Genomic DNA, 113,014 nt, shown 5'->3' on the forward strand with positions numbered 1-113,014 from the left:
GGGTACCTGGGTAGCTTAGTTGGTTGAGTGTCAGACTCTTGATTTCAGCTCAGGTCTCCATCTCAGGGTCATGAGATTGAGCTCTGCATTGGACTCCACACTCAGTGCAGAGACTTGTCCCTTCCTTCCTTGAATACACTCTTTGCTTCTCTCTCAAATAAATAAATAAATAAGCAAATAAATAAAATCTTTAAAAAAAATCAATCTGATCAGGCAGTTTCAGACTGCTATGAAATTTTCTAAGTGCCTGTACTCAATTTTTGTATTTCTTTACTTGAAGACCTGTAAAATACAGTTTGTTTGCCTACAATTATAGTTTATGAAGCATTTTGAGTAGTCCTGGTCTCTGGAGAGAAGGAAGGCCAAGGGACAAATGTTGTCTGCCATTTTTTTAAATTTATTTTTTTATTGTGTTATATTAGGCACCATACAGTAGTACATCATTAGTTTTTGATGTAGTGTTCAATGAGTCATTATTTGCATAGAACTCCCAGTGCTCATTACAACACATGCCCTCCTTAGTACCCATCACTGGGCTACCCCATCCCTCGCTCCGAAACTTTCAGATTGTTTCCTGGAGTCCATAGTCTCTCATGGTTCATCTCCCCTTCTGAATTCCCCCTCTTCAGTCTTCCCTTCCTTTCCCTAATGTCCTGCATGCTATTCCTTACGTGCCACATATGAGTGAAACCATACGAAAATTGTCTTTCTCTGCCCGACTTACTTCACTCAGCATAATCCCCTCCAGTTCTATACATGTCAGTGCGAATGGTGGGTATTCATCCTTTCTGATGGCTGAGTAATATTCCATTGTATGTATGAATCACATCTTCTTTATCCATTCATCTGTTGAAAGACGTCTTGGCTCCATCTTGGCTACTGTGGACATAGCTGCTATGAACTCTGGGGTACATGTGCCCTTTCTTCTCATTATATCTGTATCTTTGTGGTAAATACCCAGTGTTGTCTGCTATCTTGAACTATATCCTGTTTACTGTTTTCCAGGATTTATTTTTTCTTCCAGCTTCTGGTGAGCTGGGAAGATGATTACCATCTTTCCTTCGTTTGAACTCTCGGCTCTCTGTGTGTGCCAAGCTTTCTACTTTCCAAATTATTTTTTGATCATAAACGTTGCTCAAGTTCTCCTCCCTTTAGTTGATTGCTCCTTGGTAATGCTAACATCTCCACTGGAGAGTGGAGAGTATGAGAGGTATTTTGTAGGGAGTTAAACTGAATTGTCAGCATTTTTTTTTTTTTTTAATAGCAGCGCTTGCTAGAAGTTAGGGTTAAGCACAAGTTTGAACATAACTTGTGAATTTCATCTCACTTTAGAGATAATATTACTGTATACTTGATCTGAAGGACCATCCTTCAGAGCAAGACTCAGTTGAGGGAGGACAGAAATAGTCACCTAAGCAGGTAACAGATGCAGGGCTGGTGGACACTGGATCCCTACATCACCCTTTTCATTGACTCTCCAAAGGTTCTCTTTCCTTTCCCAATTTTCTCCAAGTCTTTATTGTGTACATCAGCTTAGCCTCTAGAGCTTCTCTTTTTGCCATGCTCTGGATTTTAAATCATAATGATATGAGATCCCCAATTCAGAAGAAACGAGGAGGAGGGAAATGTCTGGAGAAGCCAAGCCATATTCACAATTGTTTTTACATATGAATCTCTGGGTCATGAGTGTGAAAGTAAGGCTAGACCTGAAGCTTCTTCACTTTTACTATTCAAAAACACCAACTTTGACTAGAAACTAGAACACTCAAGAGGGATTTGTGATCATTTTGAGGAGAAAACAAATCAACAAAACCCCTTCAAACACATCCAGGATCTTTTTCTTCTCTTCCAATACAAAACCAATGGATGGCATCCAAATTCTCCCTGTACAACTTGTTTGAAGAGGTTTAAAATGCCAGTTTTAAGAATGCTTCCAGGAAAGAAAGGACTGGGGTTATGGATCTCTCTTCTTAATAATAAATTGTCATATTTTATGTATGGTCATGTCTCATATTTAAAAAAAAAATTCTGTAGACACTTGTGCCCTGAAAGTTTCTGAGTTTAGTAGGAGAGACATTAATCAAAATTGGCTGAGAATGAAACAGGACATGATTGAATTACCTTGTCAACTAAAGGGAAAAGATTAAGAGTCATTAAGATGCTGAGACATTTTAGAGTCTAGAGAAAACAGAACTTGCCTTTTAACCTCTCCAGCTTCCACCACTTTGCAATGAGGAAATGTCTCCCATGACTGTACTCGATTTCCTATACACCCTTAATTATAGGAAATAATTTGAAGGCAGTGGGAATCTCATCTTCCTGACCCAAATTGGCTACATAGAAATACCTCACCTCTTAATACTATAGTAGACATTGTTGTCCAAAGAGGCTTTCTGCAAAGGTGTTTCTTATTTCTCCCACACTATTACTAAAGTGAAATTAAAATCTCTTTACTGGTTAAAAAAGAAAAAAACTTCAATTTTCTCATGAATTAAAATGTCAACCTATCTATTGTTAAAATAGATAGTATTTAATTTTGGATTTGGGGCCTAGGTTTCATTTTTTCCCCCAGCCTTATTCTGATATAGTTTTAAAAAATTTTATTTATTCATTTGACAGAGAAACAATGAGATAGGGAACACAAGCAGGGAGAGTGGGAGAGGGAGAAGCAGGCTCCCCACCGAGCAGGGAGCCCTATGTGGGCCTGGACCCTGGAGCCTGGGATTATGACCTGAGCCAAAAGCAGACATTTAACAACTGAGCCCCCCCAACCCGCCCTGCAGTCCCTATTCTGACATAATTGACATATAACATTGTATAAGCTTAGGGTGGACAATGTGATGCTTTGCTATATATTGAGGAATGATTACTACAATAAGGGATTTCTTTTCTATAAAGATGCACTAATGAACGTACTGATAAAGAGACGACACAATTGCAGAAATTACCATGACATCATGAACGTAAACGTGAAGATTTTGTAATTTCAGAGCTTTCATAACTGGCCCTCTTACCGAGTGACCTGCTAAAAGCCATCTCATTTCCTTTAAAATCAGTTAACTCCTTTCCAGGGGTCCTGTCACCAATCACAATGGGGAAGTCTGATCTGGAGTGTGGAAAGGCTTATGTAAAGCGGGATAAGGCAGAGCAGAAATTATTATGCTCACTATTGATCCAAAAAGTTCCCATCTTATCATTTATGTTAAACTTACTATAAAGTTAGATTTATTATGTACTTTAAGGAAAGCATATATATACATCCTGATTTCGGCAAGCGAAGGTCCGAGTTAGGGTAATTGATGTGGTTTCTTCTGCCAGAAAGAAAGGCTCAGACTTTGCAGCGCTGTCCAGGTGAGTCTGGCGGTGAACTGAGCACACACTGCCCTCTGGTGGCGAGAACGTGCCCAGCCTCCAGGGCAGCCTTCAGGGGTCCGCCGCAGTGACAGGCGCACTCCTGCATCGTGTACACTATTCCTGGCTCTTTTTTTTTTTTTTTTTTTTTTTAAGATTTTATTCATTTATTTGACTCAGAGAGAGAGATCACAAGTAGGTGGAGAGGCAGGCAAAGAGAGAGAGAGAGAGAGAGAAAGAGAGAGAGAGAGAAGGAACAGACTCCTTGCTGAGCAGAGAGCCCGATGTGGGGCTCCATCCCAGGACCCTGGGATCATGACCTGAGCGGAAGGCAGAGGCTTTAACTCACTGAGCCATCCAGGTGCCCCCTATTCCTGGCTCTTATGTGAGCTTGCAGAATGGCCTTTGGAAGCCCTTCTTTTTACAGTGAAACCATAAGTTTAAGAATCTGGCAAAAATAAATAAATAGATAGATAGATAGATAAATAAGGGAAAGCACCAGGGTATCTCAGTTAGTTGGGTGTCTGCCTTCAGCTCAGGTCATGATCTCTGCTCAGTGGGGAGCCTGTTTTTCCTCTGCCTGCTTTTCCCCTCTGCCTGTGCTCTCTGACAAATAAAATCTTAACAACAACAACAACAAAGTATGTGAGTAGATTATTATATCCTCTGCTCACATCTAGGAGACAATGAGCTCACTTTAAAAAAATTATACCCAGGAAGTGGTAAGAATATTCTTTGTCCATTAGTAGCTCCCTTGGTTCCTGATGACCGTGGAACCAGTGTATCAGCCTTGGTTCACACACTTCTGCACAGTCTCACTTAGACCACTGTTCTTTGGGTTCTGTCACATGCCATCAAACTTAACCCTGATATACTATGGGTAAACTTCATGAATGTTTACTGCCCTGAAGAGTATGTATTTATTATTATTCTTGTTTTTTACAGTTGAAGAAACATGCTCAGAGGGGCAAGGAATCAGCTTGGGAAGGAGTGAAGTGTCATCGTACCAAGACTGGAGAGAGAATGGGCCAGATTATAGGGGATCCCAAATGTCTTCTGAGTGGTGATGGGATAGAATCAGTGTTCAAGAGAGGTTTTCCTCATAGTTCTATGGGGGATGAAGTTGTGACCAACTAAGAAATCATTTTGTGAGTCTAATGACAAGACAAGAGTGTAAAGAGAAAGATGGGGAATAGGTAAGAACCTAGGCAGGTAAAAGTGAGACTTTGTGATCTATCAAATGTGATGTGGTAGTCAAGATAAATAATTTTTTAAAAAAGATTTTATTTATTTGACAGACAGAGATCACAAGTAGGCAGAGAGAGAGAGAGAGAGAGAGAGAGAGAGAGAGAGAGAAGGAAGCAGGCTCCCTGCTGAGCAGAGAGCTGGATGCGGGGCTCAATCCCAGGACCCTGGGATCATGACTTGAGCCGAAGGCAGAGGCTGTAACCCATTGAGCCACCCAGGCGCTCCAAGATAAATCATTTTTTTGAATGTTATGATTATGTTTAAAAAGACTTAGTGCTTAGTTTTGCACTTTCAAAAATCTGTCAGTTACAATAAATGTTAACAGTAAACATTTGCAGAATGGAGTGCCATATGTTAGTGAAGCACTAACTGTAACTTGGTTCCTTTGGTATTCTCCCTGCCTGGGGGTGAATCTTCTAGGTTTTTTGTTTTGTTTTGTTTTTGAATCTTAACTTCTTACTAAAGTTCTCATGTAGCAACTTTGACAGCTAGCCATCTCTTAACATTGTTTTTTTTTTTTTTTTCCTTTTTAAGATTTTATTTATTCATGAGAAAGAGAGAGCACAGGCAGGAGGAGGGGAGAGGGAAAGGAAGAAGCAGGCTCCCTGAAAAGCAGGGAGCTCAACACAGGGGCCCTGTTCTAGGACCCTGGGAGGATCATGACCTGAGATGAAGGCAGACACTTAACCAACCAACCCAGATGCTCCTCTCTTAATCATTCTTATCCTTGTTGTCTCTGACTTTTTTCTGCCTCACCTTGATAAGACACATATATATGTGAATGTAATCAAAGTTGTGTGACCTAACCCATGCTTGGCACTTGGGGTCTGAATATTTAGCCAAGAGATCGGTTAGTTACCTTATTAAGGCAGATGGGTGCAGACACAGCATTTTGACCAGGTGATACCGGATTATGCTTAGACCCAAGCAGAACAAGATCTAATGTTCTTTGTAATCAGACGGCAACTACTAATAGCCATGCTTGACTTATGGATGGATGGTGGTAAGAAATGTGAGGACAAGGACAGAAAATTGCAATTTTGAGGGTCTTTGGAGAGACGACTTCTAGTAAGAAGACGGTGATTCTTGGTTCTGTGATTTATGTGTTGTGTGACTTAGGGCAAGACACTTTAGCAATGTTCTCATTTATAAAATGGGTATAAAACATTTAGTGTAAAATTGACTGTTACATGGTAGGGGCTCATAAATGTTTATGAAGTCTGAATTTTTTTTTTAAAAGATTTTATTTATTCATTTGACAGAGAGAGAGAGGTCACAAGTAGGCAGAGAGGCAGGCAGAGAGAGAGGAGGAAGCAGGCTCCCTGCCTAGCAGAGAGCCCGATGCGTGTCTCGATCCCAGGACCCCGGGATCATGACCTGAGTTGAAGGCAGAGGCTTTAACCCACTGAGCCACCCAGGCACCCGTGAAGTCTGAATTTTTTATTCCAACTAATTGGCTATTAAGTTGGACCAAAATGGATTACATACATAATAGCAGCCAAAAACATAAGAATTAGGAAGAATTTCAGCAAGCTAAAAACTGTTTTGAATAAATTGAGACAGCCTATGTTCCTAGATGAGATTAAATATGGTTAGTGTCAGTTCTTACACATTAACTTACAGTGTGAACAGAAGTTTAGTAAAAACAGTTAAGGGAATACTTTTTGGATATGTAAAAGTACTTAAGAAGAACAAAGGGAGGATATATAAAACAGGATTCTAAAGAAGGAGAGTAGGAGATTGGTAAGAAATAGCTCTAAAAATATTAAAACACAATTATTATAATAGTTAAATGAGTAACTTCAATAGTATAGCACAGAAATTAGATAATTAAGAAATGTAATCACTACAAGTCATATTCAATTCACGAGTTTGGAATGTAACAGTTTGGAAAAAACCTAAGTAATGTCTTACCTCATTGCTGGTTACTGTTATAAAAAACAACTATTAAATCAGAAAAAATTTTATTAAATTATTGAATGAGGTCGCTTAAATTTTGAAGAGATAGAAGAGTTCACAAAGATAAACATGAGGATATTTGATTGAAGAAAAATTAAAAGCTTTTGTAAGTTAAAAAAAAAAAAAGCCTCTGACCAAAAATAACAAGGCAAATATTAGGGGAAAAACGGTAGCCAAAAGGATATAGTATCAGTATTAATAATTCAAGGCCTGTACAAATGGAAAAAACAAACAACTTGCTTGACTTTATTATTTTGGCACATTGAGGATCTATATAAATAAGTTTGTCAAGTTTAACAAATAAAAACTCATAAAAACTGATAAAAGTTTGGATTTCTACGTAATTCTTATCTGAAGATAGAGATAATTATCTGCAGTAAAAATGAACCAACAGTAATTAAAGGCAAAGACAAAATAGATTAACTTTGGTCATTTGATGTTATTTTGTTCTATATTATAATTGAAAACAACAACAAAGAAAGTGGAATGGAGCATGTGGGTGGCTTAGTTAAGCATCCATCTCGGGTCATGATCTCAGGGTCCTCTGGGATCAACCCCCACTTTGGGCTCCATGTTCAGCGGGGCATCTGCTTGAATTTTCCTTCTCCCTCTCCCTTTGCCCTTCCCCCAGCTCACTCACTCTTAAGTAAATAAATATTAAAAAAAAAAAAAGACACATGAAACAATCTTATGGCCACTTTTAGGAGGTACACATCTATATTATATCCGTTCTGGCCTAGAGTATTAGCCTTTAGCAAGTTGATAAAAGGCAAATGAAAAATTTATGGAGGAGTACAAGGTTTCAAGAAATACTAGAGGAATGTACACTTGCTAACAGAGCTACTAATATAGCAAAAGTTTATTTTGCTCCTAATTTCAATATGGCTATTAAATAAATTACCAAACAGCCTAAAATTCTTCCTTCTCTTTTTGCCCTCCCACATCCCACAAAAAAAATAAGTACTTCAAATAAGCAAGCCCTAAATAAATGGTAGTGGTCAACAGATTAGTTAATTATTAAATAATGGAATGAAATAAAATATGGTCCTTTAGAAAAGATTTTTATTTTCTTGGCACACAGACATAAAAATGACATTTTTTACTAGATATAGCAGTTGAAGACATATTGGAAATGAATTACAGTTCACTAGGTTATAATGTCCACAGATATGATGACAGGTCTCATGTTTCCTCAACTATCTTTGAAACTTATTAAATTATCACAGCATACTGGTTATACTGGTAAACTTACTTCTCCTGTTAAAGAGTAAGGTTGATCTGGATTACTGAAAAACCAAGGCACAGAACCATCACCAAAATGTAATATAATTGTACCTCATCCAACATCACTCAGGAATGAAGCATTTTATTTAGGTGTTCTTCAAATGACATTTATCCCTCTAAAGTCTAAAACTGTTATTTTAACTACTTTTGATGAAATAATGTCTAACATGCTTTCTTAAACTTTAAAATAGACCATGCAGATAATCACAATGTTCTTTCCCTAATAGTACTTATTGGAATATCAACCACTTAATTTTCTAGTATAACATGATACCCTTAAAAATTACTGAGGTGGCTAATTGCCTTTCAACCCAATATGGCTATGTCTTAGAAATTATCAACTTTTTTCTATCTATCTATCTGTTTATCTATCCATCCATCCATCCCATTTAACTATCAGCTATTACTTAATTTCATTAAATACATTGGTTTTCAGTTATTTTTCTTACCACCTTTAATATAAGAGGTTAAGGTAGAGCAACATAATTGCAAAAACCTTTGATGACTAATGGTTCACTCTCTCAAGGTAGGTCATTCCTTGTAACTGCAAAGGTTAGAAAATTTATACATTGAGCAATGAAGAAGGAAGGGACATTTGGAAACTGATGCGTTTATAGATGGTGACCAGACAACTAAATTTGTAGGATTTAATCTGCTTTAGGTTGGGAAACCAAAAAAGCAAGCTGTTAAAACTATTTCTAAAGTAGGGCCAGCTTTGAAGAAGGGTGTGCAGGACACATTAAGTTGCAAGAGCTTTTGAATGTGGGAATCTGACATCTTAAAGTATTCACATATTTTTGCGACCTAGAAGTTTAAGTTACTTGCTTTTCTTATTTTTATTTCTTAGTCATACTGAAGATGGTTGGGTATGTGACCTTTAACCAAGAAAAGTGTTACAGTACCATATTTTATTAACTATAAATATACGACTGAATAATATTAAATAGTAATGAAAGGATTTTTGCAACTATTTTCTTTCAACTTAAAGTACAGTGGTCTTATTTAAGTGTTTTCTTGAGATAAGAACAGTAAAACGATAAAAATTCCATCTGGAGAATAAAGTATTATTCAGAAATATCAACTCATATAAATGTTAAAAACCTATTTCCTTTTATAACTTCAGAATTACGGTCATGAAAAACTTTTTAAATGATTCTACTGAATTCAAGATAACTACTAAATTCATATATTTTTACTATATTAAGATTGTTCTCAATGCTAAGCTTATGTAGCTTTCAGTTAATAGGAAACTAGGATCACTCTGACCCATCAATACACTCTTATACACAAACCAAAAATAAGTTTTAGAAAAATTAATTTCGCATGTTTTTCTTCAAAGTTTTCATAAATATGACCAACAAATGCATTTTGAGTATGTAAACCATCTCATAGTAGGAAACAGGAACTCAAGATTAATTTTATAAAACTTTATAGGAAATAAATTCTTAAATGCTTGTCTTTTTCCATACATCCTACGTATGCATTATTAAAATAAAATTATGGCATTCATTATATTAAAAACATTAATATATTAGTGAAATAAAAGCACACAGTGAACATCTGTGCTCCATTTCTGAACATAACATTGTAGATAGGTACTTCCGTGATTCAATATTTGGTTACTATTTATCAAATGCAGTGTGGAAGGTGCTAGGAATAATACAGTAAAAGGTGAGAGAACATTATTTAACTATAGCATATTCTGCATGTATTATTATTAAAGAAAATGTAATACCACAATTTGAAGATACTTTTCCATTTCTTTCATTATTACATTCTCATATTTCATTTTTACTTATGTACAGTAGATTACATGATTTTTCTTTTTCAAACTCCAGATCAAACTCTTTATTCCTAGGCATTTCAAGAATTCTTTCTGAATTCAAAAGAAAAACATCCTTTTGTTTATGATAGTTTTTGTTTCTGATTCAAATCAAAAGATACTTCTGTACATTAAAAACAACAACAACAACAACAAAAAAAAGACCAGTGCTTTTGAAGTCTTACCTAACTGGGTATCAATATCCTGTGAGTAATATTTTTTTAAATGATTCAAGCCTGTGCATATAAAACATTTACATTATATTTTGACCTTGCACTCCATAACATAAGTGACTGCATACTTAATACATATCCACGAATCAACTATAAGTCATAAAGTGTTTCAAGAACAGTAGCAATTGACCAGGCTTGTGTTTCACAGCTGAACGGACAGTATTGGCCATTCTCATTGGTCAGTTCAGGAAGTCCTTTCCAAGGGGATCTTAAAAAAAGAAAAGACATTTCATGAGCTATAACACATAAATTGTTTGTATTAATGAAATAGGCAATACACTTGGTGCTTTTTCCTTCTAGTATAGTTAAACAATCATAGGTAGTCATTTGCTACAAAATAAAACAGATATCCTTATGATCTATGTATAAAGAATTTAGATTGAAATTATTCTTTAAGGGGTGCCTGGGTGGTTCAGTCATCTAAGCGTCTGCCTTTGGCTCGGGTCAAGATCCTAGGACTGACTCATATCAGGCTCCCTGCTCAGCAGGAAGTCTGCTTCTCCCTCTCCCTCTGCCTGTCGCTCCCCCTGCTTGTGATCTCTCTCTGGCTATCTCTCTCTCTGTGTCAAATAAATAAATAAAATAAAATAAAAAAGAATTTTTTTTTTTTTTTTAAGTAATCTCAACCCCTTGGGCTTGGACTCAACCCCAAGACTAAGAGTCACATACTCTATGGACTGAGCCAGCCAAATGTCCCTGGATCTGGGCTTTTAAATAACATTCTTCATAAATACAACAAACAAACAAAAAAGTAAACAAACCAGGGATAGGGAATTGCCCAACTAGACTGGGGCAGGGAAAGTAAAAGATGAGTTTAAAACATTTTATTGGGCCAGAAAGCAAAGTTCTTCCACTTCTGACAAACATCAAATAGCAGAGACAGTATTTCCCTCCTGCCTGAAACAATCAAAATACTGGACAAGGAATATGAAGCAATAATCTTTAAGATACTGGATATTAGGCAACAAAGAACAGTGAGCCCTAAGAAATGAGAAAAAAAATGAAGGAAGCCCTATGACTACCATACCTTACAGCCTGGAGGGAGTTTCCAGGACTTGGCACAGGGAAGGGAACACAGGTAGAGCCTCACAGACTCCTTGAGAGTCCAGGAAAAACACTAGAATTTTCAGGACAGAGTACAAAAAAGGAGAGAACTCTGGAGATATGCAGAGGGTCCCACTCAAGTACTCACCTACCAATCAGTCAACACATATGAGGAAACTAATGAAAGACAGGGAAGGAAACTAACAAAAGATGGGGAAAGAACCTCCTGAAAGAATTAAAGTAGTAACTGACATTTAAACAGGGTCAGCAACAGTGCTTATTTTCACCAGCCAGGTTTGAAAACTTAATAATTTTAGGGATATGGGATAGAGAACTCAGATGGGCCATGACTCATTAGTGGAGAATAATTAGCCCTCGACTAAATGCTGCTCTAGCCAGGCCCAACAAAGCTTAAAATCAGGGGTGCCTGGGTGGTTCAGTCAGTCATGCATCTGCCCTCGGCTCGGGTCATGATCCCAGATTCCTGGGATAAGGCCCTGCATGAGGCTCCCTACTAAGTGGAGAGCTGCTTCCTCCTCTCCCTTTGCCACTGCCCCTGCTTGTGTCCTCTTTCTCTCCCTCTGTTGAAGAAATGAAATTTTAAAAAAGTTCTTTTTAAAAAAGCTTAAAGTCAAAACCTGAAAGGATCAAACTGTTTCCAAATAATTTAACTGCATTCCAAAACAAAGTTAAGATTATTTATAGAAATACAAAAAAATCTAATACCAAGCAAGGTAAAATTCATAGCTGGAATCCAATAAAACACCAGCAGGTGATAAGTAGGATAATACAACCCATAAGAAGAGAATAATCATAAGTGAAACTAACCCAGATATCAATTAGCAGACAAAGACATTAAAATAGTTATTGGAACTGTATTCTATATGTTAAAAATATTCAGCAGAGACATGGAAGATATAAAAAAAGACTGAAATCAAACTTCAAAAGATAAAACTACAATGTATAAAATAAAAAATGTACTTAATGGAAATAGTGGCAGATTAGATATAAGGATGATAGATTACCAGTCAAAACAATGCAAGACTTCAATGCACTGAAAGAAAAAAACTTGTCAATATTTAATTCTAAGCACAACAAAAATATCTTTCAAAAATAAAGGCAAGGGGTGCCTGGGTGGTTCAGTGGGTTAAAGCCTCTGCCTTCGGCTCGGGTCATGATGCCAGGGTCGGATCGAGCCCCACATCAGGCTCTCTGCTTAGCAGGGAGACTGCTTCCTCCTCTCTCTCTCTCTCTTTCTGCCTGCCTCTCTGCCTACTTGTGATCTCTAGCTGTCGAATAAATAAATAAATAAATGATCTTTTTAAAAAAAAGGCAAAATAAAGACTTTTCTGGCAATATAAGAGCTTAAAGAATTTATCATGAGCAGGCTTGCACTATAAGACATGACAGAGGAATTCCTTAGGCAAAAGAAAATTATACCAGATGGAAACAGAGATATTCACAAACAGATGAACACTGGAAATGGCAACTATGTGAGTAGTTGTATAAGACCTCTTTCTGTATTATTTAAATATCTTTAAAAAATAACTGATGACATAAACAAAAATTAGTAACAATGTTGTGGGGGAACTATAACACTATAATAAGTATATATGCAACTATATATATAACTATAATATGCAAAGCAAAATAGATTACAATAATAGCACAAAAGCCTGAAAGGGAGAAGTGGAACTATACTATTTTAAGATTCTTATACTCTACCTGAAGATAAACCATGATAAGTTAAAGATGTATATATAAACCTAAAGCAACCATTTTAAAAAGTAGCAAATTAGCAACAAAGGAGATAAAATGGAATAAATATATACTGAATAATAAGTATCCAGTCCAAAAGAAGCAGAAAAGAGGAAAAAGCTAACAAAAATGAAAATAAACAGAAAAAAATAGATTTATACTTAACCATATAAGTAATCACATTAAGTGTAAAGGGTCTAAACTTTCCAGCTAAAAGTCAGAGATTATCAATCTGCATTAAAAAAAGCAAGACTGCCATTATATGCTGTTATGTACAAGAAACCTACCTTAAACATAAAGACACAAATAGGTCAAAAGTAAAGAATGAAAAAATATATACCATGGTAACAATCAAAAGAAATCTGAAGTGCTTATATTAATATAAAACAAAGTAAATTCTGAAGCAAAGATATATTACCAGTGATAAAGATGGTCATTTCATAATAAGAGGGTCAATTCATGAAACAAACAAAATAACCCTAAGCACTTACGCATCTAATAATAAATTTTCAAAATACATGAAGCAAAATATGATACAGATGTAAGGAAAAATAGACATCTGTAATTACAGTAAGAGATGTCAATACTATTCTCTAGGTAATTCATAGAACAAGTAGATGGAAATTTGTAAGTACATTGTACAACACTATCAAAAAACTTGACCTAGTTGACATTTATAGAACATTCCACCCAAGGACAGCAGAATACACATTCCTCTCCTCCCTGCGCACTGGAAAATGGATTAGTAACCTAGACAGAACATATCCTGAGCCTCAGAACAAGTATCAGTAAGTTTAGAAGGATTAGCATCATATAAAGTATATACTCTGACTACAATGGAATTAACTTTGAAACCAGTAACAGAAACACTTCTGGAAAATTCCTCAATATTTGAAAGCTAAATAACACCATTCTAAATAACCCATGGGTCAAAGAAGAATCAAAAGGTAAAGTAGAAAGTATTTTCAACTGAATGAAAATAAAAACACAACAAACCAGAATTTTTGGGATACTGTTGATTTAGTATTTAATGGGAAGTTTATAGCATTAAGTCCCTTATTAGATAAGAAGAAAGGTCTTTAAGTCAATGACCTCAACTTTTACCTTACATTAGAGAAAGACAAACAAATTAAACCTAAAGTAAGCAGAAGAAGAGAATAATAAAGAGCAGGGTAGAAATCAATAAAACAAAACCCAGAAACAATTGAAAAAGATCAATAAAGCCAAAAATTGGTTCTTTAAGAAGAGCAATAAAATGAATAAACTTTCTAGCTAGGCAGAACAGGAAAAAAAGAGAGAAAATACAACTTACCAGTATCAAGAATGAGAATGTTCGTATTGCTACAGATTCCATAGATAATTAAAAGAATAATAATTCACTTTAGATAAAATCATTTCTTAAATTGTAACAAGTATTTTTGAACTATCTTTTTGAACTATGTAGTTAATCATGACAGCAAATAATGAGCTATTACCATAATACAGAGGAAGAAATTTATTTCAGAGTGGTTAAGTAATTTGCTCCAAGTTATATGTAAAGTAAGTAACAAGGACAAATTTGAAATCCAGTCTCGACCCAAAGCTCACACCTGAAGCTAGTATGCTATCAAATGTAGCTATTAGGAAATAGTAAGATATAAAAAAGCAAAGGTAGTTTGAGAAAAAACCGCAGAAAGTAAGGAATTTGCATTTCATTTTGTAGGCAATAGGGAATTACTGAATAAACATAAGACTAAAATTGTGAGAGTTATATTTCAAGCAAATTAATCTTGTTTGAGGTAATATGACAAGATGGAGAGAGGGGGAGACCGGAAGTGTGGAGGCTATTGCCTAGTTCAGAGAAAAGGCTCTGAGTTACAAGTTAGGCAGCAGCAAGAGCAAAGAAGATGGGCTGTTAGAAAGCAGAATATAGCAGAATCAAGTCTTGGCAACTAACTGGATGTTCTGGAGAAGTAATGAGGTAAAATTCAAAAGTAACTGGGATGTTTGAGCTTGCAGATCATGCATAATGGTAATACCATAACAGCAGTGGGAAGAAAATCATGTGTGTGGGAGAAGATGAGTGAGGGCAGAAAGATATCCAAGGTAAGAAGTGTATCAGGTAGTTTAAAAGTAGTAGTAAACCTTATGAGAGAATTCAAAATTTGCTAGAGAATGAAGACATGGGATAGATGAGATATAACAGGAGAAAATGTAGATTTAAAAAAAAAGAAGATTGGGTGCCTGGGTGGCTCAGTGGGTTAAGCTTCTGCCTTCGGCTCAGGTCATGATCTCAGGGTCCTGGGATAGAGTCCCGCATCGGGCTCTCTGCTTAGCAGGGAGCCTGCTTCCCTCTCTCTCTCTCTCTGCCTGCCTCTCTGCCTGCTTGTGATCTCTCTCTGTCAAATAAATAAATAAAATCTTTAAAAAAAATAAAAAAAAATTAAAAAAAGAAGATTAAGGACAGATTTTTGGAGAGTGAACATAGGTGCCAGGAAGAAAAGCCATAACAACAGTAAATCGAGATAATAGTGTAGTAGTTAAGAGCACAGCCTATGAAGCAGGTTGCTTAGAGTTTAGTAACAGCTCTAGCAGATTACTTGCCATTTTACTTTGTAGAAATTACTTAGCTTTCTTAGCTTCATTTATAAAATGGAAATAACTAATAATAGCTCATAGCTAAGTTAGTATCCTGTCCACATGACAAGTACTAACTAACATATTAATCCTCAAAACAATCATGGTACATCCATTATATGAGGAATCAGGCCCAGAGAAGTCAAGTAACCTGCCCATGGTGACACACCTAGAGAGTGGAGAAGTGAATAATAATAATAATAATAATGATAGGATAATCATAATGATAATAGCTATTTTATATAGTTTCTGGATTAAATGAGTGGTATCATATAAATGCATTTAGAACAATGCCTGGAACACAGTAAGTACTCAGTAAGTTTTATTTCCTATTATTATCCTTGTTATTAGCGTGAGGTAAACAAGGGGAACTTAATACAGATGGCATAAGGTTTTTTATGAAAAGAAGAAAGCAACAACTTCAAATACTATAGGCAGGTCAAAGAAGAGAACTTGGAAGGAAGTCATGGGATCTGGGAATGAGAAAGGATCTTGTTGAAGGGGCACCTTCATGGCTCAGTCAGTTAAGCATCTAACTCTTGGTTTTGGCTCAGGTCAAGATCCCAGGATTGTGAGATCGAGCCCTGCTTTGAGCTCTGGGGAGTCTGCTTGTCACTCTCTGACTCCCCGCTCCTCCCCTACCTAATATAAATAGAATCTTTAAAAAAAAAAAAAAAGAAGAAGCGAAGCAAAGGAAGGTTCTTGTTGAGTGGTCACAGAAAGCAAAAGGAATGAGGCTACTCCTATAGGAAGTGTGCTGAGAAGAAAACAGAATGCTAGGACACAGCTAGAAGTAGGAACGGTATGGATGGACTTTATTTAAGATGGGCTGACAAATTTCTTTCTAGCTTAAGAAGAAAGAATCAAGTGGAATACCAAGAAAGGATAATTAGTAGAGCGAGATCAGGGAACAGGTGGGAGGAATAGGATCATGGGTAAAGTAGAAGAGTGATCCCGGCAGTGCAAGATGATTTTACTTCTCACAGACAAAAGAAAGAAAAATAAATGCAAACAATAATAAATACTGTGGGGCAATAAAGATAGGATATAAGAATGTTCACATCACATACAATCAGACTCAATTTCTAGATGAGGAACAAGAATTATGAAAGGGTTGGGTTTTCTGTGACTACATTCAGGTGAATAAAATCAAATTTTGAAAAAAATAGAAAACAACATTCATGGTGATGGATGGCAGCCCTTTGTGTTCATATAATCAAGGAGATAAAATTTATGCTGTTTATGCATAATTATTCTGAGCAATAAGCTGTACATATACAGGCATGCCTTGTTTTATTGTGCCTTGCTTTACTGCACTTTGTAGACACTGTGTTTTTTACAAACTGAAGGTCTGTGGCAACCCAGCATCAAGCAAGTATATTATAGGCACCATTTTTCCAACAGCATTTGCTCACTTTGTCTATGTAATATTTTGGTATTTCTCACAGTATTTCAAACTTCATTATTATTTTATTTGTTATGGTGATCTGTGGTCAGTGATTATGATTTGCTGAAGGCTCAGATGATAGCACTTTTTAGCAAAAAAACACTTTTAAACTAAGGTATGTACATTGGTTTCTTTAGACATAATGCTATGGCATATTAAATAGATCACAGTACAGTGTAAATGTAATTTTGACATGCACTGGGAAACCGAATAGTTTATTTGACTCACTTTACTGTGATTTTTGCTATACTGCAGTGGTCTGGAACTGAACCCACACTATCTCCAAGGCATGCCTATATTTAGGTTTAATCTAGAATTTGGGAAATTAGGATAGCTTTTGACTATATACATATATATCATCTTACAAAGACACATAACTCTGATACTATCTCTAATAATTATGACAAAGGAGGTGACAAATGGATTTGAAATAATAGTAAAAACCAAACCTGATATTTTAATTATAGTAAAACATTTCTGAAAATTATTTATTGATACATCTTTATTTTTAATTTATTTTTAAATTAGTCTAAATAAAAAATTAACATACAGTATTATATTAGTTTCAGTTATACAATAGAATGAACCAGCATTCTATACATTACTCAGTGCTTATTAAAGTAAGTGCATTTCTAACCCTTTTCACCTATTTCACTCATCCTTCCCCTGCACCTCCCCCATGATGACCACATATGTCTTTAAATCATTTAACTCAAAGGGCCCGGCCTGAATACTTTTAGTTTTTGTATTTATTCTGTTTTAGTCATACCCCCAAATATCCACTGTATTTAAAAAATCAGACTATTCCACATGTATAAATCATGCAATATCATCTTCAAATTAAAATAAATAGTAACCTAAAATAATTAAAGGAAGGTGACAATTATATCATTGAATTTGTCATACTAAATAAGAGTAAAGCTTTCAAATTTCACTGGGATACCTAGAGTATATGGAAATTAATTTTAAGGAGCTGTTATTTACCTAATATCTAATAAACTGACTAAACACTAGTTATGGAAATTACATGACCCCTGATGACTTACCTCTCAAGATGAACGTAGTGTCGGGAAAGAATGTTTTTAACCAAAAACACAGTCTTGGCATTAGCCTCAGGACCCATCAATTTGGAAAAATATAATTTTGCACGAAGAAAATACCCAACAGGCCACAGCCACTCCTAAAAAAGGGTGATTTAAAAGTAAAGAAAAAAAAAAAAGCTGTGAATACCTTTAAAGCTATTTGAAAAATAACTTCAACTGAAAACTCTGAAAAGAGAATGAAATTCTTACAGGTCCTTGGTGATAATTGAAACCTTTAGCAAGATTGTAGTTGTCATTGTCTAAGGCATTGTCATAGATTCCACAGTAAACCATATCACTGCAAAACGATTGAAATTTAGGTTAGAAAAAGATCAGTTATTACACAGGAAGCATTAGAAAGATTTTTCAATAGCAAAAGTAAGAGAAATAATAAAATTATTTTGTCTTCCAAATCTATAGAATAAGCTCATCATCTATGTAACCTTAAATTAGTATATACTGAGTTTAGAATACTTTGGGGTTTTTTTACAACCCATTTAAAAAATTAATTAATTAGCTAATTAACGAATTTCTAAGTAAGCTCTACACCCAGTGTGGGACTTGAACTCATGACACTGAAATCAAGAGTCACATGCCCTACTGACTGAGCCAGCCCAGCACCTCCAGAATACTTTAACAATGTGTTAGGAAATGATTAACAAATAGTTACTGGCTAATAAAAAAAAAGACATATATATGAAATAAAATAAAAAATAAAAAATATATATAGTATTCAGGTATCTTGCCTTCAAGGAGTTAGTCCGACACTAAATATTGGTTAAAGTCAATTATTTTACTAAGCTTCTCATATACTGATGATGACTAAAATACAAAATAATTTTAATTAGTAAACATTAAAGATACATTTTCATTAATTATTATATATGAAAGGTTTTTTTAAAAAAAAATATTTTATTTATTTATTTTACAGACAGAGATCACAAGTAGGCAGAGAGGCAGGCAGAGAGAGAGCTGGGGAAACAGGCTCCCTGCTGAGCGGATAGCCCGATGTGGGGCTTGATCCCAGGATCCTGGGATCATGACCTGAGCCGAAGTCAGAGGCTTTAACTCACTGAGCCACCCAGGTGCCCTAGGTTTTTTTTTTTTTTTTTTGAAAGATTTTATTTATTTGATATAGAGAGAGAGATCACATGTAGGCAGAGAGGCAGGCAGAGAGAGAGGGAAGCGGGCTCCCCGCTGAGCAGAGAGCCTGATGCGGGACTCAATCCCAGGACCCTGAGATCACGACCTGAACCGAAAGCAGAGCTTAACCCACTGAGCCACCCAGATGCCCAGAAAGGTTGTTTTTTAAACCTGTCCATGAAGTTATTTTAAAACTAACTAAAATTGGAATAAGTTTTTTTTTAAAAAACCTAATTAAAATAGATACTTACCAAATTACAAATAGCAACCAAATAGACGTAGAAAATATATATACTTACAAACTTAACAAACTATTACAAACTTATAAAGACACATAATACAGATATGTTTTTGTAGACATAAAGAGATAATACAAGAAAGTTATCTGTAGTCAGTTTAATAAATTATCACTTTTTTTCTTTTAGTGGAAGGCAGAACTTGCTACATGAGTAAGCTTGAACTGTGGGTTCCAGTGGTTCCTAACACCCCTGAAATTATGAAGAACACCTCAGAATGTAGATACACACAAAAAGTCTGCATCTCAAGACTGAAATGAGTACATAGTAAATTAGGAAAACTCTTCAAAGGTAAGGATATTATATAGAAAAGGGGCTCTGTCATATATTGATATAGAAAGCAAATTATGTTGGGTATCAAGCTTTAAAGGAAAACAACAAAAGACAAACAGGAAGGTCATTAGAAACTCAAGAAAAAACAAAAGTTGGAAAAGAAAAGAAATATAACATGGCATAAACACATAATCAAAATAAAAACAAAGTCAGTTAATGGTTTAAATAAAAACAGTGGGGTAGTTATATAGAAAGGATGGAAATGGTTGGTAGTAAGGTGAGGAGAGAGTTACTCTTTTATCTGTCATCATTAGAAGTAATCAATTAATGTCTAATATTTTTAAAAAATTCAAGGAACATCTGTATACACATAGTATTTAGAAATATGGAGGGAACTACTGGGAGTTAACAACTTGGAAAATAAAGACTGTCTCTAAGGAGACAATATGTCTATGCTTCCAATGTCCATAATAATCATGTATTACTTTTATAATCAGAAAACAATAGGCATTAGGAAATAGTCATAATGTATTAGTTTTATAAGCTTAAAACTCTTACTGATTACTCAATATGGGACAAGCATTATGAATACTGATATTTAATGAAGATACAGCTGGTATTTTTAAAAACTGTTTGAACGCAATTTCAGAGAGTGTGCTGACAACCAAAAAAATTAGGGCTGATGCAATATAATATCAACAACATTCTTAATACTTATACTCCAATTTACTCTGGGTCAAAAGTTTTCATGCCAAGATTAAATATAATTAAATATGACTATTTATTATATACCATATGAACAACATTCTTAAGATTTATATTTTAACTTACTCTGGATCCAAAGTTTTCATGCCAAGGGGACCAAGCAATTTTTTTTCTGCAATCTCCAGAGCTTTCCATGCTTTTTCTGCAGTAAAGAGCTCAGGGGCCTAATGAATGTCAAAAACAAATATTCAAACTTTCGAAGCTCACAAAAGAATTAGTTTTCACCCACAGTGGAACATAAACTATTCATAAACTTAGAAATGAAAACTATTTAAAAATTTAGTGTAGGCTGAATTGGTTTTGAGCACAGATGCCTAACCAGATCTAATGCTAAGGGGCTGACTCAGAAGCACTGCTCTTGGCCTTAGAAGGTAGGAAAGATGCTAGAGGTGATTATTTCCTTGTGTCATTTTAAGAACGTGTATGAGCTCCAAAGGAAGTTGCCACAGCTACAATGAAGGCAGAGCACATGTAAACACATCTAATTCATTTTTCAGAAGATTTATAATAGCTTCCTTTAAGTGTATCTGGTAATTGTTTTTTGCTTTTGGGGTTATAGCAAAAAATAGAAATAACTTGCATTCTAACAGCATGAGTAAATTTATTTGTGATATGGAGAAGGAGAGAAAGCATATTTAGTACTCTTTTCGATAAGGTAGAAACAGCTAAGCAGGCACAGAAGGGCACACACCTTCTCTGTTTTACTGTCCTTATAGTTTACTTTTAGACTAGGTAAAGATAAAATAAAGGGAGTCTAGAATTCCTGGCTAGATAGAACACATTACAGCAATACAATGAAGGAAACCGAGTACGAGTTGAAGCTACTCACATTAATTCACCAGTCTAAAGCTTCCCAACTAGGTGTTGAGGTACTACTGGTCATTGCACAGGTGTGCCGAAATACCCAGGCCTTCAGCTTTCCACGCAGGGGGTGGGCCCGTGGCTAACTAAAGCAGTTGGACCTGGCACCACTAACCTAATCCATTTTGTCCAGTATTTGCTGTACAAATACCATTATTTTCTATGTGTGCTATCATATGAAAAACACTGGGAAGCACTTTATTAGTTGTCATCTGTTATTTTCTGTTTTTTTGATGCCAGATGTTGTAGGTTAAGGGTGGTATGCACAATGTTTTATTAATTTAGAAAGACTGTATTAAACTAGCTAGCAAACAGTATACTTTTTGGTAAGTAAATGAGTTTGAAAACAAATGGGAATAAAAAACTAAATATACTCTAAATAAATAAATAAAATCTTTAAATATACTCTATCATAACATTTCTGAAATTTGAAAATAACAATTCACTTACTACAACCATTGCTATGGTAAAATTAGGCCTGAGTTGATAGTCACACCAAGGGCTTGAAGCTCCGTAACTATCTTTGTATATGCCACGTTTGTGAACCAGATTAGGATGCTTTTCATTAGTATCTGAAGGGTCTTCTGACACATGAAACAACTTTTCAAAGTTGGCTTGTATTTTTCTGTTCCACTCCTCATATGAGACTGTCACAACCTTTCCTGAAACATGAGAAAAGACTTGGCAGTTTTAAGCATTCAAAGAAAGCCATATATTTAGTTACAGCCGAAGAGTAATATTTAGGCAATAAATTATCCACTTTTTAAAAGTATCAGGGTCTTTTGAAGGACAGTAGCCTGAAATTTAAAATTATCATTCATTGTATTACCAGAAAGGATTAGATTCCATCAAATGATCCCAGATTTGTCTTTGTATCACTCTTAACATGTTTGATAAAGTTACATGTATTGTGCACTTGAAATGAGGCTAGTCTGAATTGAGAAGTGCCAGAAGTGTAAAATATATACCGGATTTCAAAGAAAATACTCCTCCCACAAAAGAATGCAAAGCAGCTCATGAATAATTTCATGCTGATTACATGCTGAAATAACATTCAGCATATATTGAATTAATAAAATGTATTATCATAATCAATCTCCCCTATTTCTGTCTACTTTTTAAAATGAGACTACTAGAAAATTTAAAATTATATATGTGGCTGAAAAAGATAATATATATGGCTCAAATTATATTTCTTTTGCATAGCACAGTTGTAGAAAAAGAGATGTAAAGATTTCATAAGTGTTCACAAAAATGCAACTTTCTCACAGTCACATTAAGGACAAAGAAAAGCATAGTAAGACAGTGACTATGATGCTTGTCATATCTCAGGTCAAAGTTGCTGCAAAAATATGGTTAGTCACCAGGTTTGTTACATTTATACTAGGAAATTAACATTTTTTCTTTCTTCTTAATCTTAAGGGTTTCTAATATTAGTTCATAGACTCAAATGATGATTACACAGATTAAGAGTACAGACAGTATATTCAAAGTTTCTTTTTAAATAAAATAAATAGCTTACCATGTCTTTTTACTGTGACTTCATGATAAGGGAAAATTCTTTTTTTGGATAATTCCAGCAACCAATGGACAGCAGATTTACTCAGGCCCACAATTTCCACAGCAGACCCATCTCTAAAATTAAAATAAATTTTGTTCTGGGAGTTGGAGTCATTTAAGCACTACTTAAAGGGCATTCAATAAAAAATTTTGATGAATTATATACTATAAAAATAATTATCTATAAAAAACCCTCACTTTATGGAAATGTATACTACATATATAAGAAATCACTCCTCTTACTATTTTGCCATTGCTTACCTTCTTAACAATTAAAAAAAGTTCTATGAAGTGGAATGGTGATTATGGAGTTTAAGGAGATGGCAGCTGGAAAAGGTAGGGGTGAGGAACCAGAGAATACTGAAATAGAGCACCAGAGAAAAGATAGCAAACTTGGGAGATAAGGCTGGATAAAGCCAGGGAAGATACACATAATCTGAAAGCCCATTTTTAAGAAAAATGAAAGGGAAGTATAAGATCTAATAATGTACCAAAATAAACATGTTTTAAAAACAATTTGCAAGGCATGTAACGACACATAAAATTAAATGATTTTTTTCACAAGTCTGACTGAAGATAAAATTTGGAATAAGAAAATAGTTTCTCAGACTTAATACTTTTTTTTTTACTTAATTAATTTTTCATTTTTTAAAAGTAGGCTCCACACTAGGCATGGAACCCAATAAAAGGGCTTAAACTCATGATCCTGAGATCAAGGCCTGAGCTAATATCAAGAACCAAATGCTTAACCAGCTGAGCCCTCCGGGCATCCCTAGTATGTAGTATTAAGCATTTGAAACCATAAAAAGAAATGATGGGATAAAAGATTAATAAAAAAAATTAGGGGGGAAAAGGGCTCAGAAATTAAAAGTATTCCATAAAGAACAGGATCTGGGCATTTTCTACATTTATAAACGATGGGCATAATGAAATATTTACAATGAAAGCAGTTCAGGTTAAGATAAGATCTTAATGACAGGGATAATGAATCACAAAACTTTCCTTTGAGATGCTTGTAGAGAATCACCCATGAGAATTTCCAGAAAAGAACAAAGAGCTTTACTTGATGACTTGTAACAAGATAGTTATATTGTAGGAGAGAAAGGAGTGAGTGGAAGAGGAAGTAGGAGGGAGGAAGGGAGAGTTTGACTGATTGACTTTTTACAAAGATCATTTACTTATTTATTTATTTGAGGCAGAGTGTGTGCACTCGTGTGTGAGTCCGTGAGTGGTGGAGGAGACAGAATCTCAAGCAGATTCTGCACTGAGTGCAGGGCCCAGCGTGGCGGTGGGGGGCGGGGCAACGTGGGGCTTGATCTCACAACCCATGAGATCGTAACCTGAGCCGAAACCAAGAGTTGGACGTTTAACCTACTGAACTGCCCCACATCTTGACTGATGACTTTTGACTGATGACTTTTGACTGATGACTAACCATGAAGACTTCATGGTTAATAGAATAAAAGACTCCACAAGTAAGTGGTTTTAAAAAAGGTATTATTATACAATTACCATACAAATAAATATTACCTTGGAGTGGCAGGGATTCCTCTGTTTCTAGCTCTGTCACTTTCTCCCATTTTATCCATCCAGGTGCCACAATTTAAGCGATTTCCTCCATAAACAAATCCTGTTTCTTCGTCAACCCCTGCGGTTATATTAAAGCCTGAAAAAGCAAAATAGAACACTTATAAAATCTGATAGGGATATAATAAACTAGGAAAACTACTCTGGAGAGCAATGTGGTAATACCTTAAAAGTTGAAGATGCACATATTCTAAGTAATTTCATTTCTAGATATGTACTTTAGAGAGGTCCTTACCTATGTGCCTATGAAGGTATGTACATGGATATTCAATGCAATGTGTTTGTATTAGCAAGAAAATAGTCACTGAGCAGAGGAGTGAATAAACGCAGTGGTTTATTCATATGTGGAAAACTCACTATACCATTTAAAATTAATGAACTGGATTTACAATGCATCATAACTGATAAGACCTCAAAACAAAAAGATCAAGCAAACAAGTTGCCAAAGGGTATGTATAATAAGATACTTTTTCTTAGAAGTTTAGATATAGATAATACTTATACAACCATGTATGTTGATATGATTATGTCTAATATGATAATACTTGATAAAATTTAAAAACATAAAAGTTATATGTATATATTATAGTGTATTTATAATATACTGGCTACATACTATATCATATACTACGTGAATAATGTAGTATATAGAATAAATACTACATGATACAAATCATATGTAATTTACACATACTCAAACACAAACTCATAAAATACAAATACATACATGGCAAAGAAAAACCCTGATTATAGCATAGTCATTAATTCTAGAGAGGGAGGAAAGAGAGAGAGATAAAGATGAAGCTTCAGATACATTTGTAATGGTTTATTTCTTTACAAAACAAAAAAGAAAGATCTGAAGAAAATATGACCAAATGTTAAATATCTGTCTAATTTTATTTCTAGGCTAAAGGTGTAATTTATATTATTATTTTCTCTTACTGAAATGTTTCAGTAAAACCTAAAATCTTATTTAAAAACCACAATTATTCACAGATATCACAAAAAATGTTCTTTTAAATATAAAATCAATTTCTATTTTGTTCCCTGAGTGAAGGATAAAAAAAGTATCAGTGATTCTTACTGGTTCAATCATATATACAATTTGTATGTTATCACTACAAACACTAAATTAAATAAAGGGGGTTAACTACTGTTTAAAATATAATTTAGAACATGTAAGAAGGAATTTAAGTTCTTTTTTTTTTTTTTTTAAGATTTTATTTATTTATTTGGGAGACAGAATTGGAGAGAGCACAAGCAGGGGGAAGAGGGAGACGCAGGCTACTTGCTGAGCAGGGAGCCTGAAGCTGAGCTCAATCCCAGGACCCCAGGATCATGACCTAAGCTAAAGGCAGATGATTAACCAACTGAGCCACCCAAGCGCCCTAGAATTTAAGTTCTTCAGTCTAACATCAAAATTTGCCAATGAGTTAGTGAGTTACCTGAAATATCTGAAATAGATCACTTAAAATGATTATCATTTTACATTAAAAACAAAGATCACTTAAAATGATTATCATTTTACATTAAAAACAAAGATCACTTAAAATGATTATCATTTTAAATTAAAAACAATCATGTTTACAAAAAAAAGTCCACAATCCTATTACTCCAACAAAACTATTACATTTATGTATTCCTTTCTAGTCTTTTCACATAATAATATTTTCATAATTATTTCATATCAGTGATTTTTCATGTATTATATTCAACACCCATAAGTCCTTAATATTTTATAGTCCTTAATATTTACATTATATTAATATTATACAAATCATTTTTATTTATTTATTTATTTATTTTTTAATTTATTTGACAGCAAGCAGGCAGAGAGGCAGGCAGAGAGAGACAGAGAGAAGTGGAAACAGGCTCCCTGCTGAGCACAGAGCCGATGTGGGGCTCGATCCCAGGACCCCAGGATCATGACCTGAGCCGAAGGCAGAGGCTTTAACCTACTGAGCCACCCAGGTGCCCCAATATTATACAAATTATAAAAATTATGATTTGTAGGAATTACAGAATTTTTCATTCAAGTCAATGTAAACATTTCCTGTTAAACATAAAGACTGTTTCATCCTTTTATGTGATTGTAAGCAATGTTATGATCAATATCATGTAATAGCACTTTTTTATGTGTTTTAGATTATTTCATGGACTAAAGTCCCAGGAGTGGAATAAATTCATGAACAAAAACATGAATATTTTATATCTCATAAAACATATTTGGGTATCTCTATCTATCTATCTATCTCCAGGTTGCTTTCCAAGAAGAATGAGTCAATTTACAATGTCATCTGTAGTATCTGAATACCTCTCAAAACTAAAAAACAGTTATTTGTTACTGTTTGTTATGGACTGAATTGTATAAACACCCAAATTCATACGCTGAAGTCCTAAACCCAGTATATCAGAATGTGACTTTATTTGGAGATAGTAATCTAAAAAGTTAATCACATTAAAATAAGGTCATTAGCCTGGGCTCTAATCCAGTTTGACTGGTATCCTTGTAAGATAAGGAAATTTGGGCACAGACAATGCACAGAAGGAAGCTGATGTGACAATACAGGGAGAACACCATGTAAACATGAACATGGCCATCTACCAGCCTCGGAGAGGGGTCTGGAAGAGATCTTTCTCTCATAGCCCTAGGGCCGAGTCAACCCTGCCAAGACTTTAATTTTGGACCCCTCACCTCCAGAACTGACAGACCATATTTCTGTCATTTAAACCACCCAGTGTGTGGTACTTTGTTACAGCAGTCCCAGCAAATGAGTACATTGTTTTTTGCTAATAGCCGACTTACACTACTATGTGCCATGCACTGTACTAAGTGCTTTAACATACTTATATCATTGAATCCTCATGTCAACCTTAGGAGGTAGGTGCTATTATTATCTTTCTTTTACAAATACAGATGAGAGAGGCAAAGAGAAGTTAAAACTTATGCAACAGAGCACAGCTAGAAAATGAGTAGAGGGGAATTTTAAGATAGCAAGTCTGCATATGTTAGTTAAAAAAAAAAGATAGCAAGTCTGCTTCTAGCATTGGTGCTTTCATTTATGCTATGCTCTCTCTTATGATAATTTACTGGGGAAAAGTGGTGACCCACTTTAATATTAATTTGTTTGAGTACTGGTAAGACTGAATGCTTCTCTTGTGTTTACCCCAGGACCCTGGGATCATGGCCTGAGCCGGAAGCAGATGCTTAACGACTGAGCCACCCAGGCACCCCAGGTCTAAATTTTTTAGTAGCTGAAATAAAGAAAACAGTAAAGGGACTAAATAGTAGATGGATATGGCTGAAGAATGAATTAATGAGATGGAAGATCAGACTAAAAAATTTCCAGAGGCAGCAGGAATGGATAAGAAAAAAATAGATAAAAGGGAAAAAAATATATTTTTTCTTAAAAATATAAGAAAGGAGCTAAAAGCTGTGTGGGTAGACACAAACAAGAAGATATCCAAATAATAGTACTCCCTGAAAGCATAAAGAAAAAAAAAAGCTGAAGAAATAAAATGACAAATATTCCAGAAATAAGAGAAGATATTGGATTGAAAGGGCTCATAGAACGCCAAATGAAACAGATAAGAAAAGTTAGAATAAAATCCTGAATGAAAACAAAGAGATGGTTCTGAAAGCTTCAAGAAAGAAAGAATAGATCACTACTAATGGAACAAGATAAAGGTCAACAGAAAATAATTGGATGCAAGAAGACAATGGAATAATACTTTTTAAAATATTGAAGGAAAAGAACTTAAACTCAAGTGCATTATGTCATTTAAATGTGAGAACATAATAAAAAAATTTCCAGTCATACAAGGCCTCAGAAGGTCTGACACATAAATTCCAACTTTAAAAACACTTGGGATGCCTGGGTGGTTCAGTTGTTAGGCGTCTGCCTTCGGCTCAGATCACAATCCCAGTGTCCTGGGATGGAGCCCTCCATCGGGCTCCCATCCACTCCCCCTGCTTGTGTTCCCTCTCTCACTGTCTCTCCCTCTCTGTGAAATAAATAGATAAAATCTTTTAAAAAAAAGTGAAAATAAAAACACTCTTGAAGATAGTGCTCGTAACACAACAATGGAAACAACTATAACCTTAGAGATCACACATGCTTTTTTACTGGGCACTGTTCTGAGAGGTTTCATAAGTAACAAATAAATGAGATTAATTCATTGAATTAACTCAAATAAATAAATCTTGGAGGATGTTGTAAGAGAGATGGATAGAAAAGATGATCAAAGTACATATAAAAGTTTATTGCTCCCTAAAAAAAGAAATAACCAAAGAAAAGAGAATGAAAAAGTCAAGTCAAAATAATTCATTAAAATGCAGATGGGGCACATGCTAAATTACTTGTTTTGTTAGGAATCAGTTGGTACAGTCATATAGATATAGGTCTTAGGAACAAAAATCATAAGGACAAGATGAGTGGATTAAAACGGAATGTGTTGGTTCTTCTTTATTTGTAAAAGGCAAGCCTACAAAGTTAATAAATGTGAGACATTATCTTTGTGACACGAGGGTGGGATAGGATTTCTGAAATAAACTACAGTGAAGGACATCATAGATAAGGTTAATTTGGCTTTTAGTGGGAATATAGACTAATGTAATCATTATGGAAAGAAATTTGGTAGTGTTTAATCAAAGAGCATACAAGTATAGTGTATGAGCTCTGATACAGTAATACCAAGTGAAAGAAGCCAAACACAAAGTACAAATACTGTATGATTCCATGTATATGAGGTACACAGAACAGTTAAATATTTAGATGCAGAAAATAGAATAGTGGTTACTAGGGGTTAGGGGATGAGAGAATGGGGTTATTGTTTACTAGGTACAGAATTTCAGTGTGGGATGATGAAATATTTTGGAGATGGATAGCAATGATGGTTACACAACAATGTACTTAAAGCTCCTGTGTATTTAAAATGGTTAAAATGGGGGCGCCTGGGTGGCTCAGTGGGTTAAGCCGCTGCCTTCGGCTCAAGTCATGATCCCAGAGTCCTGGGATCGAGCCCGGCATCGGGCTCTCTTCTCAGCGGGAAGCCTGCTTTTCTCTCTCTCTCTGCCTCCCTCTCTGCCTACTTGTGATCTTTCTGTCAAATAAATAAATAAAATCTTTGAAAAAAATGGTTAAAATGATATATTTTATGGTAAAATGATAAATGTGCATTTTGCCTCACAAAAAACATCAATACTAAAAAAAGAAAAAACCCAATAATCCAATTAGAAAATGGGCAAAAGACACAGACTTCATCAAAAAGAGATACAGATGACAAATAAGCACATGAATAGATAGATGTTCAATACCATTAGTCATTAGGGAAATGCAACTTAAAACCACAACATATAGTGGTATACACAACCACCAGAACAGCTTAAAAAATGATTAATATCAAATGCTGCTGCGGATGTGGAGAAGGTGGGTCTCTTCAGTTTGTTCGGGGGAATGTAAAAAGATACAGCTACTTTGGAAAAAAGTTCAGCAGTTTCTTATAAAACAAAATACATATGACCCAATCATATTCTTGGGCATTTGTCCCAGAGAAACAAAAAATTTATGTTCACTCAAACACCTGTATATAAATGTTTATATTAGCCTTATTTATATTAACCAAACAATGGAAAAAACCAAAATGTCCAACAGATGAAATGTTACATCCACGAAAGAAAATACTGTGGAGCAATACAATGGAATAAACTATTGATACATGCAACAGCTTGGAGGCATCTCAAAGGGAATTATGTTTAGTGAAAGAATCAATATCAAAACGTTGCATACTATATAATTCCATTTTTATATATATTCCTTTTTAAAAAAAGATTATTTATTTATTTATTTGACAGGGACAGAAATCACAAGTAGGGAGAGAGACAGGCAAAGAAAGACGGGGACAGGCTCCCTGCTGAGCAGAGAGCCTGAGCCGGCCTCGATCCTAGGACCCTGAGACCATTACCTGAGCTGAAGGCAGAGGCTTAACCCACTGAGCTACCCAGGCGCCCCTCATCTATATATATTCTTAAAATGATAAAACTATAGAGATGCAGAACAGACTAGCAGTTGCCAGAGACCAGAGGTTGTTGGTGTGACTCTAAAGGGGTAACATGAGGAAGACCTCTGTGCTTATGGAGCAGTTTGGTATCTTGACTGTGCTAGTAGTTACATGAAGCTATACACAGGGCAAAATTACACAGAACCATATACACATATGCTCACACACAAATGAGTAATATAAAAATAGTTAAAACTGAATATGGTCTAAAGTCTAGTTAACTAATGTCAGTTTCCTGATTTTGATATTGTACTACAGTAAGATATACAGTAAGGTAAGATATCCTCATTGGGGAAACTGGATGAAGGCTTCAGAATATTCTTATCTATAATTTTTGCAACTTTTTTTCCCTTTTCTTTCTTTCTTTCTTTTTTTTTTTTTAAAGATTTTATTTATTTATTTGACAGAGAGAGTGAGCACAGGCAGATAGAGTAGCAGGCAGAGGCAGAGGGAGAAGCAGGCTCCCTGCTGAGCAAGGAGCCCGATGTGGGACTCGATCCCAGGAGGCTGGGATCATGACCTGAGCCGAAGGCAGCTGCTCAACCAACTGAGCCACCCAGGTGTCTAACTAGGCTCCACACCCAACCTGGAGCCCAAACCCATGACCTTGAGATGAAGACCTGAGCTGAGATCAAGAGTCAGGCACTTAACTGACTGAGCCACCCAGGTGCCCTATTTTTTGCAACTTTCTATCAGTCTCCAATTCTTTCAACATTAAGAAGTTAAAAAAATCTATATGTACATAAAACAGTATATGTTTTGCAGAACATAAGTAAATACACAAAAATGTATATGTACTGTATGCTCCGCATATGTCTGTGCATTACTTCCTGTTTCTAAAGGGTAATAAAATAAATTATCATTAGTCTTGCACTGGCTGGTGATGATAGTGTGCCACAAAAATAAGAAAATGATGAACTTCTAAGAGGATAAAAAAGTGTATCTATTCTAACTCTGTAGATGAAACTTTTTACAAAAAGAATTTTCTAATAGCCCAAATTAGAGACTGATTGTAGATGAAATCTTAGTAGCTGTGTGACTCTACTGTGTGACTCTTAGCCACTTAGTAGCTGTGTGACTCTAGGCAAGCTACTCTGCTTCACTACAACTCACCCCCAATGTTCTTGGGAGTATAAATGAGAGTAACATAGGTAAAGAAGTTAGCATAATGCCTAGCACATAGTAAGTACTTATTATTATAATTATAAATGCAACCACCAAAATTACCTTTCAAATTAGCTGACGAAATATATTAAATTTTATTTTTCCTCCAGAAGCTCAAACTAAACCCGTGAGATCAGGACTGTGTTAATTTTTCTCACTGTTATATTCTGAAGTTTTATACACAAATAAAATATTAGTCAAATATATGAACAATTAGGGGATTTAATTCCACATCATCAGTAAATCTTTACTATGTAAAGTTATGTACCTTCATCCTTCATGTTTCGATCTATCTGCGGACCAGCATTCCTTTCTCGGAATTGTATGCCCTGCATATGTCTCTGCATTACTTCCTGTATTACTTCAAACAATGGTTGATCCTGTTTGAGACATAATGGATATTAATTCTGTTAGAAATTACATTTTTCTTACCTTCTCTCAAATCCCACAACTGATTTTCTGAAACATATATTGTCCTTTGGGGAAGAAATGGGGATCACGGGTGAGACTGGGGAAAGAAGGAGCTCTTATACACCAAATCGTAGAATCAGCCTTTGGCATATGAATATTTAACATATTGTAGTTTTGACTATTCATGTCTGTGACATGAAATAGTTTGTAATTTTGCTGACACACAAAAATGATTCTTGTGAATTTGTGTAATTTCTATTAGAGCGAATTGTGTAGCTAATAAATATATCTATCTTATACAGAGATCTAAACTTTCAATCAGCATTGCTGTTCTTACTCATTCACATATATAGTAAGGGGGGTAAATTACACACTAAAGTGATACTTTAGGTAAAAACTTTTTTTGAAAGATGTTCTTTGAATATCTCATGATAGAAACATCATGGGGACACAGACCTCTGCTAACTCTAAGGTGGTTTAGAAGTCCTCCACAGTCACATACCAAACAAATTATAATATAAAGGTAGATCAGAAGTGGCAAAAGTACAGTATCATTGTACATTATTGACTGGGAAGAAAACCACTCAAAATGTTTATTTATTCTGCACTGTTTATAACATAGCCTCTGGACTCCCTGGATTGGTGATCAGGCTCTCCACAATTTGTTTCACTTTTTCCCACCTACTCTTACTACCCAGCAGGTACCCTCCATAAAAAGCCAAATCAGACCAAGCAGTATGTCCTAAACTGTGCTTTGGTCCACCCTGCACTTTATTTTTCCTTTCATCTCTGAAGTCTTCCCACATCTTCCTTCATTTCTGCTAAAATCCCACTTACCTTTTAAGGTTCAGTTTAGGTGAAATTTTAGCTACTTAATGAAGTCCTCCCTGAGAACCATCTACTAGATTATCTCTCTCCCTTTTATGCACAGCATTTCTCATGCACTTCCTTTTACAATGGCCATATTAGGTACATATCATATCTTCTATTATGTTGCAAGTTCTTTAAGCAAGAAGCAAGTCTTATCTGCTCAGAGAACTAGCAGGTGCCAAACATATACCATTGCTTGAAGAATTTTTCAGATTTGGATTCTTTATTACATACATTTTTATATTAGAGGCTAAGTTATTTTTCAGGAAAAAAAAAATTGTTTGAAGAGGATTTTTACCAGTGTGCCGGCAGACAAAGGAACAGAATCATCTGTAGGATACATTCTGGAAACTGGGCACTTGAGAATGTCTAGGCCATTTGGAACCATTTTACAGTAATCCTGAATACACTGTAGCCACCACCACACAGCATCCCGGCAATTGTATCTGGCATAAGTTCCTTCACCCAGGAGATTAGGAATGAGACCGTGTCTCAGGGTACCAGCAAATGCTAAAATAATATTCCTAAAACAACAGAATTAAGTGGATCATTTGACATGAAAACAATCACTTAAAAGATTTAAGTCCCTTTTTGTGACTATTATTTCAGATGCATTTTCTCTCTTGTCCCTATTTCTTTGAATTTTCATGTACAAAGCGGTCATAATATGAGAGATTAAGCACTGAATTAAAAGCCTGAAACCTTGATCCTAGCCCTGGCTTTTTCCTCTGACAATCTGTGTGGCTTACCCTCTCTGGGATAGTTTTTTCATTTGTGACTTAGGTATTGGACTGGGTGGCTTTTAGGGTCCGTTACAGCTCTAGAGTCTACTTCTGAAATCTGCGGTATTTCAAAATTGAAGTAAATGCGACATGAACTGTATTATTTTAAATCAGAAGCAAATACATAAGAAAATAAATGGGTAAAAGCTGACCTTGGAAACCATGATTTATTTTCAAAAACTGGTAGAGAATATTTAATCTTTTAAAGTATTATTGTACCATCGTATACCAAATGACAACTTCGTAAGATGGAACAGCATTTCTAAAAGGGGCATGAAAGTAAGACTAGGGTTTAAAACCTAGCATTGCCATCTGTATGATCTAGGAAAAGTCATTTAAAATGTCCAGGCTTCAGTGCTTTTGGTTAAACAATTTAGAAATTTAATTAATTTTGTGTCCCAGTTTAATGCCCACCTCTTCAGTAACAGTGCAGTTATTTGTATTCTGCAGTACAAGTGTTAATAGGGATAGTGACACTTCAATTAAGAAAAGGTCAGAATGCAACAATCGTAACCATCCAGAACAATGTCATACACTTGAAATTTGAATAAAAAGACCTCTGTCCATGAATATCTCTGCAGAAGGAGGAAGTAGAACTCTCTGTGGTACAGACAGCCTTGAGCCGGCCAAAAATGGCTTTCCTACATGCTTCAACCTACTTTTTAGGTAGCCGTGGCCAGATCACTAGATTCTAAGGCAAGAAGGTGAATGGAACTGATGTATGTTAAGTGCATGAAACAGGTGTATTTTCCCCACTCTCTTTCCCTCTCTGCGAGCTGGCTGGAGAGTAGTAATCGGAAGCCCTAGGAGATGTTTGATTCTCAAGAAGAAGGAGCCTATATCCTTGAATCATTATGTGGGAAGCCGGCTCCTGAACACCCACATAGAACCAGAAGCAAGAAATAAATTTCATTTGTGAAAAACCATTGAAATGTAAGAATTTATAATTTATAGCACCTAGCACTACCTTAACAAATACATTATCTCTCAGAATCATCCAAGTCAGTGTTGGCAAACTTTTTCTGCAAAGGATCAGACAGTAAATATTTTAGGCTTTGTTGGCCATATATACTGTCCCAGTCATGCATCCTTCTTCTTTTTTAAATGACTCTTTAAAACATTAAAAACTGTTCTTTCCTCCCAGGTCATACAAAACAGGTGATAGGCCATATTTCTCTGACCCCTGATCTAGATAGTTATATGTAAAATTAAAAAGCAGAAATTGTTGATGGTATACAGAAATGATAATTGGGAGCCAAGATAACAAGGAAAATAATAACAATGATTTATATATTATGATTTACATTTATATATGATGATTTATATATAATTTATATGTAATGATTTGCATTTATGTAATGCTTAGTATGTGACAGATGTTGTTCTAGACACTATAACTGTATTAGTTCATTGAATCCTCACTAGGGATGCCTGGCTGACTCAGTTGGTGGGGCATGTGACTCTTGATCTCAGAGATGTAGATTTGAGCCCCAAATCTACATCTCTGGAGGGATGTACTCTGAAGAGATTACTTAAAGTCTTTTCTTAGAAAAATATTTTATTTATTTGAGAGAGATAGCAAACACACACTTGTGAGTGAGCATGAACAGGGGAGGGGCAGAGGGATGAGAAAACTCCCCACTGAGCATGAAGCCCTACACAGGGCTTGATCCCAGGATACTGAGATCATACCTTAGCCGAAGTCAGATGCTAAAATGGACTGAGCCACCCAGGCATCACCCAAAAATAAAATCTTAAAAAGAAACCCTTAGAAAAACCCTGTAATTTAAGCACTATCACCATTTTACAGAGTACAAAGAGAATAAATAATGTATTAGTTGGTAATTTGGAACCAGTATTAGAATGTGGATCTGGCCCAAACCCAAGTTCTTAACCACTATACTGGCTGAATCCTAATGTTCCATGTTCTACTTCTTAATCACAGTTATTTAGAAACATTTAAGGAAGAAGCAAACAGCCTCCCAAATTTCTATAACCCCACAATGGTCTCTTAAGTGAATAAGAAAAGGTCTTCTTATATTAGGTAATAGGGAAGAATGTAATATATTTCAGATGTCCACTTAGAAATCTTCAATCTAAAAAAGAAATTTTCAATTTTAAAAAGACCCAAATCGGAACTTTTGTCATTTGAAGAGGGAAACTTCAGGTTTTTCGAATGACATCAAAACAGGTATCATTTAAATGCTTTTTCTGCTGAAAGTTTTAACTTGCAGAGCAGTGCTGTCAAACTTTTGCCTTGGGCTGCTGAAGATCACCTGGAACCCTCATAGAAACACACATTTCCATCTGCTATTCTACCCTCCCCATCTCCACATTCAGAGCTCCAGCATAAGGACCAAGAATTTGCATTTCTAGCAAGTTCTCAGGTGATGGTGACTGCTGATCTGTGGTACTGATTTGTGCTGATTTGAGTGGCACTGCTGTACAGCCTCTCTTTTTTACCTTTGACAATTTCATTCATATTACTGTGACATAAGAAAACATTATTTTAAGACTAAAAGACACAACTGGAGGTTACAAGGCCTGACAACACATAGAGGAAAACCTGATACTTTATTCTTTCTACACGACTCAGCCTTCATTATAGAAGGAAAAAAATGATAAAATTCAAATTTTACCCAAAAGTTCATCTGAATTCTTATACTCAATTCGGGCATAGAAATTTTACTCTTTAGTGAGTGATGTTAGTAACATGATTACACACTTTTTATTTTTACTGAGATCCATTAGCAAATGCTGAAGATAATTTGACCTATAAATGAAGGACTAGAACTTAATAACATCAAAGATATCCACTCCTTTGAAATTCTACGATCTTATTAAATAAACATATTAAAAAAAAACTACTTAAGGAAAACATACCTCCTAAATGTTATGAATAGATGGCAAGAAGGAAAATTTGAAGAGCATGTGAAAAACATTTACACATAAACTTGCATTGCAACTTTTTAGAGATCTCCTACCTGGCCTCTACATAGCGTCCAGTAATCAGCAGTAGACCTCTCAGTGCAATAAAAGTATCCCTTCCCCAGCAGCGGAAAATACCAGAAGAAAAATGAGGTAAGCCTAATAGAAAATACAACAAAGTAATACGTTAATCTTAATAATACACACAGGCCTATGAACTCCATTACTGTAGGCCAGTCCCCCTAAGGCAGGGGGACAAGAATGAGGGAGTCGGCAAGCCCTCTAAAATTATCTGTAAAATGTATGACTATACCTATGTCAACATTTCTGTGATGAGTTTCCATGTTCTTTTTTTTTTTTTTTTTTAAAAGATTTTATTTATTTATTTGACAGAGAGAGATCACAAGTAGGCAGAGAGGCAGGCAGAGAGAGAGAGAGAGGAGGAAGCAGGCTCCCTGCTGAGCAGAGAGCCTGATGCGGGACTCGATCCCAGGACCCTGAGATCATGACCTGAGCCGAAGGCAGCGGCTTAACCCACTGAGCCACCCAGGCACCCTTTTTTTTTTTTTTTTTTTTTTAAGATTTTATGTCTTTATTTTTTGAGAGAGAGAGAGAGAGCAAGAGCAGAGGGGATGGGCAGAGGGAGAGGGAAAAGCAGACTCCCTACTGACAGGAAGCCAGGCAGGGCTTGATCCCAGGACCCCCCAGGATCATGACCTGAGCAGAAGCCGGATGCTAAGCCCACTGAGCCACCCAGGCGCCCAGAGGTTCCTTATTCTTATTTTTTTCTTTTTATTCTTATTACATTCTTAAAGGAATCTGTGACCTCAAAGGAATTAAGAGTCAGGGGCAGAGAGGGGTGCTTATCTAAATGGATTAGAATGTGAGTCTTTAAACACAGATAAACTTTCTTTTGATAAATTAAGGGTTGAAATCAGAGATCTAATATTTAACATATAAACAAACACTTAATACAATATTAATGGTATATATATTTTCAGTGACACAAGTGGGAATGGTTACTAAAGCATAAAGTATACTCTCCAGATATGAGAGTGGAAGAGCTCAAGAGAGAGAGAGAGAGCTGTGCCATGTAACACTAATGATATATTTGAAAAGATTCTACCTGCAATTAGAGGCAACAAATTAAATATGAAATGATGATCTTAATGATACATAACTGAACATGTTTATTAATTTATCAGTATAGATTCAAACTTTAATACCAAATTTCTCATTAATTCAAAACTACTTAAAAGTGTTACAGGGGTGCCTGGGTGGTTCAGTCAGTGAAGCATCTGCCTTTGGCTCAGGTTATAATCTTGGGGTCCTGGGATTGGGCCCCCCATCAGGCTCCTTACTCAGCAGGGCATTTGTTTCTCCCTCTCCCTCTGCCCCTCCCCCTACTTGTGCTCATGCTCTCTCCCTCTCAAATAAATAAAAAAAAAAGTGTTACAGTTTGTTGGCCAGGTTTTACAAAAGAAAATAGAGATTTCAGGTACCAAATAACTTGAACATTCTATGTAAATGTAGCCATTATGCACAAGATAAAATAGGGTGATTGATGGATAAAATCTAAAATTTTTAAATTAACATATACTGTATTATTTGCTTCAGGGCTACAAGTCTGTGAATCATCAGTCTTACACAATTCACAGCACTCACTATAGCATATAACCTCCCCAATGTCCATAACCCAGCCACCCTACCCTTTTAGCTCCAACCCTCAGCAACCCTCAGTTTGTTTCCTGAGATTAAGAGTCTCTTACGGTTGTCTCCCTCCCCAGTTTCATCTTGTTTCATAAAATCTAAAATTTTACTTCTATACTGAGTTTAGTTTCTTATAAAACATGTAAAGAATACATCGTTACCTTTATTTGTACTAAAAACAATAGTCAGTAGGAAAGTAAAGGAAATCAGCATTCTACTCAAAAAAGAAATATGCTAAAGCAAAAATATAACACATATTTCAGGAAGGGAAAACTAAGGTCTTAAGTAAAATGTATGCAGTATCCATTCATAACTATCTTCTAAGCATTTAACACTATTTGACATTATCTTGTTTTCTTGTTTTCTGGTTTGTTGCAGGAGTAACTGTCTTTCCCTAGAAGAAAATAGGATTCACAGTTACAGAAACCTTATCTGGCTTATTTACTAATCTATCACTGACAATTGTTAACTGGTATATAATATATATATATAAATTTACTGAATGAATGAAATAAAAGGCTAATTATAAAAGATAAATTGAGAGGCAAAAGATTTGACTACAACAAAAGAACATTTTGGCCATTTAAGTTTCTACTAATTGGGTCTTTACCTTTTTTGGAGCAGACATTTTTTCTAAGAAGGATCAGAATTAAAGGTAACATCAGACACTTCTTTCCTAAACTGTCTCCAAAATAATGGTATAAAATTTCCCTAAACACTTTGTGCATTATTTACACATAGTTGATTATTGATTTATATATATATATATATATATATATATATATATGTTTATATATAGTTGATGGTTATAACTTTGATGACGATGAGGACCGCAGTTGACATATACACGACTCTATGCCATGTAGACTTCCTGGTACTTTAACTCATTTAACACCTTGTATGAAATATGAGTATAGATAGATTCAAGGGCGATTTTTGAGTTGATATACCCCAAAGTACAGTCAGTTCGTCTTAAGATTTCAAAACTGTAAAATCTCTAGCACTGATATGTGGAAATGTTTGCATTAACTTTTGACCTCTAAGAGTATATGACTTATAGATCACATATTTTGTGAGTGATTTCTACCTTGTCATTTATTATACAAGTTTATAATTATAATTTTTTATGCTACTATTACCAAAGGCTTGGGATTCATTTTAAAATGAACCCCCAAAAACCTGTCTGCAAATATGTGCAGTTCTATACTTTGTTGGTATGGAGTGTACAGAACACTCCATTGGGATACTGGAAGAAAATATAAAAACTCCTATTTATATTTATCCATTTATCTTTATAGTTTCTATTTTTGTTTTATACTGTACCTGATTATAAGTATATTGAGTATCATATCTTCTATCAATATATCATTTATGATATCAGTATATCAGTGTACTTATTTTGGGAGTGCTTAACAATAGCAGTGAATAATCAAGAATGTTGAGATCACTATTTTGTGTAATAGGCTTCTAAGCAGCAGGCTTTAAAATCAAATTCTGCACATCAATTTTCTTTCCACAATGATACAGTTCAGTTTCATGAGAATCTTCATGGATTCATAGGGGAAATTTAAGTACCAGGAGAAGATGAAATAGTTGAATGAAAATCTAAAACATAATTATGTAATAAAATATAATCATTCTAAATGAAAAGTTAATTTCTTTTTTAATTGTCAGATCTAAGTATTTTTTCTTGATGTGGGTAGATGCAAATTTAAGAGGAAATCACATAAATACTATTACTTTCATCTTGCAATTTGGTAATTTTCAGTTTAGTTTGGAAAGTTCTAAATTCAGTGGCCTTAAATGTCAAGGAGTCTATGAAATCTAAGGAATGTTAAGAAATCTATTCTTAAGATTTGTTACCTGATTCAAGTTTTAACATTACTTGCAGGAAAGGATGCCAAAAAATATAGTTGAAAGCATTTGACTGCAATTAGACACATAATAAAAAATTATTTGACACCTGTTTTGTGTTTTGTAACACAAACCAAAACAAAGTGGATCTTTCTCTTATCTCTTGGTAATTTACAAGATTGAGTTCATTTTTTAAATTGGGAAAAAAGTATAATATAAAAGGGTAGTAAAACAAATCTGATAAAAAAAATACAAAATGTCAAGAGTCAGGAAAAAAAAAAAAGTGCAGAAGGATTGACCAGCCACAATGAAAAACACACATAAATAAATGCCTGTTGTACAGTATTAATTAAATAATAAGCACAAATATTAGTTCTACAAGTAGATATGAAATTTTATTAAGCAGTCACATAAAATCTTGGATAACATCATATCTTTTTCTAAAAATAGTGATTTCCCCATAACTTTTCCTCCTTGAATAATATTGACTGACACATTTTAACCTGTATGTAATTTCTTACCTGCAGCTAGAGACACACAACACTGCTCCTTTTCTTTTGTGATCTCATTTAGCCTGTATGGTACATCCATAAGTGAAGGGGAAAGAAGTGGCAGAGAAGGGCACTTTCCTACTCCACACATCTGCACTGATCCCAGTGAAAGGTGTTTCACAAAGGTAGAGCCATTCTGAACAAAGCTGTAACAAAGTGGCTGAATTTAAAATACAATTTGTAGAAATACAACATTTTTTATTATTTATTTACTTAAAAAGTTTTATTGTGGTAAGAACACTTAACTTGAAATCTACTCTCTTAATAGATTTTTAATTGTACAATTCAATGATGATACTGTTATTTACAAGCACAATGTTACACAGCAGACCCATTGTTTCAAAAATTTTTAGTAGTATCATTTTAATTTGATTCTTTCCTTCAACTAGTCTCTCTACCAGATGTGTAACAATGGTAATACTGGCTGAAAATATTTCAGTTTAATTAGATTTCAGAACTGCTTTCATTTCACCCAATATTATGGCGGGTTTTAAGTTTAAGGCCTACTGTGCAACAAATGGAAGGGCTGAACCTTTTTTTCAAATATTTTATTTATTTATTTGCAAGCTGGGTGAGGGGCAGAGGAAGAAGCAGACTTCCTGCCAAACAGGGAGCCCAAATTGGGACTAGATCCTGGGACTTGGGGATCATGAGCTGAGCCAAAAGCAGACGTTTAACTGACTGAGCCACCCAGGCACCCTTGAAGTTTTGTTCTTTCTAAAATTATTCCCAAATCAGTTTGGTGGCTCTTCAGTGGTTCATTCAGATCTGTAATTTCATTTTAGGGAAATTTATCACTAAAGGCAAATCTCACTCATAGTAATAGCAGAATAATTTTTCTCTTAATGAAAAATTAGGGAAAAAAACTGTACGCATATTCTAAAAATTATATTTGTTAACAAGTCAAAGAATAGATAGAAGCAAATAATATGAAACAATTAAATTTTCCCATGAACATGAGTTCTTAGCTTTACTGAACAGATTTTAATACCTATGTTTGTTTTTGTATGCTCCAAATTAAAGGATGCAAATACTATCCACTTACAAACTTTCTCAACTCTATGAATCTATGACAGTTCTTTATGCTTTGGTCTTTAAAGAGTATATAAACTGACTATATATGGTTTCAACACAAACATGCCTATTTACTCAAGCCTTGTTGGATATACCTTGACATCTGCTTCCATGCTATATCCAGAAGAGTGGTGTATGCACCAATTAATATAGCATCGAAGTAACATGGGATGAGATAACGTGGGATCTGCTTCAGGTAGAAGAACATAGCCTGCAACCATTTACCAACCTATTATAAAAATAATTTTAAAAGTTATTTTGGTGTGAATAGCCAAACTATGGAAAGAACCTAGATGTCCATGAACAGAAGAATGGATAAAGAAGATGTGGTATATATACACAATGGAATACTATGTAGCCATCAAAACCCCCTGAAATCTTGCCATTTGCAATGACATGGATGGAACTAGAGGGTATTATGCTAAGCGAAATAAGTCAATCAGAGAAAGACAATTATTATATGATCTCTCTGATATGAGGAATTTGTGAGGCAGGGTGGGGGGGGTCGTCGGGGGCAGGGAGGGAAAAAATGAAGCAAGATGGGATTGGGAGGGAGATAAACCATAAGAGACTCTTTATCTCAGGAAACAAACTGAGGGTTGCTGGGGGGTTGGTGGCGAGGGATAGGGTAGCTGGGTTATGGACATTGGGGAGGGTATGTGCTATGGTGAGTGCTGTGAATTGTGTAAGATTGATGATTCACAGACCTGTAGCCCTGAAGCAAATAATACACTACATGTTAATTAAAAAAAAAAGTTAATTTGGTGTGTTTACAGGCTAGGTGCATTTTAAGAGGTAAATCCAAACATGCAGCTCTACTATCTAGTAATCAACCAGCTTTCCATTTGTTAAAATGGGAAGATGATGAAGAAGGGAGGAAAGGAGGAGTTTTCAGGTTAGAAAACTATGTTAATTTTATATACACCATAGAAATATAGTTTTTATTGTTTCCTTGTTTTATGAACTAGAATAGACTTTTACTTACTTCAGCAATAGTTCCTGATCGTGAAATAAGTCGGTTACTGACATAATCAATCATCCAATCTCCAGATCTCAAATTATCACAAAAGGGATGTCCCAAGTCATTCTTCGGTCTTATTTCTGCCAAGACGGACATTAATCCTGAAAATTCATAGAAATATCATGCTGTTATTGGCAGAGGCAATTTGTTCCCATAGCCTGGGCTACTGCTGTCTCTTAGTTATATGGGATGAACACATATAGAGGTAGACATAGGGGCTGTTAAGACCACAATTGCACTTCCCACGGTTGGAGATATGTGTGGCCACATATCTTTGCCCTGAGATACAAAGACATACTGAAGGAGACTACTGTCGCAGGAGCTATGTAGAGCTTTCCAAGATTCCTAACTTCTGAGACTTGTTTTGTTCTTCTGAATTTAAATATTATAATATTCAAAGGCAACTAACTGGCATAGTTTCCACCCAGCCCTAAGGCATTGGGGGGAAAATTGATTAAGTCTGTATCTTCTCATGTTAAAAAGTGGTGGAATCATTAATATTCAGGCAATCACAGGAGTGGTTTCAGAGAGAGCAAGAGCATCTCTGGTGATAATAGGCCTGCTTCGGAAAGGATCTTTGAATTATAACAAGAGGGAGTTGGAACTAAACAAGCTACCAAGGTGAAGTATATGAGCATATTCTTAAGTAATATTCAAGCAGAAACATTAGAATTTCTATGCATACACAGCAGTTTCTGTTATTTCAATGACGGAACAATAGTACTTCTTTCATTACCCAATAATGTAATAATTTCCACATTAAAAATATTATATTAATAGCCTCACCAAGTTCATTTTGACTAATTTTATTTATATATTTAGGATTTAATTTTACTTTGTATATAGCATGTCTTGAGAAATGATAAATATATAAATTTAAGATGTAGTTCTTTCTCTCAAGAGGCTTACAACCTTCTTTGGGAAACAAAGCATAAAACATAAAAAAACGAGAAAACAAGACAATATAAAAAATAATGCTCCACTTTTGCTCTAACTTTTTAAAAAAATATTTTATTTATTTATTTGACAGACGGAGATCACAAGTAGGAGATCACAAGTAGACAGATGTAGATCAGAAGCAGGCAGAGAGAGGTGGAAGCAGGCTCCCTGCTGAGCAGGACCCGGGGATCATGACCTGAGCCAAAGGCAGAGGCTTTAACCCACTGAGCCATCCAGGCACCCCTGCTCTAGCATTTTTGAAGAAGGCAAATATAGCTCAGTAAATAGAAGTTTCACTTGTTGAATAACGGTGACATGATGAAGCAGCATTTTAGAAAAAGAGATCTGATCAATGGAATGGAATGTTCTGTGAAAGAGGTAACAAGAAATTTGAAAACTGGTCACTTGGTTTTGCAGACAGGACTTAGTCTTTGAATAGGGTATTAACTGCGAAAATAAAAGAATATGGTATACTCTAGAGAACACAGAAAAAATTCAGTCACAATCACTGATTGAATACAGAAGATAAAAGGGACAGATCCAAAAACAGATTCCTGGATTCCAACATGACTTATTATTATAAAAAGTAGAGAAGAAGAGAAGGGGGATTTTGTTTAGGGGAGAGAAAGTTAATGAAGTTAAGTCTGACTTAATTGGATGTTGCTATTAAGAGTCTGCCAGAAATATCCAGTAAAACACTGGAAATACTAAACTGTCAGAGAAAAAAAGGGATTGATACAAAGTAAAAAGTAAATCAGGAGAGAATTAGTAAAGAACTAGACTTAACTTTAAGAAAGAAAAGGCCAGAAAAGAAGTTCAGAACAGTGCGGTTTTTTCAGTCAGGGAGCAGAAGGAATTCAACAGCTCAGGGTGAAAATGAAGTAAGCAGCTGTCTAGGACTGGTAACATATACATTTCTCTATTTTGCACACCACAAAACATTTTTTGTTGAAAATGAGACTATTTTAGAAAAAAAATGTCAAAAGCACCAAAGTCTAGAAGAAAGTTACTGGGAGCTTTGTTATGTGCTTGGTTTTGTAGAAAGTACAAAAGCTAAAAAACAAGAATGCAAAAAAGGCAAACATTGTTCTTTCTCAAGGTGTAATCTAGTTAGTGGGGTCTTAAGGCTAACAATTATCAAGTACTAACTATGAACTGAGCATTGTCTAAGTGCTTTGCATGTATTAAGTCACTTAGTCCTTGTGGTAGGCACTATTACTGTTTCCATTTTACAGATGAGAAAATTGGGCCATGCAGAATTTACTCCAAGGTTATAAAGCTAGTGAGTGTAACGCAGGGAATCTAGAGCCCATTCTTAACCACAACAATAAATATTCACAAAACACTGTACTAGTTAGTAAAATATCTTCCAAGTAAGATGGTGTAGCAAGTAAGAGGCATAGTAAATTAATGCAATGGGTATCCAGGGGGACTAAGATCTTACCGTGAAAAATAATAGTTAAAGGAATGTTTTGTGGAAGATGTTAGAGTCAAATTCATCCTTAAAGATCGGTTAGATGGACAGAGAAAATGAGTTGCAAAGGAGGCATGATATGTGGAATACTACATGAACTAGGAATACATGTGTGATCAGCCACATTTCCTAGATAAAATCCAAGAAAATATTTCCAACCAGCTGGGTTAAACTGAAAATTAAATATTTAGATCCTATGTCCTGTCTCACAACTACTCTAACTACATAATGTTTTACTATAAGTTCTCTTTTTGGATAAAACAAATATGCAATGGAACAAAGTTTTTGATTAGATGAAAAAGGAAGATGAATGTATTATATTTACAACCTATACCATTTGGGGCCCAAATAAATGTTCTCATTTAGTCTTCAAAAAAGCCTATGTGAGGTTCATTTTGTATTTCATTACCGAATACAAATCAACAAATTCGCTATTTGTATAGACCAAATAAAAATACATCTTTTAAACCTAAAAAAACCCCTATCAATTATACAATACTATTCACATCTTATAAAGGCAGAAATGGGCACAGAGAGGTTAAGTTCCTGGTTGGAGGTCAATGAATGAGTGGGTGGCAGGGCCACAATCTGAACCCAAACAGTTGGGTTCTAAGCCCACCCTTTAATTCTATAAAGAATATACCATATGACCCTAAAAAAACTCCCCCAAACACAAAAGCTTAACTATCCTTGTATTTGCTTACCTTGAAGACCTGCATATTTAAGAGATGACCAGTTTGGTATGTCATAACAGCCTCCACCATCCTCTTGTTCTTCGGCCTCACATCGGTAAAGTACCTGATTCAGCTCAGCCAAAGTTAATTTTGAGGCAATGCTAAGAAGTGGAAAATAAAGAGAACTGGTAAATACAGTAAAATGCTATCAATAAAGAAGAAAATCTGAATCATAACCATAAAATACCTTAACAATATATGTTTTAGTACCTCAGCACTATAATATACATTAAAAACAATATATGTTATAAATAATAATTAAAGGATAAAACGTGCTAAAGATTCAGTTAGAAGTAACATTTCTTCCAAGCCAAGAAATACAAATCAATTGCCAAATTTTATTACTTGGAAGTATCCTGGAAAAATATTTTGGTTGCTACAACCTTTTTCTCACAAATTTGCTTTTTTATTTTTCTTTTTTTAAAGATTTTATTTATTTAGTTGACAGAGAGAGAGAGACCACAAGTAGGCAGAGAGGCAGGCAGAGAGAGAGGGGGAAGCAGGCTCCCCACTGAGCAGAGAGCTCAATGTTGAGCTTGATCCCAGGACCCTGAGATCATGACCTGAGCTGAAGGCAGAGGCTTAACACACTGAGCCACCCAATCGCCCCACAAATTTGCTTTTTTAATCTTTCTTGATGGGCTTGGTTTTTTTCTCTTCTTTATATTCTTTTAAGTAGGACATCAATAACATTTTTATGCTAATTATCCTAAAATTGAAATACTTGTCAAGGACCAGCAAAGGGATAATCAAAATTCATAGTTAACTACCTTAGAAATCATGTAGTATTTCTCTCCTCTCTTAAGATGGCACTGCCCTTTAGCTCGGTTATTCAAGAAACCAAGATTTTCTTAGCTAAGGATGATTCTTGATAATAGTCAGAAAGAGGTGTCTGTCATGGCTTTGATTTCTCCTTGGTCAGGGTAGCAGTGAAACTGTGTAACTGACCACACTTGAATACAACAAAACCTTACCTTTTTAAAAAAATAATTCTAGCTGTTCCAGTCATTTCATTCTACAGAACTGAATATATATCCTCTTGAATTTTATGTGAAAATATAACCTCTTAAATGTACTTCCTTCTTTCTCTTTTAGTTCTGTCTCAACTGAGAAAATTATGGTTGGCTGGGCTTTGTTCCCTGTTTCTGCCAGACTCTGTCCTCATTGTTGGGACAGACTCTTCCTTCATCCACTATTTGTGAGTCAAGTTTGAGCAAATCAATCAGCAGTCTCAGTACCAACTCCATTCTAGGCAAATGCTTTCTGACACATAGCCAATGAACTTGCATATGAATTACCTGGGGAGCTTATTAAGATACAGATTTCTTGGCCTTACCCCGATAATCTGAGTAGGTCTGAGGATGAATATGCATTTTATAAGCATGCCACAGAAACATAAAATAGCTTTATCACAGATATTTTTATTTTCATTTCATTGCATTTTATTTTTTTGAATATTTTATTTATTGATTTGACGGAGAGAGATACAGCAAGAGAGGGAACACAAGCAGGGGGAGTGGGAGTGGGAGAAGTAGACTCCCTCCTGAGCAGGACCTGATGCAGGGCTGGATCCCAGGACCCTGGAATCAGGGCTTGAGCCAAAGGCAGACGCTTAATGAATGAGCCACCCAGGCGCCCCACCACAGATATTTTTAGAATGAAAATACTTTTCTAATAGTTGAGTTGAGCTGATATCCTTAATGATAAAAGCTCTTATAAAAACAAAAAGTTGAACACAATAAAAAAATGGGTTAGTACATAAAATGCTATTTTACTGGATAAATACACAGCCAATGAACAACAAAAAATTTAACTTGGGGCACCTGGCTGGCTCAGTGGGATGAACATGTGACTCTTGACTTCAGAGTCATGAGTTTAGGCCCCACGTTGGGTGTGGAGCTTACTTCAAAAAAATAAATATTTTAAAAAATGATGTGGAAGGAATATGGCGTATGCAACTTAGCCTCAGTTCAGAAAAATTGTGTGCACGTGTGTGTGTATAGAGATGCATGTGTGCATGTGTGTGTTTGCTCATATCTATAGCTACATATAGAGAGTGCATGAGTGTGAGAGTGCACATGCAAGCGCACATACAAATGATAAAGCAACAGGACATGTGAACAACAGATGATGCTAATATGACTACTGGTTCTTGGACCACTGTCTGAGTAGCCTGGACATAGAGGACCCTTAAAACTGCTTAAATCAGGCTTGCAGTAACTTACCAGTTATTAAAGTGGCAAATCTTCATAAACTAAGTTGTACTTACAAAGCAAAAGGAGTTTTTAATATAGGATCTGCGTTGTCAACAGCAAGGCTCCCAGATTTAAAGTGAGGACTGAACTGTGTCAGATGATTTCGAAGAATTCCAACAGCAACTTGTGCATGTGGATCAAGACTAACTCTGAAAACGTTAATTTAAAAAATGGTTACTTTTTAGGAATCATTTATTAAAAATTAACAGAATATGTCATCTACTTTACAAGCAAAGTCAACTGTTTGAACTCCAACATACCTGAATATAATAACACTTCCTGGAGACAAGTTTTCAAATTCTATTTCTTGAATATATTCATTGGGTCCTTTTGTGGCAACTCCAGCTTGTTTAACAATTTTACTTTCACTAAGCTTGAAAAAAATCGTATAAAACCATTCAATCAATAATTCTAATGTCTTTAAGACATTAAACATGGTAGTAAGATGAGAGTCCCAAATACCTGAATATGTTCTTTAATTTCTACTGTGATGTTTGGCATTCCATTGATCGCATGCTCATCCTTCTGATAAGGTTTTGTATTTCTCTCAACAGTTCTAGCTTCAAGAACTACTTCTTCAATTTTGCCTATGAATAAATAAAAACATTAATGAAATTTCACATTAAACCATCTGGAATTAGGAAGTGCTAATTCAATTTAATTCATTAAACTTAGAGTTGAGTATGAAATAGCAGTCTGAGAATAGATCATTCTACCCAAGATGCATTTTTTACTCAATGCTTTGTTCTTAAAATTATAAATTAACAAAGACCTCTCTGAAAAAAGATCTTATCAAGTAATAATGGCTTAGCTCTCGGGAACAATCTATAACCTTCCTAATTTTGAGCAGAGAGTAAATAAATCCCTTGAAAAATTTATTTAAAAAAATGAAAAATTTCAGAAATACAAAAAGTAGGGAAACATTTTAAAAAGCCAGATCCTACTTACTAGCTGAAGAAGACATTACAAATGTGTACCCTTTCTTTCCCTTCAGAGGTAACAGTCACCTGCAATTTGGCATTCCTAAATCCTGTGCATTTTACTACATATATCTGTTTCCCAAAACAACATACATTATTTTCCATATTTCCAACCTTTATTAGAGTAGATCCAAATTTTATATATATATATATATATATATATATATATATTTCTGCAACTTGCTTTCTATTAAACAACACTATCTTTTAGATTTGTTCACATTGCTACATAAGCTGCAGCTCATGTTGCTGCTCATTTGTTTCAAATGCCAAATAGTATTCCATTGTGTGAATACACCAAATATATTCCTGTTTGCCCGTCTTCTAATGGAACATATGAGAGTTTTTCAGAGATATACCCAGCAGTAGAACTGCTTAGTCAAAGGATATGTAAAACTTGAATTTTACTATTTAAGTAATTTGAGCCATTAATCTGACAATAAGAAACAGTACCTTTTGATCTAGAAATTCTACTTCTCAAAATAATTACTAAGAAATTATTCAAAAGAAAAAATTATTCCTAGTGTATATTCATTGTTAAACATACTAAAGAATATTAAAGATGGAATACTAATATAATAAAACGTGAAATATTTAACATAATGAAAATCACAATTCTATTACAAAATGGAAATGTTTTAATGAAGACCAGTGACCAAAGCAAAACCGAGATAATATTGTTCACACTGATGGCAACCATGTGAAACTGTACATGTACATTAGCAATAATCAGACAAGATTACTGACTGTACACTTGCAAGCAGTTAAAAATAACTAATGAACATTTAACCTTGAAACTATTCAAGTTGAGGGGCGCCTGGGTGGCTCAGTGGGTTAAAGCCTCTGCCTTCGGCTTAGGTCATGATCTCAGGGTCCTGGGATCAAGCCCCCCATTGCATCGGGCTCTTTGCTCAGCAGGGAGCCTGTTTTCTCTTCTCTCTCTGCCTGCCTCTCTGCCTACTTGTAGTCTCTGTCTGTCAAATAAATAAAATCTTAAAAAAAACCCCAACTATTCAAGTTGATAATCTTCAAAAACTGGAGTTTATATATTTAATAACTAGCAACCAATATAGAATATGATGATTTTTATGGGAATCTTCATCCCCTCAATTAATTGCCAGACTTGAACAGTTGCTATATGCATAGGAGAATGTTTTGCTATAAAATATAACAGTAAGGAAGAAATAAAACACACACATCTAGAAAAAAAATCTAGCAATAATAAGGATATGATTTAGGGGTACGTTTTTATTTATTTATTTAAAGATTTTATTTATTTATTTGAGACAGAGACAGAGATAATGAGAGAGAGCAGAGAGGGAGCACAAGCAAGGAGGAGAGGGAGAAGCAGACTCCCCACTGAGCTGGGAGCCTGATGTGGGTCTTCCCAGGACCATGGAAATTAATTTGGGGTAACTTACATTTTTACTACATGGACAATACCGTTATGGAAATATTCTCAAATATTAACATTTTCTGAGTTGTGAAATAGCTTTATTTTCCTCTTAAATTACTTCCTATTTCCCATTTTGTATAAAACAAACATATTTCCTTTATACCCAGGAAATACATATGTACGTTCATGTGTTTATATATATGTATATGTATGTATATTTATAGTGTGTCTAACTGTGTACTTGTGTATGAGCACATACACACACATATATAAACCAAAGGGAAAATAGTTTAATATTTAAGGCTTTTCATAATCCATCCTCAATTACCTTCCTAGCCCTCTTGTCACTCCACTATTTTAAGCAAATAGATATTTTCATTAGTCCCCAGATAGTCTTACTAACACCTATTAATATGAATTTTCTTTTTTACATCTTTCAAAAACTATAAAGTTCCACCTCCCTTGAGAAGCCTTTTCTAAACACTCAGTGATTTCTCTCTTTTGTGAACATATAGCAATTATAGTCTCTCCACATCTCTTCTTTGACAATTATAAAACACATCCCAGGGTGCTTCGCTGGCTCAGTTGCTTGAGTGTCTGCCTTCAGCTCAGGTTGTGATCCCAGTCTTAATTTCTTTCTTTAAAGTACACTCTATACCCAACATGGGGCTTGAACTCATGACCCCAAGATCAAGAGTCACATGCTCTACCAACTGAGCCAGCTGGGTGCCCCAAGTTATGCAAAATTTTGAACTCTTTTTCTCAACTACAACCACACCAGTACTGTGTCATAATCACAGTAACATTTTTTGGTTGCATTACCAGGGATGCACATTTGAGGCACTTCTTTGCTGTAAAATGAAGTCTTAGGATTCCTGAAAGCAGTTCTAGACACAGATACAACAGACTGATGAATGCTGGGTGAATGTCTTGTTACTGCCACTATGTCTTCATCAACCTGATCCACATATACCTGAGAAACAGAAAGAGAAAACATGTTAGCATTCAAACTGGAAAAACTTACTCTGAAACTGAACCTTAAGAAACTTACAAAAAGTTAGTTTCTTGCCTGAATGAAACCCTTGGCCCCAAGTTCTTGATGAAGTTTATTGATAGCACATCTGGCTGCAATAATTCCACTTTGGAAATTAACTTCACCTTTATCTGATGGAGATGCTCCAGGATTCCACTTCGTATAAAATCGTTCTTCAGAAACCACTGAAATCTGAACAAAGTTAAAACTCAGCCATGTGTACATTTTAATTATAATGAGATCTTTTAGTAAAAATGCCCAAATTTGTTGGCCGTGTGGATTTTTAAAAAAACACCACCAAGACATACCTGGTGAGGCACTAATTCATCATAGCCTTTAGTACTTCCACTAGCACAACACGCCATGGAAACAATCGTGGTACTTGGCAGAGCATCATATTCTGACCTATGCTAGAAAACAAGAAAAAAAACCCACCAGGGTTTATTTTCCTTCAAATGCAAAGTGCCATCCTATTGCATAATGAAGTAAAGGACAGTTACATAGTTACATACTGTAAGACATTAATTGGATTTATTTTATTATTTTTTGATATTAATTTGCTTTAGAATTTAACAAAACATTCAAAAGCTATGCACAATCATGTATAAATCTAAGATATGATTCTGAAGCATGTGGATATTGCCACTAAATATCGGATCAAAAAATTTATTTTTTCCTTTTTCAAGTTTTATTTAAATTCCAGTCAGTTAACATAGAGCGTAATATTAGTTTCCGGTATAGAATTGAGTGATTCATCACTTACATACCACATCTAGTGCTCACAAGTGCCCTCCTTAATCCGCCTCACTCATTTAGCCCATCTCCTGCCCTCCTCCCCTCCAGCAACCCTCAGTTTGTTCTCTTTAGTTGAGTCTGTTTTAATTTTTTTTTTCTCCACTATGTTCATCTGTTATGTTTCTTAAATTCCACAAATGAGTTCAGCAAAATAAGTAAATAGAAGAAACAGAATAGATGCTTACCACAATGGGACACTCGTTATCGTGGGTAATATCCATAAACAGGGCATGTGCAATAGCTGGCATTAATGGCCTCAGACAGGGCTGAACAAAGGATCCAACAGGTTCTCCTCCATATCTGTAAACCAGTCTGCCCTCTTCGTGGCTATTATATGCACTCATTGCCTCTGCAAAGCATTACAGAATATTTTAACTACCTTGATTATTACTGGTCAAGAAGAGGTTAGGTTTCTTATCATGGCTGAATTTCCAAAAAAAGACCATAAAATATTATCAAAAATAAAACTGCTTTAAACATTTAAACAAATGTCTATTAGTTTAAGTGACCAAAATGTCTTCTCTATAACTGGCCACAGAAATGGCTCATGTAGGTAAAAGGGAACATATGTTGTTTATTAGGATGTTAGCTACATAGGATCTATGGGAAAAAAATCTAAGATTCAATCTTCTATCCAAGTAGGAGATGAAAACTAGATTTGTATATTTTCAAAAACAAAAAAATGCTGTTGTTCATGAGTCATCAATTCATTCTACTCATCTTTCAATTTAAGAGGAGATGTTTTACCCCAGGAAAAGTGGAAACTTTTCCTGATAAAAACAGACTGAGATAGAGAAAAGTTGGTGTAGAGTATTTAAGAGAACATTAACTATGTTGAAAATTATTAAACATTGTATATAATGCTATTAAATGCCTTTTAATCTACTTATACAAAAACTAAAGTTTTAGATGGGAAATACACATCAACAAGCCTACCTCTTATTAGGGAACTAATGCCCAGTCTAGTAACAAAGATATTGTCCAGCTCTTCGCTTCCTGTGAACAGTTCGGCTACTACATACAAATTGGGTTGCAATTTTCTAGCAGCATCCAACATGTACTGCAAAAAGCACAGTCACAAATGTAACATAAAGAGAAAAGCAAGTGGGGGGTAGGAAAGGAGACAAGACTAGGCATGGATTCGACATGAAAATGTCATGGAACAAGACAAAATGGAAATCCGAGAAGAATTTCCAAATAAATTTAATTGTGCATATGTAAGAAAACATAAAAGGAACACAGGAAACAAGAAAATTCATAAAGAGATTAAAACAGTTAAAAAGGAAGATTAGATTTTGCAAAGATACAGAGACACAAAGGAGGAAAAAGGAAGAATAAAAATGTTAGTGTCACATTAAAATTATAAACCATAACACTGTGATTCTGCTAGGCTTTCACCCTGTTTTATGTGTGTTTGTTTGTAATACCTCTAACCAGACTATTAATTTGCAGGCTTTCGACTAGGCCATTATTGGTAAATTTCCTGCTGGTGAATCATTTAGCTATTGCAAAGATTAAGTCTAACTACACTAAAAGCCAGATTTTCCTACAAATGATAATCAGCTCTTAATCACAAATCAAACTGGTTCCAATTTTCTTAATATAATGTTTGCACAAAGGTTAATAAAATAATTGAAATTCTGTCAGCTAACAAGTAGGGTCCTAGAAGATTTTGTAACTTAAAAATTAACAAATTGAGTTTTAATTTTCTGTTTTGCCACAATGTTGCAATAGTTTTATATATATATATACATATATATATAATGCAACAGCTATATAAATATAGCTGTTGCTAAGAGCACAATAAGGAAAAACCTCTGCTTCTACCGCCTTAACTAATGTTCACTAAATTCTTCCATATTAAATCAATTTTTCATCATTGGACTCAAATCATATTCATTATAATACTGCATTAAAATAACAGAAATAGATATTTTCCAGATAAGCATACATTCCCAAAGAACACTAAGTTGTCACTAGGAAGCTATCAAAGATCTTATAAACAGGATGAAAATTGTGTTTATAAAGTTGTATTAGATAGAAGATACTGCTATAAATTTCGGCACTGCCTCAGTTTCTATAAAAAGCCCATACACTGTAATGTTAGTGCTTAAATAATAATATGTAACAAGTGACTTCATTGTCTATTAATATATTAAGAGCAATCAGAAAATAATAAGAATAAGATAGATACTTGCATATTATTAAAAGGTTAATATTAATCCTTTAAAAGTTAATAATAAAATATTAAAAATATTTTAATAATATGCATGGCGATATGGGTATGTATATATCATCAGAGACAATATAATCTATTTCCCTAAATTGAAATAAAAATATAAATGCATTAAACATTTTATAGCCCAGATATCCATAACTACTGCATCAAAAGATTTTGTTAGAATTGTGAAGTTATGCTTAAGTATTAAATACTACCACCAAATCAATGCTGGTCCAACTAGAAAAGAAAACACATACTTGCGTATTTTATTTAAGGAAAGCAAGGAAAGAGTACTACATTTCTTTGCTTAATGCAGATGAATTGTTTTTCTGTACCTCAGCTACATGAAGAGGTGTTGAGTGGCAGTTATCAAGACGCACTCCTTGGAAATAAGTTGCAGTTATCTCAGTGTATTTTTTCATGTGTGCCCAGAGAAAAGGACAGTCCTCTGGTTTATTTCCATAGCGTAATTTAACACTGTCTCCCCAGCAAATAAGTTCTCTCCTTAGATAAACGTCTGAGCCTGTTAAGAAAGGAGCTTGCTTTCAACAGTCCAAGAAATAACATGAAAACATTTACTTCAAGGAAACATTGTTTTTTAAAAAATCGTATTGACTATTTCTATCACAAACCATACACTGGTTAAAATTATGTCTAAAATGGTAGGGTTATTTAAATCTATAAAGTTAAAAAATTAGTATTAATTTATATCTCATACTGATTTTGTTAAAATTTGACCTAGAGTCTCTTCTAAAAATGTGTACTTACTGTAAAAAAAATCAAGTTGCTTCTTTTAAAGAAAATCAGTAATAGTAATATCACAGGCCCTTTGAAGACAGCATTCTACCAAAAACATTTCTTCTTCAAAGATTTAGTTATTTATTTGAGAGAGAGATAGACAACATGAGCAAGAGAGGCAGAGGGAGAGGGAGAGAATCTCAAGCAGACTCCCAGCTGAGAGCAGAGCCTGATGCGGAGCTCAATCCCACAACCCTGAGATCAGGGCCCACGCTGAAATCAATGGTTGGACACCTAGCCAACTAAGCTACCAAGGTGCACCTCTACCAAAACCATTTAAAGCTGTGTTTCTACCTCGTTACACATTTTGGCGATAGGTTACATTAAATCCATGGCATGCAGTAGAATGCCTTTTTGCATTTAGAATGGAGAAGGAGAGCGTTTAGAAAGGAGAAGGCAGAGATACTTAAACCCAAAGTACATTCTTTAAGAAAAATGAGATTTTGAATTAGAAAAAGACTTCTCATTCAAAAAGACTTCTAAATGTTGAAAAACATATTGATAGGTGCCCAGCAAAATTCTGTCTGACAAAGAAATAGCTGTAGAAAAATAAAATGCTGGGAGTGAAAGGGAAACCTAAAATTAGTTTTTAGTGTAATTGCTATTCAAATACCTTAATACCCCCGGCTAATGAATGAAAATATCTCTTATGGCAATATAATTGTAATAGCATAATCTTGTATGTATTTTTAAAAATGCAATAGATTAAATTTTTAACCATATAAAATCTTATTTAGAACCATTATATAAAATAGATAGATAAAAGCCATTCTGGTTGAGCATATAAAGACTAGGAGGGGAAAAAGGGGGAAAGGAAAAAATGAATCCCACTCTTCCTGTTCATACCTTCTCTTCTCTCTCAAACTGTATGCACTCTGGCATCTCTGTGATGAAACAGTTTTAGAACTATTACCTTGGTGGGGAAAAAAGTCAATGAAACAGTTTGTATTTTGAGTTTGCTGTAAACTTTTCTCTCCCTATCCACAGAGAGGTTAACAAAAATGATATACCAGGTTCAGCAAAGTTTCGAAGGGGATCATCTCCCATTACCCATCCATTATGCGCCATCAGAAAACAAGCTTTATTTGGGTTATGAATCATAGATTCTTCTGCGGAGAGGGTCATTTCTTCATATGGGAACGTAAAATACCTATGGAGATACAATTAAATATTAAATCCATACAGAGAGATTATTTGGAGAGAATTTAAATTAGTAATATTAAAATTAAAACTCCTCCTTAACAAATAGAATAAATTAGTCTTACACTATAGGAAATAAACTTTTTTACAGGTCAAAAATCTTCAGAAGACTTTCTGAGTAGATCTACTAAGATTTGAGAAATGGGAAGTCAGCACTATAGCATTATCTGGTTAACAGTTTAAATAATAAATTAAAAATTTAATAAAATTACTAAGAAAATCATTGAAATATTGGTGTTACTTTTGCAAAAGCTTTTACTACCCTTTAGTTGCCTAATCTGTGCTGCACATTACCTACAAGATAAGGATCTAAATGCTGGCTCAATTTGATTAACTTTGAATTTACTAGTAAGTATATAGTCCTCCAGAAACATTAATGTAATGTTTATAAACTGATTCATACTGATGATAGTTTCTTTAAGGACTGGCCTAACAAAGTTAATATTAACCCTAGTTACCAAATCAAAACTTCTATTTCAGTTAAAAAATGTACTGAAGTCACACATGGAAGGAAAACATTCAGATTAATTTAAAAAAGTTAAATCCAATATTCAATTTTTAACCTTTAATGAAAAGAAAATGAAATTGAAATACCTGGTAACTAGAGGATGTTTTCTAGTGACAGGTCCTAATTTAGGGCCATGGCCAGCCAGTCGTTCATAAAACACATTTCCCAAAAGGCAATTAACTACCTGAAACACATTAAATTATGTATCTCAGTAAAAACAACCACAAACACTATTAAGACTCAAAGAAAAACAGCAGTTCAAAGTAGGTGAAACCTGTTCCTGATGATAGTTCATGAGTTGATGCTTCTCTGAATTTAACTCCTCAATTCTCTTACGGAACCAATTACAGCATTCATCAATTGCAGCTGGGCCCTTGCTAGAGCAGAGAGAGCAATACATGCTGAATATTTAATGGTTTTAAAATTCTACATTTAAAACTTTTCTAACAAGGGTCACAGAAACTTCATTTACTTATTTGAAACTTTAAACATATTCATCAGGATCTTAACTAATGGCTGAAGAAGTTTTCCAACTGTAAAAAATATTATATAAACATATAGGAACATGGCCTACCACATAGAAAAAAGAGGAAAACATCATGCATTTGAACTAGCAGAATTATGGTGAATTACTTTTTTTGATTTTCTATTCAGGATTTTAATACTAGCTGTAAAGATCTGTAGGTAATATTATCCTTTATCTCATAGGAAAAAATTCATAACATACTCATGTGGTATGAAAGTTGCTAGTGCAATGTTCATATCTACAGTACAGCCAAGCCTTCTGTATTCAGGATCCTGAATAATCTTAAGGTGTTCCTTTGGATCAGGTTTGGTTGTTATTTTCCTATTTCCTAAAAGAAAGAAGAGATGATATCTTAAATGCAAATATCCACAGGGAGATTTTAACTGTTACTGATATTCAAATTTTAGTATACAGTATTTTTTTACAGAAAATAAAACAAATGTTTATTTATTTAACAAACATCCTTCCTACCTCCCCCCATCTTCTTACACACCACCTAACACACACACACACACACACATACACACACACATAGACAAGTATACACATAGGGAAGGAGGGGAAGAGAGAGATTGGAAGGGAGAAGAACATTATAGAAGAAAAACACAGGGATTCCTATCACTTCAAACTCTGCCCCACTTCTCTGCCTTAGTCAGCTTTCTCTTACTTTAATTTTTAGGGCATTAAGGATGTTGGTAGTACAAATTTTCCTTCTAGGTGTTACCAAATACACTAATATCAGGAGTTCCTTTTCTTCAAAGATTACTTTCTATTCAGAAGTCAGTCTTATCAATGACTTTCTTTGCATTCTCTGAAAGAAACACACTGGCTAGTTTTTATACTTTTTTTCCTTTTTACCAATAAGCATATTCCTTATGTAATAATAAAAAATGCAAATATAAATAAATGTTTTGTGGGAAGAATTTTTATGCCTTTGCTGGAACTTGTTCCTGATAAATTAGATGTTATGCAGGATTGTCTCCACTGGGTTTGATTTTATTAATTTATTATTATTCTTTTTAATGTTTCTTTCTAAATTTCAAATCAATTAATTAACATATAGTGTATTATTAGTTTCAGAGGTACAGTTTGTTGATTCACCAGTTGTATGTAACACCCAGTGCTCATGACATTCAGTGCACTCCTTAACTGGGCTTGCTTTTATATTAACTAGCTAACATCTGACTTACTCTAAAGAGACCTTGAAGTGGCTTATAAAAGCACAAACAAAATAAATAAAATATAAATAGATTCTCAAGATTTAGTTTCTGAGGTACATTTGGAAGAGTATATATATTACACCTACCAGTGGAGCACCTAGGTTGCTCAGCAGGTTAAGCGTCTGCCTTTAGCTCAGGTCATGATCCCAGGGTCCTGGGACTCAGCCCTGCATTGCGCTTCCTGCTAGGCAGGGAGTCTGTCTCTCCCTTTGCCCCTCCTCCTGCTCATTCTCTCTCTCAAATAAATGAATGAAATCATTAAAAAAAATAAAGAAAAAGGAAAAAAAAATGCCAGGAAGTGTTTGAGAAAAAGAGAAGCTTATATAATCAGTGTAAGGGATAAAAAAGTCTTTAGTATTGATAGAATGGAATAGTATACATAACAAATCCACATACATTTAGTATATGACTACACTATGAAGTCTTTATGGTGTACCACAAATCAGTATAAAAGGATGGATTATCAACTCAATGCCATTTTTTGAATAAAAATATTTATATAATACACAAAAATAAATTCTAGGTGTGTTGACCACTTCTTTATTTATTTTTAAAGGTTTATTTATTTGAGAGAGAAAGTGTGTGTTTGTGGTAGAGAGGTGCAGATGGAGAGGGAGAGAGAGAATCCTCAAGCTGACTCCTTGCTGAGTGTTGAGCCCAATGCTGGGCTGGATCCCATGACCCTGAGATCACAACATGAGCCAAAATCAAGAGTCAGATGCTTCACTGACTAAGCTACCCAGGCACCCCTTGAACACTTAAATATAAAAAAATAAATAAATAAGATTATTAGAAGAAGACAGAATTTTTTTAAGAAAACAGAATGTTGATGGAAGATTTTTTGTAAGCGTGATGTGAAATTAGAAGCTACAAAAGACTAACATTTTTGAGTATGCTGAAAAAAAAAAACCCCATAATCAAGAATTAAAAGATCAACAGCATACTAGGAGGACATATTTGAGGTCAGCATAACAATTACCAATATAATAAGTCAATGTGAAAAAGTCAAACAGCCCAATAAAAAATAGGGAAATAGGAAAGAACATTAATAGACAATTAATTAAAGATCTATAAGTGGCAAAGCAACATGTGAAAAGGTAATTCACTAATGAGCAAAGAACTACAAATTAAAATAATGTTTTGCCTGATTGACAAACATAAAGATTAATGGTGTCTAATGCTAATGAGGGTATAGTTAATGATAATGTAAACTGGTACAACTCATTTTGAAAAGCAACTGGACAATACTTCTTGTTAATTTATCATTAAATTTGTATACTCTTTGACCAGGAAATTCTACATCTAACAATTTATCTTAATTTATCCTGCAGATTTATTCACCTAAGTAAAGATAACACATATAAGGATATATAGAAGGATATATCCTTATAAGGATAACACATATAAGGATATATATATATATAATAAAATATATTATATATATATATCTCTCCACATATAAGGATATATATATAATACAGTTTATAAGGATATAAGTTCTACAAAAGTAAGGGCTTTCTATGTTCACCACTGAATCCCCATGCCTGGAAGATTGCCTAATATGTACTAGGTGGTTCAAAAGGTATGCATTAGGATGCCTGGGTGGCTCAGTTGGGTTAAGTAACTGCCTTCGGCTCAGGTCATGATCCTGGAGTCCCGGGATTGAGTCCCACATCGGGCTCCTTGCTCTGCGGGGAGTCTGCTTCTCCTGCTGACCTCTCTACTCTCATGCTCTCTCTCTCTCAAATAAATAAATAAAATCTTAAAAAAAAAAGTATACATTAAATGAATGAAAGAGTGAATGATGAAGAAAACTGGAAATAATCTATCAAGAAGGCTAAAGAGAGATGCCTGACTGGCTTGGTTAGTAGAGCATGTGTCGGGGTGGTAAGTTTGGGTCCCATCCTGGGTGCATAAATTATTTAAAAATAAAATCTTAAAAAAAAAAAAAAAAGGTTAAGGGCACCTGGGTGGCTCAGTCAGTTGAGTGTCCGACTATTGCTTTTGGCTTGGGTCATGATCTCTGGGTCATGGAATCAAGCGCCACATCGGGCTCTATATTAAACAGGAAGTCTGCTTGAGATTTTTTCTCTCCCCCTTTCCCTTTCCCTCTGCCTCTCTCCCTGCCCCAATGCTCCCCATCTCTCTCTCAAAATAAATAAATAAATCTTAAAGAAAATAAAAAGTGTATTCCTCTCTAGAGGTTATTAGCAGCTGCAGTAATCTGCTCACTTACCTTGCACTCATGCACTTAACAAACATATATTGAGCTCTACTATATTCTGAGTATTGTGCTAAGGAACCAATAGTAAGAAACAGTCCCCAAGAGAAATAATTATGTATTATTATGACATGCCCTTTAGATATCTCTGCTAACTCTCAGGACTACATTTTATAATAACACAAATATATAATAATAACAGATTTAATAATGTCTTAGCCAGAGAAAAGAAGGGTTATCCCTTTAAGAGTAATAATAAATTTCTTAAAATTGCTAGAAACATTCTAATGTATATCCTTTACCTTGTGTAAGAAGTCCTCTAAATTGCTCAACTGCTTTGTAAACATCTACTTGGAAAAATTCCCAGAGCTGAATTTTTGGAAAAATATCTTCCCAAATTACTTTTCGAATGCACTGAAAAATTTCAATAGTTAAAAAAAGATATATTTAAAATATTTTCACTAAATATTATTTTTCAAATTAAATATAGACTCTAAATAATTTTCAACCATACATTTACTTTGTATTTTAGAAATTTTGTTATTCTGTTTTAGTGTGGTACTCCTCTATACATACTGACATTCATTTGATGATCATTTTCAATCAAAGCCGGTATTCCTTTTTCTTTGTATTTCCCTTCTGCAACGTCACAGGATAAATGCCACAGTGCTCTGTCTAAGACCCAGGCAGGCTTTAAGTGTGGAGAATTTACAAGATTATATGCACATTCTGGATGTTCTTGGATCCATCTACTATTAGTGGCTTAAATAAAAAGGAAAAATAAAGGAATATCTTGTAATTAAAGTGAAGTTAGTATCTATGTTAAGTTTAAAGATGAAATAAAATATCAATATCCACCATTCATTGTCTTATATATTAGACAATATTTAAATGTCATAGTATATTATATAAACTATATATTTCTTCATCAAATATTTAATATTTGTTTAAATTCTTATAATTTATGATATTGTAATGTGAAAAACACTTTTTTGGTTGTGGTATCCTGTCATCCACTTCACCATACCTTTTTCCTTTCTGTTGTAGGAATTTTTAATTGTTGTAAGATGCAATTCTGACTTATTAACACTCCTGTAAAAATAAGTTTATTATTGTGGGAGTTAAGAATGGCCTTGTCCTTGGCCCATTTTGATGATCCTTGAGTCAACTACATTTTGGAACATTCCTTCTAAGCCTGAAAAACATCTTTCCCTGAAAGCCAGACAAGGCTTCTGCCCCAATCTTCAGAACTCCAAATGTCATTTACGCATTTTTTCCTATGTAATCATTTCTTCCTGTATTTTGGGGGAGGTGGGAAGGAAGGTGAGGTTCTTTCCTCTGGATCTTTAAATACCATTATATCTCCCTAAGGCTAAGAATACAAACAAATATACATCCCACTGAAACACAGTTATTTCTCTGCCTTCTATAGTCTGTTAGTTTCAAGACCAAACGTCTAGAAAATCCAACCTGTATCTGCCGCTTCCACCTTCTCCCCACAGTCTTGTTCCTTTTCCACTGCAATCTGCTGCTGCATCCAGCACTCCACTGAGGTTACTCTAATCATGAGATTTAGTGCGGCTTTCTCAACTTTATCCATTTAACCTCTATCACATTTGCCATTACTGATCACTCCCTCACTTATTTATAAAATACTTCTTCCTTGATGTACAAAAGGTATCATTATCTTGGTGGGTTTTTTTATTTTTCCTTCTCTCTTTTGGTCCTTCCTTTCTCATTTCCGCTAAAACTTTGAGGGAGTTTTGGTACATCTTAGTCCTTCTCTTTCTTTTTCATCTCACCACCTCTTCTAGTACCCACATCTCAAACCAGTTCCAGCTCCAACAAGGCCCAGGCACATCTACCCAAGCTTTTGATGGGTAGCATTGCCTGAGGACACCATATTAACTCAAAATCCATTCACATGTTTACATATATCTACACTCAGAATGTGATCTATTCCAGGCACTGTTCTGGGAGATGGATATTCTGCAGCAAAAGTGAACAAGGCTCCTGTCCTCATGGAGCTCCTGTCTTCATGGAGCTTTTTCATTCTAGAGAGGTGAGTTGGTTGGCTTTGTTTTGTTGTGCTTAGACAATTCTCATGGAAGAAAACTCTCTCACAGGCAACTTCTTTGCATAGCTAAATTTGAATGGTTAATGAGATACATTGTTTTAGTAAGACTGATAAAAGTGAGGCCAAGAAATTGCTCTGTTTCTTTTAAAAGGGTGTAGCTTACATCTTATCCATTTATATCAGTAAGTTCAGAATCAGAATCAGAGGAGTTCTGCAAGGTATTCTATCTATTTACAATAGTAAAGAATATTTGTTTTAATTTTTAAATAAACAGAAGTTATACATATTCTGTTTCATCTTTAAAATAGAATAATGGGGGCGTCTCAGTGGCTCAGTCGTTAAGCGCCTGCCTTCGGCTCAGGTCATGATCCCAGGGTCCTGGGATCAAGCCCCACATGGGGCTCCCTACTCAGCGGGAAGCCTGCTTTTCCTCTCCCACTCCCCCCTGCTTTTGTTCCTGTTCTTGCTGTCTCTAACTCTCTGTCAAATAAATAAATAAAATCTTGAAAAAAATAAAATAAAATAGAATAATGCCCCCGAATTCATACTGAGAGCATGAGTGGTTAATGTACATGAAACAAAAAGTAATAACAACTATCGAATCCCCTACCATATGCCAGGTAAATATACTACTTTATCAATCCTCATGTCCTAACAGACGAGGAACTGAGGCACAGAGAGATAAGCAACCCAGCCAAAGTCATATAGCTAGGAATGAATTTAGGAAAAAGTTTCTTCAGAAAGTTTCTTCAGATTCATCTGCAATCTTAACCAGATGAATGTGTTCATGCCTCAGTCAGCTGAGCACCATTACAATTCTTATAGAGTTTAAAAATCATTATTATTTTTAGTTTCAGTCATTTAGTGAGTAATATAGTACATAATTTATTTTTTAATTATTTATTTATATCCATAATAAACACTTAAAGACAGGATATATAAGAAACAGAGATGTTGTAATAACAGTTAAATTAATAATTCTCAAAAATCAATTTAAGCTGGTTTTCCCTAGATTCATCATCAGTTATTAGAATTCAAGATGTAAGAGAAAAATGTAATGATAATTGTATCATTTGGATTTTCATTTATTAAGAACCCTAAAGCTATCCTAATTTTTAAATGATAAAATCCGGAAACTTTGTTACTTATTTTTTTGAAAGAATATCAAGTATAAAATGAAGGAATCCTAAACCTTAGCTAATAAAGTATTATTTCTAATTCTGCAATAAAGAGAAGCCAACCTAAACTATATCTTAATAAACACCAAAATTAAAAATGAAACATGGATTTCTAAAGTGGTACTGTGAGGAACTTAGCAGACATTCTCCCCAGCACAACCACAATTTAAATAGCAAAAATTTTAAGTATAATCATTTAAAGTTTCTGGAAATTGTCTTAAGGGCATTCAGCATATGGAGAAACACTTATTCAAGAAAATCTACTAACTTTCAGCAAGAAAGCAAGAGTCTGTGGCATTTGAACCACAATCTACTCCCTTAACCTTCCCAACCAGCTATGTGTTAATGGAAGCTCTGTGCCAGGTGCTCTATTCTAGGCAGGCATGGCCAACATGGAGACTTCCTCTTCCTACCATTCCCAGTCTGGAGTTAAAGTTTCATGCTGGGAGAGGCAGACTGCCCATGTTTTCACACTTCCTCTAGCCCCATTTTGTAGAAGCTCTATTCCAAGTAGGCAGGAAAAGAAAATCTAGTCTCTTTTCCTCCACTTCAGCCACCCCTTCCTCTGCCCCCTGGTAGGGTGGACATCCCACCTAGCTGTGGGAGGCCAAGAATACTGAGACTCCAACTGCCTCTGAAAGTTGGAGCTTACTTGTAGGGTGAAGGTCCCACGTGGGAGGACAACTGAAAAGATCAGGGATTGCTACCTCCTGCCTTGTGTGCCCCCAGAATGAGATGGTACCTGGGGAAAAGTGATCTCATCCCCAGCTCTGGAGCAGCAGCACAGGTGTTCCGCTCAGGGAGAAAGACAGGCCATGAAGATGAAGGGCTCTGCCTGAAAGGCTGAATTTGTTTGGAAGAGTGAGTGAAGAACTCCATGCATAAGGGCATTACTGAAAATTATGAAGACCTTGGTGGGGAGCAGTTGAAAGAATGTTGGTAGCTCCATGATATAAGAAAAACATCAGAGCAAACAAACAAGTTTAACAGCATCCGGGAAAGCAGGGAAAGAGAAAGCAGAGGACAGCCCTCCTGGGCTGCATCCACTCAGAAGCAATTCTATAGGACGTGGGAAAGACTTGAAAAACATTCCTCAGATCCTATACACACCCATCAACAGAGGACAACTCACTAGCAAAGGGGCTTAAAGACAACCTCTACCCAAACATTAAATGAACACTAACCTACAGTGACCCAGGGTGAATCCTAGGAAGCCAGGCTTAAAAATAAAATCACATTTACCTCTGGCAGTCTGGAAGACCATATGTATGCCCAAGGCTGTGTGATCTCCAGAGCAACCAGAGAGGGAACCTCCAGGGTTCCGGTCCTTGGTAAATCTTTATCCATCCTTTTACTGTGAACCTCTTGGTATATTTGAATGTAGAGTGTGTTGCCTGTAGACAGCATATAGTTGGCTCTTGTTTTTCCAATTAATTCTGACAGCCTCTGCCCTTCAAGGTACAGGCACATCTTGGAGATATTGTGGATTTGGATCCAGACCATTGCAATAAAATGAAAATTGCAATAAAGCAAGTCAAACAATTTTTTGGTTTCCTGGTGTATATAAAAGTTATGTTTATATTATATTGTAGTCTATGAAGTATTAAATAGCATTATATCTAAAAAAACAATGTATATACCTTAAATAAAAAAATACTTTAATGTTTAAAAATGCTGTTTTCGGAGCTTTCAGCAAGTCATAATCACAAATCCCTGACCACCATAACAAATATAATGATGAAGAAATCTGAATGATGAAAAGTTTGGCAAAAGTTACCAAAATGTGACACAGAGACATGAGGTCATGAGGTCAGCAAATGCTGTTGGAAAAAATGGCATCAATAGACTTGTTTGATGCAGGTTGCCACAAACCTTTAATTTGTTTAAAAAAAAAAAATCAAGCAGTAACTGAGAAGTGCAAAAAAAAAAAAAAATGAAGCACAATTAAAGAAGGTATGCATTACTTTACAAATTCCCTGGATCTTTGGCTTACAAATTTTTTACTATGCTGAGTAAGGCTATCTTTGTTAAGTTACTTAAAATACACTGAGCTTTAGGACACATAGATTAATTTTTTTTTAAATCACATTTTAAAGGTTAGCAAGTTTTCAGCCATTACTTCTTCAAGTGTTTTTTCTGTTCTTTCCTTTCCTCTCCTTCAGATATTTCCATATGCACATTGTATGTTTCAAGATGTCCCACCTTTCATTGGAACTCTATTCATTTTTATCTTCTTTCTTCTGCTCTTCAAAATGTATAATCTCTGTTTACTGATCCTTTATTCTGTCAACTCAAATATACTGCTGAATATCTCTAGTGAATTTTTAATTTTGGTTATTTACTTTTCAACTCCAGAATTCTCATTTGGTTATTTTTTAAAATTTCCATTTACTGGGGCGCCTGGGTGGCTCAGTGGGTTAAGCCTCTGCCTTCAGCTCAGGTCATGATCTCGGGATCCTGGGATCGAGCCTCACATTGGGCTCTCTGCTCAGCGGGGAGCCTGCTTTCTCCTCTCTCTCTCTGCCTCTCTACCTACTTGTGATCTCTCTCTCTGTCAAATAAATAAATAAAATCTTTAAAAAAAAAATTTCCATTTACTGATACTCTCTATTTGATGAGATAGAATGATCATATCTTCCCCTTTACTGCTATAACCTGTTTTCTTTTAATTCTCTAAATATATTTATAACAGTTGCTTTGAAGTCTATATTGGCTAAGTATGACATCTAGGACTTTTTAAAGGCAATTTCTGTCACCTGCTTTTTTCTTGTGTATATGGGTCACACTTGCTCTTTCTTTGCATTTCTCAATTTTTTGTTGCAAACTGGGCAATTTAGATAGCGTACTGTAGCAACTCTGGATATTGAGCCCATTCCTTCCAGGAATTGGAAGGAATTGGCTGCCTCTTTGTAACTTGGTTAGACTGCTCCAGTGACGTCTATTTCCCCTACAGTGTGCAGCCACTGATGTTGCCACTCAGAGGACACAGCTGGGGTCACGGGCAGTGAGCATGGGATGAGAGTGGTTTTTAGCACGGTTCTCTTAACTGTCTCTTTCCCTGAACTTTGTTAAGCTGCTTGCCTCTGCTGGAATCACACTTAGCTGTTACTCTCTTGTGTTATTATTTTTGATAATAGGCTGGCACATAAATTGCTCCACAGTCTGATCCAATTAAATTTGGACCCTTTGGCAGGGATAATCCCTGAGACCAGTCTCTGAGACTTGTCTGACCCCAGGGAAACTGTTCTTAGCTGTCTCTTTCCCTGGTTCTTTTGGTTAAACTACTGGCTGGCCTATGATTTAGTATGCTGCTCTCACTAGGGATACCAGCCTCCCCTTGTTTACCACCAAAGTCTCCACTATTTCCAAAAGTGTCCCATGACAGATACCAAATAACATCAATTTCATTCTTAGTCTGTTCTTACTGCACATCTCCTCCTCTGGGCAGAATGCTTATGTCACTGCTCTATAACTGTTGGCAGGAACTGTAGCCTCTAGTTTTTTTGGCTTACCTCTCTAGGTATGGAACCTCCATCCCACGAGCAAGCTGAGGCAAGCGCACCTGGGGCCCAGTATTCTTGCCCTGCCATGCCCGGGGTAAAGTTTTTCCCCTCTGAGTGGAGTGGGGTTGGATGAAGGAAGGGAGCCCAAGACCTCTCAGCTGTTCTTGCCCAGAATAGAGTTTATACAACAGAGTGCTAGAGTTGGGAGGGGCATGAGAAATGCTGGAAGCATGCCTATTTCAACTGTAACCTTATGCTGGGAGTTGAGGAGAAAAGGAGCTTTGTGTTTCCAGCTGTACCTGTCAGGAGTAGACCTATCATCATTCTGAGCTGGGGCAGGGAGAAGCAGGTCCTGGTTCAAATGTCACAGACTATCACTGCTCCTACTGAGAGTTAGTAGATTTTCTTATATGCTTCTCCATATGCTGAATCCCATTAGAACAATTTCCGAAGACTTTAAACAGTTTTTTAAAAAATAACTTTTATCAGTTGTTTTGCTGGGTAGAGGGTCTGTGAAGCCCAATCTGGAAGTCGACTCCCCTGGATAGTAACTTTACAATAAAAACCTGTTTTCACAGAAAGGACATTATGATTTATAACACTTTCTAATTTAAGGCTGAAGCAAAGTTCACTTTTTTATATTGCACAGACTCTCTCAAATGCCTGAGAAATACAGTCTCTGATACAGACTGCTACTGTACCCCAATTTTTTTCTCCCCTGTTTCTTTAGTAACAGAATTCCCAAGGTTCAGCTGTACATACAGCTGATAGGCTACACTGCAAGACTCCTTTGCAGCTAGGTGTGACAAGAGAAAAAAATCCTCTCTGACAAAATGTAAGTATGTGTGTGTGTGTGTGTGTGTGTGTGTGTGTGCGCGCGCGCGCACGCGCATATATATATATAAAATATATAATACATACATATTAATATAATATATATATATATCAGATCATGCCCTTAAAAGGTATGATTTCTCTTCCTCATTTCCATTGGTTGAGGGTGATATTGGGAACTAAATGGCCATATTTGATTAAGAGTTGGAAGCAAAGTGTTGGAGATAGAGCAATGTAAGAGAAAGAACCTCGTTCCCTATTACCATTGAGCTACTATATCAGTCTTGGGATGCCTAGCTCATCTTTTATAAGAAATAAATACAGATTCAGTCTTGTCTCTTTGTTTTTATCTCTTTGTTAAAGCTGCCTACACCATATCCTAACTACATATAATGCCATTATGTAGCTTGATAAGAATAATATTATAGATGATAAAGTAATTATCAATAATGTCAACTTTTCAAGTGAAGAACACTGAGTTCTTATATATTAGGAAGTTTTCACTGGGCATTGAGAGAAGATAATATTTCCAAGGCACACTGGGTTAAACTGAAAGCTGATCATGGCCAGAGGCTTCTCCAGGCCCAACTGTTTTGACAGGTGATTGGACCAATCATCTCCCTGAGGATCACCAGTTGGGAAGCTCTGATACATTTTATAGAACTGTATATTGGTAAAGAATCTTGGGGTCCAAATGAGTTAACTTTAATAAGTCATTTTAGCATGTAAGGGGTATAATTTTTAGATTTAACTTCTAAGAGTTTACAAATAAGAGTCATTAGTTTTTTCAAATAAATACTATAGTACCAGAGCTGTTGCTACATGGGATTCACATGTTAGTCTGCAAAGTATTAATACTGCAAGTTGAAATATGTGATCCTATGTCTCTTCTATGATCATTCTCTTATTTTTTAATTATCACATTGAAAATACATGCTGATTTTATCTTCAATAACACTGTTTTCTTTGAAAGAAAAAAAAGTGGTACTATATAAAGTGATTTATAAATTGAAGGACACTTGTGCATCATTTGTGTTTTCAAAATTTATGTTATATAAAACCATAAGAAATAAAATAACCAGACTATAATATTTCCATCAAAATTAATGGAAGTAGTTAATGAAGCTCATACCAGTATGGTTGTAGACAACATCAGTAATACAAAGAATATGCCATTCCTTTTTCAATTTTTCCACTAGTTGTCCAACATCATTCCAGGTATACTTTTTATTAGGTCTTGAAAAGTCAGGATTTAATTCTAACTGGTTGGCAAGGGAGTAGCATGATCTAGATAGTCCAAGAGTCTGTAATGGGGTAAAATGAATCATGTTGTAACCTGCAACACAAGAAAATAAACAAAGACCACTGTTAGGAAAAAAAAAAAAAAGACAAACTAAAACTCAGAAATATATAAGTTTAAACTTCCTTAAGTAATTCTACTTAGCAAGGCAATCATGAAACTAGAAAAGGAGTCAAAGACTAGGGTTCAAATCCTACCTGTACCCCAAGTGACATCACAAGTCTACTTAAATCTTTGAGAATACCAGTGTGCTCATATATAAGACAGAGATAGTGAGAAAATGCATTTGAAAAAAATCATGGTACACAGTGCCTAGTTATTTTTAGGAGTTTGATTTATATTTGTTGGATGTATATATAATACATGTAGAAAATATATTTTATATAAGTATATCAGCATGTCTTGCTCCTACTTTTAATCCTCCACTCTACTTGTGTTCTGTTTCAATTATGTCAGTGAATGTATCTCTTTCCTCATATTATATTCAACTTGAAAAAAGTAGAAAATTAATATTACCCTTTGCATATACCCTTTGTATATGGGGTAGCACATACTTTCTATATGGAAGATAGTTACTCAATGTTGAATTAAAGTTATATACAATAATAATACATTTTCCAAAACATTTTAATAATTTACTGCTAATTTTTATATGTCAAAGTAAAGTCTTATAGACAATAATGATCTCATTTTATTATTAGAGTTCCTTAGTTTCCTGAGTTGAACCATATAATGTACTATTCTTGTAGATTAAAAGTGGTTGTCTTAACAACTTTATATGATTCTATTTACATTACTAAATATACAAGAAACAAAATTAAAAGGAGATCAAAGCTTTTGAAATCTGTATCACAGAGGATAATTATATTTATTTTAAAAAAGAAAAGAAAGATAGCTGACATTACCTGATTCTTTTGCAACTCTAAGTCTGCTTTCCCATTCATCAAAAGGTCCCAGACATTTGGCTAAAAACGTCTGAAGTGTAACACAGTCCAAGGGTAACACATGATTATCAGCACCAACATGTAAAACAGGATCCACAACTATGTAACCCCCACCACTTTTCTCATTTCTACGGAGAAAACAAAACAAAAACTTCTCAATTAATGAGAGAAAAAAAAATCCTCATATGATTTTTCTAATGAGAAGTGGAATTGTCCCATTTAAAAATATATTTCTAAGAACATAAAATCATTTACAAAGTTGCAATGAAACTCAATGGAAAAGTCTCATTTTATCTTCTTCTAATCTCTACATAATAATATAATATATATAACATCTAATAATGCTGCTTTAAGGAAAAATAAGTGTACTAAAATTCGTCAGTAATATCAACAGCACTCAAGCAAAGAGCATCTTATAATGAAGTTATATGAAAAGACTAGAATTTTCAAGCATTTACCTAAAAAAAATACTCTGAATCTGCAATAAGTCTTATAATTACTTCCTAGGAATTAAAAAATCATATTCTATTTGCATCTCAAAAAATCCCGTAAAAATTTTTACAAGCTGGATAATTTAACTAGATAAAATAAATTAACTTTTATCCCACATTTCCCACATTAACTTTTATACCCACATACAGAACACCTGACTTACCCTTGAAGGAAGTAATACTGAAATGATCCAGCTTGCTGAAGATTAAGTTTACAGTATTTATCAGAATCATCTTCTCTCTCTGTTGGATTTTCCCATTCCAGGGAACGAAATTTTTCTCGATTAAATGCTTCTCCAGGAAATGGGTAATTTGTATACACAGTAACTGCTTTTCCCTGTAAAGTGGGGCCTAATCGGAACTGTAGTTCGAACCCTAAACAAAAAGCACATTTCAATAAACTTGTTGTAGGAACTTAAATCACCACATTAAAAAATAGATGTTTTATTTAAAGTATTACATAAACTGATTTCTCAACTATGCTTAAGTAACTCCTAGGGACGCCTGTGTGGCTCCTTCACTTAAGTATCTGCCTTTGGCTCAGGTCGTGATCCTGGGGTTCTGGGATAGAGTTTCGAATTGGGCTCCTTGCTCACTGGGGAGTCTGCTTCTCCCTTTGCCTGCTGTGTGCGTTTGCTCTCTTGCTCTCTCTCTGACAAATAAGGAAGTAAATAAAATCTTTTAATAAAAGATTTTATATATTTATTTGAGAGAAAGAGCAAGCATGAGCAGGGAAGAGGCAAAGGGAGGGGAAAGGGAGAAGCAGGCTCCCCACTGAGCAGGGAACCCGACAAGGGGCTTGATCCCAGGACCCTGGGATCATGACCTGAGCTGAAGACAGATGTATAACCAACCGAAATAAATAAAATCTTTAAAAAAATAAAACAACGCCTAATAAATAATGCTGATTTGAAACTATTTTGCGTTCTAATTTGGCTGAATTTTATATTTTAACAAACACTTGACATCATGGAACTGCTTGCTCTATACTGTCCTTCTCTTCTCCTGGAAACTGATTACTATTTGCAAGGCTACTTTGGAATATGCAAATTCTTTTTTCTCTTCTTCTTTTTTTCTTTTTAAGATTTTTATTTATTTATTTGACACAGAGAGAGAGAGAGAGACTGCACAAGCAGGAAGATCAGCAGGCAGAGGGAGAAGCAGGCTCCCCCTGAGCAGGCAGCCCAATGTGGGGATCAATCCCAGGACCCTAGAATCATGACCCGAGCTGAAAGCAGACGTTTAATTGTCTGAGCCACCCAGGTACCCCTCTTTTTTCTTTAATAACATGTCTTCAAGTTTATTGAGAGTACTTTTAGAAAGCTAAGATAGCCCTAAAATAAAAAAAAACCAAAATGAAATTTTACTGAACTTGAAATCTTTCTTTTTTAATTTTAATTCCAATATAATTAACATATAGTGTTATATTATTTCCAGGTATAAAATATAGTGTTCAATGATTCTATATATTACTCAATGTGTGTACTCTTTTTTTTTTTTTTAAACCTATTTAACCCATCCCTCCACCTGCCTCCTCTCTGGTAACCATCAGTTTGTTCTTTGTACTTAAGAGTCTATTTTTTGGTTTGTCTCTTTTGTCTTCGTTTGTTTCTTAAATGCCACATGTGAGTGAAATCATATGGTATTTGTCTTTTTCTGACTGACTTATTTCACTTGGGATTCATTCTCTAGATCCATCCATTTTGTTGCAAATGGCAAGATTTTGTTCTTTTTTATGGTTAACACCACATCTTCCTTATCAACTCATCTATGGATGGACACTTGGGTTTCTTCCATTTGGCTATTGTAAATAATGTTGCAATGAACTTATGGGTGCATTTATCTTTTCAAGCTAGTGCTTTGATGTTCTTTGGGTACATACTCAGTACAGGAATTACTGGATCATATGGTAGTTCTATTTCTAACTTGTGAGGAATCTCCATACTGTTTTCCTCAATGGCTATACTAGTTTACATTCCTACCAACAGTACACATAGGTTTGCACATAGGATGTGCAAAGTTCTTACATTACCTCATTTCCCATAACCCCTCAACCTTTCCAACCCCTTGCCCCCACCTCTGAATTGACTGCCCAAGGTGGGCATCTAAGTACTTAGAGACCTTTTCTAGTCTTTATCCAAACAGCAACAGAGAAAGTGAGTTTCTCTCTGGTGTCAGAGTGTGTGATAGTATGCAAAACTTGGGAAGTACCACGGAACAACCATCTCACCACAGAGAGAAAGCCAGTCTTTCTAAGAGAAGACAACCTTTAGATAGGCAGTTTTCAGATTTCTAACAGGAGTTCCAGAGGCATTTGAGCCCCTAATACTGTTCTGGATGTCTGCTTAAATCCACAAGTGTGGTAATAAAGGGTTAACAAGTGGCTGTATGAGGCTGGGGATGAAGGTTGGGAGTGCTGAGCCCTGACTGAGCAGTGTTTGCTGACTGGGGGGAAACAATCTTGCTGTGGTCAACCTTAAGCTACCAATGTGATATCAGTGAGCATGGAACTGGGAAGACATACGCACAATCAGCTCTTGTGAGTCAACACAAGTGATTCCAGCAAACTACTGCCTCTATCCCTACTTCTCATGGTTTAGTATTTAAAATTTAAGCCTTTCTTCAAATTCTGAGGGCCAAAACATTGCTGCTTTTACTTGTTAGGCTATTTCTATTAAAATATATCTCAGACTTCTATAATGTGTTACAAGTATTTTGCCATGGGATGAAAAAAATCAACACATATAATTTTACTTGAAATAAAAAATTGTGGTTGGTTCAGAGCAGTTTTAAATCTTGAATATAATTATTAGAATGTGAAAATTCTGACTATAGTAAAGTCTGTTAGAAATATAAGGAATGTAAGAGTATATTTATCATGATGAGCACTGAGTAATGTACAGAATTGTTGAACCACTATATGTACACCTGAAACTAATATAACATTGTTTTATTAGTTAACACTGTTAACTATACTGGAATTAAAACAAAAGCCTAATAAAAAAAGAAATATAAGGCTTGTAAATTTTAATCATGAATGTAACATTTCAATTAGTAAAGGGTAATAACCAATGAAAGCAGGAAAACTTAGTTTTGCTGATTATAATCTTTAAGCTTAAGGGAAAAAATTTTTTTAAAGATTTTATTTATTTATTTGACAGAGATCACAAGTAGGCAGAGAGGCAGGCAGAGAGAGAGAGAGGAGGAAGCAGGCTCCCCATGAGCAGAGAGTCCAATGTGGGGCTCGATCCCAGGACCCGGGGATCATGACCTGAGCTGAAGGAAGATTCTTAACCCACTGAGCCACTCAGGTGCCCCAAGCTTAATTTAAAAAATTTATTTATTTATTTTTTAATTATTGAAGCATATTTGACATGTTATATTACTTTCAAGTGTATAATATAGTGATTCAACAATTCTACACACTACAAAATGCTCCCCGCAATAAGGGTAGTCATCATACCAAGTTATTACAATATTATTGACTATATTCCCTGTGCTATACTTTTCATGTCTGGGACTTACTTATTTTATAACTGGAAATGTCTACTTCTGAAGAAATTTTTTGAGAAGAAAGCAGCATACTAATATCTATACTTTTAATGTTTAATTTATTAAACATCTAACAAAGTATAGAAAATTATGTAAGGAGTGCCTACCATATATTGGAAACAAAATAGACAATGATCTCTGCCCTGGTGGAGCTTGAGTTCTAAAGGGGGAAGGCAGCCATTAAACAATGAACATGACAAATAAGTAAGAAAAAACAGTATGCCAGGGAGGGATAAATGCTAAGAGAAAAAAGAAAAAATCAGAGCACTGTAAGGAAAATGGGGAAGAGAAGAGATGGCGGGGAGGTGGTAGCAATTTTAAATAGATTGGTTGTTAAGAAGTTGAAAAGCTTGAGAGAAGCAAGGGAGTTAGCCTCATGGCGATTCATGGCCATCTATGGAAAGTATTGACCAAGAAATGGAAACAGAGAGGACTTAGGATGGAAGCATGCCTGGTGGTTCCAGAAATAACAAGAAGCTCAGTATGTCTGGATTGGAATAAGCTAGGAGAGAAGTAGTAGGATATAAGGAAAGAAAGGTAACAGGGAAGTCAGATCATGAGTTTGTAGGCCATTGGAAGTATATTGGCTTCTTCTCTGACCAAAATGAGGAGCCAATGAACAGTTTTGAGCAGAGACATCACATGACCTGACTTGTGTATTAAATCACTCTGTATATCCCTCTGAGTATGTCTGTTTCTGGCCTTAATGGAGTTAAGTGGTATTAGATTTGCCCTCTGCTGAGAAACTAGAAGAAATACATAAGACAACTGTTTTCAGAAATAAGTATTGAAGCAAGCACTGTGATACCCGAGAGAAGGGTGATTCCTATGAACCCTCTACATTTCAGACTGAGTAAACTTTCTGGGCTGTGACACAGGGAGCAGGAACAGTAGTCTGAGTTGAGGACACAGAGATTATAGAGTTTGGGGAGGATGAAGAAACTTCAATTTTCAGAGCAGAGTATGGCACAGAAGAAAGCTATGCAAAGAAAGAGTTCCAGAAAATTACCTAGGGTCATATTGAATCTGCCTGAATGCCAGGCTGACATGGGAAGTGTTTGACTACAGGAGGCTGGGCAAAAAATAACTACTAGAAACTATCAATTGACCAGTTCCCAGAGCTTACTCAGGCCTGGGAGACATTGCAACTTTCAAGCAGCCAGAGTTAAGAGACGTTGTTGAACACCTGTTGTATTCAAGAGTCGCTTTTATGTAAAAGGGCTAACATAGCCCTAGAGTAAGAACTATTATACACTTACCCTGTCAAAGCTTAAAATAGCCTCAAAAGGATAAGCTGACCCACAGATAATGTATATGGCTGCTAAAATAAAAGGCATCACTCCTTTAATGGAAGACAAAAAAATCCAGAGATACAATAATAGAACATTCACAATGTCTACCATCCAATAAAAACTGCTAAACAGAAAGAGGAGGGGAGAGTGTCAATGACACATATATCTGGGGGTAGGGCATTCCACACAGAGGAAACAGAATATGTAAAGGACCTGAGATTCCTGCTTCTGGAAAAGACGGAATGGAATGAATAAGAGGGATTGGATTTACACTCTTCCTTGAAACTTAAAGGAAAGAAACCAGGAAAAAAAAAAACAGACAAAATATATGAAATGATAGTTTTCAAGTCTGGACATCAGGCAACAAAGGGCAGCGATCCCTAAGAGACAGAAAATAAGCAAAGTGAACCTTACAAATGGCCCATCTTACTACCTTGGAAGTTCCAGGTTGAGGCACAAGGAGAATGAGGTAGAGCTCAACTAACTTTCTGAGCTGAGAAGATGGAGCTAAGAATCTGTAGAGACCAAAGCAGCTAGTTTGCGGAAGAGAACAGTTAGTGAGGAAGAAAAAGCTGCACAGAGACAGAACTCCAGAGATTTGATGAAGGCCTCCCTTCAGTATTCAGCAGAGCACTGATCAGAGCAAGTCTGAGACCAGGAAGAGCACCTGTTTTCACCAGCCAGACTGGAAAAATTAATAATTCATGAGACACTGGGGAGACAGTTCAGAGGCTCTTGTTCTAGTGGTGGAGAATAATGAGCCCTAGACCAGGCACAGATTAGACTAGCTTCACAAATCATAAGAGTAAAGCTCAAAAGTATTAAAATATTTCCAAGTAACTTAGCTTCATTACAAAACAAAGACAAAAAAACATTTATAAGAATCCGAAACTACCCAGCATCCAACAAGGTAAAATTCATAATGTCTGGCATCCAATCAACCCAGGAATGACATAGATGTTGAACTAGAAGATAAGGAAGGACATCAGTTATCATAACTGTATTCCATATGTTTAAAAAGTTATTTCAAGACATGGAAAATATTGAAACACAGAACAAAAGATCCAAATAAAACTTTAAAAATGAAAACTATAAGGTCTGAGATGAAAATTCTGCAACATGGAATTAATGGATGGTGAGACATGGCAGAAAAAAAAATTAGCAACTTTCAAGATACGGGAATAGAAATATGCAAAACAAAACAGAGAAAAAAGAATCCAAAGATTGAAAAAGCATCAGTGATCTGTGGAACAAGTCAAGTGGCCTAATATACAGGTAATTAGAGTCCTAAAAGAACAGTAAAGAGAGGGGGGATATCAAATGTTTAAAGAAATAATGGGTAGAAAAATCCCCAAATTTGACAAAAACAACAAATTAACAGATCAAAGAAGTTCAAAAAACCCTGTCAAGAAACATGAAGGAAATCACACCAAGAAACATCAGAATCAAATTGCTCAAAACCAGTGATAAGGAGAATATCTTACAAGTAGCCAGAGGGAGGGAAAATGTTACAGTAAGTTCAGAGGAAGAATGATAAAGATGACAGAGTCTCCTGGGACACACTAAAAGCAAGAAGACAGTGGTGCAGTATCTTTAAAGGTACAGTAGATTCTTGGACAATATGGGTTTGAACTGTCCAGGTCTGCTTACACATTTTTTTTTAACAGTACAGTACTATAAATATATATTCTTTTCCTCATGATTTTTTTAAAAAAATATTTTATTTATTTGAGAGAAAGAATGAGTGATGGTGAGGCACAGAGGGAGGGGGAGAAGCAGACTCCCCACTGAGCAGAGAGCTCTAATCGGGGCTAGATCCTAGGATCTGGAGATCATGACCCCAGCTGAAGGCAGAGGCTTAACAGACTGAGCCACCCGGATGCCCCTCCTTATGACTGTCTTAATAACATTATCTTTTCTATAGCTTGCTCACTATTAGATTGCAGCATATAATATATGTAACATATAAAATATGTGTTATCTGTAAGGCTTCTGGTCAACAGTATGCTATTAGTAGCTAAGTTTTAGGGGAGTCTAAAGTTACACTTGGATTTCTGGCTACGTGGGGAGGTGGGTCAGTGCCCCTAACCTCTGCACTGTTTAAGGGTCAATTGTACTGAAAGATTAAAACTGTCAGCCTGGAATTCTATACCTGGTGAAAATATCTTTCAACAATAAAGGTGATTTTTCAATGTCAGAAAAGATGTTACAGGGGCGCCTGGGTGGCTCAGTGGGTTAAAGCCTCTACCTTCGGCTCAGGTCATGATCTCAGGGTCCTGGGATGGAGCCCCGCATCGGGCTCTCTGCTCAGTGAGGAGCCAGCTTCCCTTCCTCTCACTCTCTCTCTCTCTGCCTGCCTCTCTGCCTACTTGTGATCTCTGTCTGTCAAATAAATAAAATCTTTAAAAAAATAAAAAAAAAGAAAAGAAAAGATGTTACAAATAAGCAAGGCTGAAGCTACAATGAACCCTACTGTGGTGTATATGAATCAGAGACAGCAGTGTCCGTATCAGCATCAGTCTGATTCAAAGCAAATCCTGAAATGCAGATCATATAGATGTTTCAGTCATGTTTAAAATTGCTCTTTGGTAGAAGTAAACCCCTCCCAGTGATGTTTGACAGATGGTAAATTCTACATCACAACATTAAATACCAGGTAAGCTATTCTTTGTGAACACAAGATTTCAATAAAAGACATTATGAGAATGCTGGACTCTTTCAATTTACTGTAATCCAATTAAATATCTCTTTTGCTTAAAGAAATAAAAATACTGTGTTTTGCATAATGCAGACAATGTGAGGAATGGAAGTTCTAGGCATTCCTTGAAAAAAGTTATAATTTAGTGATAAGTACTGCTAACCATTCTCTTGGATTGCACTAAATTATGAATATAATTTTTTTTATAGCAAATGGCTTTAGCAAGTAAGAAACAAATTATCCAAATGGCATTATTAAGTAACTGCAAAAATCTAGGGACTCGCTTTTACTTCCTACATTGTACAGGGAAACTTAAATTTCTTTTCCAAGTAGCTATATACACAAATTTTTCTATATGTAATTTGGCATAAATATACTAAGTGTTAATAAGGCTTATAAGTTTGACTCAATAATTTCATATACATGTATATTTTGTGAGGAATTAATCAATGGTGTAAACATAGGATATATTCACAACAGCTTTATTTACTACAATTAAGTAAACTGACAACAAACTAAATATCTAATGATTGGGAATGATTAAATACATTATGGCACGAATTATGGTCTTATCCAAGCTAGAATATTATAAGCCATTATAACATTATAAGTCATGTCATCTAAAGATATTTAATAACATGGCTATTTTTATTCTGTTTTGTTCATTTTACGCATCTACAAAGATCTTTTGAAATCCTTTCTGGATAAAAGCGTGGCTGAAATGTGTAAACCAGGAGGTGGAATTCATACACCATTATACTTTAAGCAGGTTTCAACTTGCTTATATAGTATAAACCCAATTTTGTTTTGAAACAATGATCATAGAGAAAAGGCTTTTTATATGCTGTATAATTTTATAATTGGGGAAACATCATTTTAAAGTTAGAGGCACAATTATGAAGAGATAGTGTGAGAAATAATTGCTGAAGGAATTAAAACACAAAATTTCAATGCTCAGTGACTGTGAGAATCATAAATATCTACATCTTTACAATAATGATTACATTTATTACAGAATAAGTGGTATCATTTTGAACAGGTACAAACATCAGAGATTAGTTGTCTGAGCATATTTAAACAACCTGTCCCCTGTTCAGTTTATACAAATATTGTTTTTATCATTACACAAGGATTCAGAGAACTTGTAGTACAAAGGTTAAAACTCATCCAAAATCTCAAAACAGTATTTGGATCAGCGGTATACCCTCAGAAAAAAAACTGATAGCATTCTCTAAATATGAATATTTATTTATAGAATACACATGTATGATGATTTAATAGATTATATAAATTACAAAATAAAATTCAGATAAGATATAAATAAAATAAGTAGTATTTTAGTATATGTGCTGCCAAAGCGAGCACAAAATAAGTAGTATTTTAAATAACTAATTCTATTTATTAATGGACAGAAAAATTGTTTTTAGCTCTCAAATATTGATAATCTCTGTCAGTGACCGCAATGTGATTAAATAAATTTCATTAATTTTGTCTTGGTTTAATATTTTATGATAAAGTAATTTAAAGATTTCAACATCTGTTTATTGATATTTGGCTTAGTGTCCTCAGACTTGAAAAAACACCACAAAAAGATACTCAAATTCAAATGGAAGAAGCTCTTGGTGGCTATGTTTACTAATCCATGACATTAACTTTTCAATCTCATTCACCAATTATGTAAAGATTTTTGTTGAAAGATCAGCAAACTTATATGCAGCCTATTTCTGTAAATAAAGTTTTATTGGAACACAGCCACACCCATTCACTTATGTGTTGTTTATGGTTGCTTTCATGATACAATGGCAGAGTTGAGTAGTTGCAACAGAAAGTATATGGCCTGCAAAGCTGACATATTTGCTATATTTGCTAAATATAGCAAAAATGTGCTCGACTCTGTTCTATAGTATTAATTTTCATCAAAAAGCAGTTAACTTTCTCACTTATGTTTACATCACAGGTTGTGTTTATTTTTTCAGAAGTTTTTTTTAGAAAATATTTTCTAAGTATTGCACTATTGAAAGCTACATGTCATCCCTGAAAAAGACAAATCTCAAACAATAAATATCAAACACTTTCTAGCTTATCTTCAAGTTTGACAACCTCTTGAGGTAAAAGAAGCATTTATGGTTATCCTACCTTTTTTTTACGAAGTATACAGACTCTACTATTTAAGATAATATTATTAACCTGGTTTAAGTACAGATACAAATAATATTATCTATAATATTAATCTATATAAAAATATAATACTAAGAATGTAACCGATGGCAACATACTGCAAGCAAACCAGATGTGGTGTGATTGTAAAACCCTTCCAGACCTACAACCTCTACTCTTTTCTCAGAAAATGTCCTTTTTGTTTATAACTTACCTGACACACAAACAAAAAGCACCGATGTCAATTTATGGATTACCAAAATTTAACTGCTTTTTTAAAAGTCTTTTAAAAAAAGTTATTTATTTATTTTTTAGTGATCTCTATACCCAACGTGGGGCTCGAAATCATGACCCTGAGATCGAGTTGCATTCTCTGCCTGAACCAGGCAGGTGCCCCCAGATTTAATAACTTTTTAAAAAACAAAAACAGATGAAACAAAAAAGGGAAAAGAAAGGAAAAATTGGGGCACCTGGGTGGCTCAGTGGGTTAAAGCCATTGCCTTCGGCTCAGGTCATGATCCCAGGATCCTGGGATCGAGCCCCGCATCGGGCTCTCTGCTCAGCAGGGAGCCTGCTTCCCTTCCTTTCTCTCTGCCTGCCTCTCTGCCTACTTGTGATCTCTGTCTGCTAAATAAATAAATAAATAATCTAAAAAAAAAAAGAAAGGAAAAATCATGTACTTTTTCCATATATTCCAGTAGATAGATCAGTGCTTTACCCTCAAGGGCACATAGCCATTCTGTAGACCTCTAGTACAACTCCCTGAAACTAAAATTTTTATATACAGTACATGAAACATTAGAATACCTAGAGTACGTCAGATTCCATAATTACTCAGTTTACTAAAATTAGCTTAGGTCATAGCAGTACATGGTGTGGCTATCTTATGCCTCAGAGAACACTAGGAATACTTTACTCAGATTAGCCATTCCCTCCTATAGGCAACTAGTAAAGTGAGTGATTAAACTATTAATATAAACTAAATTTTTCCATCTTGTTCCCTCCACTAAATTTATATAAGCTCAAGCTCCTAATCAAGAAAACTTTATAAATATTTTCTTTAAAAAAATTGTAAGTTGAAATTTGACCAACCAATATAAAAATGGAAGAACTCCAGGTTTGGAGAAAACTGATTTTGTTCATTATTTTGCCACTGAATGAAATAGGAAATATAGGGGAAGGCTATGATTTGGCTAGAAAAAAATCATTATTTGGTCTTGTACTTGTTGAATTAGAAGAATCTATAGAGATATTAGCCTTGAAAATGAGGAGGAATCCTTTCTTAGGGAAAAGTGAAAAGAAAAGAAAAATGAAGAAAGACTCAGTGACCAATTAAATATGAAAGAACCCCAAACTGGCAATTTCTTCACACCTAATTGGTCACCAAGTCCTATGAATTTAAAAATGTCTCATACTCTATTCCCGTTTTTCTTATCTTTAACCAGACATCTTTTCAAAATAGCCTTCTTGATGATTTCTTGTCTCCAACATCCCTTCATCTTTCACATTATAATTATCTTTTATAACAACACGATCACCTTATTACTGTACCCAAAAAACTGATATGTTCCCATTTACATCATTTGGTTGAATTTACTGGTTTTAACTAGAGCTATAGACTGAACCACATCATTCTTATTTTATAAACCCTTCATAGTTCCCTCTTCAAATAAATTGGCTGAATTTACACTTTTTGCTAGCTTTGACTTGTGTTTTGGTAATCAGTTAGCAAGGATTTACTGACTATTGTACATTGTACTAGGTTTATAATACTTTCCCTATCCTCACAGATCTTAAACTCTAGCTGGACACTATAAGACCGATAAGCTTTTAGAAACTGCTACATCGTTCAGGACTTAATTGTTCTGTGACTACTGTGTGATTGGAAATCAAAGAAAGGAGAGATAACAAAAAGTTAAGGAAAGACCTCATGGAGGAGGCGGAATTTTAGCTGAAAGTTGAGAGGCAGGGGACACACAGAATGGTAGGAAAGAGATTTAATAGATATAGAGGAATCTGACCAGGTGAGGGTGTCAGGAAAGCTATGAGAAAAGCCAGGGGTAAGGAATTAACAAGGGAACTATAAAGATGTAGAAAACTAGTAATGGGGAGCAGTGAGATAATCACCTTGGCTGGGGAAGATGGATTCCATTACAGAATGTCTTGGAAGCCAGCCAGAGGTATTTAAATTTGACTTTATATACAAACATCAATACATGAAAAGGGAAGAGATGGCATAAGAAGATTATTCTTTTTTTCATTTTTAAGATTTTATTTATTGGTCAGAGAGAGAGAGCATGTGTATAAGAATTGGGAGTGGCAGGCAGAGGGAGAAGCAGGTTCCCCACTGAGCAAGGACCCTGATGCAGGGCTCGATCTGGGGGCCGTGGGATCATGGCCTGAGACGAAAGCAGCCACTTAACCAACTGAACCACGCAGGACCCCAAGAAGATTATTCTAGAATCCATACTTAGGCATATGAAAGATAGAGACAGGCAGAGAGAGACATTTGGAAAGAAATTAATAGTACTTAAAGAGACTGCAGTTAAAGAGAAGAAATTGTCAAAGAAGAGTACAAAGTTTCAAAGGCCTTGAAACTATGAAAATGGAGATATCACTAAAATGAACAGGATGGGAAATAAACAAGGTTTGAGAATGGGGAGGAGAAGATTTTGGATATTAGACTTAAGCATCTCCAAGTGGAGCTATCCTGAATCTATTCTATAGTGTAATACCTGGATGAAGCCAAAAAACCAGGGCAAAATAGATAGGTATAGTGATCTATCAATGCCTTTTACCAATTTAGGACTTTAAAACCATATATTAGGGGTGCCTGGATGGCTCAGTTGGTTGGGCGGCTGCCTTCAGCTCGGTCATGATCCTGGAGTCCTGGGATCTAGTACTGCATCGGGCTCCCAGTTCCACGGGGAGTCTGCTTCTCCCTCTGACCTTCTCCCCTCTTGTGCTCTCTCTCTCACTCTCTCTCTCTCAATTAGAAGAAGGCAATCTTGAAAAAAAAAATAAAACCATATATTATTAATTTTGAGGTTCAAAATCCAGGAAGGTAGAGGAGCAGAAATTAACGTCTTCACTTCACAAATAAATGTTAATAACTCATGGATTTTCCCAAAGTCAAAAAAGCTGTTAGCAGCAGAGCCAAGACAATTCTAGTTTTGTACTCTTGCTATTATACTCCTGGCTTTCAAGAAGCAAGCAAAATTCAAGGCTCTTCTTCTAAAAAGAGCCGTCAGCATAAAAGCAACAAATGAGGCTATGAGAATGTGTAATTCTTTAAGGGCATTAGAAGAGAAAAAGAAAGGATTTCTTGCAGATAGACAGAATTAATTAAAATGTGGAAGGAAGTGAGCTCAACAAGAGACACCAGAAAATTGACAAGAGTACTCAAGATGGTGGGGAAAAAAAATCAAAACCAGGAAAGTGCAGAGTCAGGAAAGCCAAAAATGGAGTAAGTACTCAGTGATCTTAAATGCCAAAGTTGGAAGAAGGTTATTTGGCATGGAAATAACGCATTTGATGGTTGAATTTTTTTTTTCTTCAAATATTTAACTCAATATAATGGGGGAAAAATCCTTCAATGTTTACTATCAATGTCTGTTATACTATTAAAAGGGGCTTCATTTTATATTTCATACATTAAATTTCTACTTCACAAGTTATATTAACATAAATGAGTGTGGAATGTTTTTCAGTCTTGAAAAAGTATAAAGTCTTAAAAAAAAAAAAAGGAGCTCAAATATATTTCAACGTAACCTGATCAATTTTTTCACTTTTTTTGGCAAAAAATATGTTCAGCTTTTTCTTCGCCGTTATTTGAGAGGCTTTTGGGAAACCTAAGTAATAGTTTGCCTTTTGCTGTGATCCATTTTACTAAGTCAAAGTTCCAGTAAAGGAAAAGAATGAGGGCTATAAAAAGAAAAACTATACATATACTCCAAATAAAATTACAGATGAAGTAATTTACCAAGTTTTTATAATAATTGTTAATAGAAATAATATGGTCAATGTCTTGATCCTACATGCAACTTCTGTCGTAAGTGGAAATTACCATGGAAAGAAAGTGAGCTACTTTATCCTTGTTCTAACATGACAAACAAAACATTTTCAATTTTATAACTAAAATTAACTCTCATTAGTGATATTTTTAGAATACAGCACCATTTTTGCACTGATCAAATTTAGAAAGGTCCTTGGCAATTATATCTATCTTAAAGTTAAAAAAAATTTAATATGACATTTAATTAAAAATTTAAAAGACACATTAAAAAAATTTAAAAGGCTCAGAGCTAACTAAATCACTTGCTACTGACCTTGTTCAAGTCTGAAGAGGGTCTTTTCCAGCTTTTCCATTTCGTTCAGAAGTAGAATTCTAACCTGTTTACTGTGTCCCATTTTGGCTTCTAGAAGACTTCAAATCTTTCAGAATTAAAAGAACTCCGAAATCGAATGAGTTACCCCTATGAAACAAAAAGGAATTAAGATAAAGAAAAGAACTACCATCTTAAATTCTTTAAGGCTGACAGCCGCACTTACATGTTCTCAATGTGTTTTAACCCTAGCAGAGCAAAGAGAAAGAATGAATTTTATAAATAAGACCTCAGAAGGCAAATCAATAGTTGTTTCCACCCTTCGAGCACAATAGGACCGAAGCAAAACTACTGCATTATAGATTCTTACAATTAAAACAAAACACAAAACTAAATCATTCTCAGAGAAAAGCAACACGTTTTGGAAAGCCTGGATTTGGGCCGGGGGGTAAATTCCCGGTCCCAAGCCAAAAGGCTCTGAAAACCACAAAGGGCACTTCTGCTTGCAAGAGATTAGTCTGCTCAAAGATAACAGGTGGGAGAGTTCCCCATTCCCAAATTCGGGTTGGAAGCCACCAATGGGGAGATGAGAACAGAGGGAAGCAGGTGTTGCCCCTGGAATAGCTGCTGCAGACATAGGATGTACAGACAGAGCTATAGATAGAAAGAACGCATTTCCCAGAGAGGCCAGCGGCATTCCTAGCACTTACACTGAGCAAGTTATACGTGCAGCTTCTGGGACGCTGCAGGACCCGCCGCTCTGGTGTTGGAGTCGGGGGAGGAGACGTGAAGGAAAGCAAAAAGGGAAAGGCAGGCTGCCCAGGCGCAGAAAGCAGCCCCAGACTAGGAGGGCCGGGCGCCGTGAAGGGCAAAGGGCGGGGCGGCGGCCGCGGGGCCTGGACCGAGGCCGCTGTGTGAATGGCAGAGAGCTTCTCCGTGACTCCGCCTCGCGCTGGTCCCTCAGGAGACCCTCGACCCCACCCGGCCTCGAGTGCAAACGCCGGGGTGGGAGCTGTCAGATCCCCTCGCCCACTTCCGGGAGGCTCCGCACCCGCTCGTCGCTACCGCTAGTCTCGCGAGACTGTGGTCAGCGGGGCCGGGGTCCGGCTGCGGCCCAGGCAGGGAGCTTTTTTTTTTTTTTTTTTTTTCTTGCCGCTAGGGAGGTGCGAGGTCGGGCTCATGTACTTCCTTTACCCGCCGGGGAGCTCGTGTGTGAACCTCAAAATGGTGCGGTAGAAAGCTGCCGCTAGCTTGAGCTGCACAACACGGTCGTTTTGCGGAACGGCTCAATGGTGGGAGGCAAGCGACCTGACTTCTGGTGCTGCTTCTACCACGATGTGTTATGTGTTTTTGTTTCATTTTTAAAAATTTTAAAATGTCTATTATTTATTTATTTATTTATTTATTTATTTATTTATTTATTTATTTATTTAAATGTGGCTCAAGTTTGCTTGGCCCCAGTTCTCGCAATCTTGATTTCCCCATGTCTAAAATAAGGGGCCTGGCGATGGTCTCTGACATTGCATCCTTCAAGTGTCTACCAACTCTCGTGCTAACACAGGGCTCATCTTGAATGCAGACACGCAACTACTAGGTTGGTGAAGTTGGCCAGTTTACAAACACTTGAGGGTGTAAATACCACTTATACAACGTCTGGTTGTATCTGATGTACATTGCATAGACCTGAAGGTTGTATGGGATTAAGGATAAGGAGGGCACCTGTAGAGATGAACGCTGGGTGTTACACACAACTGATGAATCCTTGAACACTACATCAAAAACTACTGATGTACATATGCTGGCTAATTGAACGTGATAATTAAAAAAAAAAAAGAAGACAGGAGAGCAATTGTTATACAGTATGGGCTCAATAAATATAACTACAATTGCTTAAAAAAAATCTATATTGGCTATTGCTGCACATATTTTAGGCCAGAAATTTAAGATGTGGTACAGATGCCTATGGAGATTTAATGCAAAAACCTGTCTTCTAGAGTGTTTTGAGGACACCTAAGGATCATGAGAAAACAGACAAAGGTTTCGAGTGTGGAGAAAAATCTTGCTTCCCTTATTGTGGAAATACTGTAGGTCTAAAAAAAAATAATGGGTTAAAAACTAAAGATCCTGAAGTGCTTGTTTCATTAGATTTCTGAGAATGGTAGTTGCAAGTGGTCCAAAATGGACTTTGGGAACCTGTAGTTCACTTATTCATTTGACTAGTATTTATTGAGCAGCTATGATTTGCCAGGCATGGAAGTGAAACAAATTCACTGCCCTCATGGAACTCCTACATTTTATTTGTGGGAGATTGATAAATAAGTCAATTATATAAGATAATGAAAGGTTGTAAGAAAAAGAGAAGTGAGAAGTGTGGAAGAGTCAGGAGAGGGAGGTTTGCAATTGTAAATACAACAGTCAGTAAAGGACTTGCTGGTAAATTGAATTTGATCCCCACAGAGTAAGAGGAAGGAGGATATGCAGGGTAGAGGGTTACACACAGAGGTACTGAAGTGGAAAGGCCATGAGGTAGGAGCATATTTGCTGGGTTCAAGGAGTCCACCATAACTGATTGGAGAGAGTTGTAAAAAATTAGGACAGGTAATGGGGGTGGGGGAGATGGGCAGCCAGATCTTATAAGACTTTGTAGGCGATGGCAAGGGTTTGGGTTTTTAATCTGGGCAAAAGAGACATTGGAAGATTTTGAACAGAGGAGTAACATAATCCGATAGAACTTTTTTTTTTTTTAAAAATATTTTATTTATTTATTTGACAGAGAGAGATCACAAGTAGGCAGAGAGGCAGACAGAGAGAGAGGAAGAAGCAGGCTCCCTGCTGAGCAGAGAGCCCGATGCGGGACTCGATCCCAGGACCCTGAGATCATGACCTGAGCCGAAGGCAGCGGCTTAACCCACTGAGCCACCCAGGCGCCCCCCGATAGAACTTTTAAAAGGATTACTCTGCAACTTTATAGAGAATAGCTAAATAAACTGGAGAGTGTGGTGAGGAAGGAAGCAAGGCCAGTTATTTCAGTTAACCAAGAGAGCAGTGTGTTTGTGTAAAAAGAAAGTACAGCAGTGAAGGTGATGGAAGTCATTAAATTACGGATCTATTTTGAAAGTGCAATTTTTACTGATGGAGAGAAAAGAGTCATGGGTAATTTTATGGTTTTTAGCCTGAGTAAGCAGAAGATTATTGTCCAATAGAAATATAATGAAAAAAGAAAAGAAAGAAAAGAAATAAAATGTACTATATAGGTTAAAAAAAAAATCTTTCAAGTAGCCCCCCAAAAGTAAAAAGAAACAAGTGAAAATAATTTTAATAATATATGTTAATACAGTGATTAACATAATTTAAAAAAGAAAAGAAAAAATATTTTAATATATTTATATTCAATTTAATAATAAATTTATATATACAAATATATTTAAATTTAATAATATATTTTTTCCTACCAAGTCTTCAAAATTTGGTGTGTATTTTGCAGTTCTAGCATTTCTCAATTACAATAGTTACATCTCAAACACTCCATATATTTGTAGCTAGTGGCTACCATATGGACAGTGCAGAAGAAGCTGCCATTTAATGAGAGAGGAGTAAAAGGGAAGGAGCAGAACTGGAGGATGAAATTCAGGAGTTTGGTTGAAGACTGTGAGTAACCAAGTGAAGGTAACTATTCATTTGTTTGACCTAACCGTCAAACATCCAAGTGAAGATATTGAATGATCACTCGTAGCCTTGGTCTCTGCAGTAGTGTTTTTCAAATTGTAAATGATAACCCACTGAAGGTTGTAAAAGTAATTTATCTGTTGCAACCAATGATTTTTTAAAAATAAAATTGGAAAGATCTGAATGCAATGCACCTGGTAAGTCTATTATTTCAAAAAACTTCTGTTTCTATTATGTTTTGTTGTACTGGGTCATGTATTCCTCCTGGGAGTCATGGTCAAAAACGTGTTTGAGAGCCACGTTATTTCAGCGAGAAATAAGGAGTAAAACAGACTGACAAAATTAATTCCTTTAGCAGGGAATTATTCTGACACAAATGTTTGGATTTTAAAAGATCTGAGAGCCACTGCTCTAGGATGTATGCTGTATAAAAGCATAATAATTCATGATTATGAAATGTTCCTGGGTTTTCAGCCCAACTCTGCCACTAACTAGCTGTGAAGCTTTGGAAGATACTCAACCTTTTTGTGCTTTGGTTTTTACAACTATAATATAGGGATAAAAATAAAAGCTACTATTAATTAAATGAGGACTTAGAACTATGCCTGAGACATACTAAGTACTATGGAAGTACAGATATTAGATTGGGACCCTAACTGATGGGAAACACAGTTCATGTTCATGTTTGTGTCAGGCTTATACCTCCTCCTCCTTTCAGTCTGTCCCATGACCCTCTCATTGCACTGCCCTCCTGTTCATCACTCTTCTCCAGGGCTCCAAAATTAGCCTTTCTTGCTGTCCCCCAGCAAAACTGTCACATTAGTGCCCATTATTTCAGCGAGGAATAAGGAGTAAAACAGACTGACAAAATTAATTCCTTTAGCAGGGAATTATTCTGACACAAATGTTTGGATTTTAAAAGATCTGTCAATCCAAATGATCTTGATTTTGGAGTTTTCATATTGTGAAAGCAAGTGAGGAATGTTAAGTAATGAAAACCTTATGATTCAAAGTGCTGTGTCTCCAAGATTACATTTACAAGCCACATAGTGCCCTTTTTAAAAAAGAAGAGTCACGCTAATGTGCTATTTGTGACCTTGGAATGCCAGTGAATTTACATTCTAGGGCTTCAGTGGTGCCATGTGCTGCTTTTATACTGGAGAACATTTGTTGTGAGCCTATCCTGTGCATAGCAGCGATCTATATATACACAATAATCTCATGCTGGAGTTGTCAGGAGAAGAATCTCCTTGAGGAATAGCTGGTGGATAATCTAAGCTATTTGGCAGTGACTCTAGTGTTTTCTAAAACACTGATATTAACGTATTTGGGGAGTGGGAGAAGGGCTGTGGTCAGAAGGGTCCGAAAATACTACAGTGTTTCTTAAGGTTTGTGTATATGTCTGTCTGTTTTTAGAAAAGAAAGGAGTTATTTGGGTATTATGTATGGTATGGTCCCAATCCTGTAATAATTTGTGTCTGAAGTGGACAAGTCTGCCTCATTTGGCTTTTATATCCATCAGCATTTTCTGGTGTATTTTATTTTATAGCAATAATATAGTGACATTATTAATAATTTTATTTTGCAGAATTTGGAATTGTGTTTCCAAAATCTCTTCTAAATTGAATAATTTATTCTGCACCTTTTTGAAATATCCAGATTTAGCCAGTGAAGAGAAGAGAGGAAGATAAGAAAGGAATATAGTTGATGTCAGACAAATAGAAGGACTTAATATAATGATATAGAGATATGGAAGCCTGATAGAGATTTTTTGAAAAGGGGATAGTACAACATAAAGAAAAAGGACTCTGGGGACGCCTGGGTGGCTCAGTTGGTTAAGCAGCTGCCTTCGGCTAGGGTGGTGATCCCAGGGTCCTGGAATTGAGTCCCACATCAGGCTCCTTGCTCAGCGGGGAGCCTGCTTCTCCCTCTACCTCTGCCTGCCTCTCTGTCTGCCTGTGCTCACTCTCTCTGTCAAATAAATAAATAAATAATCTTTAAAAAAAAAAAAAAAGGACTCTGGAAACAAACCAGGGCTTAGTTTTAATCTCTCTGAATTACAGTTGATTCATCTGTAAAATGGAGAGAATAACATTTCACTTGAAGGGTCATTATGAGAATTAGATGAAATAATGAAAGCATTTATCAAAAATCAGGCTTTTAATAAAAAAAAGTAATCTAAAAAGAGAAGGGCTGATGGCTAGATGTCTTTGCTGGGTGAGGGATGGCAGTTAGACAAAGCAGATGAAGAAGAGGCTCCCAGAGCGTGGGAATCAAAGGATGTAATAAAAAGGTGTCTTATTCAGTGAAGAGGGAGGATAAAAATGAATTCATAGATTGAAGTCAGAGCCCAAGGTTTTAGACTAAATTATAAAAAACAGAGGAAGGATATTAAGAATGAAGTAAGGTTTAGTTGCTGTATAATTAGTATTTGTTAGAAAATTTATTGAGATGTCCATATACAGAGGTAGAGTTGTATTTTACTTATTTTTATTTTTACTTTTTTAAAAAGATTTTATTTATTTATTTGTAAGAGAGAAAGAGAGCACAAGCCAGGGAAGCAGCAGGCAGAGGGGAGAAACTGGCTCTCCACTGAGCAAGGAACCTGATGCGGACCTCAATCCAAGGACCCTAGGATCGTGACCTGAGCCAAAGGCAGACACTTAACTGACTGGAACACAACTGATCCCTGATAGTTGTATTTTATTTAAAAACAAAAACAAGGGGCGCCTGGGTGGCTCAGTCAGTTGAGCTGCTGCCTTCGGCTCAGGTCATGATCCTGGGGTCCTGGGATCAAGTCCCGCATGGGCTCCCTGCTCAGTGGGGAGCCTGCATTTCCCTCTCCCTCTGCCTGCCACTCTGTCTACCTGTGCTTTGTCTCTATCCATCTGTCAAATAAATAAAATAAATAAATCTTAAAAAAACAAGATTAAAAAAAACAAAAACAAAAACAAAAACAAAAAATAGAGATTAAAACTTGGGATCTTAGAGCTTGCATAGGAAAAGGCATTTAAAAATGTCCTAAGCATTAGGGCACCTGGGTGGCTGAGTTGGTTAAGTGCCTGCCTTTGTCTTGGGTCATGATCCCAGGGTCTTGGGATGGAGCCTTGCATGGGGTTCTCTTCTCAGCATGGGGTCTGCTTCCCCTTTTCCCTCTGCCCCTTCCCTTGCTCTCTTTCTGTCTTTTTCTCCCTCTTTCTTTTTTTTAAAGGTTTTTATTTATTTGACAGAGAGAGAGAGAGAGCACAAGTAGGCAGAGCGGCAGGCAGAGGGAGAGGGAGAAGTGAGCTCTCCCCTGAGCAGGGAGCCCAATGAGGGGCTCATCCCAGGACCGTGAAGGCAGCCGCTTAACCGACTGCACCACCCAGGTGCCCCTCTCGCTGTCTCTTAAATAAATAAATAAATAAGTCTTTTTAAAAAAGTCCTAAGCATTGATCTAACAAATTAACCAATAACAGTATATGGAATGCTTGGAAACCATGAGGAGGAAACTGGAGATGGTTTTTTAATGGTGACTTTTTTTTTTCTAATGATAGATCTTTTAAAATGTTCTTTGGCCCCCAATTTAAAGCTAAATCATTTTACTTTTATCCTTGTGAATAAATTTAATTTCCTGTCGAAATCCTGACTCCAGGGGCACCTGGGTGGCTCAGTGGGTTAAAGCCTCTGCTTTTGGCTCAGGTCATGATCTCAGGGTCCTGGGATGGAGCCCTGCGTCGGGCTCTCTGCTCAACAGGAGGCCTGCTTCCCTTCCTCTCTCTCTGCCTGCCTCTCTGCCTACCTGTGATCTCTGTCTGTCAAATAAATAAATAAAATCTTTAAAAAAAAAAAAGAAAGAAAGAAATCCTGACTCCACAGTTTCCCTGTAGTAAGGTTTAGAGTTGGGAGTCTAGTTGGGGAGAAAGGATGAGAGGAAGGCTTGAGCTGATTTTCCATATTTGTAAGGACTACTTCAGCTGCATATGACAGAAAAAAAAAATACAAAGCAACAGTGGCTTAAAAAGGAGATAAATTTGTTTCTCCCATAAAAGTTTAGAGATGAGCAATTCAAAGCTGGTGTGGCAGCTCTGTAAAGTCATCAGGAACCCAGGCTCTCTCCAGCTCACAGCTTCTTCCCTTTTATTATGTGTGTGGACCTTATCATAGTACAAGAAGGCTGCCAGAGCTCCAGCTATCATATCCAAGTTCAGACAACATGATGGAGGAAGAGGAAAAGAAGGATACACTCCCTTCCTTTAAGTATTTCTGAAGATACCAGACAACATTTCTGCTTCTATTTCATTCACCAAAACTTGGTCACATGCATCTAGGCAGCAGTGAAATTACTCCAAACCCAGATTTTGTTATTAGGGAAAGAGAATGAATAAATAGTGTCTGCTACAGTTTGCATGGTATTTTATTTTTTATTTTAATTGTTTTTAAAGCAAAAGAGTTTGGAGTAGGAGGATGGAAGTCTCAGGAGGAATGTCTCCAAGAAAAAAAAAAGAAAAAAAGGAGGGAGGGGGCACCTGACTGGCTCAGTTGGTAGAGTGTATAACCCTTGATCTCAGGGTTGTGAGTTTGAGCTCCATGTGTTGCGAAGAGATTACTTAAGAAAAAGAAAAAAAAGAAAGAAAAAAAAGTGGAACTGATTGTTTAGTGTGCTTGATCACACTGAGAGATGTTTCACAAAAACCTTAGTTTTCTTTCAGAAAGCTTAGGGATGATGAAGCAAACAAACTTGCCAAAAAATTGAAAAAGTCCAGTTGGAGACTGCACTTATAGATCTGTCAACCAAATGAACTTGCTACAACTAAACTCCAGAACCAGCCAACTTACCCTCCCCATCACAGACAGACTGGGGAAATCATGCTCACTGCATGTTTACTCCCGAGAAAGAAGGACAGAGGTAAGCCAAGCTCACCAGTTATTTTCCCCAAATTTACCAACCAGGTAAATCACTCCCCCTCCCCAGGAATGGAGTAAGTTATCTAGAGCAAAGAGAAGCCAAATGTTTTTAGGGAAGCTCTGTCTTCCAAAAAAAAAGATAGAATTAGGGAAAAGCATTCATCTTCAGGCATTTTGCAAGTCTCTTAACCTTTTTTGTGCTTTAATTCCTAAGCTGTAATTTATTTTCCAAGGATACGCAAAAATAAAATGTCTGAAAAGTTTCAAAAATTAATATATACCCTATAAATACTTAATAACAGTTAATATTTAAAGAGCATCTATGAGGTGCCAGGCACTGTTCTAAGCCCGTTATGCAAACTAAACTCAATTCCCAAAACATCATTATTAATTACCCCTAGTTTAAAGATATGGAAACTGAGCGCCCAAGCTTAAGTAACTTGTTTAAGGTCACGTAATGGTCAAGTGGAAGAATGTGATTTCAACTGCATTCTCAGTGATTCTGTTCAGTAAACTCTAAATCTGAGGGCACTGATGTTATCCCATGGCCTGGAAATCAATAAAGGCTTTATAAATTGAATTTGGATGTTGCTGACTTTATACATGTCTGTGTCAACAGTGAGTGTGTTTTCTTTAGGAATATTCTGGCTAATCTAATACTCAGTGATCTCAGGACAGCTCCTTCAGGAAATCTTTCCGACCTTGCCCTTTCTACCATGGGTCTGGGTTAGGTGTGCCTCCTTCATGTCCTCTGTTGTATGATGTATCATGTGAAATGATGACTGTCTTTTTATCTTCTCCCTTTCTCACTAGAATTTTTGAGGCAGGGAGTGTGTTTTCTGCTCTGGATGATAGAGTTGTAAAATTATTTACACTTCTTAAATTATACTATGAAAATGATCTTCTTTCAAAATAAATAAGCACTCTATTTTAGAATAGTTTTAGAGTTAAGAAAATAGTTACAAAGAGAGTATAGAGCGATTCCCATTTTTTCAAGCCCAGGTTTCCCTATTGTTAACATCTTAAATAGTATGATCCATTTGTTACGATTAGTGAACTGATATTGACATATTATTACAGTTCCTAGTTTATTCAGATTTCCTCAGTTTTTACCTACTGTCCTTTTTCTGTTCTGGGTTCCCATCAAGATACCATGTTACTTTTAGTTGTCATGTTTCCTTAAAGAGATTTTGGCTGTGACAGTTTCTTATACTTTCCTTTTTTAATTTTTATTTTGTATATTTATTTATATATTTTTTAGATGATTTATTTATTTGAGAGAGAGAGAGAGCATGAGTGGAGGGGAATAGGGGTGAAGAGAGAGGGAGAAACAGACTCCCCGCAGAGCATGGAGCCTGATGCAGGGCTTGATCCCAGGATCCTGAAATCATGACCTGAGCTGAAGGCAAATGCTTAACTGACTGAGCAACCCAGGCACCCCGGACTTTCCTTTTAAAAAAAAATTTTTATTGATATATGCCATTGTGTAAGTTCAAGATGTAGGATGTGTTGATTTGATACATTTATATATTGCAAATATGATTGCCACGGTAGAGTTAGTTAACACTTTGCCATATCACATAATTATTTTTTACGGGGGGGATGAAAACCTTTAAGACGTAGTCTCTTTGAAGTTTGTAACACAGTATTGTTGTCTATAAACACTGTGCTGTACATTAGATCTCCAGGACTTACTTATCTACTGGTTGTAAGTTTGTAATCTAAACGACATCTCCCTAGATTTCTAATCCTTTAGTTCCTCTGTCCCCTATATCCTTTTGATCCATTCATCCACTGATGGACACTTAGGTTGTTGCCGTATGTATTTTATTCGTAAAAGCTGTTCTCATCTCCTTTACTGCTCCTCATCTGCTAGATAGGCGTGGGAAAACAGAAGTAACTTTAGTCTACTCTATTTGAAAACTAAATCAGATCCAATTATTTAAATAATCTCTTTAGCCCTATTTCTATGAAATAATTGTTTTATTGCTCTCATCCCCATTCCTCTCCCTACTTCTAAATTGTGTCTCACATGAAATCATCACGTCGGAGGAGTTGAACTCTGTGATCTTGGACTGGGCATTGTGCAGAGGCTGATGTTCCCTAACGTACCTCTGTGTAGTCCTGTTCCTGGCTCTCCTGTTGATGATGGCTACTGATGTCTACAGCTGATAGCTTCCTGGTCCTTCTTTCTTGGTGTGGCCAGAGTATAGAAGCCCTCCCTGCTGTCTCAGACTTCCTTGATATTCTACTTTCACCGCAGACCCATCCGAGTATCTGGAGTGTTCTCAGCCTGGTCCAAGGCACAAGACATCCATTTCATAAGCCTTTGCTGGAGCCACCTCACCTCTGCCGTGGTGGATCCAGGTACCATGTGCTGGGGATGAATACTGGGTCCTGTCTCTAACTGATGTCCTTGCTATACCCTCCTAATCATGCTGGGACTCCCCTTTTTGGACCCCTGCTCTACTATTTTTTTTTTTTTCCCGAGCATAGCACTCTTCACCCAGAGCTCAAAACAGAGCAGAACAAAAAGTCCTCTATGCATTTGACAAATACTGTACCTACTGTGTGCTAAGCACTGTTGTGGGCACTGGAGGTGTGGTAGTGAACACAGCAGACAGAATACTTGACCTTCTGGAGTTTATTTTCTAATAATGCCCTGAACCTCTCTGACCTGTTTCCATCAGGACATATCAAACTGATTGTCTCACCTCCCTCTCTCTTTAGATGGTCTCATTTTCACAATTACTCAAAACCCAGAAGGAATGGATTACCCTTTTTTTTTTTTTTTTGTACCAGGAGCTAGCCCATTAGTCTCCACCTCTAATATGTTAAATGAGAGATAAAAGAACTTAGAGGGACTCCTAGGTGGCTCAGTCACTTAAGCGTCTACCTTTGGCTCAGGTTGTGATCTTAAGTCCTGTTGGGCTCAGCAGGGAGCCTGCTTCTCCCTCTGCCTGCTGCTCTCCCTGCTTGTGTTCTTTCTCTCTGTCTCTAACAAAAAATTTTTCTCTATAAAAAATGCCTGTAGTCTTGCTGCAAAATCCTGTTTTGGATGTCAGGTGTTTAACATTAGCTTGTCTTTTTCTTTGCATTAATTCTTTAACAATCCAAGTCCTCTACTGAGGCAGGTGGGTGTCGTAGGCCTAATGGGAGAAAGTCTTGTATGTGGCAAAGGCAAATGAGAAAGGCACAATGATATCTTTGATTAATTCAAAATGGATCAAAGACTTAAAACATAAAACTAAATAACTATAAATATGTATATATATAATCTATAAATATAGTTTATAGGGTTATAAACTATAGAACCATAAAACCCTTAGAAGAAAACATAGGGCAAAAGTCCTGATACTGGATTTGGAAATGATTTCTTGGATATGACATAAAGGCATGGAAAATAAAAGAAAAAGTAAGCATATTGCACTTCATGAAAGTCAAAAACACTTGTGTAAGAAAAGACACAATCAACAGAGTGAAAATGCAGCCCACAGAATTAGAGAAAATATTTGCATAACTGTATTTGATAAAGGATTAATATCCAGAATATATGGAAGAAATCAACAACAAAAAAATGAAGAACTCAATTCAGTGATTGGCAAAGGACTTGAATAGACAGTTCTCCAAAGAAGATACATAAATGGTCAACAAGGACATGAAAAGATGTTCAGTATCACTAATCATTAGGAAAATGCAAATCAAACCACTGTGAGGTACCACCTCATACCCACAGATGGCTACTATAAGAAAGAAAGAAAGGTTTTCTACTGTAAGATAATATACTCTGTGAACAGAGATAAATTTACTTCCTTTTAAATTTGGATGTTCGTTCATTCTTTTCCTTTTCCTTCCTTCCTTCCTTCCTTTCCATAATTGCTCTAGCTAGGACTTCTAGACTCTATTGAATAAAAGTGGTGAAAATGGGCACTTATGCCTGTTCTTTTTTTTTCTTTTCTTTTTTTCTGTTCTTCATCTTAGAGGAAAAACTTCTAGGCTTTCACCATTGAGTCTAATGTTTGCTGTGGATTTCCCAAACAAATATTTTGTTAAGGTTGTTTCTTTTTTTTAACAATTTAATATGATTTTATTTAAATTCAATTACATAACTTAAAAAGTATTATTAGTTTCAGAAGTATAGTTGAGTGATTCATCTGTTGTATATGACACTTAGTGCTCATTATATCACATGCCTTCCTTAATGCCCATCACCCAGTTACCTGAGCTCGCCTTCCAGCAACCCTGCTTGTTTTCCATATAGGAGTCTCTTAAGGTTTGTCTCACTCTCTGATTTTGTCTTATTTTATTTTCCCCTCCCTTCCCGTATGAGTCCCTGTTTTATTTCTTAAATTCCACATATGAATGTTGAGTGTTTTTTCATAAAAGGGGGTTAAATTTTGCCAAATGCATTTTTTCTGCATCTACTGAGATGATATTTTATTTCTTTGAAAAAACTTGCCTTCCCCCCACCAAATAAATAAAAACATGCATTTCCTTTTCTTTTTGAAATGTCACAGGGTTTGAATTTGTAGTATCTCATGATAGTATGATAAGTCTGTAACTAGCATGGTGCTAACAATGTTGCATTTGATGCCTTTTCAAAAGTAGCACTCATTAATTTTGGTTAGGTTTTTAAATTTTCTCAGACATGAATAGGAGAGCTGGTTTTGTGGGTCTTTTGCCTAACTCGAAAGGATGGAAAACAAACCTCTTAAAACAAAGGTTTCAAAATGGAAGAATGCATACGATATCCTGACAATAACAGTTATAGGCCCATCTCTCCAGAGATGTTATAACCTATAACAGTTATAGGTCCTTCTCCAGAGAGGAGGGCGGGAAGTATCCTTTTTCCTAACTCTCAGTGCCCAGAATTGGAGATTGTTGCCTGAGGTATATAAAAAACTCTTCATAAAATATCCTGGGAGGAAATCAAAGCACAATGGTATATCCCTTGCCCTTTCTCCATCTCCTTTCTCCAATAGAGATTGCATCAAACTCAGAAACTTTCATGTAGTTAATCTACTGTGAAATATAAGTCTGAAAGAATCCACGTTCTATAAATGGGACTAAAGTGAGCAGTTATGCCATTTGAGTCAGTATTGTTGAATTGAAATGTTTAGATTTGGTATTAAGAGAGAACTGTACTCCTTTTGTCATGTTATTATTGATTGTTTTCTCATTTTTGAGCTCTATAGACTCATGCATTATTCAATTCTCAAAGGTTAAGTTGATAGACTATCTAAGGGTAGATGGCCAAACAGTAATGTCAAGTTGGAACTGGAAAATAGAGGCCCTTCGACTGACCCATCAATGTAGGTCTGTATTTAATACAAGCATCACGTAATACATTGGGTAAAAATAAAATTAGGTGAAGTATAGCTGTGAGTTATACCTGCTATATAGATTCTCAGTTTGTTGACCAACACAACCTAATTTACCAGAACACTCAACCTTAGTATTTCACTGCCAATCAAGTAAACTCAGAGGAAAGGTCAACAGTATAAGACAGAGGCCAATCTATTTTAACTGCCTAAGGGTTTAAAAAAAGCCCTCTTCTCAATTTACAGTGACTGTGGGAGTCGTTTTCCTGCTTACACAGTGATTACAGGCGTTATATATCATGAATGCTGCACAGTAGATAATCAGCAAAACTTTAAGGTTAAATTAAATTAATTAGCACTTTGGAAAGCTAATTGCATGACCATAGCTTACATGTCCTGTTGACCCAAGTGATTGCTTCTTTGAAAAATACTAATAAACTTTTATTTTCTGTTTTTTAAAAAAGTGTTTTCCAGGAAGAATTTATTTAGAGATTCAAACATAGTGATGTTATGTTTTAAAAATATATGTGGCTTAAATTTGACAATAATAGTATTTTTGAAGTATAAATATATGTGATGTACATTAAATTTAAAGCAGATTCGTTATTTTAGTCTGAACTGATTTTGCAAATCATGCCGTATTCAGTTAACATATTCTCTGGGATCCATCTTGACTTCTTTTTCTCTCCTTCTCAGGGTTTATTGAATCTTTGATATTTTAAAATGAGTTTTTAAAAAGTAATGAAAATTTGAGGTGATTTCTAATTCCTTTATGTTATATCTTAATAATGATTTTTTAAAAGATTTTGTATATTGATTTGACAGAGAGAGACACAGCAAGAGAGGGAACACAAGCAGGGGGAGTGATGTAGGCTTCCCTCTGAGCAGGGAGCCTGATGTAGGGCTTGATCCCAAGACCCTGGGATCATGACCCGAGTCGAAGGCAGACGCTTAACAACTGAGCCACCCAGGCACCCCCTAATAGTGATCTTAAAATCAAGATGCCAAACAGTATTCTTATGTTCATAATTCTAGACTTTTTAGGAAACAAGTTGACATAAAAGGTGATTTGTAAGCATATTCAAGTTTGAGAAGTGCCAGTCATATCTTTGTGCTTCAAGTTCATGTCTTCCTAAACTCTGTTTTCAAAGACCCTCTACCTACTACTTTTCTGAAATCTGTAGGCCATCAACTAGCCAATTCAGCTGGGTGAGCTTGGACTAAAAGAATTTCTCAGAAATACTGAGAAATATTTAGAGAAATAAGGGATGATTTTCTATGTAAATACTGTGGAATCAATGTATGCTTTTATTTGTATTTTTTCAAAGATTCATTCACTTATTTGAGAGAGAGAGAGAGAGAACATTTGGGGGAGGGAGGGGCGATGCAGAGGGAGAGTTAGACTGTGCCGAGCTCGTAACTTGGCTCAGCGCTTGATCCCATGACCACAAGACCATGACCAAAACCGAAACCCAGAGTCAGATGCTTAATGGACTATACCACTCAGGCACCCCTTTTATTTGTATTTTAAAATTTTTCTATGTTGAAAAATGAATATAGACTATATGAATAATTTATAGCTAGTTTTACTATAGGTTGTGTCATCTCTGGGTTATAAAGTTCTTTGGCACTTTAATTATTTAGTATAATATGTATCATGTAGCTACAGTGCATTGTCTTGCAATATATTGATCTAATTGGTTTATGATATCAAAAATAGAAAAAAATCAAAATTACATTAGTATAGAATTAGTTTTCCTACAAAGAATAAGTGAACCACAGAATGTTGTGACCAACAAGCTCAGTAGTCAGTGTTCTGTTAGCTGGTGCCTAGAGGAGTACTTAAACCTAAGCAAGATAGTTGCATTTTATTTGGTAGCATAACCACAGATAAAGTTGTCTGCTTAATCCCTGAGGTTAGTTTAAGAGGCAGAATGTGATGTTACTTGTCACTTCATTACTCTAGGTTTGGAGAATTTGCTTCTAAAAGTTGTTTATTCATCTGCTAAACTAAACTTGCAACATCAGTGATAATATTTGATGCTTATGTAGTACTTTACAGATATTCAAAGTGTTACAATATTCATAATTCTATTGAATCTTCACAATAAGTTTGTGAAGAAGGCAAGATAGTTGCTAACTCCACATCCCTGAGTTACAGATGAGGAAAATGAGTCCTAGTTGATAAAGTGATTTCAATAATAGAATCTCACTAGTGTGTGGTGCTCCCCGGGTGAGGATATATGGCCTTATCAGTGCTTCTGGAACTGTCTGAAAAATAGTGCATTTTTTTTTAAGATTATTTATTTTAGAGAAAGAGAGAGTGAGAGCAGGGGGAGGAGCAGAGGGAGAGAGAGAGAGAGAGAAATCTTAAGCAGGCTCCCTGCTGAGTGGGGCTGGACACAGGTCTGATCTCATGACCCTGAGATCATGACCTGAGCCAAAACCAAGAGTCAGTCCCACAACTGACTGAACCATCCAGGTGCCCCAGAACAGGCATTTTTGTGATAGAGTTATGTTCATAAGTTTGATTAGTATAAAGCAAAAATTAATTCAGTGACCCATAGGTAAAGTGAATAAAACCTGTATCTCCATGCCACCAATTTCCTTTTCTTGTGATTAGGCCACCACAAAAGGACAAATCTCTGTACATTTCTATGACTGAATGAATATTTGGAGAATTTTTATTTGGGTTTCTTGGATGCTATGTTAAGTTGGGAGTTATTAGTACTCTGCTGTTCAGAGTGTGAGCCCAGGACCAGCAGCATTCACATCACTTGGGAGTTTATTAGAAATGCACTATTCCAGGCTGAATACCAGACCAACGATATCAGAGTGTATTTGAACAAGTTCTCCAGGTAATTTGTAAGCCCATTCAAGTTTGAGAAGCACCAGTTATGCCTTTATGTCTCAAGTGCATACTTTCCCAAACCTCCACTTTTAACTTTCCTGAAATGTGTAAGTCATCAGGTAGCCAATTCATTTGGATGCTTTTTAAATTTTAATACCTGTAATTTTGTGTGCTCTAAGTTGTTCTTCCCTTATTTGTCGGAAAAGGTGCACTTTTTTCTTTTGCATTCTTTACATTTTTTCCTTCTTTCCTCTTGATGATTTTTGCTTTTGGAGGCAAAGTGTCACCTCTGGCTTTTAGGAACTATTTTCTTGCTGATCAACTTGAAGATTTTTGTCCATGGAATTTCCCTCAACAACACTGAGGTACTGTTTCTGTTTAATATGGAATTTTATCAGAAAGGTGAGCTGCCATGAATTCCAATATTGTGTATTTCTAAGTAGCTTTAGAATACCTTTAAAAATAAAACTGCCAAAAAATAAAAAAATAGAACTGCCAAGGAAACTACTTGGCGACTTTCTCTGCCATGTTCAGCTTTTTTTGTTTGTTTGTTTTGTTTGCCTTTTCACCACATTACAGAAATCTTTTATGATCCAGTAATTCTGCTATTAAGTATTTACCCAGGGAAAATGAAAATACTAACTTAAAAAGACATACGTACCCCTATTTTTTTACAACATTATTTACAATAGCCAAGAAATGGATGGAAGCAACCAAGTGTCCATCAATAGATGAATGGATAAGGAAAGTGTGGGGATATCTATATCTATATATCATGGAACATTACACAGCTATAAAAAAGGTTGAGAATGTGCCATTTGAGACAACATGGATGAACCTAAAAGGGATTATGCTAAGTGAAATAAGTCAGACTGAAAAAGACAAATACTGTATGATTCCACTCATAAATGGAATCTGAGAAAATGAATAAACAAAAAGCAGAATCAGAAGTATGAATGCAAAGAAAAAACCTGATGGTTGCCAGTGGGGAGTGGGACAAAATTAGTGAAGGGGAGAGGGAGACACAGACCTCCAGTTATGGAATTAGTAGGTCATGGGAATAAAAAGCAGAACATAAGGAATATAGTCAGTGGCATTGCAATAGGGATGCAGTGGAACAGAGGGTGGGTATACTGGTGGTGAACATAGCATAATATATGAACTTGTCAAATCACTAAGTTGTACACCTGAAACTAATGTAACATTGTGTTCCAACTATACTCAAAGAAAAAAAAAAAAAGAAAAAGAAAAATCTTAGACCTGATAAATTTCATCTCTCCCAGTAGTAGTTACATTTGGTGTATCTTAGCTATAAGTCTTCTATTATTTTATTCCAGAATTTAGAACCAATTAAAGGAAAATTTGTATTGGACATTTTCTCCTCTCTGATCTCTTAGCTTTTCTTTTTTCTCCCCATCTTTGTTATAAAAGGAAAAAAAAAATCCTCATGAGACATGTTGCCATTTTGAAGTTATGTATGTATGTATATACTATTTTTGTGTGTGTATTGGAAGTCAAATACAGAAATATTCTCTGTAAGTTACACTTAAACCTTTTTAGTTGGTAAATGCCAACAACATGTTTCATAAGACTGCTCTTTACTTTGAAACCATATCCTCTATTTCTTCATTTTTCTCTAAAAACCACACAGGATGATGAGGAAATAAAGTGAGAAAAGTATGCTGAATTATACATACAACAAACTATGCTAAATATAATTTTTTAAATGATATGTAGAAGTTCATGGTACAAAGTGTAGGATTTTCTGAATTTGACCCTTAGAGTTCATTCTTGGTTACCTGAACCACGGGGGCATTTGGAACCAGGAATACCTTTGAATCAGTGTGAGAAGCCACACTTGAACCCAGTGTCCTCAAAGTCTACAGCATTATTTTACCTTCTTGCAAGAATTACAACTTTGTATGGTCTCTACTGTCATTGGGTGCTGAGCATTCACAGTCACTTCCTCTAAATAGATAGCATGCAATCCAGACTGCCTAGCATTTAAGTTCTCTGCTTATGTCTTCTGAGAAGGTTGCTATCATGCTTGCCCTATAAGAAAGAAGAACAGCAGTGGGGAGGGGTCTTTTTCCTGGAGTACTGGGCTGGGTGTCCTTCAGATGGTTTGGGGCCCACATATTTCTTCATGGGAAGAGTGGTAGGATCAAAGGACCCGTGACTTTTGTTGCTGATTGCTTGAGTTTTCTCAATAAAACCTATTTTTTAAAACTTTACAGTATGATACCTGAGCTCTGGTGAACTTCAGGTGGCCACCACAGAAGGACCCAGTACATCAAAGCTTTGCTCTGCATACCATGCTTTGGGCAGTTCCTATCTCAGTTTGCATATTTGTAACAGGGATTGAAGTCACCGGCCCCATTCATATTTTGCCTTGGACAAAATGTCCTCTTATTTGTCTGTTAACTCATGCATTTTCTTCTCAGCCATTTACCTCCCTTATTCACGTATCTCCTTGCCCAGCTAAGATGCCATAATGTATTGTTCAGTAATACTTCTGCTAGTTCCCTACATTCCCTTCCCCCTCTGTCTTCTTTGTGGCATCTGCCAAGGCTGCAATCATCGATAAACCGACTGCTTTCTCTACATCTGTGCCTGAGCAGCCAGGCGCTGCTTGAGAGAGTTACACAATAGAGCATGTTGATTTTACAGAAAATTAATTAAAATCACTTCAAATTGTATACTAACCCTGAAATGATTGTCAGTCAACCTCTCTCCCCACTTTCCCTAAGGATTAATTCAAGCCTGCTCAAACCTTCTTCCTCTCATCTGCTATGGTTCTCGGAAGGTGGTCTTGACTTTCATTTTATAGAGATGATAGAAACCATTAAATGGGAACTCCAACACCTGTCCCACACAGGGACACCTGTGTGTCCCATTCCCAGGACACACAACCCTGACTGCATCTCTATTCATACTATTCCATTCCCCTTCTGTTGCAATTATTTCTCTCAGGCTAAATCCTCCTCTCCTGCTTTTATTTTACCTCCTCTCACCTTCCAAGGTATCTGAAGTTATAAATTATCTTTTCTCTAATCTGAATATTCATACTCTCTCTCAGTTGAAGCTTTTAAAAAGGCTCGAGTTTTTTCCCAACTAAGAGAAAGAAAGAGAGATGCAACCATTAAAAAAAAAAAAAAAAAAAAAAAAAAAAAGAAGGATGGAAGGAAGAAACCTTGCTTTTTGCAACGACATGGATGGAACTAGAGGGTATTATGCTAAGTGAAATAAGTCAATCAGAGAAAGACAATTATCATATGATCTCTCTGATACAAGGAATTTGAGAAAAAAAGGCAGAGGATCATAGGGGAAGGGAGCGAAGATAAAACAAGATGAAACCAGAGAGGGAGACAAACCATAAGAGACTCTTAATTTCAGGAAACAAACAGGGTTGCTGGAGCGCATGTGGGTAGGAGGGATGGGGTGGCTGGGTGATGGGCACTGGGGAGGCTATGTGCTACAGTGAACGCTGTGAATTGTGTAAGACTGATAAGTCACAGATCTGTACCCCTGAAACAAACAATATATGTTAACTTAAAAAAAGAAAGAAAAAATATTTTCTAAATTTTAAGAAAAAGAAAAGGAAAAAGAGAAAGAGAGCAAAGAAAGAAAATCCTCACTTGATTCCTTCATTCTCTTTGAGCTACTGCCCTAGTTCCTCTTTCCTGACAAATTTTTGAAAAATTTTCTCTATGTACTATCTCTGTTCCTCTCCCACCAGCAATCTCTAAACCATCTTCAAGCTAATTTTGTCCTATGTTACTCTATGTCAGGATTTCTTAACCTTGGCACTATTGGCATCTCAGTCTGAGTCATTCCTTTGTGGCGCCATCCTGTACATTTAGGATGGTTAGTTACCAGCATCCCTGTCTTCATTCACTAGATGCCAGGAGCAGCCCTGTCCCTCCAGCTCTAACAACCAAAAATGTCTGTCGACATTGCCAACTGACTTCTGTGAGGCAAAATCACCTCTGGTTAGGAATCAGTACTCTAGCCCCATGGCACCTGTAAGGTTACTGATGGCTTTCATGATGCTACCTTTCATTTTTTATCTGACTTGAAATTGCAAAGGCATCGGACATTGTTAACCTCTCTCTGCTTGACACAATGCTCTTCTCTCACCTCCAGTGACTTAGTATTTTCTTGATTCTCTTTTTACCTCTCAAATTGTTTGTTCATTCTCTGTCTCTGTCTTTCTGTCTCTCTCCCCCCCCCTCCTTTCTCTCTCTCTTTCTTTAAATCTCCTTTGCAGTTCATCCTTTGCCAATTGATAATTAAATGTTGGCATTCTCTTCTTACCCAGCTCTCTTTCTGGGGAATCTCATCCCCATCCAAGGCTTTCGTTTCCATATTTATACTTCTGCTTCCACCTATAAGGAACTAGCCTCTGTGTGGCGAACAGGCCAACCTTCCCACCAAAGCAACAAAAAAGCTGGGTACAATAGTTTATCCATAGCTTGTGAGTCTTATCTCTGTGTGGTAACCTTGTCCTCTAGAGAAAAAAAAAAAATCTCCTAGGTCTACCTTTTGAAAGGTAAGAAAATTACTTCTTTGTTTAAAAAAGGATTTTATTTATTTACTTGAGAGAATGAGAGCAAGAGAGAGAAAGAGAGAGAACAAAGGGAAAGGGAGAAGCAGGCTCTTTCCTGAGCAGAGAACCCAACATGGGGCTCAATCCCAGGACTCCAAGATCACCACCTGAGCCGAAGGCAGACACCTAACCAACTGAGCCACCCAGGTGCCCCAAAACATTATTAGTTCTTAATGAAAATAATGCGGATAAAGATGGAAGTGCTATTTCTTAAACTGGCCTGGAAGGGCTTACATAATCTGCCTCTGCCCCTGCTTCTCACCCCTGTACCCTCCCTAAACTCATCCTCCATCACTGTCCCTCTTGTGTTCCTACTCCTGGCATTGGCCATTGTTCAGTCCTTTGCTGATGCTCCAGCACAGGACTCGTTTTGCCTAGAATGCTCCTCTTGCCCGCCTCTGCCTAATTATCTCATCCTTTGGGTCTTGCCTCAAGCAGACTTCCTCAGGCAGCCTACTGTGACCTTCTTGACCAGTGCTAGGCTCCCATGATGGAGGCTTTTAATGGTCCATCTCCAGACATCTCCTCATGGCATGGCACAGGAGCAGTTTTCCATTTACTTGTGTGGTTAATGAGGCAGCAGAATACAATTTAGTGGTTAAAAGCAAGGATTTGGGGTCCAAGAGTTTGCTCATCTTTAAAATGGGGATAGTAAAAGAACTACCTGTAGGGTTATTGTGAGTCTTGAATGATTTAGTGTGTGTACAATGCTTAGAATGATGCCTGGAGCATAGTAAGCATATGTAAATGTCTGCTGTAGTTTTTAAAAACTTAGAATTTTCATCTGTCTCATCCACTATTTTTGTTCATCGTTTTTTACTCAGTGCCAACATAGTTTATGACACATGGCAGGCATGTGGTAACTGCCAGAGTAATGTGTAAATTAAAGTTTGGAAAAAGAAATGCTATATAAATGCACAGCTAGTTTGTAGAGATGAAAAAATAGAGATTCTGCATTGTTTTTAAAAAAATGATTCTACTATAGTCATTCATTGTCTTCATTTGCACAATCTAAGCTGAGAGGAAAATTCATGATTTATTAATTTTAGGATAATTTAAATAATATTTTGTGCTTGTTGAGTTCATTATAACAAAATCAGTGAAGTCAAAGTCTTTGAATTAAGACATAAATTTGTTGGGGTGCCTGGGTGGCTCAGTCGTGGATAGGTGGATAGAGCTAAGGGTATTATGCTAAGCAAAGTAATAGCTCTTCTCCTAGTTTTTAGGCAGCCATCTTCTCAACTGTGTCATCACATGGCAGAGAGAGGGCGAGCTCAGGGCTCTCTTCTTGTAAGGGTACCAGTCCCATCAAATTAGGGCCCTACCCATATGACTTTATTTAACTTTTACCATCTTCTCACAGGCCTTCTCCCTGAGTACAGTCACATTGGGGGTTAGGACTCAGCATATGAATTTTGAGGCGACACAAACATTTAGTCCATAACACCATTCAAAAGAAGGATAGAATATGATTTTGGTGACTATGCCAAAAACTTTTAGAGAAGAGGCTTTTAGGACTGAATTAAAAGGATTTGGACTTGTAGAGTTGGAAATGAAATAATACCATGATCTAAATATTATTTGTGGGAAGCAGAAGGAATATAAGATTTGTGTGTGGCTAGTGAGAATTTGTTTGATTGGTCTCCTAGTGTGTGAGAGGGAAATGAATGGAAAGTAGGTGAATTTTAAGTCATTGAAAAATTCAAATGACAAGCTGTGGAGTTTGTACTTTAATTCATGAGCAGTAGGAACCCATACTTTTAAAAAGGAGTGATATGATCAGAGTTGTTCTCCCAGAATATTAATCTGAGAGAGACTTGAAGGGGCTGAAATTGATAGCTTAGTACTGGTCCGGTTAGGGAATTGTATTAATAGGAAGGAGGTAATGAGAGCCGAATCTATAATAGTGGTATCAGGTACTCACCTGTGAGTCAAACATTGACTCTTCCTCAATAAGGCAGCTTTGTAGTGGGGAAACATACAAAGAAACTAATAATTAAAATATAATGGGATAAGTTCTAGGATAAGATTCAATCCACTAGTAATATTTAACAATTCTAAACTTGTATATACCTAATTAAAATACTCAATACTTATGAAGCAAAAATGGATAGAACTACAGGGAGTGATTGACAAGTTCTCAATGAAATATTCACGGTGGAATATTTCAACTCATATCTCAAAATTAATGATAGGCTGAGCAGACAAAATGGTAACAAAGATACAGAAACAGTAACTATATTGACATTGGTCCAAAACAGAAAATAGTATAGGCCCAGAGAATAATGTATGCAACAACTAGAGAATATATCTTGATGCTATTTCTCCTTTCCCCAGATTCTCTTTTCACTGTCACTGTTTTTCTGCTTTTCAAAAGAAGGAAACACCTCTTGTCCATCCTAGGTCTCCCATGATGTATCATCTCGGGACATACAAACTTCAGAGGTCCAATATTGGCGTTGGAAAATTCTCTTTTAATCATAAACCTTTCATAGGTCATTGTCTTTTCCTGTCTTACATGAATCTTTGTTAAGGGTGAGTCATGTCTTTAGGAAAGGAGTAATTTGACTGGTGTTGGAATACTCCAGATTCAGTAGGATGGCACCGTGGGAGCCATGACCATTTTTCTTTAACTGCCTCAAGTGTTCCATGTTCATATTTTGTCAAACAGTGAGCTACTGCCTAGGGAGTCACATCAGAGGGACACACTCATTCTGGTGGGTCAGAGAGGCAAGCAGCAAGACCAGGGGTGCTCTAGCCCCAGTGCTGTGCCTGTCGCCTTGTCAGTCAGAGGGCTGGAGTCTCCAAGGGCTTTGCCTGGTGAGAAGCACCTCCTGAACAACAAACTCAGAGGAAATGATAGATACCAATTATTACCAATAATGAAACAGAAAGAAATTTTTCTGAACTATTAATAATAAAAAGAAAATGTACCAACTATGTTGAAGAAAAGTCTCAGTTATCTTTCTGTTTTCCCTATGGAAAATGATACAGAAAGGCATTGCCATTTGAAGGGGTGATTCAGAGTATTAGCCCAAAACTGTAGAAAAAGTGTTACAGAGCTATGTTAAGAACGACGTTTTCTGTTCTTCTAGGTCATGTGATGTTTGTGGACTTCAACATCATTTAAAAATTTATAATTTGATGTGATTTCATTCTTGTATTACATAAATATTTACTTTTATACCTATATTTTAAAGTAATAATATTGTATTCTTTTTTTAAAGAGGTCTGCACCTCAAGTTATATTTGAACAAAACCTTAATCTATCCCTAGAACTGATATTTTTTCTCTTTCTCTTTCTGTCTCTGTTTCTCTCATATTGCTTTTCATGTTCTTAAAAGCAGGACTGGGGCGCCTGGGTGACTCAGTGGGTTAAAAGCCTCTGCCTTCAGTTCAGGTTATGGTCTCAGGGTCCTGGGATCAAGACCCGTATCGGGCTCTCTGCTCAGCAGGGAGCCTGCTTCCCTCTCTCTCTCTCTGCCTGCCTCTCTGCCTACTTGTGAACTGTCAAATAAATAAATAAAAACTTAAAAAAAAAAAAGCAGGACCTACACTGATATATATGGGATGTAGAGCAAAGTATTCCAAAAATATCACCTAGGATATAGTGCCCTAAATTTTAGAGAAATGGCTTTATTAAGTTAAGATTAATTCCTCCCTTTCCAATATTAATATATTGTTCTAATTATTAGATACAAAATAAATACTTCATATATTTTAAGTTTTGCAAACAGAACTTCTGTTCTCATCTACTTGTGATAAGAACAATTTTTTTTTAACTACAAGAGGTTTAGATAAAAAATAGGAATAGTTAAATCCTGACTTACACTAGCAATAAAATACTATTAACCCATGGATAAATAAACCTTCAAACACATTTAAAAATATTAGGTGGTCAGCTTAAACATCCGTGGGGGATACCCAACTTTTCGTGTTACTTTTAAGGGCATGCAAGCTCAAACGTTTGGAGACAACTGATCTGGACAGATAACTATGGAAGGCTATATAAATCAATCATGCAACTCCTTAAAGGGAGCCACCATCTATTTTTAACTCTCCTGTTGGCAGATTTCAGCAGACAGCTGTATCCGATGGAGTGAGGCTGCCTGACAGTGTGGAGGGACGCTGTGTTGGCTCACCTATTTTCAGCTGTGAAACACTCTTTCCAAATCCCAATATTTAAAAGATGTCTTTGAGACTAACTTTTTTTGTAGTTTGGAAAGTGGAAATATCTCCCATTAATGTTATTTAATAGATAGCATGGGAATTTATGGGAGTCTGCTGACAGCAGTTCCGGTCAATTTCCTCAAGGCCCTCCCTCCTTTGACCTGTCTGGGAATCCTGTGTACTTATTATTATTTGTGTACACCATACACAAAGATAAACTCAAAATGGATAAAAGACCTCAACGTGAGACAGGAATCCATCAGAATCCTAGAGGAGAACATAGGCAGTAATCTCTTCGATATCAGCCACAGCAACTTCTTTCAAGATATGTCTCCAAAGGCAAAGGAAACAAAAGCGAAAATAAACTTTTGGGACTTCATCAAAATCAAAAGCTTCTGCACAGCAAAGGAAACAGTCAACAAAACAAAGGGGCAACCCACGGAATGGGAGAAGATATTTGCAAATGAAGTACAGATAAAAGGTTGATATCCAGGATCTATAATGAATTCCTCAAACGCAACACACACAAAACAGGCAATCATATAAAAAAATGGGCAGAAGATATGAACAGAGACTTCTCCAATAAAGACATAGAAATGGCTATCAGACACATGAAAAAATCATCATCACAAGCCCTCAGGGAGATTCAAATTAAAACCACATTGAGATATCACCTTACACCAGTTAGAATGGCCAAAATGAACAAAACAGGAAACAACATGTGTTGGAGAGGATGTGGAGAAAGGGGAACCCTCTTACACTGTTGGTGAGAATGCAAGTTGGTGCAGCCTCTTTGGAGAACAGTGTGGAGATTCCTCAAGAAATTAAAAATAGAACTTCCCTATGACACTGCCATTGCACTCCTGGGTATTTACCCCAAAGATACAGATGTCGTGAAAAGAAGGGCCATCTGTACCCCAATGTTTATAGCAGCAATGACCACGGTCGCCAAACTATGGAAAGAACCAAGATGCCCTTCAACGGATGAATGGATAAGGAAGATGTGGTCCATATACACTATGGAGTATTATGCCTCCATCAGAAAGGATGAGTACCCAACTTTTGTAGCAACATGGACGGGACTCGAAGAGATTATGCTGAGTGAAATAAGTCAAGCAGAGAGAGTCAATTATCATATGGTTTCACTTATTTGTGGAGCATAACAAATAGCATGGAGGACAAGGGGTGTTAGAGAGGAGAAGGGAGTTGGGGTAAACTGGAAGGGGAGGTGAATCATGAGAGACTATGGACTCTGAAAAACAATCTGAGGGGTTTGAAGTGGCGGGAGGGCGGTGGGATGTTGGGGTACCAGGTGGTGGGTATTAGAGAGGGGTCGGATTGCATGGAGCACTGGGTGTGGTGAAAAAATAATGAATACTGTTTTCCTGAAAATAAATAAATCAATTTAATAATAATAATAAAAAAAAGAAGGTCTCAAGTTACCTTAAGCAAAATTTCCCTCCTTATGGGTTTGCTAAGAGGATAATGAATTCTCACATACCTGTTGTCCAAAGCTGAGGGTGTTTTGGCCTTACAGGTGTGTAAGTAAAAAGGAGCAAAGCCAACCATCCCCTCCCAAAAAATTCTAGTTATGTTCTGTTTTTTCCTATTCTGGGATCAGAGGGCAGCCAAAATAATAATGCTAGTGGTAATAAAACTGAGCTATCCATAGCACAGTGCTCTCTTATCCAGATAAAACTGGAAACACTCGGGGCGCCTGGGTGGCTCAGTGGGTTAAGCCGCTGCCTTCGGCTCAGGTCATGATCTCAGGGTCCTGGGATCGAGTCCCGCATGGGGCTCTCTGCTCAGCAGGGAGCCTGCTTCCCTCTCTCTCTGCCTGCCTCTCCGTCTACTTGTGGTTTCTCTCTGTCAAATAAATAAATAAAATCTTAAAAAAAAATTGTTTAAAAAAAAAAAAAAACTGGAAACACTCTGAGGGAGGAATGAAAGGCTTGAGTTCCACCTGCGTACTTGGCCTCTCCCTTTGCTTACCAAAGCCCCCTTCCTCCCCATTGTATCTGATGGCATATTTCTTTTTGAAAGTTTGTAGAGTCAGGCACCAGGGTGGCTCAGTCAGTTAAGCATCTGCCTTCTGCTAGGGTCAT

The 113,014-nt window shown here is 36.0% G+C and overlaps 1 protein-coding gene and 1 long non-coding RNA gene across 4 annotated transcripts; both read right to left on the reverse strand.

Moving 5' to 3' along the window:
• Positions 1-9,746: 9,746 nt before the first annotated feature.
• AGL (amylo-alpha-1, 6-glucosidase, 4-alpha-glucanotransferase) lies at positions 9,747-86,477 on the reverse strand. 3 transcript variants are annotated; one of them, XM_032301405.1, is made up of 34 exons: positions 86,116-86,477; positions 85,409-85,555; positions 71,546-71,756; positions 70,852-71,018; positions 69,779-69,982; positions 61,635-61,816; positions 61,357-61,468; positions 57,815-57,941; positions 57,362-57,464; positions 57,174-57,271; positions 56,390-56,529; positions 54,917-55,104; positions 53,297-53,420; positions 52,546-52,709; positions 51,874-51,975; positions 51,602-51,757; positions 51,355-51,505; positions 48,619-48,743; positions 48,417-48,529; positions 48,171-48,305; positions 45,872-46,002; positions 42,719-42,855; positions 41,829-41,962; positions 40,630-40,805; positions 36,601-36,703; positions 33,133-33,358; positions 31,822-31,933; positions 24,273-24,408; positions 22,705-22,817; positions 21,633-21,844; positions 20,388-20,485; positions 18,055-18,142; positions 17,809-17,942; positions 9,747-10,105 (listed from the first exon to the last, which is right to left on the reverse strand). In XM_032301405.1, the coding sequence occupies exons 2-34, from the start codon at positions 85,488-85,490 to the stop codon at positions 9,988-9,990; spliced, it is 4,602 nt and encodes a 1,533-aa protein (XP_032157296.1). In that variant the 5' UTR covers positions 85,491-85,555; positions 86,116-86,477; the 3' UTR covers positions 9,747-9,987. The 3 variants fall into 3 exon arrangements, with proteins under 3 accessions (XP_032157296.1, XP_032157297.1, XP_032157299.1); XM_032301406.1 differs by lacking the exon at positions 86,116-86,477 and adding an exon at positions 85,632-86,062; XM_032301408.1 differs by lacking the exons at positions 70,852-71,018; positions 71,546-71,756.
• On the reverse strand, positions 78,046-83,689 carry LOC116566844. The gene is made up of 3 exons (XR_004276027.1): positions 83,679-83,689; positions 82,619-82,625; positions 78,046-78,157 (listed from the first exon to the last, which is right to left on the reverse strand). It is a non-coding gene; the product is annotated as an uncharacterized LOC116566844 (long non-coding RNA).
• Positions 86,478-113,014: the final 26,537 nt, after the last annotated feature.

This window comes from Mustela erminea, chromosome 10 (assembly GCF_009829155.1).
Source record: "Mustela erminea isolate mMusErm1 chromosome 10, mMusErm1.Pri, whole genome shotgun sequence".
Classification (NCBI taxonomy): domain Eukaryota; kingdom Metazoa; phylum Chordata; class Mammalia; order Carnivora; family Mustelidae; genus Mustela; species Mustela erminea.

Excerpts from the sequence above, each read along its gene's own strand:
- AGL (XM_032301405.1), bottom strand. The coding sequence starts at position 85,490 with ATGGGACACAGTAAACAGGTTAGAATTCTACTTCTGAACGAAATGGAA. Across the intron at positions 24,409-31,821 it reads TCGAAACATGAAGGATGAAG|GCTTTAATATAACCGCAGGG; the intron begins GTACATAACTTT and ends TTGCTTTTTCAG. Across the intron at positions 20,486-21,632 it reads TTACCATAGCAATGGTTGTA|GCCCCTGAGCTCTTTACTGC; the intron begins GTAAGTGAATTG and ends GACATTCATTAG.